We start from the raw sequence: 144,179 nt of genomic DNA on the forward strand, positions 1-144,179 counted from the left end.
TCCGCGCCCTGGGGTCCCGAGCTCCCCGAGTGCGCGCAGACTGACTGCAAGGCCTCATTCACTTCCAGATCGACACACTTACAACGCCACTGAAAGACATTTGCATATTTGTAATTTATCACATTTTAGCCCGACTTTTCTGTCTCTTTGCGGAAGGTAGAAGTCAGAATAATAGTGGATCAGCTATAAAATAGTTTATCATAGGTAGAAGACCAACGACTGCGTTAAGAAATAAAAAAATGCTGTGAGGAAATAAAAAGTAATGAGACAAACCAACCACGAAACTGAATAAACTGAATTGCGTTTTAAAGTGCATGTTTAAAACGTCTTATTAAAGTTATTGTAAAATAGGCTACTTTAATTCATAAAAATATTATTTTTATTAAAAGAAATGGAATGTGATAAACTATCAATAAATATTTACCGTTTTGTATAAAACGTTCTCTTGGATATAAGACAAAGCGTGTACCGAAATTGTATTCACTCTCTTTTGGATTTTTCATCAAAGTTCGTGCATTAGTTATGGGTTTGAACTAAGTTAAAAAATCATAGTTAAAAAAAGCATCAATAAAAGTATCCAGGCATTGAAAGAAATTGACAGGCAGAGTCTGGATAGTTTAGCAATGACACAAAACCGCATACGGTAGCTACATGCCTGACTTGAAATACGAGAGTTTGAATAAAGGAGTAGTAATATTTCATATGGGGCACGCAAAAGCTGGATACAATGCCTCTCATATTAAGAACAATATTCAGTCCATTCTGTTGCGAACAATGATCATAGCAAGACGTCTTTGAGGCTAATTCAGTCAAAGGCACATTTTGGATTCCCCCGCGGTAAGGTCAGTGTCGTTGTGTATGGTCCACCAAGGGTGGTATGGGCTTCCATGGCCAAGCAAAGCCAGCTGTCCTTGGCGTAAAGCGGCCATTCTGGATTGTTATTATAACGCACCAAAGACATCTATTGAAGCTAGTCGTGAACTTTGTGTTATGAATTTAAGGTTTAAAGAACTTTTGTCAGCTTTTCTCCGTATGTTAACGAAATGTAAAGTTAATAACGACAGCTATATGATGGCCAGACTGAGACCATTGCACTTTTTTGCGCAAAGCTTCTTATTGTTTACTTTGACCGTGACACGGAAAGACTAACACCCTTCGTTAAATCGGCACATGAACCTGCATGTGAATGCGTTTAATTACCCTCATGACAAAATTTGTGAAAATAATAGATGTAAAATGTCAGTCAGCGTCATTAGGTTACTGTTAATATTGATTTAAATATGTAATTTGGTGTAACGGTGTTATACTTGAGGGTTAAGTTTTTAAAGCCTAATGTGTTTTAGGGTGTTGTTTTATATAGTTTAACTTTCACGATTCATGAATATTTAATAACTCTGAAAAGAGTCGTATTTGTGGTCATAATCATAATTATCAATTTTAGTAAACTTTTGAGAACAGTTTAAAGAAAAATGTCACCAAAATTAATTTGTTCATAATTTAATGAGAAGAATCGACGCACTTTATCAGCCGCGTATCCAAATACGCCTATGCATGTACATTCTACAAACTATCTCTTATATTGTTTTTGTGGAATATAACAACGAAATGAAAATCAAGCTTGTGCTGGAGGTCTTTTGTGAAGTCAAGTTTTGGCGTGAAGAGAGAGAGGCCACCTTCAGACGAGGCAATCTCTGCCAGCTTCCCACTTTGCTCTTGTTACCCGGGCATCCCGTGCGCAAAAACTCAGCTTGCCTTGGTGATATGTTTTCCAAGGTCCAATGTCATGGCATAACAGTATTTTTTCTGGAAGTAACTGGCGTCTTTTGTTACGAGAGAGAATGGGGATCTTCCTGAGGGGGGTTAGTCTCTCTTTTAATGCTCAATTGAACAATATTTTCTTTTTTTCTTAAAAATCCTGCACGCGTGCGCGCTTTTGTGCGCTCGTTTCCCTGGATCCTGTTTGGCTGCGAGGAAGTTAAATGATTCCCAATAGACACCGGTTGCAGTGTCGAGGGTTTCCAGTACAAAAGCTGCTACTTTCGCACCATATGCTTAATGGATACAGGCGTAAAGGCCATAATAAAGGTAAAACGTGGTCTTTTAAAAGTTGGAAAGGTTTCCTTTATTTGATTTAGATGGAGTAGACTACGTGCGCTCAAACCAAAGCGCGCCCGGGCATTGACTCGCTCTTTCTTTTCTTAGGCATTGCAGCCACCACGTAGCTAGTGTGTTTCATTACAACATAAGCTTTTCATCACCCGGCTTTGTTCTGAATGAAAGTAATGCTGTGAATTAAAGAAATGACAATATTTTCTATCAGCTTGAAGGTCCAAGAGAAGGGCTCTCAAGCTTGGCAAAAATCAGGCACATCATTCATCATGTCACCCCGCACCTGTGGTCCTGGCATTCAAAGTATACAAACCTATTCTTATTAACCTTAATTATTCAAAACCGACACAATGGCTGAAATAGAGCAGGTTGAAGTCTGTTTGGTCGTAAATGTCTCTCTGAAGATCTCCAAGGCTCTTTGTTAGTCCCGCGCGGAGACCGCTCTTCTCCTTTCAGACATGAGTAGCATTGGACGTTTCAGCGTTCAATCGTAACATCTGCTTAATCGTACGGATCAAAATATGGAGACACCAAACATATGCAATGAAGGATTTGTTAAATCCGGGTAATGAGTTATTAACAAGAGAAAACAATGGAGCTGTATGGTGAGGGCCTTATGTTAACGGAGTCACTTTACGAAGCGCCTCACATTACCCTCCTCTCTAAATTCAACTGTTCTAAACGCCAGGTGATGGCAAGCAAATCAATGTCCTTAGGAGGCAGCGCTCCAGACCCTTTTTCAGTACGTGAAAAATTGGTGGACATAAATTTAATGGGTTGATCAAGGCACAGCAATGCGTCTGTTGCCTGTGGACTTGGGGGACAAAACAATACTGTTTGCTGGCTTGCGCTGAAACCCTAAATCCGGGAGCATAATTGAAAATGTGTTTTATTTTAACACACGTCATGCTTTACTGTTCCCATATTGTGCAAAGACAAAAGGTAATGGTACATTAAAGACAAGAAAACCATGCCAACACGTCTTGGAGACGTTGTAGACGGAGACGGGCCTCCCTCTTTGCTTGTTTTAAGCAGCTGCTGTCCAGGACCCAGACGCACAAAAAGAAGTTTGAAATACCAGGTGCATCGAGAGAAACCTCGACAGGGACGGATATGTTCACGCCTAGGACATAGCCCTAGCAATAAAGATATCATTTCGATTGTCTAGAGCTTCGGCACCGTGTAAAACTAAGGGCGCCTGGACAGTCTGTACTTTGGCAACATATCCCCCCCCCCATTCCCGGGGTGCTTCGTGAGCCAGGCTTTTTCAACCAGATTCAAGCACCTGTTAGATTGTGCTCCGTTGTCATCGCCGATTATTATGCTTCACAAATAATAAAATAATACATTTGTTGCATTGATGAGCATACTGTAGGCTGTACCCCCAGAGGCGATTTGGACATGCGGGATTTAGCATGCTTTAAACAGTTTGGGTATCAGGGATTTAGTAAAGGAGAATCAACTGGTGTTTGTTCACCCTGGCAGCTGGCACCCCAATGCCACTGTTACCACACACTAATGAAAATCCAAAGATTTTCAGTTTTATCCTCCTTGTTTTTACAGGCGATAATCCTAATATGAGATTTAGATCTGTGAGAATCCTGATAAGCGTCGTTCCCAGTAGACTCTTATAGGCTTAATGTGGATTGTATTTTAAAAGATGACATTGATAGTTATAAACCAAACTTAATCGCTTAAGATTTCTTGGTAATTGGGTGTAGACTAGATATGTAACTCATGAGGATGGTTACGCGCCAGACCTATAAACTTTAAAATTGGACAGGATTCTGCGCGTTCTACTTTAACGCACACAGGCAAATAAATAAATGTTCTTGCAGTGAGATTAAAACCATCTATTTTTTAGTTGCTTAATATACGATTAATTAATTTATTAACTAATTCGATTTAAGGATCTAACTGGAAAAAACTATCTAAAACTGACCAAATTGCGCATATTTCCTGGCTTGTGGTAAAACTGTAATAATAATGTAATGCGCGATTAAAAGTCCACATTAAACATTCCAATTCACGAGTATCCACGGTAACTTGCTGAATCTACATCGCACATAATAATGGGTATAAACCTGACAACCAATAAATGGTTGCCTTTTAAGCTTTGCCAAGCCAAAACCCCAAAGTGACAAAACAGAAACCTTCAAAAGATCCAGTGCATGAGCCGTTTTCTTCCGCTCCATCGACGCTCTTCCAAAAGATGCTTTAAAGGTTTTGTGCTGTGCCTGTTTTAAAAACACTCTTTCAGTCGCATGTGCCAAAATACAACGTTTTTTTTCTCTGTCCTCCTCCCTTAATCAAATTGAAACGTTTCCACGGCCCAAAAGTTGAAATCGCCATAAGACGTTTGGGGTCTTTTATCTTAGTTAAGTCTGACTTGGTAACATTTGACTTTCTAATGAGTATAATGAGATTACATGCTTTTAGTCCTGCACCGTGGATAGCAGAAACCCACTCGTTTAATGAGGCGCTAATACGTGGAAAGGTTGGATTATGTCGATCAGTTAAGATTTCATTTAATTAATTAGCGCGCGCACAATAGAATGTGCAAAATATTATTGACACTAATATTAAATAGATATATCCACTTACACATTACAACAAAAAATGTATCACATTGACATTAGACTGTTATATTAATGTTTTACAGTAACTGTATCTTTGCCCACATTGTTACTATGTATCGGTAATGCAATAATACAATAATGTGCAAAAATGACATTAGAAATTTAACTGTGACAGTCATCGATTAGAGTATTATATAAATACCTGTGATCCCAGTCCATCCGTGACATTAGGCTCCAAGCGCTCTGGACGAGTTTACTTTGGACATGTGGACATGGCCATGTGTTTGGGCTACCTCTTAATAACTGAGAGAGCTGACGTAGGAACAACTGGGTAGATGGAGCACAAGTGGATACCACGGGAAAATTTTGCCTTGGAGCACCTGCAGTGGTACCCAGGCCAACTGCCCAAGGCACAAGGAAACGTCATGCTTCTTTGAGCAATTTAGAGACGCACGTTAAAATATACTCGTTCCTCTCCTATTTACTTATTTTTTTTTTCACCCAGACTGTCACAGTCACAGTGTGGGTCCGTCAGTTTTCTATAATGATGTATTGCGACATCGTTCAGCTGTTGCTCCATCGTTTACCAAAAGCTTCACACCTCATATAGGAGTAGATGTTAGGTTTTAGTTACAGTTAAACGCACCATTTGACTCTTGTCATTGGAAAGATGCAGATCCTATTTACGCATATCATTATTTTATATTGTTATATAATCTAATAACTGCCAAAGTTTTCCTAAATGCATTTTATTATAACGCTGAATTGTATCTAAACTAAAAACAATATGGCTACAACTGAAATAGCCGAAAGAATGGTGTGGAACCAAACGGAGTAAACATATATCTGTAATTTATGCTCGCTGTAAGTAAACGAAAACAATAAAGATTTTAAAGAGTTCATTTGATTTTATTAATTTATTTATATCACCCACAGGGAAAGAAACACATGAAAGTGAGTCATCATTAGACCGATTTATTGAGTCATCAATATAAATATAGACGATTTTACAGGTTTGGTTTGTATAAAAATATGTTTTGTTTGACAAAAAAATCAGACGTTTTAAATTACAAAAAATATATTACAGCACAATTAAAACAATTAAATATATTCGACAAAATATGATTGCCAATGGCTTTATGTTCAATTTCTCACAAAAGAGCTGAAGTACAGTCACAGAAATATATTACAAAGAAACAAAATAAACATTATGGCATATGTCCATACAAATCAGTTGTACACAATGTGTATACACAAATATGCTATTGTAGCAAATAATGTCAATGCTCTAAGAGATCAAATTAAAAGGGGGTTCATTCTCTATGTTGTTTATGGATGATTTTAAGTGCAACTTTCGTGGGTCCTCTGGTGTCCAAACTTTCGCTGTTCTGATGATGTTCTGATCTTTTAACTGCTTCTCATCAGTCCATGAAAGAGAGTGACCGGCGAGAGGAGGCAACCCGTAGTCAGGGTCATTTGGAGATGGGGATCCTAGGAAAAACAGAGAGATGTTTTAATAATAATAATAACACTCGTAGTAATAACTGTGACACATAAATGATTCATAATTAATACAATGACAGTTGAAATATACATACTTGTTCCTCTGTGGCAAATGATGACTTTTTTGGGTTGGTTTAAAGTGTCACTGTTTGGGTTCCGAATTGGCATGTCGGACTGTACAAGTTCTGCGAGGAAATTGATATAGCCGATAGCAAGCCGTAATGTGTCAACTTTTGAAAGTCTCTTCTCGTATGGTAAAGTAGGGATGTGAGTCCTCAATCCCTCGAAAGCGTCGTTAATGGATTGCATCCTCCGTCTTTCCCGGACGTTGGCAGCTTGGCGCAACTGTTGCATCTCCATGTCGGATCTCATGCGTCTCCGCCTCTTCAGCAAGGCACCGTCTCCTCTGTGAGGGGACAGCTCCGACGTGCTGTCAGCGCATCCGTACGAGAAAGTCGAGGAAGAGGAGGAAAAAGAGAAGTTGCCAACATCACAATAATCCCCGTCATGGGATATCCGACTGTCCTTGTAATACTCTTGGATTTGATTTGAGAGAAAATCGACATCGTCGTCTAGAAAATCGTCTGTGTCCAAGTGGTCTCTCGACGACTGGTCCGTGAAGAAGTCGTCGTCGTCAAAATAAGGGGAGGAGAAGGAATCTAAGCCTGTGAATGGATCCAACACAGTGTCCATTTTTGTGCTGTGTTTGTGTTGCCCAGTAACAACAATCGCCGACTCTTCGATCTTTCCTCTTGTTGCTCAAGAGTTGGTTCAGTTTGAAAGGCGGCACGCGAGGACTCTTATAACTACATCCATAGTCGCGTGCCATTGACCGTAAGCGCCAACCAATCAGCGCCGAGCATCCCCCAGCGCCTGCAGCTGAGGCAGCTCACCTTAGTGCAGGGCATCTTTACAAGCCACCCCCAGTACACGCCCCTCAGCCCAAAACACTGAGATGTGACATGGTCTAGACTGTCGACAAAGCGTGGGGTACTTTTTACTGCCTATTTTGACAACTATATCAGAAAAATCATTCCACCATCAGTGTATCAATCAGACTTCAATTTGTAACCACAAAGATGAACATGGTTGTAATAAAGATGTTGCAGAAGACAATATTTCATAATGCCATGTGACCAGAGCGCATCACGCCTCATCAAAAAATGCGTACGTTTTCTGAAATGTAATGAATATTTAAATTCAGATTTTGAACAGGCAGTTAACAATGGGGTCATTATAGGAGACATGCACCCTCAGCCTTAATGACTGACAAACGTTGTCATTATATGTCCGTTTGTCTTCCTACCATTAACAACGAGTGTCTAAAGTGCACAGTTATCACTTGTAATTAAGGGGTCAGGAGGAAGGTCCTGTTGACCCTGCCACCTTGAGGGTCCCCTTAAAGCAGGTAACCATGTCTTCCATTCAATGCTCACCATTCGCGTGCGTCGCAGCCCCTTCCTTCGGTCTCTTAATTATGAAGACATGCAGCTATTTTAAAGCCCCATTGGCTGTCCACGAGGTCTACACAATACAGCACAAACATTTGTGTATGAGTGATGTCAGTGAAAGGCGCTGTCATTTAAGAGGGAGAAAGGGTAAAGAATAGGTCTCTCATCAATCACGCCTTTAGGATGCCTGTCCGCACGTTTTTATCAAAGCAGTGGACACTCGCCTGTTCAGGAAACAATCGCAAGAAAAAAGGACGAGAACTTCAGTGGTGAAGCGGGGGCGTTTTTAGCTTTCAATAAGAACATCCCATAGACGCCCTAAACGACTTGTCTGTGACAATACGCGAGACAGGAGGAAAGAAACACCTTGGTTACATAAATAATTGAAGGAAGGAATAAATAAAACTGAAAACAAAACAAAACGTAACTGGAAAAAATCTTCAAAAATATTATAGACATAAGCAGAGTAAGAAAAGTATAAAAATTACTAAAATTTGGTAATCATTTAATTTTAACGTATAACCGAGACATTAAAACTTAATATAGCCTCTACCGATCTATTGTAATGTTTTGCCGATATTTCTAGCCGGTGGCGTGCAGTTAAAAAAACACACGCAGACATTTTTACATTCTAATAAACATTTAACAATAATAATTAACAAAAAGGTGCCAAGTTTGTGCATTGTTTTATCTTGTTTTAGCAACTCAATTATTAAAAACAACAAAGCAATATTTAAAACGATTTCATTTAATAAATTCTGTCAATGTTGGTATCAAACCACAACACAACGTGTTGCCATCTAATTTATAATAGCCTATATCGTTAATATCCTCGAAAACAATACTTAAATATTTAAAATACTGTCCTGGTTAAATTTTTTGTCCACTATTATTTCAACAACATTTGATGAATTTGTTATTATTGTTGGAATTATATGACTTATTTCATAACTGTGTGTTTATTCAAATAAATAAATTATAAAATACTGTGGTAGTAAGTTGATGACAGTTTCACACGCTTGACCGATTGTTTTTCTGAAAAGTGTTTTGTCATATTATTAAGTGCAATAAAGTGATTTAACGATTTATTTAAACACAAATCATTATAAGTCCTTGAATAACAAACAAGAATTAATATACCAGTGGCAAAACGACAGGCAGCGGGTATGGGTTTATTATGTAGGGGGCTGGTACTGGCATTAAAAGCAGTGTGCCTCACAGTGGTCGCCAATAGGGAGTTTTGTAAGACACCTCACAACAAATTATGCTGGTACCTGAGATGCTAACTGGTTGGAGCCCATAAACAACCCTTATTCTCCGCTATTCAAATAGAGATGGAGGGGGTCACTTTGTTAGTAAAGGAGAGAAAGGGTCTGGTGAGTGTATGGTTGTTGCACCCTGCTGCAAGCTGCAACGCGAGGGACAATTCGTGGGAATCGCACCACTTGCGCGCACAGCGCTCAAAGAGACCCACTGCCGGCAGTGAATGAGGAGAGCAGCCGTACAGCTTGTATGCTAAAACACGCATTTACGAAATAGAAAAAGAAATGCGTGTAATGTGATGAATGTTTTTCTTTTTACAAGAGGAGTGCTATCAAACGATTTATTACTGGGATGGGGAACGGGGAATCCACGACCGTCTCCAAATTGTAGGCTATTTAGTCAAATTCAAGATGTGCATGATCACAATGTTTTCAGCATCAGTTTATCAGATTAGATCAAATTATTCACAAAAGTCACTCCACAGTTCACAATCAAGGTCATACATTTATTAATTTAAATGCTGCACCTGTAGTCCACTGTGGCGAGGCACAAGTGGCACCTGAGCACCCACCGGTTGTTCAGCAAAGCGGGTCATTCACCAATTAAGCACAGACAGGACCGTGACCGTCACCTTTGCGCTATCAATTAAGCAATGTCACATATCACAGAGGCCGCGGCCGATGCAGACCTTGAGCTGGCCTGGGAATAGCAACACATGGATTTTCTGAACAGACATTACAACGAAGAGCATTATAAATGAGACGTCTTATTTCATAGGTCATGGTGCATTACAGTTCGTGAGGCCAGTAGGATAAAAGCTAGAGGACGAACTGACATGTAAAAATTGTTTACATATTAGACTGATTTTTATAAAAAATATTAAACATCACGATATATTAAGAACACAAACAATGATAACGTTAGTTGTTTTCTCGTGAATAAAAAGGAAATAATACTAATAATGACAACAATGTTTAAAAAAGTTATTAGAAAACATTTATTAATTTAAATAAAGAAGAAATATTATATAAAAGTATATATTATAAAAATCATATATTCAGTTTCTCTTAGTGGACAAGTGTTGGTTATCCGTAATCTCTAGGGTCAAACAGGATTAGAGAAAGGATTAGATAAAGGAAGATTAAATGAATTAATCTATGACAGTAATTGGGCTACTTGACAACGTAATATGGGTTTGAGAGTTCCAAAGTGTTCCAACCCTATCGAGTGGCAAATATTATGGAGGACATGATTCTTGACTTGTCTTCCTGTTTCCAAAATTGCTCTGTGGGTCATTAAAAAAGCTATTTTTCGGACTTCAACAACAAAGTCAATAATTTTGGAAACAATAGCCACACAATGTTTACTATTGGCCCTCGTGTGTGTGGATAACATAAAACGATAAAAGGCACCACACTTTGTCGATGCGCCTGTCAAGTGGCTTTCATTGTTGATACACTTACATTTATTGACCTGGTATTCAAAAAGGATGACTGGTAGACAACCATTGACGACAGGAGCCGTGCGTTTTCACGGCCTCTTTGAAGGGTCATAGATTGTTAGGAGCGCAAGCTGCTGAACACTGGGGATCCCTGGGAATCCAGCCACATGCGCCAGAGCAACAGGAGCAGCCAGCGCGCACCGAGCGCCCGTCCTCCAGCTTGCCAGACAAATTAGAAGAGTAGTCGTGGGGTGTGGAGAGATTCCTGCTTTCAGAACAAATAAAGTGCTCACGTCCCACGATGATATATTGTTCCGCAATGCTTAAGAAAGGTCTGCAAAAATAAGACATGTCAGATTGGACATATCAATATATCCACTGCAGAATGACAATCGAATTTAAATCGTTGTTACTCAGATAGGTAATTTCTAAAGAGCACTTTACATTTTACAACATCGATAAACAAAGTCGGTTTCATGGATTTGGAACAGGGAAAACTATTGTGATTCTTAATCCTCTCAAATGCGTAAACAGCACCTATAAACCTGTTATGGTTATTATTGCGTTTATCCTATGAGATTAAAAAGATTATTGATTCATTACATAGACTAATTGATTCGTCCTGTGTTAATCTGAAAAAAAAATGGCATCCCCCAGGCGGTTTCAGATTAGTGTGGTGTTTTGCGTCTAGCAAGTAAACCTTTGGCAAAACAGAACGCGGGGGGTGGAGGGGTTTCCTCAGTAGGCGCCCTATGCTCATAGACATTAATTAATCCTTTTCCCATTTCACTTTAATATGCTTCGTGAGGAATCCAAGGTAGGTTATGAGTTTGAATGGTATTTCGTACAAAAAAGGGTTTTATAATCTCTTCATTTGATTGTTAAAAATGTTTAATGGGACAGATTGTTGCCACCACAAGAGGGAAAAATTATACCAAACAGAAATAGCTTGTTATCTCGTCAAGACCGTGTTGGGTTAATTAACATTTTGGAAATATATATTATTATACTTAATTATTAAACATCGCAAAAACATATTATAATTATAAATAAATTCACTAATAGAATTTTTGTTCCAGAAAAGCTTAAGTAATTTACCAAGTGTGTTCAAGTTTGCCAGCAGCAGAATCCCGCAGGTACATAGAAAGGAAAGTTTTACAGAAATACGTAATGCAGCATTATTGTTTTAACACAATAATAACATCAGTGGACACAATAAATCAAATAAATGAATCAAATACTAATAGTTGATTTCCGTGTATATTCTTGCTACATGGCATAATACAAAGTTGACGCCACATAAAACACTCCAAATGAATGTTACTTACTACTGTACATTACAGACTCAGATTAACTCGTATTTAAACCCACCAAAAAATACATTTTATTTGATTAATTTATTTGAAGGGGCATTGTGCTGACACGCAGCAACTTCATCTTGTAATTTAGTTATGAGCATACCGTCGGTTATTGAAATAAATAATTCACCATTCGCATTTGTCTCATCTTTCTTAGCGTTGCCCATCACAAAGAGTTTTAGATTTGTATATGTTGCTGTAGCCCCCAGTGTCAGAAAGTAAGTGGAGTGTGAGTGGAAGATGTCGTGGGAAGATGTTTTGATTAGAAAAGCAAGTAAAAAATATCCACTTCAGTTCAGATGTATTTTTTGCGGTTTTGCAAATGATAAATTGGCCATCTCACTATGCGCTCATGCAGTTTTGTTACGATGGTTTTGGGAAAGCTACAGCATGTCTGAGTCACTTTGTACTTGTGCTACTTTTGTAAGTATAATTGCATCTATTATCTTTAAAAGTGTACGTGCAGTAGAGGCCAAATGTGCTGTAGGCTACGTTATGCATTTTTGTATGTAATATTTGCATTTAATTCGCACTCAGTAGATTAAGACATCAATTTATTAAGAGCTATGTTACAAAATGGAAAATATGTAGGCCTATGTTTAAGGCATTTACTTGAAAAAAAATAAAGAAATATTTTCTAAAATAGCTAGTTTGCCTTTTTGCCAAATAATGTAGAGTGAGTATGTTTTATCAGATAATGTTATATGCTGCTCTGATACACATCAGTTTAAAGACACATCTGGTTTCTTATTTAAATTTAACAAGTTATCTGGGTTAAACTATGTTTTCAAAATTTTCTTTATTTATATTTTCTTTATTATTTCATCTAAATAATTTCACATTACATTGTGCAATTGTTTTGTATACACAACTCTGGGAAGCAAATTATCACTTGTACCTCTAATCAGCAATCCTAGGATTTATGAATTTATAATTCGATACCGGGTAAGGGTTACACACACACTTTCTGTCATGATCTATGTGGTCAGAGAAGGTAGCATCACATACCTCAATATTGCAAAGAGATAATCCATATGCCAAAACCAGATCTAATGTATGCCCATGTGCAGGGCTATTCATAAACTGTACCAAGTTAACAGAGTCAATAAAGTCTAAAATACTTTTATTCATGAATTGTGTTTACCAAAACTGTCATTCTTTTGCATCTTGTATTGTTTAATTTTTGGTCTTTTTAAATTTTGAGTTTCAGTTAACACTCCAAGTATAACTATGCAACAGGCATAACTACATGTAATCACAGATGTATGGGAGATGAGGTAGCCCAAACCAAGGTGCACCAGAGTAACAAGTCCTCTGTGACAGGATCCTCGGAGACGCCTAGTGTTGGAAAAGAGTAGTGCTGTGTTATATTAACAAGTGGAATTACGTTGAAATATAATCTGACATTAACTTTAAACTACTTCATTCGTTGATTCGTTTATTTGCCATCAGATTCAATGGGAAAAACAAATCAACACCCTAAAATGGGGACAACAATGTTTCATGGTCGGTAAATGTGTGGCGCGTAAAACATACATTATAGTCCCTCTGGTGGTTGATTGATAGATTGCATTGTAATACAAATCCGTATACAAGATATAGTGGTATTGAGTATTAGTTTTACACATTATGGCCATTCGGTTCATTGTATGCCTTTTTGAGACGATGCTGACATGTTTGAACTATTACACTCCATGCACAGTACTTCAAAACACAAACGTGTAGCCTAACAAAACAATAACAATAACAACAACAACGACGACAATAACAGTTGTTGTTGTTACTTTGCCTGAGCTGCATTCAATCGAATTCATTTTGACCAAAAGGGAAGCCAGTCTGATCACTGTTGTAGGTAAAATGCCAATGATTTCAGATTTAAATGCCAGATTTAAACACAGATTACACCAAGTACATACAATAAAAGAACATTAATTTAATAATTAAAAAAATAACAACATTAAATAAATCATAATGCCCTATACTGTATTTGTTCACATTTAAAACCGTAAAAGGTAATATTATTTTACCTCATGATTTTCTACTGCTGGCAAATGTGCATCACTTAATCTATTTTGCTTGAGAACGGTTTAGGTATTGAATCCGCATAAATTCTGTAATTTAAAGACAAAAAAAGTTTCAAGAATTTATTCTTTGTTCATCGTATGTATGCACATATAATGTTTATACATACAGTACAACATATTCACAATATGAGGGTGCCATGACAGATCACTAAACCGAATCGAAACCATAAAAATAAATCTTAAATAGTAAGACAAATAAATAAGTACATAAATAAAACAAATAATAGTATAAATCCGTTATATCTATAGGACTCATATTGTGTCTGCATGCTTACAGGAACTACCTCATCATTGTTTTCTTGTACAAACAATATAGACCAAAGTAAGAACAAGGGGCTTTGATACTGTACACAAGGTCATGAGGCTACTAAACTTCATCCAAAAAACAAAAACAAATTCAAAGATTGTGTTAACTAAGGAAATTAGGAAGCACTTTTATAAACACACCCACATACAGTATGCACACAGGCGCACACACACAAGCCACCCATACCTGTTCACCACAGAGATTCATACATTCTTCAAAACACACCTGTGTGTGCTTCAAACACGCACACAAATACACGCAAAACATTACCACTGGGAGACCCTGATTTTGCGGCACTCACTATTTCTCTGTCTTTTCCTGAGAGTTTAACGCTTGTTTAGCTCACCTGACATGATGGATCAGGCAGAGTCACATGGTCCTCTCAGAGTCACAACCCCTTTGAGCACAAATCTTACAAAAAATGACTCCCCCTGTGCCCCAACACAGTATTAAAACACATTAAAATATAAGTCACTGAAATTGCTACTGGAAAGACATAATCGTGTGAACAATGATGAAAATCTTGCATTTTATTAGAATTCCCCTTTTAGTCTAGATTTATTTTTTGCAATCATCTCATTACTGTTCCACTACTCGTCTACATAAAAATCCACAAAAGGCCCCAAATATATATTACAAAAATTGATAAGTAGGTTTATTTGTATATTATACGCTAAAGAATGCCTAAATGTTCCACATAAAGAGATTTAAACCCAAAATGAACAGGCTACAGCATAGCGAAGGCATCTTTTCATCATCAATGAATCAGTTAGAATCACTAGCCTACATTGAAATAAATGCAGTTCAACATCATTTTTAAACGCGTATTGCTTTTAGCTCAAAATACCCTGTTACGTGGTAATATTTTCCAAATTGTGTTAAAGTTAAGAAAAAGAAGAGGAAAAGAGGGGGCAGGAATGGAAACAGAAATAAAAAAGTAATTTTGCTCTGCTAAAGAAAAAAATAGAGAAAATCCTACAGCAAACCGGATACAGTGTTTGCTAGATGGCACTACTGAGAAGGACCGACAGGGGGTTTTCTACTGAAGTGATACCTACTTCACATGTCTTGGAACATAATTCACTATGGTCGCTTCGGATCGTAGGCTTAAGACAGAATGTGAGAGAGACAAATGGAAAATACTGGTGAAGCGAGACATTAAACCTGCTATAACGCTCCTTTAAGGGAAAACAGATTATATTACAAACACCCAGTCCACGTCATTCAGAGTGAATACGCATGTTTGTTTGTTGTAAGTGTGTGTCGAACTGACAAATTATAAAGTATATATTCGTGTATATGCCCACATGTATTGACATGGCGAGCGAATGGCTCTCAAAGAGGTCAGTATACACATATGTGCATGTTTAACAGTGCCTGTGTGTGTAAATTTCATATATATATATATATTTACGTATATAGATATATTTGTGTGTTTACAAAGTTTGTAAACCACACAAGCATGAGAAAAAAGCAGTATACTGTATATAAAGTGACTAAGCTCCAAATAGCATATATGTGTGTGTCAGTGATCTACTGCAATGATGGCTTGGGGTCATTAATATGATGTCATTTTTTAAATAATAAAAGATCAAATTCGTACTTCTGTGCTATCGTGGCGCTGGTGTGTGTGACCCTACAGTGATCGATGCAGTAGGCAAATACTGTATATATCAGTGTGATGTGTTGTGCTTACGGTGTAATTTGTGTGTGAATGTGTGTTTATGCGTCTGGCAGTTTCATAGTCTGGTCTGGGCCTCGGGTATATAGATCTCGATGCTGTCTGCGCTCTCTGTGGCCGAGTTCTGCCGCACGGAAGCGGCCCGCTTGGCTGCCATCAAGCGTTTTCGAGCCTCCTGACGCTGCTTCTCTGTGCTCTCCAGCGAGCGGTCCCTGGCCAGAGGAGGGTGGCCTTTTGGGGGTTTCTTTGGCACTGGGGGAGGCAGCCTTTTCTCCTGGACAGGGATGACAAACAGTCAGTTAGCCGCCGCAGCGGGCGGAGAAACAGGGGCGGAGACAGCGATATGGCACACCTGCACACAGACAGTGCTAAAGCCAGCCGCGGTAAACGCTACAAAGGAGCGCAAGCGCTTGCGCGGCCGACTGTGTGCGGTAAGAGAGCGGCCCGGCAGGGGTGAGAGGTTGGGGGCCGGTGCCCCCATGGTGCGGGCCAGATGGAATGACTTCTGAAAACGGCTCACTGTCGAACAAACAAACAAAACAAACATGGAGAGGATGTCAGGAAATTAAGAATGATCGAGAGAAACGTTCACAGTCTTGCACATTAGACCAACAGAACAACAGCAGTACAACAAAAAGCACATGGAGGCAAAAGCGACACTTCAGGGGACAAATTTACAACCTTTAGCTTTAGTTTTTTTTGTAAGATTTGATGAGCTCTCGGCATGATGAGCTTTCTGTTACTTTCCTAATATTTGACCATTTGGTGTTGCAAGTCCCCACCACTGAATGCAAAACACCACAGAAGCAACAGATCATGCAAATGAATGAAAAAAGACATGGTCCCCCTTGTACTGATGAAGGTTACCCCCACTGCTTCTTCATATCAAAAAGCCAAAGTGATTCTGCAAGTTTGTTATACCTTTCTCTCAGGGGGGTCGAGGGGCCTCCAGTTGTTGGCTTTGAGCTGGTGCAGCTCATCAAACTTCAGGCTGATATTCTCAATGGAGAGTTGGAGCATATCCCAGAACCCTGCGAGATCCTGAGCCACCGGCCGTGGGTGAGCGTTTGGGTTCTGTTGAGCCAAAATAAGTAAAAGAGACAGAACAAGAGCGCAAGAGGGAATAATTATACTGATGATCTTGTAGTTACGCTATTTTCGTACAGTCTGATAGGCTTTGACAGATATAAGGGTGTTGACCCTTTGTTCTCCTAATCTGAACTATATGAGTTTTGATCGTTTGAGCTTTGTCAGGTATCATTTGTATAAAAACAAGAGCTATGTTCTAACTTTGTGCAAACCCGTCTGTAAAAACCAGCGTGTTATTCCATGCAGGTCTAGTTTGGTATATTCCGGTCTAGCTGTTATACCAGCATGCGCCATGGTGTTCTGTCTAAAGGGTTGAGTGTCAGACATTTTCTACAAGAACTGTTCTCATCCAGAGTAAGCAGAAGAACCCGCAGAATCACTCTGGACCCCTCACACCCCACTTTTTTTTAAACGGCTGCCATCTGGTCGGTGCTACAGAGCATTGAGCACCAAAGCAGCCAGACATAGGAAAAGTTTCACTCAGGCCATCTACCTCATGGACACTTAAATGTTCTACAGTGCAATAAAAACACGTGCAATACACAACTGTATATACTCATAATTATTAAACATATGTTGTTGATCCCCTGCATAACTTGTATATGACACAGTATCATTTGTATATAGCACACCTGTACATAAAATATACTGTCCATTGTCCTTTTGTCTAATACTGTCCTTTTGTCAAATGTGTATTGTCTCTCAAATATTTATTTTTACATTTTGTTACCTGTGCCTTCAAACACCCAAAAATGAAAATACTTTCAACCATCGTAGGAAGAATTATTGTATCATTTTTAACGTTGTGTTGAACACAAAAGAAGATTTTTGAGGAATTTAGGAAAGTAAACAGTTCTAGGGCACCTTTGACTACTATTAAAATGTTCCCTACTCATTCAATGATGTCTCAGAACTCTAAGTTGCTAACATTCTTTCAAATATCTTTCTTTGTGTTCATCAGAACAGGTTTGGAACAACCAGAGGGGGGTATTCATGACAGAATTTGTATTTTTGGGTGGAGTGTCCCTTTAAAACTAAATTTTTCAATGCAAACTATATTTACCAGTTAAGTATATGTGCTAGAATAGAGCTACCCACAGTATATAGGTTTCTGATTTTAATGCCCCATTATTTTGGTTTCTTTACAAACCAATCAATGTATCTTGAAGCCAGGGAGAAATCAGTTTATACATTATAGAAATGTTCTTCGTGCAACTACCTGTAAGCTATAATTACTGGTCTACAAATGTATGGTAACCTGCAATGCAAGTTGCTTTTGATAAAAGCGTCTGCCAAATGCATAAAAGTAAATAGTCAAACATCATACTATCTTTTGTGTAGTGTATTATACTCGCTGAACTGTATGCCAGTACCCTGTTGCACGAAAACCCTTAAGTTAAGAAAAACCCTAAGTTATGCAAAATCTTAATGAAAAACAGTTGCAAGGAAAAAACCTAACGGTTCACTTTAGAAAACCTTACGGCTGTCAATAAGTATTCACACTTAAAATTGAACGTTCCCTAAATGGGATACTGCGCCCATAAAAGGAAAAATCTGTCATCATTTAGATTGTTCTAAACCTGTATAAATGTCTTTTTTTGTTGAAAACACAGGAAGAGATTTGGAAGAATGTCAGATCTCACCATTTACTGCCACAGTAGGGAAAATAAATAATATGGGAGTCAATGGGTGGTGAGATTTGTCAATATTCCAGATATCTTTCTGTGAGTTCAGCAGAACAAAGACGTTTAGACAGGTTTGGAACAAACTGAGGGCGAGTAAACCATGACAGAATTTTCATTTTTGGGTGAAGTATCCATTTAAGTTTTGTTGTGCATCGCAACATAGTCTTTAGGTTACTTTTTACCTTAAAAATAAACTCCCCTTAGTCTCAAATGCAATGACTGATATCATGTTTACTAAAGAGGAGGAAGTAATGGTGATGCTCATTTTCAAAGAAACTTATACTAACGATATGCGATTATTGTATATATTATATTATTGGATATTTGATGCGTTATAGTGGAATTAGTGGGTGTTTTTTCTTTTTGCGTATTTATCTAAAATAATAGCTTTAATGTATTATTTTTTCATGTACTGTTATTGTCTGTTATATGTTAAATGTGTGGTCTATGAAAGTCAATAAGTTCTATACCGTAACCATGGCAACTGCTTCTCCATTGCCGTGTTTTGACAAAAACTATCACCGAATGATAAGCATAAACACTTACAAAGCGATTAAAGAAATCCCTTCCCTTCCAGATCTTCCCCTTAAGGGAAACCTTCACTTCAGGGTTTTCATGCAACTGGGCACATGTGCTTCATATAGTGCTTCCACATCTATTTGTGCACATAAATTACATCAAACTTGCAAACTCATAATAAATGATTGTTATTTTTTTGCAATCAGACAATTTACTTTAAGAAATATACTAACTGTATTGTATATATTTTCATTGTTTTGTATGTTTTTGGTTAGCTTCACACCTTTAAAGTTAGCATTATTTGCTATGTAGGAAAATCAAACACAAAAAATGTGCTAGTCTGGTTTTCTTCTTGTAAGTCTGTTGTCCTGTAGTGTGTCCAGTTTGATATTATTATTGTGAAAGGTGCTATAAAAAATTACCCACAGTTCCTCAATAACACAGTATGTTGTTTCTATCAAATTCATGATTATTGTTATCATTTCCTATAGCTCATATTGTTCCTGCAGTTCAGTTCGTAGATGTAGAGAATAACATTATTAGCGCTAACCTCATGGCCTCAATTCCCAGGGGACACATAAGGGTAAAATTTTACCTGCAGGTTGCTTCGGATGAAATACATAGTGTAAATGTAAAAACATTATTTTAATAACTGTTGGTATTGTTAGCAGTTCTCACCAAATTTTCCTCACACAGTTCTCGGAACTGCTGGAATTTCTGAGACATAAGCAGCTGTGCACTTCCCACTGCACTGCGGATCTTCCCGAGGACTAAACAACACACAAACATATGAGCATTAAATCCCGACACAACCCACTTCGCTCAGCTGAAGTCTTAATTGGTTTAAAAGCAAAAAACATGAGCTTCATAGTGATTATCACACTTAGGCTGATAAAAGTGAAGGTTGTGATGTTGTGACAAGATTTATTAAAAATGATTTGTTTACTAGGATGTCCAGCAGGGGGCAGAAGACTTAAACAGATGACTTTACTCTAGGACAATGTGGGCAAGAACCAACTTGAATAAGATTTTTAAACGATTATTTAAATTTCTATCGAAGACCTATGACCAGAAGCCAAAAAGTCTCCTTATTTTAGGCATGGCATTATGGGTAAATCAATTACGCACTATCATCAGGAAGCTTGTTTTCCCTCTCGTCATGTTCCATCTGCCTGCACCAGCCCTCCATACGCTCTGTTTCTGCCTGCAGAAGCTTGAGGAACCAGCGGCCGTCACGCTGACACACTGAGCGGCCCACAACCTCCAGGGGGTCTTCCGTTACGCTGTCAATCCACGGATCGGGCGGGGGCAAGATGGAGGGGTCGAATCCAACGTCCTCGTAGTCGTCTGATGTGCAGGCATGGTAGTGGTTCCCTGAGCCCTGGATGCTGACGGTGGAGGTGGCGGCATCACGCGAGTATTGCCGTGACATGCAGCCCGACGACGGGAAATCTGTGACAGGAGAGTCAGCTGGTGTGTAGTCTGGAGTGTCCAGATTGGCCTGTACTGCTGCCGTCACGCTGTTAGAACGTGTGAACCGACGGTGACTGAGATATAGGGGGTGGAAGGAAGAGAGGAAGGAAAGAAAAGGAAGAAAGGCGGAGAAAGATGGAATGCTGTTACCGGTAACAAGAGAAGGTCTTTGAGCAGTTCACTTTCTACACTTTGTGAGAAAAACAATACAAGATGGAGCCGGTGTTTTGTTTAATTATGTCATGAGAACACAAAACATTGGTAGTCATCCAAGAGCGGCAGAACTCTCGAGACTGCTACTCTGAAAAACAAAATACACAACTTGGCACTAGATGTGCCATTAACAAAAGTCACAGCTCTATCTCAAAACACAAGCGGATTTCCTGTGTAAGGCCTACCTGTAGAAGTGCCAGCCTCTACATCAGACAGCATCTGAACCATGTAAATAACTCATTTTAGATGTTCTTTGTACAGACTTCAAAACAGCAGTGTAAACGGCACACAAATAGCAGAAGTAAATTCATTTATGCAGATATTTATAATTCAATCCACTGTTTTTAATCATGTTTCTAAATTTATCGTGGCAACTTAAGTCCAGTGACTGCTGAATTTCAACAGAAGCGAAGAAATGACAAAGTTACCCAACACCAATGTGAAAGACTGAGTGAATACAAAGACACATGGAAGCTGTGAAAACAATCAGGCGTACTCCATCATATATTCATTTTTGATGTGATCCTAAAATACACGTTAAACATTAATATTGTATTCTTTAAAGATGAATATGAACTTGAACAGATAAACACAGAGAAACACATGCCAAGACTTACCCGTGCACCTCTTCAACCTGAATCCCAACTGACTGGAACTTGGACGGGTCCTCCATTTCCTGATCCTCAGGCCCATCCACCTGTATAAATGCATTGTATTGAGAGTAGCGTCAAATATTTAACCAATATAACTTAAAATTAATTACAAAGAAAATATTTGATGTATTTTGTTATGTCCTGATGCGAAGTTTACACACAACAGCGATATCTGAAAGCTGTCTCTCACTCACCTGGATGCCAATGGAAAGGCACCTGCTCTTCCTGAGCACATCTCTTCGAAAGTCTTCAATAGCTGGCATAGGAATGGGTACAGGCAGAGGCATGGGCAGCGGAGAGAAGGGGCTAGTGCTGATGGTGACCGAGCTGTTACTGACGTGCTGACTGGCAGGCCCGTGGATCTGAGCATTGGCCGCCTCTATGGCTGCCGTCAGGGCTTTCATGCTGTCAATGCTCTCGGTGGAATTGCTCAGACCAGAGTGGAGGACTGGCTCGCCACACGTCCCAGGACCGTCCATGTAAGCATCCTGCGCTGACTCGGTGCTGCTCTGGGCCGTGATGGAGATGAAGGGTTTGGTGGAGGTGCGAGGAGGAACTGGCGGAGGAGTCTTTTTGTAGGTTGTGATACATGATGACACTGTAGGCAGAAGAATGCATTTATTTAATGTTGAGGAGTAGAGTAGCAAATACAGTAAATGCCTCAATGCCTCAAAGACCCAATGCCAAAATCATTATGTTAATAAAGGTTGGTACTGTGTTTTTTTGGATTATATTATATTTGGTTTATATAAGCATCGTTTGTTGTTTGACTTTGGCATCTGATTTGGACCCAGATCCAGCGTGACATCAGAATTAACAAGCGGATAATACCAATTCATCATGGCTACCTCCAAAAAAAGATTTGAAGGCTTTATTTATCCTACGCATTATTGGGGTGCAGCAGTGTACAAGCAAACCAGAGAATGCTGGTGACTGACGTGATGAAAGTAAATCCTGTGACTCTTGACGTCTGCAGTAACTTGCCATTACATCAATGCAAAATCAAATCTGTTTGCTATTGGTGGGTTTCAAAAACACAGACAGCTGAGCCCATGGGTCATATTGTGTTGGAAAGAGAGAATAAGAGACAAGTCTCAGAACAGATGAGGATTCAAACATGAATACAGAAAAGCACTTTCACAAACCATGGATCTGCATGAGATTTGTCTCATAAACTTTTTTCAGGTCAAACTCAAAAGCTACACTACAAATACTTTGTTGCAACAGCTGTTCGAGCAATGTGAAGTTGTGTGTACTAAGACACATGAAAGATCATGTGCATATTACTTGCTTAGCTGCGTAACATTTAATGTATTTCTCAGACAATTACATATGTGACTTGAACAGTGCATTTAATCTGTACATTTTACAAGTGTATGTTGAACGGCTAGTTAACCCAAAAATGAAAATTCTGTCATCATGTACTCACCCTCGGGTTGTTTTAAACCTGAATAAATTTCTTTGTTCTGCCTAACAGAAATGAAGATATTTGGAAGAATGTCAGGACCCCAAAAAGATCTCTTCCCCCATTTACTGCCATAGTAGGGAAAATAAATACTATGGGAGTCAATAGGGGATGAGATCTGTTTGGTTACTGACATTCTTCCACCTATCTTCCTTTGTGATTAGCAAGAAAGAAATTGATACAGGGTTGGAAAAATCTTAGAGTAAAATGACAGATTTTTCATTTTGGGGTGAACTAGACCTTTAATCCTTTATACACATCCCTCACAGTCTTCAACATACAACTTAAACACATATTTTCAGTGAAGATTTCACAGGAACATGTATTGAAAAATATTCTCACCGTCTTAACAGATATTGTCTAGCATTGCCGAAACCCGGTAACACGTTTTATCACTTCCCAAGGTAAATCCGGTAACACTTTATAATAACTGCACGCTATGAATCATTAGTTAAGCATCAGTACATAGTTAATTAATCATATATGAAGCATTGGCCCCACATTAATAGACATTAGTAAGCAGTTTATAAATACAGCTATAAATGCTTTGTTCTTGATTTATAAGCATGTATATAATATGCTTAATAATAAATTTTCATACTTTATTAAGGATGAATTCATCATTTCTAAATTAAGGATTACATTACTTACAAACCAGTTAGTTAGGAGTTGTCAGTGGTTCATTAGATCATTTAAAAAGTGTAAGTAAATGATTAATTAACTCTTTGAATGCACATTTATACATCTTATTATTCTGACATATAGTAACAGTTACTTAATTTGTTAATAAATGCTTTTTTAACACACATTGTGCTGTAATTCATGATTAATTAAGGTTGTTATAAAACATTTACTAGTTGTTAGATCACTATTTTTTGTGAGCTCATCTAAAGTGAGGACTATGTATGCCTTGTAAAGCATTTACAAATGAGAGTTGCATATCACTTCACAGTTATATTTCTTCTGGAGGTGTGCAGGAATTAAATTTTTCCAGAAGTTTCTTTTTCATTTTATATCAATTCATTTAATGTTAATTAATTTATATGTTTGGTTGTACAATTTTAATTTTGCAGAGGTTTATTTTTTATTTTACATTAAATCGTTTTATATTCATTAATATGTACAGTTGTATTGTTTAATTTCTTGAAATAAATATGTCTATGTTCTGTATCCCTCTTTGTTGTGTTTTTCCTATTTCTGTTTAGAAGATAACTGAGCCTTTAACTCTCATTTGTAAATGATTTACAAGGCATACATAGTCCTCACTTTAGATGAGCTCACAAAAATAGTTAACTGACAACTAGTAAATGTTTTATAACTACCTTAATTAATCATGAATTACAGCAGGAATGTGTGTTAAAAAAGCATTTATTAACAAGTTAAGTAACTGTTACTATATGTCAGAATAATAAGATGTATAAATGTGCATTCAAAGAGTTTATTAATCATTTACTTACACTTTTTAAATGATCTCATGAACCACTGACAACTCCTAACTAACTGGTTTGTAAGTAATGTAATCCTTAATTTAGAAATGATGAATTCATCCTTAATAAAGTATGAAAATTTGATTATTAAGCATATTATATACATGCTTATAAATCAAGAACAAAGCATTTATAGCTGTATTTATAAACTGCTTACTAATGTCTATTAATGTGGGGCCAATGCTTAATAAATGATTAATTAACTATGTACTGATGCTTAACTAATGATTCATAGCGTGCAGTTATTATAAAGTGTTACCGTAAATCCTATATCAAACCTTTGCATTGCTAAAGCATGCTCTACAACATGAGCTATAGGAACATCACATTGTCTTTCAACAACACTAAGAAAAACATTCCTGTCCTCTCTTTATACACTGTCCTGACCAATAATGGCCAAAAATATAAGATAAAATGAATAGTATATCATTGTTGTCTCAATTTGATATCAAATGATGATAATATTGATAATGATAATATATTTAGCCCATCAGATGTGGTTGAAGGAAATAACATTAAAGGTTATCACAATATTAAGTTTCCAGTAGCAGTTTGTAATATGATAACTTAATCATAGATGTTATGTGCACCTTTTTTTAATCATTTTGCAACATAACATGACCAGCAGGGGCCCCCATGGTATGATATTCAATGCTTTATAAACTATATCTTTAAAAAGCTTCTAATGCAGAGCATGGATAAATATGCAATCATTAATATTCTTTCAAAAGCATCCCATCTGTCGACATTGAAAGTGTTATCTTGAAGTGCTACTGCCTGACACAATAGCCTCACCACCTCCAGCACTTCACTTCAAACAGCCAAATAAGCGTCACTCCTGGACTAAACCTAAACTCACTTATCTACCAATGGCTGCAGATAGAGGTGTGTGTGCTGTGAGATAAACAGCAGAGAAGTTTGGGTGAGCATGCCATAGGCTATATTCTCATTTTGTATTCTGTGAAGCATCAACGCCCACAAGGGGGCATGTCAGAATGAGACGGAGACCGGCTGTTTTTGTCGCTCTCTTATTTCTCTCTCTTCCTCTTTGCTTTTTCTTGCCATACAGGACTTCTCTTTGCTCAGAGAGCATCGATTTTGTCATATTTTGGCATTGCATTATAAAAGTATAAAAATAGCATTTAAAGGGATAGTTCACACAAAAATGAAAATACTGCCTTCATTTAATCTCCCACAAATTGTTCCAAATCTGTATAAAGGTCTTTGTTTTGTCGAACATAGAGAAAGATATTTGGAAGAATGATTGTAACCAAACAGTTCTTGGCCACCATTGACAACCATAGTAGGAAGACGTTCTTTGTAAATTTCTCTGTTATGTTAAACACAAAAGAAGATTAGACTTTGAATAACAGTTCTAGGTCACTTTTGACTACCATTGTCATTTTTCCTGCTATGGTAGTAGAACTCTCTTTTTGGGTGAACTATCCCTTTAAAGCTTGAACATGAACTCAATGGCCTCACTGTTAAGTTTTATTATCCATGTCTTCTTTCCTTACATGTTATTCCAAATAATTTTTTTATGCATTTCTTTTTGTCACTTGGTTAACAAAACTTACATTTTGGCTTTAGCTCCATTCAGTCTATAACACTCAATCACTCACGCTCGACCTGATTTTGCAAAGTGGTTGATGTCCTCAGGGCAACATTTTTAGAAACAAAACCTAAACCTAAACCTACACCAAACCCCAATCCTAACCATAAAAAAGGGAAAAACAATGGTTGTAAAATTAAACCAAAAATAAACTGTAAACTTACTTCTGAAATTTACATCTATATATATATACATTTACATTAAGACATTTAGCAGACGTTTTTATCCAAAGCGACTTACAAAGAGTTTAGGAGCAATAAGCGATATGTCATACAGGAGCCCTTTTGGGCTGTTGGAAGACGAGGCGTGCTGCTGCGTTCTTAACCAGCTGAAGTGGTTTGATAGCCTTTGCAGGAAGACCAGCAAGGAGAGCATTGCAGTAGTCCAACCTTGAGATTACCAGGGCCTGAACAAGGAGTTGTGCCGCATGCTCAATGAGATAGGGTCTGACCTTACTTATGTTGAATAAGGCATATCAGAATGACTGTGTTGTCTTTGCAATGTGATCATTGAAGGACAGCTGTTCATCAAATATGACTCCAAGGTTCCTGACTGTTTTGGAATGGGTGATTGTGGTATTGCCAAGATGGATGTTGAGATCGTGTTGGACCGTAGGGTGTGCCGGAAACACGAGTAGTTCGGTCTTGGCAGGTGGAGGTGATGCCCTTTCATCCAAGCTGAGATGTCTTGTAGGCAGGCTGTGATGCGAGCTGCTACAGTGGTATCGTCTGGGTGAAACGAGATGTAGATCTGGGTGTCGTCGGCATAACAGTGATACGAGAAGCCATGTGCCTGTATGATGGGTCCCAAGGATGTCGTGTAGAAATCTGATTGGTTGATTTAAATGTTGTCCCAGGGTCAATATGATGTTGCACTAAGGACATCAACCACTTGGCAAAATCAGGATAGCCCACATACACCCACAATAAACACTGCAGCCAAAACAAATTGTTCGTTGTAGTCTGGTTGAGCCTATACGAGAGCCACTTTACCCAAGACAGCTGGCAAGTTCCTGACAAACTCCTGCTCCTTGAGCTCTAGTGTGTACAGCCTGTAGATCAGCTGTTGCTACGGCTCTGGATATCTCTGTTACACAAGCTACCACTCGTTTAATTTCACCCCCTCCGTCTCTAATCAGCTTTCTCTCTTCATGGTCCACCTGGGTTTGTCGCGATACGGATGATTACATGATCAGCCGGATTGTTATATGCTGCCATTGTTTTAATGTAATTACCAATGAATCTGTTGATTGCATCTTTGTTTTTTGCTATTTGCTGTTGTCGTACAGAAACAGATGTTAACAGGAGTGTTCGCCAATTATTTTTGGAAGCATCATAATAGTTGACACCACAACAACAGGCTAACAGGGGTCATTCTGATATAAAACAAAAATTAATTTGCAAACATAGATTGGATAATAGGCTCAACATATAGTAGAAATAGAATAGAATAAAAAATGTAAATGTAAGGGAAAGAGATGGTCTGAGGCAGGACTTCTGCTAATTTGCTATAAACACACCCACACACATATAGAGAGTGTTCATGTCAAAGCATTCCCCTGCTACCATCAGCACCTGTGCTGACTGACTATCACTGTACCTCAACATTTTATATCACATGGAGCTGACTTTAAATTCCAAAGTCACATGTTTGAATGTTTCAGTTCCGATACAATAGATATGGAAGAGATGTTTTCCAATAGTCTTTATGTGATAGCATTTGGACATATGCATGTACATTATTACTAATACTAAATGGGACAGTTCACCCAAAACAAAAAATTCTTCCATCATTTATTCATGTTGTTCAAAACCTGTATTTGACTCTTTCTTCTGTGGAACACAAAAGAAGATATTTTGAGAAATGTTTGTTTGGGGCCATACAATGGAAGTCAAAGGGGGCCAGTGTTGTTTGGTAACAAACGTTATTCCAAATATCTTAATTTGTGTTCTGCAGAAGAAAAAAAAGAAATACAGGTTTGGAATGACACGTGGGGGAATTACTGATAAGAGATTATGGTGTGTACTCCTGTATGACAAATGGCGTCGTTTGCTTAACCTTAAGCTTTTAATTTAAATGTAATATTTACTTTTATAATATTATACCTTTTAAAAGTATACACTAAATAATTGCTATTTGTAAAAAGAACTTAACTTGCATTAAAATGTTTTTCTTTTAATATTTGTATCTAGTAATTGCAATTTGTTGAAACAGAAATCTGTATTAAAATGTGTTCAATGCTTCTAAATATGCAGTAGCTCATTTGTTTGAGTTTCAAGTATATGATGACATAAATGCTCGCTACAAGGTAACAGTAGCAGATTTCCCTTACGTCTGGGTACTGCCAGCTACCTCACTATATTATTGTAAACTGTGTGTGAAAGTGAATGTGTGACCCGGCGTCACTGATAATCGATATTGTATTGTGTCTGCTTTGTACTGACCCTGAGCTCAAAGGAAAAGGTAAGTTAGACGGTTATCAAGAAAAGCCCCAGACAAATCAATTTCAGTCTTGCGTCTTTTTGCATTGTTGCTACAATGACAGAACATACTATGCACGCTCGTGTATAAATGACAGTATTAACCCACCCTCAGTTCCTCAGGCTAATAGTCTTCCAACCACACAGAAACATTGTAATGAATTACATTCTACATTTATAATTGCAAGCATCCACATGAATATTGAGTATCGGTACGATTTTGTAGTGCCAGATCTTTTCAAGGACAAAGTCACGTGGGCGCGACCAATCAGCATAATCCTGAGTGACTTTTAAGGCCATAAAGAATCCAACTGGTCTGAACAAGATTCTCTGGGTTTTATTACCATTACCATTCCTTCCAGATGAGAAAAGGAGAGCTTAATGAATTGTTGTCCCACAAGAAGCAATACATGCTAGCTGTCTGATACACAAAAATACTCACACACAGAAATAACAAAGGTCAAGTGCCATACAAGTTGAGGGTTCCAAACTCATGCATACTCATCTGGTCGCTTGGGTGGCTCGACATGTAGGACATGTTTTTTTTTAAATTAATTTAATTAATTTAAAATGCAAAATATTGAGCATATTTTGCATCAAAATAAGCACCACAGCTGAAAAGGTTAAAGAAAGGTTTCAGATTTTAATACCCATCCGCTCTTGTGCTTTGCATTTGCACCCCTAGAAAGTATCGACCTTTACTGAATGTATGAATATGCAAAGGTACTGTACTGTAAATCCTCTCCTGATCACTATGTCAGAAAAATAACTGTAACGACAAAATAAATAAAAAGGCAAAGAATAGAGAATACTTTCCACTCAGCCAAGGCAGATAACAAGAAGCTGACAAAGCCACAGAGCTGCATGCTCTCCAGTCTGAGAATGTGGAATAATGTGGGCAGAATCGTCGCAGCTCCCACAGATAAATGCTGCTTCCCACTGCTGTACTTGTGAAAGTGTCTGAGTGTATATTGTATGTGTGTGTGTGTGTATGAGTCAGGCATCAACTAAGAATGACTGTGACTGCCCTTCTTCTCCAGCAGCAGTATTATCCCATCCCTATCTTAGCCCGGAGCTCAGCCTGTACCAGTATTACATGCAATTCATGTTCAATCACACTTCAACCCACCCACGTGCACATACAAACATACACACACACACACACACATACACACAATATCATCAACTATCCATCCATATATCGGGTTCTTATTCTAAGCAGACCTCACCTAAACATCCCATGTAGATGTGCATTGTTAACTGTGCCAATCTTACATTTACATTTAGTCATTTACCGGGGCGTAGTTTATGGGGGGGATGGGGGGGTGGTAACCCCCCCAATATTCAAATCCATCAGTTACAACCCCTCCAATATTTCAACATGAAAATCACAGTAGATCAAATGAACAATATGTAGAATTACTTTATTTTGTGACAATAATTTTGTTCCTAATCAAATATGAGTGTGTCATAATAAACTAGACAAAAAATACTCCCCCTCCATTGAACCGATTGGTAACGCCCAACCAATGAGTCGCACTTTCACCAAAACAACGCGAGTGGTGTTTGAATGGGAGAGCACACGGGTAACTTAACGTACGCCAAAAATGAAGAGAAGCGCTGCACAGCGGACTATATTTAACTGCTGGTCAGAGAGGTAAACACACACATCAAATAGATGTCTCCGTGATGTTCGTGTGCTATCTGGGACGTTCAACCCCCCCAATGTTCAAACCAAATCTACGCCCTCGGTCATTTAGCAGACGCTTTTATCCAAAGTGACTTAAAAGTTGGGTAAACAATGGAAGCAATTGGGTCAAACATTAGGACAACAAAATGCATAAGAGCAATAAAAACATGTCTCACCAAGCCAACCACAGTGTACAGAGCCAAGTTTAGTTTATCTAAGCTTTTTTTTTTAAATAGACACAATTGAACACACATGCCATCTCAGTTTCTTAAAGAAAAAATCATCATATTCTGGTTATCCCTCTCTTTGAGTTTTTTAAAGTAATGTCATATCTAAAAACTCAAAAGACTTAAATAAATACATCAAGACGGGAGTGAGAAATTTAAAGAGTCTTCTGGAACTATGTCATTCTTATTTTGTATTTCATTTCAAGAACGCAAAATCTCTCTACTGTTCCTCCATTCAGTCCTTATCTTGCAAATGAGGCAGCACTGCGTGTATCCCTGCACAAGATTTCCCAAAGCCTCAGCTCCGTAGAGAAAATCAATAGACAGGTGGATAGACTCACTGAAACGTTGCATTCATTTAGTTGTGATGTAAGAAACATCCAGCTTTATCCCACAACTATTACTCCAAGTGTGCTTCTGCATAGATATTCCCCCTCCGTCTGCGCGGGGTCTTCGCTCTCTCATATACACGCAACATCGATTATTGGTCTCGGCGGTGGCAGTTTGGGGAAGTGGTTTGAGGACAGCTCTAAAAAAAAAAAAACATCCTTTGACTGTGAGTCTAAATGATAGCTGCTGCAGGGCCGTGAGTTTAGAGACAGTGGGAGGATTTTGCAGTTTATGCCTGAGGGACGTCACACTTTGAGCATCATCAGAGCACTCTGTGCAGCCAGCCTTACAAAGCGGCTAAACATTGTGTAAACAAACGCTCGGCACTACAACAGCTCACCTGTCAACGTCTGACCCCCGGCTGCTTCACTAACACCCCCCACACGCTCTCTCTCTCAGCCTGTTGGGGGTCGGAAAGCTCGGCTTGCCTCCGAGTTCAGGCTCACATTAATATTTGAGGTTGCTGAAAGAGTAGAACACTGCTGTGTAAACACACATGCTGTAAATTCGGAGCAAAACTAACCGAGGCTAAGCTGCACTGAAAATATTTAGTGACCCCTGTGGAAAAGCCCTGCATTGTTTTGGATTGCGGTTCCCCAGCATGGGTATATCTGTGCTTCTCTCGAATACAGAGCAGATGAAGGTATCTATGTAGACAGGATGCTGCGCAAGCATCGTTTCGAACGTGCTTTGATGCCCTCCTACCTCTGCAAAGGCAGCATTTTTCAGAGGGACATGGCCGAGTTTGTGTTCTTGAGTTTAAACACTGCCCAGTCTTCTGCCACACTGTAATGCTTTTTTATTTAAATAATACACAAGGGGATGGTGACAATAATGAGGAAATCGTGCTTTTGAAAACAGGTTGCACATTGACTGGTACTGTGCATTACATGGCTGCTTCACCCAAAATTACAATTCTGTCATAATTTATTTACTTTGAGAAATTCCTCAGTGGTTTGTGTCCATACAATGGAAGTCAATGGCAGTCAATCTTGTTTGGTTATCAAAGTTCTCTATCAAATATCTTCTTTTGTGCTCTGCAGAAGAAAGCCGTACAGGTTCGGAATGAATGGAACAGGGGTGCATAAAACATTTAGTTTTCGTGTGACCTATCCCTTTTGAGCAGGGGTATTCAAATTTGGGTGAGGGGATCCCCAGGAGGTCTCCAGAAGGTTGCAAGGGGTCAATTGAAAAATTCAGGGAAAAAGATAAAGCAAAATGGGAAAAGTCTATTGAATATTATTTTGGTTGCAAAATATCTTTATCTGTGTGTGTTTGTACGTGTGTATGTGTGGAGTTGTGTGTCTGTCTTTTGTACATGGCTGTGTTTGAACCTGTGTGAATGTCTGTCCTTTGTGTTTTCACTTGAAATGTTTAGCTTATAGTCAAAATGTTTCATGTACAGCTGCTTTGTAACAATGCAAATTGTAAAAAGCGCTATATAAATAAAGTAGAGTTATAAGTGTTTATTCGCTCTATGCATAGTTTCCAAAATTGAACCGGAATTTGTCTCTTTCTAGTGAGTTGTTCTCATTATGGTTCTTTTTACACACTCAAAGTGAAAATTGAAATAAATTTGAAATGAAAATGTCTCTTCACTGTAATATACATCCGACAAGTGTAGCCAACTATTTAAGTTTGGAACCAACATAGTTATAATATCACATTTACTATTTATCTTACAAAGTTTAAATGTTTCTTTGCACACAAAAGTAATTAAACAAATCGATTAATACGTATTTCAGGGGGATACGTACATCCTTGGTATCATAAAGTTTGAAAACCCCTGTTTTAGCGAGAAGCCGGGCCTCAGTTTCCACTCACGTCTGCCCCGTGTGAGTAAAATGAGGTATTGCATCCTAAGGGCTTGTTAATTAGTTACCAGGAAAGATTCCGGAGCAATGCCATTAACAACTTACTGAGAACCTTTTTTACTATAAAAAAACAAACATAAAACAGCTTTCGCCAACATCTGAATGTAAACAAAAAAAGGCAAAATCCCAAACTTTCCTACACTCCACATCTAAGATTTTCTTCATCACCCAAAACTCAGCAGAATCATTGCAGTGTGTGATAAGAGCCTGCTGTGTACCAGGCAGATGGTGCAGCTCTGTTAGTCTGAACACACAGTGGTTTTCTGAAGGCGATGTAGGGAAGGTAGGTGCCCTCTCAATGTCAGCCATGACAGCTTTTTCAGTTAGACATCCCATAATTCATCAAGCCAGGTATCCATGGTGAGGACATCTGGAAGGGACGACGGCGGAAAGAGCTTGTGGCTTTATCTTTCTCTTTCACACATCACTGTCAGATGTATATCAAGTCTCACATTGGGACTTATACTGTAAGTGTCACACACGCACAAGCATGATCACGGTGGTGTCAGATACGCATCAACTCTTGTTCACAATACGCCAATGGATCTGACCCTAACAGACTCCAACCGCTCAAACGCATACCGATTCTCATTCTCGATTCAATGTCAGACTGAGAGAGGAGGTCTGGTCACATCTGTCACATCTTTTGGCAGAGTGACACCAGCCAAACCGTCACATCATACCGCTTCTCCCTTGTGAGTTTTGTCCGCGTGTGAAGTTTAAACAAGGGAGGAAAATGGCAGCTATCAATTCGAGAGCCCTTCCAGGCCTTATCTGAATCCAGCAGGCAGGTATATCCCATGTCTTTATCATCTTCTGTGTAAAGGAACACAATGTCCCTAGTGAGCAACATTACACATCGCTTTAGCATCTAGCTTCATAGCTTCACAATGGGTTTATGTAGCGTGCCACTAGAATATCTACAGATTATTGGGAAAAAAGTGTGCTTTATTACTAACCTCACTTTCTTGTAATCACGGGTGTGAAAAAACAATGTGAAATAAATGTAATGACACCAGTGAATGGAAATACATTTAATTATAGTACTATGTCAATAAAAGTCATCCATCCATCCATCCATCCATTTTCTACCGCTTATCCGAACTACCTCGGGTCACGGGGAGCCTGCGCCTATCTCAGGAGTCATAGGGCATCAAGGCAGGATACACCCTGGATGGAGTGCCAACCCATCGCAGGGCACAGACACTCACTCATTCACTCACGCACTCAAACCCTACGGACAGTTTTTTCCAGAGATGCCAATCAACCTACCATGCATGTCTTTGGACCAGGGGAGGAAACCGGAGTACCCGGAGGAAAAACCCCCGAGGCACGGGGACGTGCTAACCACTAAGCCACCGTGCCCCCCAATAAAAGTCATTACATGTCAATTCTGACAACTCTGTTTTGAGATCATATTGTATCTAATAGGGGCAAGATGGCCATAGCTGAAGCTTAATCTCAAAGATACAAATCAAAAGTCTGTACTTACATTATATTAAGAGGTCACGTGTGCACAAACCAGTGATCTACCCTGAGACTTTACTCACACAATTTTGTTTATACTTCTTCACTTGCTCCTTGGCTAATTTCTCCTTAAACTCAGACAGCAGTCTTTTCCCCATATGCACCATGGCTGGTGTCCATATGTTCCATTTCTGACTAGCCTCTGGCATTCAGAGAATAGCAGAAAAATAACGCTCCCATGAAGCTCCCAGTTTAAGTAAAACTCAAATGCCATTCTGCAGCATTGTGGGTCATTTTTCATTTTTACTGACAAGTATACCTGGGCTTTTTCAAACAAAACAACATTTCCATCAAAGAAGTTAACAAATTCTTACACTTAACAAGAGTACAAGTACTACACCAATGGGTTTGTCCACTCCAGCGTGGTTTAGTTCAGCAGTACAAAAAGCTTAGCGTGTCAGCTGAGTTGAAATCAAGATGGGTTTGGATGCTGGAGGTGGATAAGTGATGACTTGGCTTGAAAGAAAACCTCTGAGCTAAAGCACATACAGGTCACACCGAGTTCACACACCCTGTCTGACATCTGGAGCACTGTTGGTACATTACAGCTGTTGCATTGTGAAATTATAGTCCGAATATATTTAAGCCTTCTTCAGACACAAAGTGAAGGGGCATGTATAAGTAGACTCACATCAGGGTAATCAGATGGACTACTTTTAAATTGTTTTTTATTCAAAAGTTGGACTTTGTTTATCAAGGTAAGTTGAAGTTGTTTATGATTAATACAATACAGAGGTTTTTGAAAATAAACTATGTTTAATGTAAAATACAGTCTTTAAAAACATGCCAAAAAAGTTTTTTCCACATAGAACAAATTTTGTTATAGTCTGAAGAACCAATTTAGATGAAATGAAAAGGTTCTTCTATATGAGGTTCATCATATCATGAAACCATTCACACTGAAATCGTTCTTCTACGTCATCGTGAACCAGCTTTATTTTGAGAGTGTATGTCTTTGAAGTATGAGTGTCTCATTTTTGTTTTGTATTTGGGCTGGGGTCACAGTTGAGGCTAATTTTATAAGCCTCCGATGCAAGTTTTGTTAACCAGATCTGGCAACCCCTAGACACACACGCACACAAACAGATGTTTAATACACTACATTACATTGACTTCCATTCATTTTAATGACATATTCTATGCTCTAAACTTAACCCAACCCTTTAAAGTGACATGTGGCATGTTATTTAAGTGAGGACCAGTAAAATCACAAATTGGTTGTAATGATAGTTCACTGTGTTGCTGAGGACAATTGGGCCCTCGAAGATTGAGCTAAACAAGAACACACACTCACTCACACATGGGCACTCACACAGATTCACTGATGTTTCTTTATACATCACATTAAAACAAACTGAATCACTTCTCACTTCACTCAATCATTCAGTTTCCCCATCACCGCTGGTATCACCTCATGGTGCTAATAAACAGCAAATCAAACACATCCTGTCTGGGCTTCACTTTCTTGTAATCACGGGTGTGAAACAATAAATTAATATTGATTCTTCCACTGCTACCCTCCTCGATACATAAAAGAGAGGTTTCACATATATACAGAGAACCGCTAATGTCATACATGCTCTACGCGTACATACATTATTTATAGGTGAGTGTGTTCCACATGTGTATGGATGGACGGATGGATGAAAGTGTACTCTATGTATGTAATTGTGCTGGAGGCTGACCTGTGCTGCTCTGTATTGTTCTGACAGTAGTGGTGTTCCGTGGTGGGGAGGATGGAAGCAAAGGCTCTTCCTCATCCTGCGAGCAGCCTTGGTCCATAGCGCGCACATAACTGTGACTCCTCATGCGGAAGCATCCGGGCATGGGCAGGTCCAGGGCATCCACCGCCTGCGACTCCATTTCGCTAAACATGCTCTCGCACACGGCCTCGATCTGCCCGTTAACCTCCACCTCACTCACCTGCAGAGAACAGCCACAAGACGGAGAGTAGAAAATATGCCAGGCAATGAGGAAAAGGGAAAGTTCTGGGAAAAAGGGCGGGTATCGTCTGTTCATGAGCTACAACTGAAATAAACTTATTTACAAAAGTTTTATCGCAGAATCAAAGCAGAAAAGCTTTATGAGCATTATGAGCGAATGAGAACCACACAATGCAGCCGCATGAGGAGGAAGAGTCAAAAAAGAAACACCGCGAGAAAGCTTTACGCAGAGTTAATGAAGTTGAACACCAAACCAGCGGGGAGGATTTGTGGAAATGGAGTTTACAGACACAGTGCAGGATGATGAGACAGCGCTAAGATCAACGTATTCAGTAGTACGGCTGGACTGTTGATCGTAACAGAAACAGTGAAGGTAGGAGGAATGAGGGGGTTAAATAAGACTTGGGGAAAGAAGAGGATGGTGGAAATGATGGGCAATAGAGTTTGAAACTAACACATGACAGCTAGGCAGGCAACACTTTTATTAACAGGTGATAACTTATTAGTCATGTGCCAGTCAACATGCTCTTTATGGAAAAATTCAAATATGCTTATGATGCCTGAACGCGAAATATAAAAATGTGATATATTTTATTAAACAACTTACAATTTTGATGCAGCATTATGTCATTTTAAAGCTGATTTGGCAGGCAACTGACCATAATATCAAATTTGCCCCTTTGTAATTATAATGACATATTAGTGCTTAAGGATGCAACATTTGTTAGAAGGATGAAAAATTTAACAAAATGTAAGGATCATGTTACAGAATGCAGTTGTGATTAAGGTGTGTTATGATGATGGCTCAAATACATCTCACCAGTGGTTTTATCGCAGATGAGTTTCATGATTTTCAAATTGGTTTTGATTAATCTGTACTCGATTCGACCGCTGGAAGCATGCTACCAAAGATGGTGTTGTGGGGAGGTAGGGAGAACAAACCTGGCTGATGGTGCTCATAGCCCTCATGTAGCTCTCATTGCGCGAGCGGTATTGGGGAGAGGCTAACAGAGCTTTGGGGTCCAGGGTGTCCACGCTCCTATTGATGGAGACTTCACTCACCGCCCGCAAGTAGCTGTGACTCCGGATCGAAAGCTTTGGAGAATGCTCTTGGGAGATCCTGCGGATAAAAGAGATGTTATATATTTATTTTTAAGGGGAAGTTTAGTTGAATAGTGGTGAGCTTATGAGCCAAAAAAGAAAAAAATGACACAAAATATTATCAGCCTACAACAGAATCATATCATTACCAAGGTGCTGGGGGAAATTAGTTAAGAACTGGATCCCTTTAAATTTATGAATTGTTACTTCAAGGAGACGTCATATGAAAACCCCACTTTTTCTGTGTTTAAGTGCTATAATCGGGTCCCGGGTACATCTAGCAAACCAGAAAACGTGAAAAATAAGAACCCAGTAAGTTTGTTTTGTTGTGCCTTTCCCTGCAAGCGTGTGAGAAATCGATCGCCGTTCAGATTTCGCTCCGGTTGTGATGTCCAAAACAGATTTTATTATAATGTTACCGCCCCTTATTAACATGCAATGAAGTCGCTGCACAGAGTCCAAACCTAGGAGGAGACGGCAGTGGATTTATTTCATTTTTTAGTGGAAATCCATAAGTAAAATCCTGCTTGTTTGCGCGAATCACTTCAAACCGGAGTGCTTTTTCAACCTGGGACAGCACAAGCAGGATTAGCTTCAAAGTTGTTCCTCAAAAGTGATAACCCCATTATCGCTGTCTACGTTTGGTTCCTCTATCTGTGCATCTCACCTAAACCCTAACAGTTAAACCTACTGTATATAAGTGCATATGGACACTTGGAGTTTAACTGTATGAATGTTAATAATTATGTGTGTTAATATGTTTAGCTGCAGCAAGCTATTTGTTTTGCTAATGAACAGGGGCGAACACTGCAGGTAAGTTTCGTATTAAACGTCTCGAATCATTCGTTGCTAGGCTGAAAAATCATTCACAGTTTACTAGTAATGCTTTTACGTTGTGTGTGTTACAGTTAACGTTACAACTTGTCAATGACAAGTGTTTAAATCCACGTTATTCCGCTGAGATCTCAGGCAATGCTTTTAAGCAAGCATACACCCATACAACGTGAGCACTGTTTGCTGTGACAGATTTTTTTGTTTCAGGCCGAATGATTTATGACGTTTAAGATGAAACTAACGGCAGAGGAATTCAGGAAACATAATTTAGCAAAACAATTGCCATGGCAGTACTTCGAGTGTATTGTGTTGACAAGCCGGACGGAAGGGGGGTGGGGTGCGCTGTAACTCATTAACATTTAAAGAGACATGCACTAAAACGGGTTGCTCTGAGCAGAGCTGTTTTTGACGGGGCAATAATGGTTTTGTTTACACAGTGTTTTAAAGCAAAATATGTTCCAGACATTTCATGAAGACCCTTAGAAATCATACCAACTTGTTGAAAGAGGTCGTATTGGGAAAACCCTAAAGATATCACAGGATGTTGAGTTAACATGTGTTTATATTATAATTCAATATTTATAAGTGTAATGATTTAATATAATATCATCACTGTCCTTCTGAAACCTTGTATGTCCATATTCCCAATTTTTTAGGAAACGGAAAAAACGCTGTACTTTTTAAATGATAAAATACAGTGTTGTCAAAGTTGACAAGCACTTTTTAATACTTTTATTGGTGAGCTATTTGCAAAACCTAGTTACAAACATTAACAGTATAGTAATAATAATTTATGGCAAAAAAGTCATTAAATACGGAGACACAAGTTTTCAGAAGGACAGGAGCAATGTTAAATATTGGTAGTATTCTTAGAAATATGTTGCATGTATTAGAACATGTTTATGGGTACCAGTAATTGATAAATTATGAATCTGTATTATTAAAAGTGAATTCCATTTCAATACATAACTATAAAAGATTAAAAATAACAATTTAGCTTATTTTTTGATGAAATACTACAGTCTTTCTATTTTATATATATATATATCTATTATTTTATATATATATATCTATTTTAAGTCATTTTTGTATTCGTGTGCCCTCATAATCTTTAGTCAAAGTCAGAAACTTCCCTTCAATGACATTTCTTTTCTGCATGATGCATGTCTTTGGCTGGGGGCGGGACTATACTGACTTTGTAATGGCCAGGCAATCGATCCCCGTTTTACAATTTTTCTCAATCCAGTAGCCATTATGCTCATATATGGGTCACAATTCAGAAAAAAAACACCACTGTAACATACTTTTCATGGCGACTCATAAGTTTCTTTACAGTTTCCTAAGCAAATAAAATACTCACGCAGGACCTATCTGGGTGTCAGGTCTATAGAAGACTAAATTATGAATTTGGCTCTTTAAATGGACATACGAAAGACTCCATCAGGACACTCTTAATGAAGTGCAGTGCAGGACACAGACTCTAAAGAAAACAGCTAAACTCACTTAAGGCCACTCACGCGGCAAAGCACACACGTGCACGACACTCGTACTGACACTGATGGAGAGACACCTCATATCTACTGCAGCAAAATCAGCAGTACAGCCAGTGAGAACTCCAGCACTGGCATACATCTACCGGCCTCCATCTGCATGTCTTCACACATACATCCACACAACAACTCACACAAATGAACACACACTGAGCAGCCAAGTCCAAAAAGCCCCAGGGCACTTCCCTATCCTGCTGGAAAACAGAATGGCAAAACTTCACAGGAAGCTCTCAGGGGTGGCATATCCCCCCAGAGGAAACCTGGCTTTGGGGAATTGGTTATGCATGATGTCATCGTTGTGGAATAAGCATGTACGTTTTCGCATCACTGGTGAGGTCGCCTCAACGGATTGGTTCACCCTGTGGTTGTTAATTGTGTCGACAAATCACAGCACAGTGCTTTGGCTCGTGTACTTCTGGCTACACTGACAGCTCCCCAAGGCATTTTAGACTTTCTGTGCTGATGCTCAACAAAGATATAGAATTGTGAAAAGATGTGTTCAGTTTCCAGAGTTAAAATCTTAAAAGGATAGTTCACCCAAAAATAAAAATGAATTCACCCTCCTGTCTTTCAAACCTGCTTTTGACTGTTTTATCAAAAAATGATATTTTGAAAATGTGTGAAATGTTTGTGCCCAATGCCATGGAAGATGATGGGGGTCAATGTTGTTTGGTTACCACAGTCTTAAAAATATCTTCTTTTGTGTTCTGCAGAAGAAAGAAAGCCATACAGGTTTGAAAGGACGAGAGGGTGAGTAAATGATGACAGAATTATCATCGTTGGGTGAATTATCTCTTTAATGTCTTATGGTACACTCTAACAATATAAATTTATTAGAAAGTACACATTTCTTATTTACAACTAACAAACACAGTTAAAGGTCAAAAGCCTGGTCCCCTAATCTATAATTATATATAGTGTTAGTTGTGTTAGTTGGTTTACTGGAATGTGATGGTGCCTTAAGCAAACACACATCTCTGGCACGTACTGTGGCTCTTTAAGCTTTTTCTGCAACAAACAGATAAACCTGGCAAAACGCTGGATTGAGGAATTTCACAAGATGAAATATTTATGAGCTTTAATAATGCCAAAGCAGTATTACACATTTACAATTCTGCAAATCCTCCAATCGTTGTCTGGGCATTTCACTTCGCACAGGGTCTCAGAGAACTTTTGTTGAGCTTGAGGAGATGCGAATCTCCGTTTGATTCAAATAAATTACACTGTCTGTCAAGTAATACGCAGCGCTGATGAGAATATCTTTAACTATCATGAACAGTAAGTGCTTCTTTTTCACACAAAAAAGAGCCATTTAAGTATTCATTTTTAACAATATCAGACTCAAGAAAGATGCAAGAACTTAGAGCAGATACAATAATGAGAAGTACATATGATGGATTCAATGACCTCATTCCACCTACAGACCATTTGAGCCATCTTTAGACGTATTACAGCACAAATCTGTTACTATGGCAACCCCACAGTGACTTCTCCGAATGTAGACCAGCCCCCGCTCATACGGCTGTACTCACATATGCCAGCTATTAAATAACAGAATAATGCATTTGTACTGTATATTAAAGTCACTTTATACTCATGAGAGAAACTGTAAAATCAATGAAGACTATTACAGATGATGACTTCCTGCTGCTCACAAGTCCACAGACTTGAGTTTAGCTGACAGAGACGTGAGAGTGGAAATGTGTTTTATGATAAAAGAGCTGCAATTTTAGCAGTCCCAGGGCTAATTTGAGTAATCACTTGTACCTTTTTTACAGCAATGGTTTGGCACATATTACATTTTTAATTAAACCCATACTCTGCTCCTGGGCGGCGGATATAATGGTGGTATGTTACCGTGGAGACACTGACTGATATCTCTGTTGAGGGATGCACGTCTGTGTGACCGCCTAATCTCGCCCCCTTCAATTTATCTGTGTTGGTTTTGTATGGACATATCTACAGCGTTTTTTTCCATGCAAGTGCTAGAAGCTCCATGTCTTATATCAGGTGGGTAGTTAGCACAAAGCCTAAACTAAGCCTAACTAGAAAACCCAGTGACCTGCATTAGCAGGAGTTTAGTGCACAAGGTTTTAGGATGCAAAATTAGTTCAGACAGCACAGCATATAATGGCATCAGGATACAGGACGACTTCATTTTAGGGTTCTTAACAATAGTACATTAAAAGGTGCCGTATAAGGCTCAAACCACACAATTAGCTGGGCCAACCTTGTGATCCCTACACCAAGAGGAGAACATTCTCCAAGGAGCGCCATAAAACCGCTGAGCTAAAGGCATCATTAATGGTGTTGATCACAGCTGGCTCACGATCCACTAACAGTGAGCTGGACCTTGTGGCCAAAGCCAGAGCTGAAGACGAGCTGGGTCTGGGTGCCACACATGAACCCGCATACGAGAAAGGTGGTCCTGCCTGATTACTGCCATGTCACAGACTCAGCAGAAGAAGAAACCATGGTCTGGGCGGCCATCGTGGTACCATTTGAAGGACCCTGTGTTTGAACAGGAGTATTCTGTGAGAGTTTTCCAAACCAGTGGGAGTGAAGGAAAGGCATACAACAGGCATCTCGCCACTCGTGAGCACAACACATCACCCCATGGAAGACAGATAGATTTCTGCTTCACCAAAATGCCGACCAATCTCATTCACCACTACCGGGGGGAGTCTCCACACTCCCAGGAAAATCAGATCACTGGACAGAGCACCCACCCCTTGGCTGTTCAATCCAGGAAGATGAACTGCTCTAATGAAGCCAGTCAATGTTGAGACCAGCTGAGGATCATTCACCTTAATCGTAGGGAACCAAGAGACCTGGTGTTACCCATTCCGTTAAAGGTTATGGACTGTACTGGCACCCAAGCGGCTCTTCGTGTTGCACACATTAAGGCTCAGCAGCTGAATATGCCCTAGCAAAAGGTTGGGTGATGTGAACAGCCTGTTGCCATGTCAGGGTTCAAAGTAACCAATCGTCCAAATAGGGCAGTATTTTCATGCCCTTGGACCAAAGAGGAGGCAGAGCTGGTAAAAACATGAGGTGTCAGAGACAGACCGAATGGCAAGACAGTCCCAAACCCCTGAATCGTAGGAGCTTCCTGTAGTGTGAAAAAAACAACTTACCAAATAGAAAACATGACCCGCATATGAATGCCTTATAACCTTTATCTAAATAAAGGTTGTGATGAACATGCTACCTGAATGTGACTATAACCCGCCACTGGATGGTACCGTGAAGCGAAGGGTATCGCCGACACCAAATGATAAACAAATAAACATTAGGTTGTGCCAAATGCTATTTGAGCGTGACTGAAACCCGCCACCAGATAGCACCGTGAAGCATTGGATATCGTCCTTTGTAAATAAAACTGAAGGAAATTTACCTGAACTTCATTAATTTGCTTCAAAGGAAACTTGGTTTAGACACATACAGTCACTCTGGACACAAAAAAGGAGTATTAGGATAGCAAGAACAGCGAAAAGTACAAGACAAACTGAACTTTTCTTGGGTGTCGAGAAGAAAATATAGTTATTTCTTCATGAGCTGCACCAGCAAATGCAGAATGACTGATAAAGGCAAACTAGATTGACATGTTTTATCATAGTTTCTGCAGAGAAAAAGAAAAACCAAAACAATGAAGATGTACACACCAGACAAATGAATATCTCAACTAGAAACAAATTCTGTCCCTCTCCTTAGGGAGATTAACGCTACAAAGCAGGCAACATAGACGTTTAATAAACTCTTAAGTCTCTGAAGTTTCATGGTAACAGATCTGCACACTTGGCAGGTGTTAAAGGAGAGAAATGTGTCTACAGTATGTAATTGCCCTGGTATGTTTTGAAATGGGCACTGGGCAGGCACAAGATTTGGAGCCGTGAGCGGTCTACGGGCCAGCTGGAGGACTATTACATGGCTAAAGCGCACAGTCACCCTTAAGAGATGCTTGGCTTTGGATACAGAGGCAGAGGAATACTGACTACATGTCTGCAGGCCACTTAGTACATATTTTTTGCCATTTGATATATTTTTTTAGTTTTTACATGTCAAAGAATTTAAATGGTTGAGGTTGCCAACCACATTCTTGATTGTTAATAGGTTGGAAGGTTTTATTGATTTTGCTTAAATTTTAAATTATCAAAATATTCATTTAATTTATTTGAGTTTAAAATCAACACAGCAGGAAGTCCATTTAGTGTATCTTTCACAAATGCATTGATTGTTGTTTAGTATGATTGTTAATTGTCAGTACATTCGTCATTTTCCCAACAAATCCTTCATGTCGTCCGCTAGTCTCTAGGATCAGCTTTTAAGAGAAACATCACTCAACATAAACAAGCGAGCAATTCACTGAGTGATCACTTCAACGTGTTGAGGAGATGGGGGCCGATTTGGATCAATAACTCCGTAGTTCAACTGAATTAAATTTCCAAACCAGGTAAAATTAAACCCAACAGATATCACATGTATATCAATAAAGAGATACACAGCCATGGACTAAATAAACAACAAAGAACTAAAATATAAACTAAAATAATAATTTTACCCAAATAGTTAATAATAAATTATTTTATAATATTTATACTATAAAAAAGCATAACTACAATAAGTAAAAATCTTTTCAATTTTTGCACTTCTTAATTATTTCAAGAATAATTCCCAAACTGTGTAACTGTTATGTGTGATCACTTGTATTGATAACAGGCACAAATGGGCCTGCATAACAAATGACAAAAAACACAGTGAGACCATGACCATGACTCAACCAGAGGTTGCAAAACAACTCCCAATGCACGACACTATATACCTGATATTTGAAGCCTTACTTTAGAGTGGTCATCTCCGTCAATGATGGCTGTGTGGCTTTGAGGTAGCTGGCTCGTCGCGCCTGCATCTTGGGTGAGGGTTTAGGGCTGCCGTCCGAGTCACCGCTGTCGTCCTCCGCCATGGCTTTCACGTAGCTGCCGCTGCGCATGCGTCTGAACGGGATATCGTCGTCCTTCCCCAACGGAAAGCCCCCCCACTCATCTTGAGGGACCTGTGGGGTCAGAGGTAATTTGGTGTCATCCACCTCTAGTTTGTCAGCATATGAACTGCCTCCTGTGTGCATGCCTCGATGCACACGCACATTCTGATGGCTACTTTCTCTTTCGAGCTGATAATTAATGAGGCTGCCGGTGTGAACGTGCATGATTACACTAACAACGCCTCGATGGGTGGTTAAGCATCTGTCTCAGTGTTGCTCTCTCCGGGCAAGATCAATAGGAATCTCTGAAAGTAAGAGAAGTTGAACTGGGGTTTCAGAAGAGAGATGGCTTCAGACTGACTAAAGTTACAAGCTTTGATTGTTAAATGTGTGGTTAGATAAAAGGGTTGAAATTAAACGCTAACAATCTAAATGTAATAAAACCTTGGCAAATGCTTATTAAGAATTTACAAGATAAAAGCAGGCCTGCTATAATCAACTATAATGTAAGCATTAGATTGGACACTACTTACACACAAAAATCAAATTATATTCATTCTATAAGTGTCACAAATAAGTCAATGCTCCTCGAGCTGTCAGGTGTCTTATAGGGACAGTTCAACCAAAAAAAAAATTCTGTCTATATTGACTCACTCTCAAGTTGCTCCAAATCTGTATAAATCTCTTGTTTTTTGATGAACACACAACCTAACGGTTATTGAGAGTGAGTAAATGAACACAGAATTTTCCTTTTCGTGTAAACTTTTCCTTTAAAAGGTCATAAAAACAATATTTTACTCCATTCAACTTATGTTGTATATCAGGTGTTTTAAAGGTCTTGAATGGTTTGAGTGAAAAAATAAAATACAATCCATTATTTGATGATTTTCTTTTGGAAATAATCCTAGTTGTTATGGCACTAGAGAGGTTGTTTACTTTTTGTTCTGGTATCCATTCACATAGATCATTTTAGGGTGAACTATCGCTTTCATTCTCCTACACAACTCCTTCCTGGTGGAACATTCTTCCTAACTCAGTGCGGTCAACCACATCTCTCACAACATTCAAAAAACTACTTAAAACACATCTCTTCTGTGTATACTTGACAGACAAATGAGAAAAAATTGATAAATAACCCGCTTATAGTTCCCTGAACTCTCAGTAAGTCGCTTTGGATAAAAGTGTCTGCTAAATGACTAAGTGTAAATGTAATGAGCACAAGGCCACTGGGTGACAAACTTCAGTTCACTCTCTGACATCTGCTGTAAAATCTAGGTGAATAGCTTACTATATGAGACAATGTAAGCCTGTTATACAGACAATCATATAAACTCCTATGGAGACTTTTTTCAAGATGCATATTGATCATTTAATTAACCTATGGATATCCAATAAAAACTAAGCTGGTTACCCTGGTGTATTTATAAAGATACTGCTCCAGTATTGGATGTAAAACCTAAATGAACAGTTCTATAAAAAAGTTAATGTTTACACTTTAAAATGTATGAATGGTTTGACTAAACGTTTCGCTTCAGAAGACGTTTATCAACCCGCTGGAGTCTACATGCATGAAAGATGTATGTGCTTTCTGTAGCTTCAAAGAATTGAAGCCCATTCAGTTGCATTTCAAAGACTAAGAGAGTCTGCATATTACTTAATATATTGTGTTCAGCCGAAGAAAGAAATTCATAAACACCAGGGATGGCATGAGGGTTAGTAAATGACTATATACATTTTTGTGAACTATTACTTTTAGTTTAAACGCTGTATTATAACTATTTCATTAGTATTTAAGTTTAAAATTTAACTTTTTCCATTATCAACAGGCATATATTTTCTTTTTCTTTCTCCTTCAATACAATATTGGGACCTTATGTCGCACTGTTTATGTGTAAAAATACATTCTACAGTGCATTAGCTCATGTTAAGCCTATAATAACAGGCCGGTCGTCTGTGTGCAAAGCTGGTTAGATTGCATATGTCACCCCACACGGATGGTCTTTCAAAGGTTTGTACAGAATTCTCTGCTGGCATCAAGAGAAAATCCCACTTTCACAAATTTCACTGTGATTATATGAATCACCGCAGAGCTTGTGTTACTGGGGAAACGGCTCGCCTTGACGTCAGGAAGTGCATAAAAGGCAGTCAGCATCAGAATGTCTCCAGTAACGCTGTCCCTTTGCCCACACACGCTCGCAGACCTGACAAATACCAACATTTCCTTCAAAGATACCACCCACACGGGCCTTTGGTCAAACAGGAAATGAGATAAACGGAGTACAGCACTCACAGTCCTTACATCACAGAGCAGATTGTGCCTCTAATCATTCAAAGGGATGAAAGACTGTGCCATCCTTGAGATCTTCCATCGACAAAATATCTTAAACCAGACTAAGCTAGTTTGCTGGTCTTGCGTGATCTCTTAGACAAGGTTGTTTGCTGATTTTAGAGGGGTTTTTGAGATTATGGTGTTTCAAACCTGCATTGTTTGGAGTTTGGAATCCTTGAAGCAGGTACATTCTGACCAATGAGAAATATTCTCATGTCACTTGTAAACAAATTGTGACTACATCTTGAAATGCTGCCATGTAAAAGTCAGCTAAACCATCTTTACAACAATTCACTTCCAGTTTAAAAAAAATAGAAACGTTTAACAGGTCTGAGAACACCCTGAATGACTGTACCAGTTAAACTTAAACCAGATTAGACTGGATAAGACTGTTGTCGGCTGAATCAAATAGAAAAATGTACAGTCCTAAAAGAACAAGCAACAAGCATGCAACCTCTGATTCTCTGAAGTCTACAAAATCAACATAATTCTAACTTGATATCAAAGAGAAATGACAACTTGCTGAATTTTCCTCCAGAACAGGAACTAAGCGAACTGCACAGCGCAAGCCCTGTCACTCACGGTTACTATGGTAACTGGGCTCCAGATTTAGCCCTGAAGAAAGATGCCAATTATTCTTTGTATTGACAGAGCATGATAGAGAACATGTGAGACATCCTGCCAGCTCAATTTAGCCTCTGAATTAGTATGTGGCTAGCCACGTGCTAACTCTGATTCACAGCGCACTGCAGGTGGTCTTAAGATCTTCACTGAACGCACACATAACGTAACACGTTACATCACTTGCTTTTTCATTCAGACTATGAGAACTGAAACGAGAACAGGTTTGAATGAGATAAAATACGTAGACTTCATTCTATCATTGTACACAAGAATTTAAGACCAGCAATTATACAGAAAGCAAGCTTTTCTTGCCATGTCAAATAGACTTTTCACAAGAACACCAGCCACCCATTTCATTCACCTACGCACATAAACTCACTCACACGGCACACACGGATAGCAAGAAAGCAAAAACTTTCTGGAAAATACTGGTAAAACAATGTGATAATAATACCAAAATAAGAAATTATACCAGCCAGGGATCGAATGGTTTCAAACAGATGCTTGTCAGCTAAACAGAAAGTAAGGCAGCTAGTGATTTGCACTTACTTCTCAGAAGAACTCAAATCAAAACTGGAGGCTCTCTCCAGAGTGGAGGAGGAAGAGGAGGGGTGGTGGAAAGGTGGAGGTGGGTAAGGTGAGCATGTGGGTGTAGGGGAGAATCGAAAGGCTTTTTGCATACCTGCAAGAATTGGCATGAGCGCTCCTGCTGACAAGCCTCTGCTTTCACTAGAGCCTTATCTACATTTACAGAGGCCTTCTGGTAGACTTGACGTGCTCTGCTCACCGTGAGAGAGGACGACCACGAGCTCTTCTTCATGAGCTGTGTAGCGTCCACGCTCAGTGGCACGCGTGACGAGCACTTCCCTATGTCGTTGTTGCTCCGCGAGTTTTTAAGCGCCTGGTCATTGATGGTGTTGTAGGACTCCAGGAAGTACTGCGACTGCGACTTGTCAGGGTGACGACCCATGGTCATGACGCCAGGAGGTCCGTGGTGGAACAGGCAGGCCTCGCGTTCCAAGTCATCTGAGCTCCAGTAGCCAGATGGTGGCGTCCGGTTCTTGGGCTCGGCAGACTTGCAGCGCTCCCTGCTCTTGCTGCGCTTGCGGTGCCGAATGGCGGGGGGCTCTCCGTCGGGGCTGGCCTTGCCTCCGTTGATGCTGCTCTTGCCGTGGCCGTGAGCGTGGTGTGGGCCCTCTAGCGAGTGGGACTTGGTGAAGAGCTTCTGAACGGAGTGCACCAGGTGTCGGATTCGTCCGGGGCTGTCGCTCCGTTGCTCCAAGGCTGCGGCGGCACGCTTGTACTGTAGCGTGTGATAGCCGTCCCGAGGCACTGGGAGTTGGCGGTCGAACTGATTCAACAGGGGAACGGGGACACGCTGGCCCTTGTTGGCTGGAACACCTCCCCCAGTGTAGGGAACCAATGCAGTCTCATCCTTCAGTTCGTGCGGAGAGCTGTAGTGTCGGCGGGGGAAGGTCCCGTAAGGCACCACGCAGTCAGGCTGGTAGGGGCTTCTCTGGCTGTAGTATGATTGGTCAGTCGGGTGGGGGTTGTCGATCTGACTGATGAGGTAGGGCTTGTGGTCCAAGTGGTGACCCATGGAGTCCAAGGAGGGGTCGCAGGTCACCATGTGATGGTGGCTGCGGCTACTGGATAAGCCTTTCATCACAGAGATGGAATCATCCAGCAAGGGTCGGAGGCATCCACGTGCAGTATGGCCCCAATATTACAGCTCAGTCTGCAAGGAATAAAAATAGAGAAGATATAATTAACATTGTCAATTGTGTTCACTTTTGGCTCTGTATTTTAAAAGGACCGACGCTTTACCACTTAAGTCCACTTAGCACAACACCACCCACAGTGCTCATCATGTTAAATACAGTACACCTTCTAACTGGTTTCTCAGACAGTACTTGAATGCAACATACACAAGTGATTGTTCGAGGTTGAGAGATCTTGACACACTTTTCTGCTCTCCTCAGAGTAAAAGCTAAAATTCAGATAGATGAAGACAGACAGAAAATGTGATACATTGAAGAGGCCTTACAGCATTCCGTATTAACACAAATGAAAGTTGCTCCTTTAGACTTCTCTGCTCAGAGGAGCTCTTGTGGAACCTGTTCTTCAGGTTCAAAGATCTCATTCCAGGCACTGATGTCCCCCGCAGTGCACAGTCACAACTGCTTTGAGCTGCTCTCAGTCTTTGTCATTAATACTGCAAGATGAGCTGTGATTGGCTCATTCATTCATTAGGGCTTTCCAACACATTCCAGCGCTACTGAGGCACCGATCACAATGCCACGTGAAGCCTGATCATTATTCAGGGCACCTCCGATTTGAGAAAATCTCATTTTCTTTTTATTCCAACATCTTTTCAGATGGCATCAAAGCACGACTGCCACTAATGTCCTTCTTGGAAAGCACACGCTCTACTGTTATTTATAATAAATGGACAAAAATGAAGACAGATTCTTCCGTTTCTGAGCAGACAGGTTACCAATTTCAAGTCAAAATTAGCTGAGATAAACACTTTTGAAACCATGAACTTAACTGTCAGTCTCCGGTATCAGTCTGTGATATCACTAGTGTGACCGGCTTTGTCTTCTCAATTTTGGCTCTTTGTAAGGCACGCAGCCTAATCTGAGTAATTGCAGATGGTGAGCATATCCTCATTCAGCCACACTAATTGCATGACGTCGGATACGAAGTACGGTATGAAGAAACAGAGAAGAAAGAGAGAACTAGAAAGACAGAGCAACAGAGAAAGTGAGAGAGAGCCAACCCTGTTATTAGATAGGTTATTATTGGGCTCTGTGACATTCTAATGGGAGGGGGCTGTTGCAGTTTGGAAGGCAAAGCCACCGATCTCAAACACCTACTTGCGCTCACACGCAAACAGGAAGAGAGGAGCTCATTTACAGCACATCTTTAGACGGCAGTGATTCACACACCACTCAGGTTCACACTGGCAGCATGTGAATGTCTTTTCACAGGCATGTCAGCATCATCAATCTATAATCTATTCACAACAGGCACTATTAAGACAGATAGTATATGGAAAAGCTCGATTATTGTTCTCTGAATTGTGACATCTGAATTTTTTTAATAATCTTTATCTATACGATAGAGGTGGCACAACAACGATTTATATTATACTTAATGAGAATGTAAAAAAGATAAATACATTAAAAACTATAATAATAATAATGTATAATAATCATATGAATATAAATAAAAATTAAACATAAAATTAGTTTGTACTACAGATTATATTCCACTATAATTTAACCAGGTCATTATGTACATAATCATTCACTCTCGGCACAGCACAGATAAAACAAAATGACACAATAATGCCACGCTTATCTCAATAAAGCCATTTCCTCGCTCGTCTTTGGAGAAATACCAAATGAGAAAACTTAACAGCTCTCGTAACTCACAACCGGGAATCACAACCCATTTGGTGAAAAGGATATAGGTCATTGTGACAGGTGGAGCGTGGATTGGCTGTGATATGATTCCCTGAAAAATCTTGGAGGAATGGAGGCTAACACCTGCCACCCACCTTTCCCTAAGGCGAAACGCAAGTCTTCTGCATATCAGTGTGATACTACTCTAGGCCTGTTATTCCCAATGCATTTCGATTATAGATACGGGCTGTAAAAAGGCCATTCACACTGCAGCAATATCACCCCGTAGCCCAAGACTGGTTGCCCACTGAAGCTAAGCAGGGCTGAGCCTGGTCAGTACCTAAACTGGAGACCTCTTAGGAAAGCTAGGTTTTTGCTGGAAGAGGTGTTACTAAGAACCGCAGGGGGTGATTCCCTCCACTGGCCCTTGTCAGTCGTTGCCTCCTAAGAATCCCTACCCTCTAAATTGCCTCTATTTCTCTCCTCTCCACCTATAACTGGTGTGTGGTGAGCACACTTGTGCCGTTGTACCGTCGCATCATCCAGGTGGATGCTGAACACTGGTGGTGGGTGAGGAGACCCCCCTCATATGATTGTAAAGCACTTTGGGTGTACAGCAATACACAATAAAGTGCAATATAAATGCCTCATTCATTCAATGTAAAAAAAAACAATAAGTGACAGTATCTTAAGACTAGATCTAGATCTAGTTGTGGGAATGACACAAATATTTTGAATACTGAAATGATCCACAGGGGACATTTTGTTTCTCAGGTTCTGCTTTGAAAATCTTTGTAGCTCATATTTCTGAATACACTAAACAAATGTATGTCGATTTTTTTAAGCTACTGTAGCGTTGGTAACACCAAAACACATTTTGTATTTTTACTGCTTAACACAAATGCTTACATGACTTTAGTAAGTGATGAAATGACATTGCAGTAAACACATTTATCCACAGAGCTTGATTCCACTTGATTCCAGTCCCTAGTGGTAACAGTGAAAGTCTCTGATAAACTGGTTATGCATATGGTTAAAGGGATGCTGTGTTGGGTCAGACATGATTTGGGTTACAAAAAAGTATATTGTACATTTCATTACTGCAGTCTTGCATGAAAAATGTCCATCTGTCTTTTTCGCTAGTATTAATGAGAGAGGTTACACAGCGTGAGTAATTAGTCTCTGAGGGGTAAGGGTCACTTCACAGTTGTTGAACAGATGGAACACAGAATATACAGTATATGTATTACAGTGAAGTAAAGGTAGACAGAGACACCCCTTAGCATACAGAAACATACAGAAGATGTTTGCCATTTAAGAAATGTATATTGTACGTTTAAACAGACCCTTGCTAGCCCATTTACATGATACAAATTTGTCTTGACAAAAGGACTGTAAGTTTGAAACTGTGCTTGAAACAGAATGCTTGTAATGCTTGAGCTCTTGTAGAGAAAGCAGTCTTGACAGAATGAGATTACTGTGATAAATTGTGATTCCCTCCACCCGTTTTATGCTGTGGACTGGTGGCTGGACTTCCAAAATGAATGGAAAGTCAACATGTTTTCCTTTTTTTGAGGTACTTACTAGTGTGGGAATGATTCAAGCTTTTAAAAATTCAATAGCATTTATTTAACAAACTGATGTTTATGCTCTGAGTTTGTCAAAACACACATTTTAAAATTCACAGAGGCGTTTTTTCAATATATCTTCTTTTGTGTTGCGCACAACACTTAACTGTCCAAACTCCAACAGTACACCTATACAAATATGAATTTCTATTGTTTGCATTTTAATGTAATCTCATAAATATGGAAAAACATCAGATGCAGTGTGTATGACAACATTGATACAGTACTAAATACAGGGCTCCAGGCTAACTTTTTTTACTAGGAGCACTGTAGCCCCTGCCTAAAATTTTTAAGAACGCAAGCAGAAAATTTAGAGGAACACATTAAATCACCCTGCAATGCAATTGTTGACATTCTTCCCCAATAGCTGTATTACTGACAAATACTTTCGTAATAAATAGACTCAACAATGTGCAGTTTTTGACATTTCTCATTACCAGGGGCTTCCAGAATCTGCAGACTTTTTTGTTAATTCTTTGCTAAAATTTTGGGAATATCTGCAGAATTGTGTGGAACAGTTTTCAAAGCATTTACATTTGTACAGATATGTCAATATGTGTAAATGTGTTAAAATAGTTAAAAAATACCTGTCTATGCATTTACCTGCAGGTGACAGAGGTTAGGTTTTGCACATCATTTTAAAAGAGACAGAACTTACAGAGAAGCTTTCAGGGCTACGAAAAGAGACTGTTTAAACACAGAATACACCATCACTAAGCCAGTTTTCGGGTTTTTACCCAGGTAAGTTCGCATTTAGTTTGAGCATACTCAAGAGGGTTCAAAAAATTGATAGGTTTTATTCTAGAAAATTAGAAGTCCCTTATCTTGTTGTTTTAAGTGCCTGTGGTTTTAGTGACTTTTATGATAAAAGAGGAAGAGGAGGAGGAAGTTCGGCGGAATAAAGCTGGAGAAAGAGCGTGTCCGAGGATTTTATTATTTTATATATTCCGCATTGTTAAAGTTATAGCCCTGAAAACACCCGGAAAATATGTAACCCAAATGGTTAGAGAGTTACACTGGTTGCAGCTTTGTTGTTTATCGGATATTTGAGTATTCTTTTATGTTATAGATGAACCTCTAAGAACATCTAAGGTGTCATCTGTTCTAGGCAATGGATGAGCATTTACAGTATTAAGAACCCTATAGTCTACGCAAAAACGGCAAGTGCTGTTTTTTTTCCTCACCATTACGATAGATGCAGCACAAGGGCTATGACGGACCTCCACAATGCCTTTTTCCACCATAGCGTTCACCTGCGACTGAATCACCTCATGCATCTGAGGAGATGTACGGTAAGATCATTTTCAAATGGGAATTGCATCGTCAGTATTTATTCTGTGAGTGACAATGTCCGTTCTACCAAAGTCTGTAGGGCTCTAACTTACAGTTGTGTTCAAAATTATTCAACCCCCAATGCTGTAAATGGTTTTAGGGAATTTAGTGCACATTTGTAATTGTATTCAGAATGAAATCCTACAAGGACTTCTTAAAGAACCATATGCAACTAAAATGACATCAATTAGTTTTGTAATACAGTAGTAAATGTTTCTTTTGTGAATTCTTCATTGACATAATTATTCAACCCCTTAAAGACTACCACTATGAAGAACAGAGGTTCAATGAAGTGTTTTCAATCAGGTATTGAAAACACCTGTGGATATCAGGGAGCAGCAATAAAGCCTAATAAGCACCAATTAGGCAGCATTAAAATGACTGATACTCAGCTCCTTCTAGACATTTACTGGTGTGGTTACAAACATGGTGAGGTCAAGAGAATGGTCCAGGAAGACAAGAGAACAGGTGATTACTCATCACAGGAAGGGCAATGGCTATAACAAGATTGCAAAGATGTTAAACATACCAAGAGACACCATAGGAAGCATCATTCGCAAATTCAAGGCAAAGGGCACTGTTGAAACGCTACCTGGTCGTGGCAGAAAGAAGATGCTGACTTCGACTGCTGTGCGCTACCTGAAGCGTAGATTGGAGAAAAGTCCCTGTGTGACTGCTGAGGAACTGAGAAAAGATTTGTAAGAGGAGGGTACTGAAGTTTCTGCTCAGACAATACGGCGCACCCTGCGTAATGAAGGCCTCCATGCCAGAACTCCCAGGCGCACCCCCTTGCTGTCCCCAAAGAATAAGAAGAGTCGACTGCAGTATGCCAAAAGTCATGTGGACAAACCACAGAAGTTTTGGGATAGTGTTCTGTGGACTGATGAAACAAAACTAGAACTGTTTGGGCCCATGGATCAATGCTATGTTTGGAGGAGGAAGAACAAGGCCTATGAAGAAGAGATCACCTTGCCTACTGTGAAGCATGGCGGGGGGTCAATCATGCTTTGGGGCTGTTTTGCTTCTGCAGGTACTGGGAAGCTTCAGCGTGTGCAAGGTACCATGAATTCTCTTCAGTACCAGGAGATATTGGATGACAATGTGATGCAGTCCGTCACAAACCTGAGGCTTGGAAGACGTTGGACCTTTCAACAGGACAATGATCCCAAGCATTCCTCCAAGTCCACTAGAGCATGGTTGCAGATTAAAGGCTGGAACATTTTGAAGTGGCCATCGCAGTCACCAGACTTAAATCCGATTGAGAACCTCTGGTGGGACTTAAAGAAAGCAGTTGCAGTGCGCAAGCCTAAGAATGTGACTGACCTGGAGGCTTTTGCCCATGATGAATGGGCGAAGATACCCGTAGATCGCTGCAAGACACTTGTGTCAAGCTATGCTTCACGTTTAAAAGCTGTTATAACTGTAAAAGGATGTTGTACTAAGTACTAAGATTGAATGTCACTTGGGGGTTGAATAAAACTGATAATGATGTGAGCTCAGAAAAGACATTTGTGGTTATTTCATTATAAATGTTATGTTATATTTGTCTGACCTACACGTGCCTCTTTGATTTAATTGTAAGCAGGATGACTGAATGGTCATAATCAATGTCAAACCGACCAAAACAATCAATTTCAGTGGGGGTTGAATAATTTTGAACACAACTGTAACACATCACAAAGCTCATGTAACAATAACTGCAGTTCGTTCACCTCAGAATCAGTGAGGTCAGCCATTTGAGTATCAAATGGGCGAGGTGACACCTGTGTAGAAGAGGTAGAAACATTACACACAAATAACCAGGCAGCTGGAGTGAAGCAAAAGCACTACTTTGACCGCCGTATCCGACATACAGCGTATCAGCCTGATGATCTAGTATGTAATCGGCTGAAACCCTACCGTTCTATATGGTCTCCTACGCCACATCATGATCCGATAGCTCCTTGTATTGGACGCCCTCCATGACATCGCTATCAAGTTCCAGACCATATTTGTTTCAAGATTTTTCGGTACCAGAACCTTTACCACCTGCTCAATTGTAACAGTAGAGGGATTTTGTGTTACCACCTGGTCAGGTTGAACTTGTTGAGGGGTCTAGTGCTAATCTACCGGTAAACCTTCCTTGTATACCACCAGCTTGGAGTATAAAAACAAGGGCAGGGCAATCAGTGCATCCTCCAATACGTTATATGGACGTGTAAGGTTATTTCTACAAATGTTTTTTTGTGTCTAATTTTACGTGTCTAATAGGGGCAACTTGTAACACACCAAAGCCCCAGTCAAACAAGTATTCGCGCCATATGACCCCTTTAACAAGACCTGTCGTTCAAAAAAAAATTTGTCGCAGTCTGGAGCCCTGAAATATATTACTGAATATTGAATATATTAACTACACTTACAGCATATTAATAATATACTGGAATTTTAGCACATCAATTCCAATTGAATTCTGAATGACACGGATTCCTGGTACCGTACATTCATGTACAATAATAGTTCAAATCTTCATTGAAAATGATGGCAGTAACTACAGTTCTAAAGCCTCTCTTTTCAGCTCTGAGAGATGTGATCCATCATTGGCTCTCTCATGACTCACTCCCTTTGTCAAACCCAAGAAAGATCCATGACCTGTGTGGTCCTTACCAGACACTTTCATCTTCCAGTCATCCATCTATTCCTGACTATCTACCTCTGTTTGCCGGATAGACTCAAAGACATCTACGGCCTTCCAAACTCCCTAATCTCACAGTACTCTTAGCAGGGAATGAGTCTTGACTGTCCTGAATTGCTCATTTATCAGCTACAGACATAAGGGTGCCCCGTTTAGACTGCCAGTCACTAGTTGCGACAGAGCGTCCTGATGCTATTCATTTCAACGGGAGCTTAGCAACTTCCAGCAAGTTACTGTCAACAGGAAGTGTGAATGTCCAGCGATGTGACAAAGATCATAAAAGTTTCTTTGTGAACACAATTGTAGACACATCTGCAGCCAGTCCATGTCAAACAAACTTCAGTATAGCAACGGACACATAATACAAAGGTGTTTCTACAACTACAAATTTGGTTGTGTGAAAAAAAACACACAGCATATTAGGCTGTTACATAAATATATATTATATTTAATATATTTATATTAAGCTGTTTACTTAAACTGTTGTCTCCTTGAACACCAAGAAACCTTAAATTGATCTTTTGGGGAAAAAATAAGCCAGCCACGAAGGACCCGTATAGGCCGGCTAGACTGGGAGGGCAACTACAGGGTTGGGTAAATGTATATTTAAACTTCATTGCATGCATCATTTTTACATTTTCATGTAATTAAATTGACAGATCATTATTTAATATATAATATAAATAAGTATTTAGTAAGTATTTCATAGTAATCATTATTAAATAATAATGATTTTTAATGATTTTCATTGTCTGCTGGATATTTTTGGAGGTGCCCAAGAAAAATCTGGATGGGCAATTACCTGGCCCTGCAGCCACAACTTTTTATTCGTTTTCACATCATAAAAATAAAAATATATATTTTTTCTGTTTAAAACAGTTTTAAATATTGAATGAATCATATTTTTAGAATGTATTTTGATAGTCTAACACCGTGTCTACCTCAGACTCGGCGCGATGCGGCGCGACAAAAGAAACGTATTAGAAACTATTATAATTTAAATTTGTCCACTGGATGCGGCGGAGCTGTGTGTCATGTTGGGTTCCTCATCTGTACCATTAAATAAAGTAAAACAATTGAACCTACAAGAAGGTTATTTGGAGATTTTTTTTATAAAGCCTGTATTACGGTATACGTAAATGTAACTAGTAACCAAAACAACTGAAACATTACAGTGCTTGCAGTTGCAGAAATACCTTCACACATACACTATAGTGTTACACACATGGCCCTGTGTAGAATGATGATCTGATATAGATGTAGGTCAGGGCTATATTGATCGCAGTCTGGCAGTGCACCACTAGAGGCAGTATGATGGATGGCACACAAAGGAGCAGGATAATGACTGAAATCTGATTTGCACATAATACAATATTTATCTGACATTTATCTATTGTTTAAAGAGAACTGATTAGCTTTCAAGAACAAATGCATTACTTATGATCAATGATAATGTGAAAAATATTCATAATGGTCTGCGAAGAGGAAACTAACTCTTATGCCAAACCATGCATTACATTTGAGATTTCTATAGGCTATTCTGAGGTATTGTGCAGATAGTAGTGGATGTTTCTGTAGTCATTTCAATACTTGTGTAATTAGTTGGCACAGCTTTAGCTGTAGTGAGGATGTTGGAACCACTGAATCGATGCAAAGGCCTATTGTGCGTTTTGGTGACTCAAGAGCCTCTGTTTGTAGACTTCCTGAGAGCCAAAAATAACCCAACTTGAATAGATTTCCTCTCTTCCCACGCAGGCATCAGAAGAACAGAGAGGTGGAGATAGAGGAGAGAACGGGTGTGGGGATTCTAATGAAACTGATTTTTATGTGCCGGCATTTTTTAAGCTGAGAAGGTCCTGTGCCATAGCTGGATATCTCTCTGTATGCAATATGGCCTCACATGGTTGTCTTATGTGTGTCTTGTTATTTTGTAAAAGAATAAAATAATACATTCTCATAAAGAGTCTAGGTAAAATGGCTTTGCTTATGTTGGTAGTGTAAGCATAACATTGACTATCTGTTTCAATTGTTTCTGTAGATGAACTAGTAAGAATATGAAGCTACTGTAGAAATGTCAATATAGCTGTAATAGCCTTGAATTCCAGGGAACACGAAAACTAAAAAAAAATGATATATGGTTTCAACAGACCCATGTGCCTGGCTCGAAGTTAACTTCCAACCTGTGTAAGATAAGTGTTTTTGTTTGAATTTAATTCAATCTACTCAAATACTCAACTTATGTTTGTCCCACAACATGTTTCCTGTAGCTCAGTGTTTAGAGCATGGCGCTAGCAATACCAAAACCATGGGTTCGAACCCAGAGATTGCACATACATAGAAACAGGTGTATAGTATAATGCAATGCAAGTCGCTTTGGATAAAGGCGTCTGCCAAAATACATAAATGTAAATAATTGTTTATGTTGTTGCTGATGAAACCGTCTATACTGTACCTTGATTGGATTTTTACTTTGGATACAATCTTATGCCAAATGCATTTATGTAAATGTGAGGTAGGATCTAAGGAATCCAATGAAGCACTGAAAAATCCAGTTTGGAGGAAAGTTTGTGGTGATCCTTGCCATAAATTCCTCCACATTCAATTCGCTACAATTTAACCTTGTACACAAACATCAGAACTTCCTGATCTAATATTTTGCCCTTGTGCATCCTTCTGGACATTTGTGTCCTTTCCATTTCAGCTCTATTAATGCAAACATCATACATTTGATCATTTTAGTGATGCACCGACACTAAATTTCTCCACCGATACTGACAGCTGATCATTCAGAGTGATATCTGTCGATACTGATACCGATTCAGAAGATTACATTATAATATCTTAACTTTCATCCATATAATGACTGTCAATATTAAACATCAAACTGGTAATGTTTCTGGACCTTTTTAATACACAGAGTATAAATTCATTGCATTTTACTGTCCTTTTTTGATTGAAGGGATATATTGTATGAGCCCTGATCATCGGCCGTTTTTAAACGAACGGTTAATAAAAATTGCTTATTTCGACCGATACCAATTATTGGGCGATATATCGGTGCATCTATATATTAAACCCTTTGCTTTCACAAATCTATTCTAAAACTCCATTATCAATTTCTTTGCCACCACTGTAACCAAAAACTGATGAGACAAATCCTGTTTAAAGGTTCCTACATCACAAAATAATCACCTTTCGAGGTGCTAATGGGAAGGCCTTGCCCTACTCCATTTGTCAAAGGCCGCGCTGGCATTTCTTCCTTGGGTGACATGCAGGTGATCCAGGAGGACTACGTGACTTCCCTAGTCGAAAAGCTTAATTCTATATGTGCTGATGTTTCTCTGTGTCTTCCCTCAGAAAAGCCTACTCATAATTTTGTTCCAGGACAAAAGGTTTTTGTGAGAAGTCGGAAGCCGACCAAGGTTGGAGAACCGAAGTACCACGGACCAGCGACTGTGATTGCCATGACCTGGACAGGATTTCTGTCGGACTCAGCCACAGTGAATACACACTTTTAGACTGAAGTTGTGTTCATCTGGAGAGCAGGCAAGCTCCAATCTACATTAGAATCTTAAAGGGGATTCATCTAACTGCATCTTAGGGGGGCGAAAGCATTGTCCAAGGTGAGGAATAGAACTTCCTTTCGTGAGATAGGGGCCACCCAAAGCAAGAAGATAGACGGCCCATTGAGCCAACAGTGCTGACTCCGTACTCACCCCTGAGTGCACTAAGGGCCAAATTCTTAAGGATATACTAGATATCGACTCTTTCACTGAGTGAACGATTGCAGAAACCCTCATTGTCTTTGACATTTTGAAATGAAAATGAAACCACAACACATTCTCTTATTATAAAATGTACATTTGATAATGACGGCCACAGTAGGCGATAGTTTTGCCTGCAGCCAGGAGAGGCACTTATTTAGTAAACGCTTGTATTTGTCGGATTTGAGGAAGGGACAAACAGCATGCAGATGCTTCTAAACTCAAAAAGAGACAATAGCAAACATCAGTCGATTTCAAATGTGTGTGTGATTTATACTGCATTCTGTGTATGTGCACAAATGTGTTCCGTTCCAGAAATATCTCAGAAGATGATAGGTGAATGTCACCATGGTAACAGATTGTTTTAATATAAATTGCTGCAGTCCTTCCACAAAAAGCTCTTTTAAAAAACAGCTTGAGTATGACTATGAAATTCACAGGTCGCTGGAGAAAACACTGAGGAATTCAGACATCCTTGGGAAAATATTTAATATTAAAAGTACATAAAATCAATTGATCTCTAGAATGCTGGTACATTTTTGACAGCTGTAGTAGCCACAGAAGCATCGTACAGGTGTCATCTGCTTAAGTCACACAAATAATCGAAGTCAAAGTGATCTAATATCTGTAATGCCCTCCATTTCCAATGTACTGAAAGACTCAAATGTCGAAGCAGTAAATAAGAGCCCTTCCTTTACAACTGAAGGGTTTCAATGTCATGTCTGCTGATTAAAACAACCTATCTGGAAAATTGCATTAAGTATTCCATCACAAAGACAGTAACAGCCATTAGGAACAAGGACTCGTGTTTAGAGGGCATATGGAAAGTATCTGGAGTGTGTATAGTGTTTTGTTGGGACTTAGAATTAACCAGTCGAGTATAAAATTGCACTTAAAAACAGCACTTCTAGAAACCAAATTAATCAGACATTTTGTTTGTTGAGTAGGACTGTGAATTCCTATGAATTTAATTCACTTTATTATTGACTATTCAATATACAAAATGCACTCAAATTTATGTTTGTAGTTGTGATATTTGCAATACATGGTATGGATCCACACATGGACATATCTGGACTTCTAGTTTGCAGATTTCTGTAAAATCTGAATTCCCGTTATTTATTTGATTTCCTGGCTTACTTGGCTTATAAAACATAACCATTAGAATCCATTAAACAACCAATGAAAATGTGAAAACGTGCAGATGTGGGGGTTAAGTCATGTTTTACTATCAAGTTTTTAGTTTAAAACCAGACCTTTACCCTCCCTAAACAGCAGATTATTATTGTCACCTGCTGTAGTTCTTTTTCTTTTGGCTCCATAGAGCAAAATCCCTTCTGATACAGTGCCTGTTGTGTAACATAATAAGTGATGATGACCTCAACCAAAAATTGTGAATATACCTTTTAAAAGAGGCTATTCCCTTGGGATTTCAGATTCCCAAATGACCTTCAAATGATGGAGGCAGAATCTGAATGAGGGTAATTAAAGTGCCATGCGATTGAATTTCAACCATGTGGAGTGATAAGAGGGATTATGTTGCTAAATCAGGAAAACACCCTATGGTGGATTCAGCCTTTTTCCAGCTGTATGATGGTCATAGTGTGTGCAACTGTCCTGAGAGGAAGATGCTAACATCAGGTATCTGAAGCTGTTGACCCTTTTTATCTGCCAACTATCAAATGCTCCCAAATGACCTATTAAAACAGGCCCATGTGACAGGTTTAGACACTCAAGAATGTGCTCTTTAGAGTAATCTTAAAAATAAATATGCCACGAAAGCCAAAGAAACATTTTTTGGCTCTATGGTTCCATAAGGAACCTTTAAAATCTGAAAAACCTTCTTGTTTCACTTAAGAACACAGAGTGAATGTTTCATTGGGGAAGCAAATAAAGTAATTTTATAGCGTTGCTGTGAAGAACCTTTTGTAGAAACTTTCTATGTTTTAATAACAAAACAGAGCCAAAAGAGACATGGGTCAATGACGTGACATGTATTTTTTGTGTCCAAATTCATTATTTTCCTAAAAAGAATTTGAATAAATACATGTCATATATCAAATGGATCTACAATATGTCCTTTATAAGAAACCCTTTTCATTTTATTGAAATTCAATAGATTTTTTGAGTTTTGGTGTTTGAAAGACCAAAAATGTCAGGTGGTGCGACCGTCCGAACATACAAACAGAGAACAAAACTGAGAAATAAATGTTAATTTTCTCAATAAAATTCTTAATAAAATATTTTGGCATGATTTTATGTTAAATTTCTTATATATGAGGGGATATTATTTTAAATTAATATATGGTCGCACCACCTGACATTTTCTGGGTGGTAAAATCAGAAATCTTGTTTAATAATGAATTAATTTTCCCTAAAATGCTGTAAAACCAATATAAATCAACACAATACATTTTTTTGGACATAAAAATACATTTTCAAACTGTTTTGCTTAAAATATTTTTTTTCTCTTCTTGAAAAGCTTATTTGTCATTGACCCACATACAGTAGTGCAATATGCTGGATATTATTAATCGAGTCTCGGGTCAAAAAAGGTTAAATTAACCTTAACCCAGAAAATGTGCATATTTGACCCAACAAAGTGTTAAAATGGGTTATATTACAAACTACAGTCTAACAGTTGGGTTTTCCCCTGTTGACTCAACACTGGTGATAAATGGAGTGGATGTGGTAAAAAAAATAGTAAAAAGTGTAGTTTTAGGATTAGTAGTGGCATCACATGAAAATGCTATTTTAGTAAACTGGACATGAAAACACTGGCTAAACCAATGTTGGGAGTTTGAGAAACATGTTCAAAAAAATGTTTTTTTGCAGCTTGTGACACAAAAATGACGTACTCCACTTTTAAGACATTGCTCAACATGGATCATTAACATTTGAATTGAAATTCCTTTTTATAGCCTTGATTCCTTTGTCTTATCGTCTCTCTGTTTCGCTACATAAATATGCTTAAATTATATCCTTAAATTGCAAGTATGCTAAAACAACAAATACACAAGCAGAAAAAATAGACTACAATTTCTTATCAATCATTCTGCCACTACTTATACCTGTCAAGTCTTTGCCTCCCTTTTTTCTATTGTGTTAAGAAACACATTTTAATTCACTTGCGTTCATCCATTCCTACACAGATACGGCTGGGATGTAAATAATATAGAGGCCCATCTAAAAAGAAGGGCAGCTTATGAATATTTAAACATGTTCTCTCGTATCACTAAAAACTCACAAAACTAGGTAAATGAATAAATTGTATATTAAACCGTTTAAAGACAGCATGAAGCCCTTTTTTGTGTCCTTGATCTGACTTTGACTTTTACTGGCATTTTTGAGGAAGATATTAGTTTTTTATTACTGACTGACATACTAAAGAAAAAAGTTCAATTCTGCAATTCTCTTTTTTCTTTTTCAACCAAGCAAATAAACCATTACATAACACCTTAAATTGACAGTGTTGTAGTTTGATATATTTAAAAGAAAATTTAAAAATGAAGCAATGGAAAAGGCCTGGATGTGTTTTTATAAAGACTGTTTGAGCTGACAGTATTGAAGCGTGGTGTACATGAGAGTTCTTTGAAGCAAGTGCAGATGTTATCTGTCAACACACATCCTCCAATGATTAGCTGCTAGTCCCACAGGGATGAAGCATTCTCTCTAGGCTCAGCATATGTGACGCTTCTCCATTTTTGCTTTCAATCAAGCCATGATTACAGCTTGAGAAGTACCGAACACAAAGACCCCTCTCAAGCCAATGCATTACAGCAGTCAATCAACTGAAGACTTGAAACAAACGGGATAAACAGAAACACAGGTGCAAAGATGCTCACAAACATACAGACATGAAGTATTGTTAATATTTAGATGTAGATACCTATAATCCCCAAATGAGAGTTTAATAGCATATTGATATCATTCCAAAAATAGGAGACAGCAGATTCTTAAATAAAAAAAATGAGCAGGTGCATTTTTTATAGGACTGCTTCTCTATAATTAGCTTTTTTGGAGAACATCAGACTCTTTGAAATTACTTTCAGATAGAAGAAAAAAACTCAAAGAGAAAATCTCAGGTGTTCGGTCTGTGAGCAGGTAGGTAAAAAGAGACAAAATGGTCGTGCAGTTTTATCAGGCAGAAGGATTAAGCCATAGCTTGGCAGCCACATCATACAGACACACAAACAAAAACAACTGCTTTTACTTTATGCCAAATACCACAGATTGACAGCTTATGTCCATCTTCATTTATATCCATGTAGACCAGTATGCATGTGTTTTAGCCCTGTTCAAAAGAAGTTCTTATCCTTTGATCCAGCAAGACCGTCATGGTCAAACTTTACCAGAAAGACCCTACAACAAGACTAACACCAACCAAGGGCTGCTCGATTGTGACAAAAAAATCATATTTACGGTTATTTTGGCCAGTATTGAGATCCCGATTATTTAACACAATTACACATTGTAGTGGAGTAGGCGGGGCGAGACCGTGGTTCGAGACCGGTGAGTAATTGTGAATGAGCGCCAGCTGTGCGCACACCGGGCTCGAATCATGTAAGAGATTGGGAGCATATTAGAGAACGAGCGACCGGACCGTCGAAGAGAGAGGACCGGGCCCGAACATGTTTTACGTTTGTATTTATGTTCTTGTGTTTTGTATTTATGTTTTGTTCGCCGGCGGTCGGCCGTGAGGGGCCGCCGGCTGTTATTATTTATTTCAAATGTTTAAATGTTTGCCGGTTCCCGTCTCCCTCCTTCCATATCTTGAATCTTGTTACACACATTAACTTTGAAAACAACACAGAAAAATAAAAGAACTTAGCTTTTAAACTATGAATTCAACTGCAAAATAATTGTAAAGAGATAGCACAGTTGAACCACGTTAGAGGAAGGGCGTGCGCTGTGGATTTATACCACAAGAAAAGAGAGGATCCTTGCCAAATGGAATAAGGCACAATAATCGCCTCGATTCTTTTGTTATTGTAAATGTTGAAGGCCAAAATTGACGATTAACAACAGTTTAACAATGTGGGCTCGGTTTGTTGTTTTGGGCTAACTAGACAGACCATGAGAACTTTTGATTTTGTTGTTATTCTGATCCGATGCCAAACCAAAATTGGACGTTTGGAGAGAAAGATATTACCAGCCGTGTCAAGCAACTAATAACAAATTGTTTACCATGTAATTTAGGCTTAGTGTTAACTTAAAACTGTATAATGCCACAAAAACAGACTGGTGTGTAAAGTAAATAAATCAGATATGAAAACAAGAGCATATTTGCAGTGCTGTACAAGAAAAGGGCCTTTTAATTGAAGGAAAATCCTATTATAAATGTATGCATTTGAGACTAACATACAGTTTTATGTTTCATGCGAATTTAACCTACAAACTTCAACCTTTCACATATCAGTATCATACTGAAATAGCACCAAGTGAAGTAAAACCTAGCTCTTTTCCTTTTTAAATGCAGCATTCATCAGACGGTCAGCGAACGGGATGTGGGCAGTCCGTGGGTGGTCTCAGACCGAGACAACCACCCCCTTAGCTTAGCTTTAGTTATGGCATGCTGATGTAACATATTGTGGCTGGCGTGATGAAAGATTTTGTTAAGGTATTCATACTCTCCCGTCAAACTTTGGATAAGAAATAGAAGTAAGGGAGGGAGGTGCTTCTGCACCACAATCTTAATGGAATCAAAAGGTTAGCAAGCGCTTGCTCATTATCTCACACATGGGGCAGCTTGCACGAATCTATTATGCACCGGCGCATGGAAATGGGAAAATGCAGAGAAAAAGCAGAGATAAGGGAGGAGAAATGTCAGAAAGCGGAGCCGCAGGCTGCATCCTCCAGTCCGCCTGGGATACGTCAGAGAGTGTGTGTTTGTGTGCGCGCCAGTGTGTATATATGTCTGCGTGTCTTTGGGAGAAAAGAAGCACATTCCCACCCACTCAGTCCCATGATTCAACTGAGCCTGCACCAGGCGTGGGCTTGAGAGAGAGAAAGAGCGACAGAGAAAAAGCTTACTTTCAGAGAAAGCGAGAGCGAAGGGGAGACGTGCAGGGTGAAGGAAGAGAGAGAAAGAGAGAAACCAAACAACGGCGAAACAAGGAGAGATGAAACATGAGAGGATGTTTCTGTATCCACTTCTAGTCTCTGTGTTGCATTGCTCCATTTAGCTGGTATGGAGGCAGTGACTCGAGAAGGCCGGACTGTCAGGATGGGGGTGATTTAGTGGCTAATGAAAACGGCATATTGATAAATTCGTATTTCAAAATCTACATTAGTATTAAAAACATCCAGAGAGAAAGCAGGATAACAAGAATTGAAATTCAGAATTATGTAAAATACATGTTTTGAGTCTTTGGTTTAGAAATATTGACAGGCACTATAAAAAGTATTATACATTATATATGTAAAACTGTAAAGCTGCTTTGCAAAAATGCTTAATTGTATTGCATTGTGTTTAGTGCTTCATATATGAATACATTTGAATTGAATTGAGATCTGTAGTTCTAAATATTTATCAGAAAACAATCAAAGTAAATTTTACTTTTGAATTATTTAATTCACTTAATTGTTCAAAGCAAATTAATGTGATTTTATTACAGTAATACAAATACCTTGAGTGACGTTGCATTCAAAAAACAACAGCAAATGTTACATGGTTAAATACAATAAGTATTATATTAACTAATTTGTTTCATATTTCAGAATGCTAACTGTTGGATGTTTAATGTTTAATAAAACAATCCATTTTAAATTGAATGCAAAACAGATATATAGTGATATATACTTTCATTCCCTTTCTCACACATTCCAGCATTTTAGATGTCTATGTTAATACAGATTAAAACTCTATCATAGGTTATGTTGGGGAGACTGGATGAGGTGTATTTCTACACAAATTAAGTGTGCTTTCTTCAGCTCTGAAAATATTTTGCCAGTATTACTGAGCCATATGCGGCTCATTTGAATCACTTGCGCTTCCCGTGAAATGTTTCTCCAGGCCATGACTGTTTCATTAATGTGCTTCTCTATCTCTCACAAACACGCACATACTCACAAAGAAAAAAAAATGAGCAAACAAATATCAAACGGCGGCCTCTTCACATTTTCCAGATGCAAATGTCCTCTGTTAATGTTCTCTGCCTTCAGTTGGATGACTTGAGGGAAGATAAAAGTTCATGCAATTTGCATAAACAGACGAAACTGCACTGTAAGACAATAAGACCCCCGGGAAATCTAACATAAGAGTTGATGGAGTGGTCAGAGTGCATTTCACTGAACATTTTCTGGTTTTATTGAGGATGGGGTTTTAAACTGTTTATTCTGCTCTGTCTGTTGGTGCGGCTATTTCTTTTACTGTTCTGACGATCGCATTTTACTATGTGTCGTGTAATGAGGCACAGGTCAACGAAGCCACCATGGACAGCTCATACGCTGGAGCAAAGCATTAGACTCTCACTTCAGAACCACGGACAGCTCATACGATAGAGAAAAGCACTAGACTCTCATTTCAGCACCATGGACAGCTCCCCCTTAAATCCACTCAACGCTACAATAGCAGAAAGATGTCCAAAAACATGTTCCACCTACCCTATGAGGCTGCATTTCTCTACTAAAACCCCAGCTAATGAAATGCTGCCTTCCTGTACTGCCAATTCCACGATCGAGCGCTGGAAAGCAAAAGAGTAAGTCCTAAACCTTTCTCTGACACTCAAAAACACAATACCTGTAAAGAACCAGAAAAAATGTGAAATTGTGATGCTCAAGTGCAGATATAAAAGAAGATACAGGCTACAGTGTACAGACTGTGGGTGGTACATGCAATTGGCTGTGTTCTTTATTGCTGGTGTACAGACTCGCAGGTTGGACAGCCTACATTAGCCTATTTGCAGGGCATTTTTCTCCATAGGGTGTCACCAGGCTCCACACGACTCATCAGACTTTGTGATCTCTTCTTGCTGGGAAGGAACTGCTTCTATAATTTGCTCTTATAATTAGAAATATTGTACTACAATGTATCCCTTGAATCTGTAATACATCTAATGCCATTGAGGCCAGTAAGTGGCCTTTGAACTTGATGCTGGATTTCTTCATCTTCAGTGGAGGCTGAAGTACAGTTCTTCTGAATAATGGAAACAAAGAAAACCCTAATTTGTGACCCTGGACCAGAAACCCGTCCTAAGTAGCACGGGTATATTTGTAGCAATATTCACCAATACATTGTATGGGTCAAAACGATACATTTTTCTTTTATGCCAAAAATCATTAGGATATTAAAGTCATGTTCCATGAAGATATTTTGTAAATCCTTAAATATATAAAACAAATATATTTTTGAGTGTGGATGTGGAAAAACGTGAACAAAAATGGCACGAAACATATAAATGGCCCTATAAACATCACTCGCTGGTGCCCGCTCTTTGGTGCCCAGTCAAGTTTGGAAGCAAGCTTAGAATTTCAGCTTTCGGGTTCATCCACTCTCCCCAACTTCATTAAAGTGATACACCAATAGAGAGCATTAGACAAACCTGTTTCTTCTTGACAACGGCCTACTACAGTGCCTCTATAGTTCACATACAAATGAAAATTCTGTCATTATGTACTTATCGTCTTGTCATTTCTAATTGAAGAATGTTGATAACCAAAAAACGGTTTTACACATCCACTTCTATTGTATCAACACAAAACAGTCAATGGGTATCACCGTTGTTTGGTTGCCAACATTCTTCAAAGTATTGTCTTTTGTGATCTGCATTCGAATTAAAGTCATACAGGTTTGAAATGACAAGAGGGAGAGTACGTGATGACAGAATTTTCATTTTGGGTGAACTATCCCTTTAAAATGACCAGATCTGCTGTCAGTAAAATATCTCAGGGTTCAACATAACACAAGAGCAAAATCTAATGATTGAATTACATCATCATGAAAATAAAAAAAGAGACATTCACATTTATATTTGGAGCTTGTGCCTCCCATGTGAGCAGTGAGTCAGTGAGACTGGTGAGTACAAGTTTGACTCACATGCGTGTTTGTAGGTCAAAGGTAATGGGGAGAAAAACTGCCTTTGCTATAGGACTGTTTCTCATTTGTGTCTTGCAGGGTGGTTTCTTATTTCTGCTGCCATGCAGAGAATTACGTCTCAGGATATGCAATCTAAGTTACAGAACCCACTTAATAAGAGGGTGTAAAATATGTTTAATATGAGCTGAACACACTGCTGACTGACATGTTAATTGGAGAAATTGCATTCAGTAATTGTTATTGAAGATGAAAGGGAATAGCAGTGAATTACAGGTATAAAGCTGAGATTAAATGATCCGTTAAGATGAAAACGACAGACAGGAAATACATTTTCTCATCAGAGCGGGTTGAATGACCGCTTCCTGAGGAGAAATGCAAACAGAAACGTTCAAAGAAGCAATAGTACATCCTGGGGGTACATGCACAACCTATAATGTCATGCTTTATGTAAAGTACTCAGATGCTCTGAGGGTTCTGTAAAAGAAAGAGTAATTGATTGCTAGTGCATTTATTTAAGACTCATGTGCGAAGGAAATGTGAAAAGCTGTAAATTGAGACGGAAGTATGAGAGCGCTTTCAAGTCTGCTATTAAGCCAGCCAACATGTTACTTATTTAAACAGCTATTTTCAACAAAAAACGGCAAACATGGGACTGCAAAGAAAGGTTTATATTAATTATCCATTCCATTCCATTTTCTACCGCTTATCCAAACTACCTCGGGTCACGGGGAGCCTGCGCCTATCTCAGGAGTCATCGGGCATCAAGGCAGGATACACCCTGGATGGAGTGCCAACCCATCGCAGGGCTATATTAATTATCCTACTATTAAATATGAATTATGTTAATTAATAGCTTCAAGGTCCAGTGTATGAAATTTAGCAGCATCTAGCGGTGAGGTTTTGAATCGCAACCTACGGCTCACTCCACCCCTCCCTCTCTAAGCACTAAGATGGCTGACACAGAACTAAGTGTATTTAAGTAGAAATATCTCATTCCAAGGTAGTAAAAACGAAACGCTTCATTAAGTAAGGTCTTTATATCCTTTAAATCCTCTGATTTAGTAAATACTACTAATAAAAACTGGCAAAACTTGCTAAATTTCATCTCTTAATTTCACCTCACGCACAACCCAGAAAAAGAAAAGGGTAAACATGGAGATATTAAACTAGAATTTTAATGAGCCAAGCTCTCGCCATGGGCGACACAGACAACTCTGAGAAAGAGCATCCCTCACCACGTGTTTCACCTTCTGCTGCGACACGATCGCTGCTGCCAAAAAATTCCTTTTTTTTGCTCTCACCCATAAAAGAGGGCCAACCACACACTTGAACGGCAAAACATGGCCTATTTTTTCAAGAAGTTCCCCGCAACCTCAGGCATCTCTAATTCAGAGTAAAGGGATCATTTATTTATGCAGACCCCATTTTTCATATTTTATAAGGATTTCTAATCTCTTCATAATCGACATGGTTTGTGGTTTGTTGATGCAGTTCAATGTCAAAACAAGTCTTTCAGAAATAATTTCCGAGAAGTTACATTTATGAAGCCTTCCGGTTTAATCAACATTGAAAACAGACACAACAGGTTGATTCTATTAGGGCTTTAGGAAAAATCCTAAATCTTTAGGATATTCTTGAATTTTCATTAAGTTTATAATAATGAGGTTCATTATGCATAAGATGTGACTTTATATTCTTATTTGGCATGGGTTCATTTCAAGAACATACACCAGCAGAATCTGAATGTAATCTCACTGAACTACACCCACAAAAAACTTGTATCTTCCGCAGTTCATGGCTGTCACCTCACAGTCAATGGACGTCATTTTGAGTTAGTCATCAAAAGCATCTCTTGAGATTGACTTCGACTCTGAGGCCTGTTGTTCTGGACTGAATAATATTTCCTTTCAGATGTCACAGTTATTCTATTCTAAGTCGCTCCAGCCATTATGTGTCACAGCAGCGTGGGATTGTTGTAGCATCTATTAAAATATATGGTACCAGACAAAAGATGGTTATAAGTTCAGCAAACTCTAGAGTGAGTCTTAACACAGGAAACCCACTGATAAAATTAAACATTTTTAAAGATCTTAATTGGAAATCATACTAAGCTCGACGGCACAAGAGTGAGTAAATGATGAAAGTATTTTTGTTTTTAGGCAAATTCTAAATTTGATGATTTTTTTTATTAATTTGCAATCGCTTCTGTTTTAACATCTAATCCCATGCATTAAAGATATATAAGTAATATTTACACTAATAAACGTTCTGGCTTCTCAAGCTTAACATGGTCAATTTATAGTTGTAGTAGTATTTCTGTGCTCGCTTCACTCCGCCAGGGTTCATGGAGGTTCCCATATTTAGGGCCCTATGATTTACTCGTGGAATCCAGGCATAAACAGATTTTAAAGTATAATGTGGAATGGCACAGAATCTGGCAAAGGATTTATTTACAAAATTTTACAAAATTCTAATTGTGCATGAATAACTTTAGAAATATTCAGATGGTGATTTTATAGGTAATCTGCAATTGTTTTTCGTGTGCTCGTCGAGCTTTCAGAGAACGCGTGCTCATGAACTGTTTCTGTTTCATGTGAGAAAAGCAACTATCAAACATCCTTTGTGAGTCCAGAAAAATACAGAAAAAACGGAATATGGGATTTTTTTTACAGATGTCATCCCTCATATTGCATGCCATATCTCTCCGGATCCTCATTTGGGATGCTTTTCATGAACTGGCCCCCATGACTAACTTATTGTGCACACCTCCAGGGGCTCGTACTTTTCCGGAAATAATCGTACAGCTGTACCTATCTTTTATAAATTTGATCAAAGTAAATCCACTTCGAAGATACGAAGTATGCAATACTACTGTAGGAACTCAAGATTAAAATGAGATTGGCAGAAACTGCGTGTTACCTGATCTTTAAACGTGAAATCACATCAAATAAACGAGTGGTAAAACAACACATGAAGGTGTTCTGTTGTAGTGCAAATGCACTCCAGGAACTCATATCAGTATGTGTTTGATAATCTTTCTATAAAGTACATAAAGACAGCCATTGATAGTTCGCCCAAAAATGAAAATTCTGACATCATTAACTCACCCTCTTGGACACACAAACCAATGCAAGTGAATGGGTGCCGGTTAACAAAATATCGTCTTTTGTGTTCTGCAAAGAAAGTAAGTCGCAAAGGGTTAATGATGACATCATTTCCTTTTTGGGTGAACATTAAAAGCCTTCACTCTCATTCAAAGGACCTGCATGCCATGTGCTGGTTCCAGGCTGGTTTTATATGGTTAACACTTGTTTTTTTCTAATCTTTCTTCTGAAGCCTCACAAACACTGTCACACTGTTTAAGAAGTCAGGTGTGGACATCATCTCTAATAACGTCTGTCTTTTCAGCACAAACTCCCTAAAGCTACATTCAGTGGGGGAAATTCACAAACATCTGGATTGCCAAATTTGCCATTTGGGAACAGCAGATATGCAAAACCGCAAAGGATTATTTCACCTGTCTAAATGTATTAAACAGACTTGTCAAGAGATGAATGCATGTGGGCGTAGATGTGTGTAATACCCCATCTGTCTGCAGTTTCTCACCGATGACTTTGTGTCCTTACATGAAAACAGCTAGTACAAACCGAACAAGAGAGCTACACAATAAACCACATCTCATCATATTATTATAACGCAAATTAGAATAAGGTTAAGAACAATTCTAATCTGAATGACGTCGTAGAAACACCACAAGCAAATCAGAAAGTGGAATTTCAACAAGCTCATTATCAAACACAATATTTGGGGAAGACATGAACACATACTCACGCTCAACAGTGTCTCATTTTAAGTTGATATATTCCAGGGCACACAGGAATCCTTTGTTGCAAAATTCCACACAAACCTGGTGGGCAATAAGAGAAAAGAGGCTATTAAATTTAGCATGCACACCAACCGGGATGTTTCACAAGGGCAGAAAAATACTCCCACCTAATTTAAGCAAGAAAAGAAATCAAATAGCAGAGGCTTTATGGTTCTCATTAGAGGCAGGTTTGTGTTTATTATCCGAGTTACAGATGGAGACAGAATGGGTTGAAGGCAAAGATGGTGCAGCTTTGAGACATCAAACACAGGGAGAGAGAGCGAATGAGCAGAGAATTCTTCCTGCCGCACACTTTAAAGGCTTGCAGAAAAAGAGACATAAAGATAGGCTAGTAAACAAACATGACTAAACAAAGACAATGTGCAGAACAGGGAAGAAGATGTTGCCCTTCGTTAAAACGCTGAAAAACTATGTATTAAATAAAAAAAACGTTTAGCCAAAACAGCGCAGTTCAATAGGTCTAGTCCATTAAGCTGCTGTTGCGTATTTGAATTTAGAGATGGTCAATACTTAAACAAATACAGGACATAGAGGCTAGATGTGCATTTTCTAAAGGGAACACTAGTGTTAGCAAGGCAACATTAGCATTTGGTTGTGTAAATTTAACCCCAAAACAATCTTAAGGCAATTTGTAACTTTTCACAAGTTGCCTGGCTAATACACCATTTGATTCCCATGTAGTATTTGTTTCATTATGCTGAGTTTGTACTTTGTATTTATTTTAGGGCTGTCAAAAGATTAATCACGATTAATCACATCCAGAATAAAAGTTTGTGTTTACATAATATATTTCTGTGTACTGTGCAACATAATTTTGTATTTATTTAAACACACATCCATGCATTTATTTAAGAAAAACCTAAAAATTAATAAACATTTATATATAATTTCAATTATTTGTTAATATAAATAAATAAATGTAAATATTTTCCTAAATATGTACACATGAGTATGTGTTTGTATTTATGAATAAAAAATGAATATGCACAGTACATAGACATATATGATGTAAACACAAACTTTTATTCTGGATGCGATTAATCGCGATTAATCTTTTGACAGCTCTAATTTATTTGGCTATGCACAAATCATATTTGCTAAATACTTTTTTCAAATAAAAAAATATAGCAAAGCAAACACAGATATGATCAGCAAAACACTATATTGTATGTGAAAAGTGCTTAGGAATGGATAATTTGTAGAAACAATTAAAGTTAGGAAATTTAGAAAGAACACCAACCAGAATGTTTAAAGAATATGAATACAGCTTAGCCTTGCAGAAAATGTGTCTTTATAACTATAACTATAAAAACGACCGATTTCTGTTGTCAGGTAGATCATATAGGCTTTTCATCTCTGGCAAGTTTAATATCACACCAGTCTTTACAATTTATCCAAGCACTTCAAGAGAAATCGCTCTGTCGTCTCTTTTAACTCTTAAATAGCTTCTGTGGGAAGATATCAGATCAATATTCAGATTTCAACCAACATTTGCATATGGATCTCTTTATGAGATCCTCCACAGCAGCAGTCGTTTAGAATATTAGAGAAAACCACGGATGTGTCGTGAGATACGCTGGCACACACACAGACACACACACACACAAAATGTCCGGATCCAGCGCAGGACAAGCTGTTTCCTTAGCATTATTATTCACACGGATGAGCATCATTGGCTTTCATCATTAGATGGTATGAAACTCCGTAACACAAATGTGTAAACTGCTGTGTGAGACGTAATGAGTTGGAAGCGCTGCATTGATTTCCCTGCTGAGCTGAACTCATGGGGTTTTCTGTACCATTCTTAAAAATATCTTCTTTTGTGTTACGTGTAAGAAAGAAAGTCATACAGGTTTGAAATGTCAAGTGGGTGAGTAAATGATGTCAGAATTTAAATTTTTGGGCAGGTGAGTAATTTTATATACTTTAAATCACTGTGTAAGCTTTCAGTGACCTGCTGTTAAAGGGTGTTTTTGAACTTTACTACGATGCCATCAAGTGATTACAGATTTTTCATACTTTAGAAATTATGGTAATTTGCTTCACATAGTTTTGCATCACACTTAAACCGTCCAAATGCCTCAGGTGCAAACAAACAATTTACCACGAAGGACTTAAAACCATTTGCATATTCAGTGGATACAGGTGGATAAACAAGTTCTGATAATGTCAAAATACCCTTGAAAAACTAGTACCTCTTTCTGGAGTTTCCCTGTTTTTCATCTCAGTGAGACGCACAACATAATTAGCATAAACAAATAACAAGAAAAGAGAATTGGTAGAATGACCTTCCAACTTCTGTCCGATCAACTGCATCCATCTCAATGTGTAAAATGCACTACGCATTAGGCTTATTATCCAAACACTACATCATACTTTGATAACCAAAAAGGAGAAGCGCTTCAAGCTATCAGTTTCAAGCAACATTCACAAGTATGAAGTACATTTTTCACTTATTCAAGGCATGTTTAAAAAGGCACATTTCAAAGTTCAGCCGTAGTGTTGTCGGTTTTCTGAAATATGAACGATTTCTTCTTAATCACATCATTATAACTTTTTTTCACAAATGACCTCAGCGCAATGAGAGTAGAAGTGGCTCAGGTGGCTGAGATTTTATCGAAAGTACGTCATCGCTCCGTATGGATACACCCCATTCTTGACATGCTAACTGCTCTTCTGTCAAACCCATTTTTTCTTTACTTATGATGCCTTATACGTTTGGAGAACACCCAACAAGAGATTGAGACAATTCATTTATAGAGAACTGCTCCAGACCCAGCTCATGGTCGGTGCTTGAGCAATGTGTATTAGAAAAAATCTAATTGATTTCATAATGACATCCCCCTATTTAAAATTCTTACTCTCCAATGTTATATTTTTGTAACATTTTCAAGAAAAGATGCTAAGGCTTTACGATGCAGATTTATTTTAAAAGCCGTCCTTGATCATATTGAACTATATGCAAACTTTCGAGCACAACTGAATGGAATAATCAAGCCAAATCCATTGCACAAGGAACTCAAAACTTACTAATCAGTATTACAAAATAAAAGCCAAACATGACATAAAAAGCATAGGAATACAAGACAAATTCCAACAAAACCAAAAAACTGCTGACAAAATAATGGAATTTTAATTTAGACTGAATTACTTAAAAATTGCCAGTTGAACAAGATTTATTCCTGCAAACAGACCTCTGAGCCATAACTGCTCAGACATTATGGGACTAAGACATTGACTGATCTTTTTTCAATACCTTTGTATATCAATTCTAAATCACCTAAACATTCAATAATCGCCCCAGCACTGGATCTTCTATTAGCTGACCTTTGCTCCTAACTATCATTTTGATCATATTCGTCTCATTATATAAGCGACTCTTCCTTGTACCCAGTCTCTGTGTGCGAGCATCAGTGACTGATGGAGATAATGAGGGAGTCTGTATCCATTATCGCCGTGCAGGTTGCTGTGTGCAGTAAAATCAAAGCAGGACGCCATGGGATGGCTGGGCACAGCAGCCAGTCTCACTGATATATTGCGTTGCCTGAGGCTGCTGGGCAAATGACAAACCCATGATAATGCAATTATGTTGCATTTCTCTAGACTAGCCATTTTTTAAGTTGTGAACAAGTTTTATTGAAATGTGAACATATCTAGAGCCTTGATGCTAGCAGGTATATAAATATGTACTCCAAGGCATCTACAGTATGCCGATTTTTACCACCATAGTATTACAATATTATAATATTACTATAAGGTTGTATATGTTAACATAACTAAATGCATTACCTAACATGAACATTAATGTTTTCAGCATGAAATATTTATTAAGGCGGCCCTGCAACGATGTGTCATGTTAACTGTTAAACGTGCGGTCTTCTCATGCTTAACATGGTCAACTTGTCAAAAAACGAGTTGGGCGTATTACGTAGTATTTCTGTGCTCGACACACTCCCCCAGCGATCGTACAGGTTTCGGAAAGTTTTTTTCGATCATATTAAAATGTTTCCTAACAAATTCTTAGTCCCTTATTAGACAATTCTCCACGAAAAGCACGGCCACAGGAGAGCAGGAGAAGGTGCATGCGCAGACGTCACTTTCACTTGTAAACAGGAGAGAGAGAGAGAGCATGCGTTCGCGAAGTTCAGGTGTTTGTTTGTTCACTGCATTTGGTTGATGACGGTTTTCCAGTAGCTCAGTGGTAAGAGCATTGCGTTAACAACGCAAGGTTGTGGGCTCGATCCCAGTGATGTATAAATGTATTAGATAAAGCAATGTAAGTGCCTTTGTATAAAAGTGTCTGCCAAATGCGTAAATTTAAATGATGAATGTTATATAAACGGTGAATATAACGCTGGATTTGAAGATCGTTTGAAACTGATATATGGAGCCGTCCCAGCACTAAAAGATGCCGGACATGAACCTCATGCAGTGAGTGAAACTGATGTCTGTGTATTGTTGACAATGGGTGCGCACGTGATTTGGTTCAGCCTACCCCTCCCCCCCGCATGCGCCATATGGTTTCGGAAGCAATCGTAAAGCTGTATCTATCTTTTATAAATGTGATCAAACTAAATACTCTTTAGTTTGACCCACGAAGATACGAAGTATGCAATACTACTCTATAGGTACTCAAGATTAATATGAGATAGACAGAAATGTGTTACGCCCGCTTTAAAGCTGCAATCTGTAACTTTTTAACTTTTTTAGAAGTATTACTCGTTGTTATATAAGGTTAACGAATGCAACTTTACTGTGAAGTTTTACTGCCTACAATATCTTTGTTTTTTAATGAACATATGCCAAATATTATCTGTTTACATAATAAAGGTTAATGAATAATGTGTTCATTAAATAAATTAAAATAACTATACTGTCACTGGGAGTTGCACATGAGAAAGAAATAGAAGGTTGAAAGCAAACTGAGAAAAAGCGTTAGCAACAGTTGCTGGGGCTCTCTGGCAATTTCACGCCTCACTTTCCTGACAGCAGAACAACATGCATCATCTGCACAGAAGTGGTTTTCAAACTCATTTCACTTTTACATCTGAAATCAAACACATGCTGTCAGCATTTTGAGAAAAGGGACTGAAAGCGATCCTAAGGAAAGCTGAGGGCTTACCTAAAACACAAAGATACACAAGTTAACAAGAGCTTTACATTGCATCACTCGCAGAAACAAATGGATTTTAAAAAATGATGATTGTTTGAATAGGCTGTATCACCACTGGGGTCTCACGCACGCCGTTCAGTCTGCAGTAAAGCAGCGCAGATCCCACAGCGCAGCTCATCTGACACCCAGACTGATCACGTGACACGCATGAAAAACAGCAGCAGCTTTGCCGGCTCATTTATTTACTGTGAGACTTGCTTTAGCAGTAAAGATGTCAGCAAATTAGGACGCGACTATGCCAAAGGGTAGATGTGTTGTATGTGTTGCTCAAAAAACTGGTACACAAGGTTATGAGACAAAATACTAAAAGAATACTTCCATTGACAGACTGGTACTTGTGTGAACCCAAACCTGAAACCTCAACATCATTAACACTTCACTGAGGGCCGCTGATAGTGTTGCATGTGCTTTGTTCTAAATCTTTCAGTATATAAAAGAGTGAAGGAGAACTTCAATGAACAGAAGACAGTCAGCTAGATCACAGATCCATATGTCCTCGTTGCTTTTTTATAATATTTCTCTAAAGCTTCATCTCAAGGTGAAGCACAACGATATGTTTTCCCAAGTTAAACAGTAAGGAACATCACTACATTTACATTTACATTTAGGCATTTGGCATCACTAGCAACTTCAATCTTACAGGGGCCAATAATATTTGCAATAAAACAAAGTGGAGTAAACTCGGTGAAAGCATTCTTTAGAGATGTCGGCCCATATTGATAGGTTAGCATCTTGCAGTTGATGGAGATTTGTGGGATGTACGAAGCTCCCGGTCAACCACATCCCAAAGATGCTCTATTGGGTTGAGATCTGGTGACTGTGGGGGCCATTTTAGTACAGTGAACTCATTGTCATGTTCAAGAAACTAATTTGAAATGATTCGAGCTTTGTGACATGGTGCATTATCCTGCTGGAAGAAGCTATCAGAGGATGGGTACATGGTGGTCATATAGGGATGGACATGGTCAGAAACAATGCTCAGGTAGGCTGTGGCATTTAAATGATGCCCAATTGGCACTAAGGGGCCTAAAGTGTGCCAAGAAAACATCCCCCACACCATTACAACACCACCATAATTGCATTAATAAGAAATTGAACAGGTGTTCCTAATAATCCTTTAGGTGAGTGTATATGTTAGGGATGCAATATCGGCTGATAATGGTAACCGATAATTAATTAAAACTGGAAGCCGATAATCAATATATTGGCTGATAAATAGTAACTAAATATGAATATAACATTTTCTGAGACCGAAACAAAAGGCAAATAGTGGACCACTGCTTTCCTTTGAAAACATTCACAGCAGAACCATTAATTCTCTTTTTCCATGAAAATCATGTACTTAGTCAAATTTACACTAGTTAAAGATTCTTTAAGTATTGAACTTTTCTAGTAATTATTTTTAATTAACTAATTATAGATGTTCTTCTTGAAAGGGACGGATTACTGACCGGACTAATGGGGCCAGTGGCTTCAAGATTGCACCATCCAGTTTGGTACAGAAAACCATGAAAACAAATGTTTATATATGGGTCTCATACCATATACAAGGCCTCTGTGGATACCGTGAAAAAAAATGAAATGATCAACAAATCATGGCAAAATGTTTTTATGTTTTCTTTAATTTACTAGATTAAATTAAATTTATTAATTAATTACAGCACATTTAAATAGCATTTTCTGAATCTTTTGATTGATAATTTGATGTTTACAGAAATGTATCAAAGGGACATTTCATTGTAAAAAATATTTATTTATGTGATGCATTAAATACGTGTATATTTGACAAAAGACGTGTGTTTCATAGGCCTTCATTTTGTCCATTGTTGATTTTTCGCTGTCTAGCTAATATTAGACTTACATGAACCCTGTACAGATCATTTTTAGCGCTGCGCAAGCATTTGACGCAGAGCAAGAAGGGTTTTAATATTCATTATCATCTTAACCTTTACTTTCCAAGGAAAAGAACAGAAAAATTGTGGGGGGGGGGGCCTTGGAGGTATCTGGCCCCGAGGTCCTTTGAAGTCATAATCCGTCCCTGCTTCCAAAGCAACCCAGAAAAGTGTTCTTAATAGCCACATGTCTGACTGTGGTCCAGACAGAAATCATTCAGACAGCAATCGGCTATAAAAAATGTGTATTTTCCTATTATTTAAACATTCTTAAATATCTATGTACCTATACTGTACCTACATTAACAATGTTTTGCTAATAACAGTAAGTGAATGATCATGACAGAAAGACAGTATCTGTATTGGATTTTAACTGTGAGCAGCGTGCAGCTGAAGTGGTATAACCAGAGAAAATGATTCATCATTTATCGGCTACAATTTATCGGCTTAATTTTATTATCTTAATTAAATTTTATTGCCGATATTGCTGATAATTTATTGTGCATCCCTTATACCTCATATATTTATATATAATGCTGGTGTACTACTTTAAGTGTAAAATCTAGCAATAGCAAAAATTTGATCTATTTAAAACCGAAAAACAAAACATTGCTTATATGAAGACTTTATCATCTGTGAAAGAGTCTGGGTACTCCACTGACAGGTGTGAAGAGACACAGCCCACGACCTCTCCTGTGGGAAGTGGTCTGTGATTTCAGGATCAATGGGCCTCTCAGATAAAACTGTGTGAGGAAGAACACGGGCCTCTTATGGAAAGCAGTCACTGGGGCATCTTATGAGGGTTCTGTGCTAGGCAGAACCATGTCATTCATCCTTCACATGAAACTCAAATTCGCCTCTACACATGAGACCCACAGACTTTATACTCGCATAAAAAAATAATAATAACAGCAAACATCTAAGACTTATATACTTTAAATACCTTCCTCGGAGGAGATTTATACCAGATGCATCTCAGCTGCATGCAATTTCTCATTCTATGAACCGTGAGATCCGTTTCCTAAAATATTCATTTCTCGTGTGTCTTTATGCAGTGAGAGGGAAAAAGTTAGCACAAGCAGAGAGGGAAATGATATGATGAAAATGTGACAAATTGATATTACACCTAGAACTATGGTGATAAGTTTTGTGGCCACAGTATCATGAATACCAAGGGTTGTGGTGGTGATGGTATTTGCATCCCCAGTGAACTAGACCCTTTAAAAATTATTTTATGCATTATGGACGTGACATTTGCATTTACCTGAAATTTAAACTCTCAGAGAATGTATGTATTAGCAATATATCGAACCATCGGTTTATATTTTCTTAAACCACTGATGATAGAGTCCAGACATCAGAAAAATATCAGTCTGTATAGTGCACAAGTTTTCTATTTTAAGGACCATTGTGTGATTTCTAGTGGCTTTAAGCTGTGAGGTTGCGAATTGCAACGAAAGGCTCCCTCCACCGTTTCCCCTCGAAGTACAATAGAGGGTGACACAGAAGATGCCGTCATGTTTTCAGTTCTTTCGCGAAATGAGATAACATATTTATGAAGCACATTCTACAGAGCAGTTTTTCCATTTAGTGCTTCTGTAGAAACAACATGGCTACAATATTTCATGAAAGCAGACCCGAGGTGTAAGTCGACAGAAATAGCTCATTCTTAAGTAAAACATAACGCTTCAGTATGTAGTAAGGTCTTTATACAGTTCTGTCAATAGATCCTCCAAAAAATTACACACTGGGCATTTAATATGAGGGATATATGTACGTGACAAAAAAACTAGTTTTTAAGAGACAAGGAATTCTGTGAATTAAAATGCACATACCAGAGGCAATAATTCCCAACAAAATTGTTGCTCAAGGAATATGGAACATTATAGGTGGCACAATTCTAAAGCCACACTTACCTGACTAAGCTTATTTGGTGCATTATTTTACATTATTTTGGTGCTTTAAAAATAAAAAACTGCTTTCAATTATTTAAGAGAGACCTTACATTGGCTTTTAAACCACAAAATATTGACATCTAGCCCTGTTTTCACAGACAAGGCTTAGCTTAAGACAAGACTATGCATTTGTTAAATTATAAGTCACTTCAAAAATAAATAAATTACTGGTGTGCATCTTGAGACAAAGCAATGGCACTGAAATATTTGAAGATATTTTAGGGCAAGTTATTTTCAGTTAAGACAGCTCAAACAACTTAAACCTTGTCTATGAAACCGGCCTCTAAGCTGAATGGTGAAAATACTGACAACACTGAAAACCGTGTTGCTATGTACAACAAAACCTTTCATAAGCGTGCCTGTGACAGCTGACCTATTGATACACAGATCATTTCATTGAAGTATGCTTGGCTATGCTGCGGACACATAAATAACTGCCGAGACTTAATGAGATCTGTTCTCCAGCAGTAAGACATGAGTAAAAAAGCGCACCGTCCGCCGGCAGTATACTCCGGTTGGCTAGAGTGGGCGTGCAGACTGGCACCTCGCTGACGCCAGCCTTCCAGCACATCATCACTGCTGGCGCACAAAGCTCTCACACCTTCCTCTACAGCCTCTGCATAAGATATTATTTTAGATGAAGGGCAGTCCGTGGCGTATTGACAGACACGTAAATCAAACAATTTGACTGCCGTACCGTGATAAGATTTCACACGTAAGTGATTTTTCTGTCGAAGCTGAAAGTGAAAATGCAATGTGACACAAACCAGTCTTGAGCTTTGAAGTATAACACGTCCCCTTAACCACTAAATAAAACAACAACTTGTTTTGCTTAAAGTGTCATCATAGCTTGGCCTGTCTCCCTAATTAGAAACCAAGTGACCATAGAAGCAACATGACCCATTGTCGACCCCCCTAGTCACAACTCTGAAGCTCCAGATAGGCTATACATCAGCCTAGACCGAGAGCTCCCGCGAAAATGGCAAAACATGATGACATATACACAAACATCTCTTTCATTACATAAAAGCCCACGCCAACACACACGACTGTCTTTTTATTTAAAGATCTCCAATGACCCAGAGTGTGTAATAATGAGGGTACGGCAAGCTTAAATCCTACAGCAGCACGCCCGCTGAGCTTTTCCTCTGACCCCACAAGACCTCCTCCACACCTCTGGATGCCCGAGTGAGTCACACAAGGCCGGTGCACGAGCGTGCGAGCCCGAAGCAAAACAAATCTGCCGTTCTATTTCGAGTAATTACGCTCCATCATAACGATGAATAAGAAAACAGCGGGATGCCGTGGAGTTTTTCTATAGACTTCCGTTTAATGATTCACGTACCCTGTAGCCTCATCTGATGTAACTGTTCTTAATGCAACAACACTGATTGTGCCAGACCACACTGACTGCGCTTCATCGGCACTGCTCCTGCTAATAGCATCATTGCATGCTGGCTGCTTTTCAAGTTTTTAATTGAAAATGCTACAGAGGCTTTCGGTATGGGCTGGGCTGTCAGGTTGTTTTGTTACCCTGTTGATCCGTCCTCTGTCTCGCAAAGCAATTTAATGCTACATCACAGGAGTAATCTCTGTGGTGGCAACTAAGGCGACTAAGGCAGCTTTTTCATTTGAACAATATGAACATACTTCTACAATCCCCTTACCTCACAGCTAAACATTTTGTGTGTTCGAGTTTCGTTGAAATAAATATAATTTAAATGCATTCATATGTTGTTTATTCAAGTAATAGCTCACCCAAAAATAAAAGTTCTGTTATCCTTTCAAACCTGTATGTCTTTCTTCTGCAGAACACAAAAGAAGATATTTCGGTAAAATTTTATTATAGGGACCAATTCTCACTATTAACTAGTTGGTTATTTGCATGCGTATTATTAGAATATTGGCTGTTTATTAGTACTTATAAAACACATATTCAACATGACCATGTTCTACATCCCTTATCCTACCCAATACCTAAATCTAGCAACTACCTTATTTAATATTATTAAGCACCAGATAAGGAGTTTACCGAGGCAAAAGTGGTAGATAATGGTTCGTTAATAGCGAGAATTGGACCTTAAAATAAAGCGTAACCGACATTTCAATAAAAGTTGGAAACAAAACAGTGTTGGAACCCATTCACTTCTATTGTATGGACACAAAACCAATGCATCTGAATGGGTGAAGGTTAACAATTATCTTCTTTTGTGTTCTGCAGAAGAAAATCATACAGGTTTAAAATGACATGCGGGCGAGTAAATGATGACTGAAGGTTTATTTTTGGGTGAATTATCACTTTGCTTTGTATTACAAGAGCTCACATTTGTACTATTTGTCAAATCTTGGAATGACACCACTGTCGAGTTTTTACATAATAATAAGTTGCAAGCGGTGTAATAAAATGCTTTGACATTAACTCATACTGGTATCTGTCAAAGTGCCAATAATAAACGGACTGGCAGTTGTTTTCTGTAAGCAACTCAGGGAAATAAAATAGTGCACCAGCAGGAGGGACACCCTCAATTTGCGATTCTTCTATTTGTTGCCTTGGGTGAGAGTCAGCATGTTTTACTTGCCAAATCCATACTGTAACTCTTATCTGGGCTACACAGTAAAATAAACATAAATACTGGAGCTTACAGAATGGTCTACACAGACTCAAACTCTTGGTACTTTGCCTCTGCAAATAAATCTTGGCAGGAGTCTCTCTAGAGAACCTTACAGAACAAATAAAAGCGTCTTAAACAAAAGTTTACTGAAACATTTATTTTAATACGACTCTTGTGGCTAATTGATGAGATAAAAAATATCTCAATATCTTTTTTTCTTCCTTAACAGTTTTAAATACTCCAAAAAACTAAAGTTATAGTCTTTACCATTATTGAAAGTTTTTGATTATTGGCATTGATTTGTTCTGAATAAAGTCCATTTAACTCTCTGATGGTAAGCGTGTGATACCTAAGCTTTGAAAAAACAGAATCAATTTAACGTTGCTTAGATTACGTAGTATATGTTTTGTTTCGTTCCGACAGAGGATTCAGCAACAATAAGTCCTCTTAAAGGCATGGTGGGTGATCCTGTGCGGAAACATTTTTTGTCAAGTTGGTTGGAAATCTCTTTATCCTGATAGCAATCAAGAATTATAATGGTCAAATTATATTTGTATAATTATATATCGTCTGTGAAAGGCGTAGGACCAAAAACGTTCACCCAATCAAAACCTTCTGGCCGACACTGTGACTGGTCATGTGTACATTTTCCGCCATCGTATTTTGCATACCACTGCACACCCTGTTCACGAACCTACAACAAGTCAATCTACCAATTGAAAAATAGTTTTGTAAAAATCATTGACGAATAAACTTATGGATCAAGAAAGAAGTAAAACTCAAATTAGCATCGGTTCAGCTTTAAAATTGATGGAGAAGCTGCGGCAGGCAAAGGGTCTGAAAGACGATATCCATGGTTGCTCTCTTTCTTATGGACCGGCATGTACATGCTTCAAGAAGAATTTTATGTATTTAGTTTGTAATTCGTTACACGAATTTATGAAATACAGTAACAATGTCAATAATATGTCTCCAAAGTTACGAGCAAACTATTACATCTACACCTTTGGTCCACCAGCCCCAGATGTTTCCACAATTCTGCCTGAATCTTCTGGCGAACAGCGTGCAAAACATTCTTCAGTGATTCCTCAATAACCCAAGGGTAGGGTTGCCTGGTAAAGAGGTTCTGAAAATGTACAGGTACACGTTAGATTCCAAAAGATTCAATACCAGAATTTTGCTTGTTTCGGTACTTGAAATGCTGCTGTTCCAAAGTTCACTGCTATGCGGCAGTATCCCAGAGAACTGACACAGAACCGGCAACGTAGAAGAACAAGATGAATCGCTTTACAAGCACTTTTGCGACCATTTAAACGGAGACACTGTAAGTGATTTCATACAAATTCGTCTCTTTCTACTTTTGCAGAGAGATCTCGAGATTGTTTTACAGTGTTACGTACATTCTACATCAGGCGTTCTCAAACTTCTGTAACTCATGGCCCACCAAGGACTGTTTAAAAACTTTCCAAGGACCACATTTCCAAATATGATAGTATGAACACAAAATATTCAATATCTGTTATGCCACAGTAGCAGATTTAGTCAAGTCAGCTATATAGATGAAAACTGTCCTTGTATAATCATAGAAAAGACTTGGCAGGTTTACCATTACGTTTACCTCAGTAACCATAAATTCCTGTAACAATAACAGTGCAGGTCAGACTGATGACTGTCAGTCACACAAGGGGGGATTATCTCTTCCACATCCTATCCCAGATATCCAAAATGTAGTTATTCCTCTCTTAAACCAACAAAACAGACACTACATTGTTTTACAAACCATAAAAAAGAATAAAATAACCGATGTCAACGGAAAGTACTGACGGAATTTTGATTACAGCTGCGTCACCCAGTAACTCTCGACACGTATCCACAGTATCAACAAATTCCTCGTGTGCTTACACACTTGGCCAATAAAGCAAATACTGATTCTGAATGGAGTAAATTTACTGGAAGCCAACCCACTTTAGCAATCTGATCTCAGGAGAAATAAATGCAGACGTTGAGCATTTTTCAGTCTCTATTATCATCCGTGTATTATTATTGCAGCTTCTCTCCAGTTATTTGAAATTTTTTTCAGTTATTGCTGATAGCATCATTTTGTTCAAGCAGATTTTAAAGGGGCTCAATGACTTGCACTGTCAAAGCACCTTGCGATTACAAATCAACAATTTACCCCAGCAATGCCGAAACTGTCCAACTAAGAGAGAACACAAATACCGGGACCATTCCACTATCAGCTCCGACCAGTTTGACCTTTTTTATACACAGCCCACAAATGTCACCCTTGCTTTGATATTCCTCTGCACAGTCATGTGACATCTGCTGAAAGCCTTACATGCATGCATGGGGTCCACATCTAAATGCTAGCATATGCTTTACTGTACTGAAAGATAAACATGGCAATCAAACTTATAAAGTAGAGCTACAGCTGTGTTCGCTTTTGAAATTGTAGACACACAGGTTGATTATTAAAAATAAAAAGATGCGTTCTGACTTACATGGTTCTGAGAAAGATAAGGAAAATCTCCAATGATTGATTAAAAATGATTGTTTTATCTCCTGGGAGAGATGAACCCTGAATAGGATATATTTAATCCCGATGTGGCCTAGATTGTGAATAAAAGATGCAGGAAAATGACATGTGTACAAGGCACAAGCAAATGCATCTAAGCCTTTGTCAAGCTAGATACACTTTCAACAAATGCATGTTAAACAGAACATAATCTAACTAAGGCTGAACTATTTAAGAGATTAAGTACGTTTCAAATTGTTAAACAATCTTTTATTTAGACTTCACTTTATCATGATGGCCAAACCCACCTTATGGAAAGTAAAGATATTGTGCAATTTCTCTGAAGTATTGCGCATCTGCTGTGCTTACAATAAAATTACCCATCACCCTCAGTAGGCCTGGATGTGATGTGATTAGAGGCTTGAGGGATCTCCTGCTCGGTCTCAATGCTTCTTCCCCTCTTCTCATTCCTTTAGTCTCTGTCCTGGAAAATCTCAGAAGATCTCCTGAGAATAAATGATCCCTGGGATCGAACCTATGACCTGCATTTCTAACGTTCTACCAAATGAGCCATAGGAACACCAAGAGGAGATAGGGAGAGTTTTTAGCACATACATTCTCTCCCTTTTACTGCCTAACTCATCTCATTTTCCTTCTTTTCCATTTCCTCCTCTCAGCTATTGTTGTCACACCATCCTTCTCTTTCCCTACGCGAGGACTCCCCCACCCCATGATGCCTTTCTGTCTGCAGTGGCCCAGTTAGCGCTAGATTATTCCACTTACATCATCGCATTTCTCTGCATCTCCAACTGTCTTTTGTGTCCCCCCCAGCTACTCTTGATCTGAGTGCGCACATTTAAGACTGTTGGATCTGCCCAAGGGGCCTGCCACAGTGCTCTTAAACCCCAACTGTATTTGTTTAAGTCTGAGGTGTCCCGCAGGGTCAAACTATAAATTTGGTCTCACCCCAGCTTCACCACCTCATTCACTAAAATGGTTTGGAATGGAATGGTCATACCAGGTTTCCATTCCACGAGATGTTATATGCATTATACAGGATGTAATCTTGTTTATTTTACTGTGTTAGTTTAACTGGATTTGGAAGAAAGATCTTTTGCAACTGTGGTTTTGTACCATGATTCACAGTCTTATTGACATGATTTTACTTCTTCAATGCCTTTTTTAAATGTGAAACGGGTAATAGAACTTTGCCACAAATTCGGATGCTCTTTTCTAATAATTTGAAACTTCACCAAGATGCATTTAATTGTTAAAACATATTTTAAGCTGCACAAAATTATGGCACCCCACATGTATCTTTGGCTTTTCTAGTAATTCAATACACTTATTTTGGACATTAAAGTGAATGCAAATTCTGTCATCATTTACCCAACGTCTTGTTATTTCAAACCAGTATGACTTTCTTTCTTCAGTAGAACAAAAACAAGATATTATGAAGAGTGTTGTTAACCGCCACCCATTCACTTGCATTGGTTTGTGCCCATACATAGAAATGAATTGGTGCCTGTGCTGTTCAGTTTATCAAAATACAGTATCTTCTTTTGTGTTCTGCGAAAGAAAGAAAGTCATACAGGTTTGAAATGAAAAGAGGGTAAGTGATTATAATATCAATTTTTGGGTGAAGTATCACGTTAAAATGACAATATCTTTTTATCTGCTGTAGCCTTCTGAGCATCCACTGTACTTCGACGAACAACCCCACATCGATCCATTTATTCTAAAGCCTCCTTTTTCCTTTATAAGTTTATATAAAGGTTAGCATTATAACACTTCTAGGTTCAATGATAAGAAGCACACATGCATTTGTGAGTCAAGGACGAGGAGAATTGGCCAGTCATGACGGCAGTCAATTACTCTGTTGACATTTAAAATGAAGAAGGGGGTTTTATAATTTCCATTATTCTCCCCCTAAGGATGCCAGAAACCTCTACCGTGGGGGCGTGCAGCCCTCAGAATGCCCTTCTTAAACAAAAGCTGGCTTTTCTGCATGCCTCAGAACACACAGAACCTCTGTAATCATTTTGTAAGAAATTTCACAGCGTTTCATAAAAAAGCCTGCATCTTTCTCATCATTCAAGTGACAGAGTGAGATCTATAATGATAGGGGGGCACAGCTGGCATCCCAAGATTATGCCAATAGATACGCCACCATGGCAACGTCTGTTTTTTAATGATTGATGATTGCAGGAGTACTAAAGAGATATAGAGCTGCACATTGATGCTCCAAAGAAAGCAGTTCTATTAAATTTCATTTTAGTGTCAATTTATAGATTTGACAAAGAAAATGTATTCAGATACAAAAGAACATAGTGTTTTTCATAGCCAAATTTTCTATAACATTTAACAATTACATTTTGGAATGAAGACATTTTTTTTCTCTCATCAGATTCAAAGTCAACAGATCAGCTGAGCAATTTCGCTGAGGTAACCTCCAAGGAGTGTTGCACATGTTAAAATATTTAAGATGAAGTCTTTACACACCTGACATAATTAAGTCTTTAACACTAATATAAATCATTAGGCTAGATGATTATGAGTAAAGGCAAGGCCCATTTTCTTTAATGTGGAAGTATCCATAATGATATGGAGTACCACCAGGCAATTGCATGGGGAGACTTTTGGTTCCAACAAGAACCATATCATTTCCATATAACAAGCCTTTGTGAAAAGGTTATTTTACAATCCTAATACCAATATATCAGTAAGGTTAATCAATACAGATAACTAATATTTTCTTTAAAATGTAGTCTGGAGAAAATAAATGGAGAATAGATTGGCCGGCTAATCTAAAATTTTACACAGATTTCACCCAATGTTCTGAAAATCATATTAAAACTGCATCTGTATGCATATGTATGAATCATTGATTAATTAAAATAAATCTTATATGAATGTCCAGTAGAACAATAAAAAATTAAAATTCTTTATACATAAACACGGTTAGTGACAACAGCCAATCACATTCTTCTCCAGTCTTGCATGAATGCAATAGATTATATGTATATTGCGTCCTTATTGGCAGATGCACGAGTGAAAAAAGTTGAGAAATTTCTTCTACCATGAGCAACGGCAGTGACGTGATGCAGATGGACCCACAATTTAGTTCGGCAACGCATGATGTCACCCATTCCAAGCCAATGAGAAACGTTAACCCTGATTCCCTGAGTAAATGCACCGAAAGAAACCATACAAGGGGTCCTAATGCCCCAGTATGGTGATGGGGACACTATACTGTAAAAAAGCGCCGTCCTTCGGATGAGACGTTAAACTGAGCTCCTGACTCCCTGTAGTCATTAAAAATCCCATGGCACCTCTCATAAAAGACTAGTGGTGTAACCCCGCTGTGCTGGCCAGTTTCCCTACAATGACCCTTGTCAATCATGGCCATCCAATATACCCCACCCTCTGAATTGGCTCTATCTTTCTCTCTCTCCTCTCCACCGATAGCTGGTGTGTGGTGGGCGCTCTGGCGCCATTGTACTGTGCCTGCCGTCACATCATCCAAGTGGATGCTGCACACTGGTGGTGGGTGAGGAGAGACCCCCCTCATATGATTGTAAAGCACTTTGGGTGAACAGCAATACCCAATAAAGCGCAATATAAATGCCTCATTCATTCATTCAAGGAGAAATCCAAATGACTTAAGACAATATATCACATGGAATATACGTTTTGAAGGTTTTCCATGTATGGTGAAACACTGACTGAATTATTGATGTTCTATTTGCATTGTCAAAGTACAAGCAACCATTAATCCCCTCTGCCTGCTGTGTCCATCAGTTGGGATGGCCCAACTCTTATCCTTTCTAGCTTGGAGTGACATACCTGGTGAAGTAACAGGTATAGCTGGCTGCAAGCCGGCAAACATTCATCCATACACACTGCTTATTTACTGATATGGTAAAAGCACTAAATGACACAATCTTACAAACCTTTTCATTCTCAAAACATGAGAGATTCTCTCGCAAGCAAATGAGGCTATTCAGAAATCAAAAGCCTTAGGAAACTGATGAGCAAACCACCAAAGGAGCAAAATAATAATAGAATACAACAAATACCCATATAGGTACATTATTGAGTTATTGAATCAACAGTTAATCCATAGTCTTAACTCTTACTCAGATAACTACAGTGCCTCACGGCTGCATCAATGACTGTTTTAGGAACACTTACTGGTCTAAATGGTGTACTTTAAATTCTAGACCTCATCTGTGATGTATCCTCTTTTTATTCTCTAAAATGAATGTCCTGAATTCATTTAACCCTACCAGAAACTCAATGTTTCTAGACACCGAATCAAAAAAAACTGATTAATAAAATGACTTTCTGTTTGTTTTACCAGTTTAACAACGAAGCCCAATTTGAGAAGAGCAGATGTATAAACAGTGTCTGAACTTCAGAGAAAAAACAACATCTATGGCTTATTAAAGCATGCACGTGTGTGTGTGCCGAGTATAAAAGGGACTTGTGACTCATTAAAGCATGCAACCTTTCTGCAGAGATTATAAAAAAACTGCTGTGCTACTCGCAACTTTTCCCCATTGCCTTTTAAAACGTGGACAAGCAAGAAAACGTTAATTTGACATTATTACACACCTGAAAATAGTCTAGCACCTCATTTTAGCTCGGCCATCTGAAGGAAAGCCATATGTCAGCTGTCATTCAGTTAATTGGTGAAAAAAGTAAATTTCCAGGAGATCATTCTAAAGGTTTTTTTCTTTTGGTGTCCATAGCAATTAAAATACCCCATTCTTCATGTTGCCATAATGCCAAGCAAGGGCAGAAAGGGAGGAAGAAGCAATGTGAAATAATCTCAGCAGGATGTTTTGAAACACCCTATAATTTATCTTTTCTCGCCTCTGGTTTTCAGTTCCCTCAGGGTACCTGCCTGCTCCATCTCTCAACAGAGCAGCTTTATAAAAAAAGAGTCCCTTGCTCAGACCAACAGTAATCCTGCACATTAAGACACAGCTTCAGAAGTCTCCAATCTGATAGTGAATAGCATTACATTTCCATTGTGTCCAAGTGACCTCATCAAAGCCTCAATGGAGTCCACGGCTCTGACTGCTCCACAAAATCAATCCACAACTGCTCTTGACCTGCTATTTTATCCTGACTTTAATCATAACCATGAAGAAAAAACATTATGTTGTTGTAAAGCTTCCTCCTCCATTTTTAGAAGCACGAAAGACTCAACAGGGTTTAATTTAATGATGAAAACTGCTTCGAGGGACAGACGTGTAATCCTTTCATCAGCTGACCTCAATGTCATTCATTCAGTCGAGTTAACTGCCTCCACACAATTGTTAGTGCTCATATAATTCAGGTAAAAAATGTAACATTAACTTAACATTAAAAACTCTACAGTACAGTATAATGTAAAACAATTGAACATAAAAACATTGTACTGTTGTAAAGGGGTATTAAAGAAAACATAAATTATGTTTGTGAAACATTTTTAATAAATACTAAGCGAGATCAGATTTAAATCCAGTCAACATGAATGGTGCCTGATGGTGAATGAACTAAATATTCAAATCTACTTAATATAGGTTACGTATTTTTCACTCGAGTTAGCTGGGGCCAACTTTGAAAAATGTGGTGACATTTACAACAGAAATTGAGTTTATTTGCATTTACATTTGTCAATCGATCCATTTGTCAATTTTACAGTGCATTCACAGAATACATTATAACTGTTCTGTTCCTTGGGATTCAAACCCATGACCTTTGCTTCATGACCTGAGGCTGTGCTCAATCAGTTGAAATACCAAATAAAAAAATCTTGGTTTATTACAAAATTTATTCAGACACTGACTGGACAACGCAGGACAAAATATGGCCCTCATGAAAAAAACAGCAGAAGCAGATTACCTAAAGCAATGGCTTCATGAGGCATCCAAATCAGATCTGTTATCAACACATTAAAGGATAATTTGTTTTAATAAAATAACCTGTTGAACGACTATTACCCTAGACCCTACCCTAGAGTAGGGTTTAATAGTACGACCATTAAAAATCCATGGGGGGTTGCTTAACAATAAAAAAACTTCCAAAATGCTTCAAATTATAAAATATTCATCTTCAGAGAATGTCTAAGCAAAACAGGCAACTAGATCTCTTAAGTAGGGCTGTTCGACGATCAATTAATCACATCTGGAATAAAAGTTTGTGTTTTTATTAGTACACGTCAGTGCATATTTATTTTGTATTTAGAAACATATAGCCTACACATACAGTACATGTATATATTTAGGAAAAACGTCCACATATTTATATGACTAATTTAATTATATATAAACATTTATTCATTATTATATTTTATATTTATATATTATAATATATGTATGTTTATAAATATAAAATTAATATCCACAGGGCACAGATATGTATTATGCATATTAATTAATTCAAACCATAGTCAACCCTTCCACTATATAAAATATTAATCACTTAATACTAACCGGCAACCTTCCGGTCTAGTGACTTAAACTTCAATAATCGACTGGCAGCTAGAGACTGGCTCCCAAAGAGAGCAGAATCTCATAGAGCGCCATGTTAAAATACCAAACTTTACAGCAGAAAAAAATATGTTTACAGTCTGGTACAAAAAAATATTTTGGTCTATATAGTTAATTTTGCCCTTTATGACAAGTAGTGAGACTGTGATTTTTTTAACTTTTTTAAATTCATCTGGTTAAATTATATTAAGCCTTAATATAATAAAGGGTATGGCCACTTGAGTGACAGGTGGTGTCATCAACCTGGCATCTCAGCTCCAACACTGTCCCGCCTCTTTGCCTATTTTCAATTATCCGGGAGTGACACACAGTGATGCGCTGCTTACTCACTTTAGCCTTGAAAAAAGCTCCTCAGAAACCTACACTACCTCTATGTTTTATCGTCTATGCTTATTATACATATTTACTGTCTATGCACTGTCCGTCCAAATAAAAAAGTCACCCACTGTGCAATGTCACAACATTTATTCCTGTCAAGAGTTGCATTCATTTTCAAGTTCTTGCATTGTTGATGGGAGAGTTTTTTCGCTGGGTAAAGTCTTATCCACCACATCCAAAAAGATTCTCAATGGGGTTAAGACCTGGACTCGGTGGTAGGCAATCCCTGTGTGAAAATGAAGTGTCATGAACCACTCTTTCACAATTTGAGCCCGAGGAATCCTGACATTGTCATCTTGGAATATGCCTGTGCCATCTGGGAAGAAAAAATCCATTGATGTAATAACCTGGTCATTCAGTATATTCAGGTGGTCAGCTGAATTCATTCTTCGGGCACATAACGTTGCCGAACCTAGACCTAACCCAATATCATAGCACTGCCAAGGTGGTGACTTTTTTTGAACGGGCAGGGTATAACAATAATAACTTTTTGTTCTAACAAAAATTCATGTCAGAACAACTTTACAAACTATTTACAGAACAAATCTTTATGCTCATGTTTCATGAATGAGGCCCATAGATTGTAAAACCACACAGTATTTTCATCTGGTGTCATAGTCGTCCTAAGGAGAGCTCTCATTAAAGCAGCTAGTCTGGCCCTGTGCTAGCACCTTCATCACCAAGTGAGACCAAAATAATGAGCCTGTGCCTGTTAAGAAATAATTAAAAAGCCAATGAACTGATTAGCAATGAATACATACAGCCTATTCAGGAAATGTGTTAGTGAAACATCGTATAATAGTCTGTTTCCAAGCAACACACTGCTGTGCCCCTCAACAATGAGCACCGCGGTCAAATCACATATTCAGTTCCGATCGTTTTATTCTACCTTTAAGTTTTCAGTGATCGGATATTTTAAGGTAATAAGTACAGGTGTATTTATGGCAATTTTTTTATTACACGCGATTATTAGCACTTTCAGTTCAAACTATTTGCTCAATTAATAAGAAAAATTGGTAGAAAAACAGCAGACATGACAACTGATAGGTAAACCACTGCTGCTTGCAAGTTTATATTTCCATTAACAGATGGTGATTCAAAAATTCAATTAAAAAGGGAAGGATCGGGCTTGCCTGTTTCATTTGAATACATATGATATATGCTCATTCAGTAGGTGTATAGTGCAATTTATTACTCATATATAAGGTATCAATAAAAGTCAATGAGCTGTACATAGCTACTAAGACAGCATTCATTTCTCCTGCATTAACATCAAAAGCAAAAAGTTTCCAAATGAACTGTGTCATTTGACATGCGCTGCTGATGGGGAAAACTCAACAGGGGGTGTATGTATGGGATGAGATGTGTTTCATTATTCTGAATAAATAAACTATGATTAGAAAATAAATATAGAGAATTTCACAAACATTTTTTTAAATCCATATAATGCACAAAAAGCGAACCATAAATACATGTTAGACATTCCAGAAAAATAAATGCAATTCACAAATAAATACAATGAGATTTGCAAATAAAAATGATTTACAAATGCATTTTAATGATATTTATTTGTAGATCGCTTTCTGCACATTTGTAGATCGCTTTCTGTACATTTGTGGATCGCTTTCTGTGCATTTGTGGATCGCTTTCTGTGCATTTGTGGATCGCTTTCTGTGCATTTGTGGATCGCTTTCTGTGCATTTGTGAATCGCTGCACGCATTTGTGGATCAGTGCACACATTTGTGGATTGCTCTCTGTGCATTTGTGGATTTTTAAACATTTCTAACGTCAAATCGTTTGCAAAATCCACAAATAGGTGGACTCCGCCCACTATCTAAGCAAGCCAATTGGTTAACTTCTGCTTTTGTTGTCTAATAGGCCACGTTCTAACTTCAGCCAATCACGTTTTGCTCTGCACTAAGATTCAGGGAGCTAACATGTGGACTAGGGGCGGTCTAAAATGTGTGTTATACTAAAAAATTATAATGGCCTCTTCTTTATACTATGTAATGATTGCTTGTGTTTATATACATTGTCCATATTGTTACATATATGCTGTATTCAAACGTTTATGACCTTGATAACAGCATGCATGGACTGGAGTGGAAAATCCCGGTGACTAGGGAGTCGGGACTGATTTGGTCTGCCAGCAGGCCGTTTTATTGTGTTTATGTACCAAAGGGCTAAATTACGATTTTGTCATTCGATCAAATATAGTCTGTTACTGCATAGGTAAGCAGCTATTTCGATCCTCACACTCGGCGCGTGCCTCCTTTCGAGGTGCGCAGAGTTTGCAATGCGCACTGCACCTGTCGGCGTACTACCAGTATACCATTTCTATGTCATTCATAATTCAAAATAAAACGTAATTTCATCAGTCATCTCGGTTTATCCCATTCCTGAATGGTCTCTGCTGCTATGGCTGAACTGTTCTGTTTACTGTCTAACTCTCTGCCATGACAAAGGATGTTGATTCTTTTACTATGATCTTGTGCACACAATATATTCTTAAATTCAACCCCTAAAGTAAATGATGCTAATTTCTAGAAGTGCAGCTTGATCCACAAAGTAACAAATCCCTTAAACAGAAGGACTTCACTTCAGTACACAGAGTGGACGATCCTCTAGATTATTTTCATTTGACTGTATCCTAAACCACTACTGTCGAAGACCTGATGCCAATCTGCCCTTGCACTTTTGTCTTACCCCCACTTTTGCCCCACACTGGGTTATCTTCATTGTAAACCCCGCTTTAAACCCTGGGTAAACAAACGTCTCACACTTGGGTTATGAACCCGAGTAAAGCACTACTTTTTCTAGGGTAACCCGGCATTACGGTGCCAATGCGTGCAGTGTGAAACGGCGCGTAGTGTAAAATGATACGACCAAATGCTTAGCAACGGACACCCAATCAAAAACTGAACAGCGCTTACCTCATATCATAAGACGTGCGCTGTGTAAACAATCCTTAGATTTTTTATCAATTTGAGTAAGTAACGTCTTAGGAGGCTTAACACTGCCAAAAAGGATTTGCGAGGCGTCATCTTTTCCCGTATGCGGAACAACAAGGTATTCGATTATTTAAAGGAACCACACTATTTTTAATCAGTCAGTTTGACGCTGCTGTTATTTATCCAATCATGACTGTTGACACCGCAAATATGCAAATAAGAATGTTAAACCCAGTGTTTAGCGATTTACAGTCCCAAACATCAGGTCATGAATACCCAGGGTTATCTCTTAACCCCAGGTAAATTATAATCAGTGTGAAACGTGCCAACAATAACCCAGGATACTGTTTATCAGGGGTTAAGTATAACCCTGGGTTAAACAATTTCAAGTGTGAAAAGCCCGTATCCAGCAGGCAGTGGAGGAGGCTACAGTTCCTGGCATGGCCATGGTGGCAACCGCACAAAACTCCACGAGTCAGTCGGATGTAAATTGCAGAAATTCCAACTCAAACCACAGTCACATCACTCAGATCTCTTCAAACATTGTAACCATAATAATAAAAAACAAGTGAGGGTTACATAAGAGATTGATGTACTTTGAAACAAAACCGCAGAATTTTTTCGCTTTATCGCTCCTTTCAAGGCATCTCTCTGGGACTAGTCAATTTTCAGCCTTAGGCGAGTGTGAAAGACAGCTGCTAAGCTATCAAACAGTGTAAAACAAGCCAGCACCTTTTCCATTTGTTTCTCATCCGCTATCTGCTCCTTCAAAACACTTAAAAGATCCAGGACATTGTGAGTAGCAGCACATTGTTTTGTCTTTTGCTACGGATTACTGCTTTACAAGTGACCTACTAGTGAATAAGAAGGCCCTGTGAAGGTGGAGTTCTCGGGGCAGGCCTGTGGCAGGTGTGTGTGTGTGTGTTCCAACAATGCTGTGCTGAGAAAATGAGAGGGGGTTGATCTGCTAAACTGTGAGAACTTGCAGGGGAGTTCGTGAAGCGGCGCAGTGTTGATGATTTGGGCCATTTGCCAAGTGCTCTTTACTTCGTCAACAGCATCAATTTCAACAAGTGTTTTGAAGAGGGTTCTTTATGGATGCTCTTCCATAACACAAACAAAACTGTGTTTAATTAACACACATTAAAAATTGTAATTTTCCTATTCATTTTAAACCATTGGGATTCAAAGTGAGAATGAAAAAATAATGGAAGCTTTTTGGCTTTTAGTATATATGTTAACTTTATAGATATCTATAAACCAGTGTTATTTTTATGTATATAATCCACTTATCTTTGAGCCATTTCTTCATTTGGCCAATTTTCATACAAGGCAGAATGGCAAGTCCAGTTTAATATGATATCTGTCATCTATTTCTATACCTTATGTAGCACATCTCAATACATTGTCTTTATATACAGCATTGACACTATGCATGTATGTATAGAATGCATGTTTATTACTTGCTATGTGATCATACTGTACATTAAGTCACAAACTGTAAACTATGATATAACGGTCCAATAATATTCACAAAAAAAAAAAATCCATATAAGCTTACATAAAATGTAAAACACATTTATACCTAAAAAGTATGGACATAGCAGTGTGATTTAAATGCTACACAGAAATCTTATACAGAAAGTATTGCCAATGTAGCCTACATCACAAAAACTTAATGTATCCTAAAATACAATGTATTTTATAGTTTCCTGTTTATTTTCTTTTTCTTGATTTTAATTAAAAAAATATGTAAGTAAAGTATGTTCTACAATGTGTTTTCTGTTCAGCTGCTAACTAATATGAAAATAAATATGAAAACATTGAAAAAATTGTAGAAGATAAAAGCATTCAAATCTTAGACTCGTACTTCCTCATATACGTATTGACGATTTTTAACTTCAGAATCTCATCGGATGCCAGGTTGTTGGTAAACTAAACCCCTATTAGCTTTTATAATGGTGATAAAATATAAAAATAAAATATTATATTAAAATATTATATAAAAATACAAATAAAATAATAAAATAATAAAATAAAATAACAGTTTATTTTAAAAAGAACTTTGGGTATAGAGAGATGTATGGCTTAATATATTAACAATGGCATTGACTTTATAGATGTGAAATTAAAAAACAGTATTCATAAACATAAAAATATTTGTACTCGGAGGCCGCCATTTTTTGCGTCTAAATCGGTGACGTCAAATGGTTGCAACCTTTCGCTACAGCGAAGCACACATGTTTTCCATATATAACAGTGAAGATAAGTAAACCCACAGGGACATTAGGTAGCGGTATGCTCTCATGATACAAGCCAGCCTGCCTGCCATAAAAGAAGAAACGCGTTCAGAAACCTGCCGTCTTTAAGATATTTAAGACTATTTAAGACATCAGCATGCACCATTATCGTATACTTTATACATTATGAGAATATACTGATAAACACAATAATAAGATGGGGTTTGGTTATGTTTCTGTACTAGAGCACACGTGAATATTAGCCCCCGTCAGTTAATGACCTTCAGAAAGAGAAGACGATAACAAGTCAAAATCGGGATAAATATTGACTAAAAACATTGTATTTATAATAAATTTGAAATAAATTTGGTTATTAAGATGCGTGTTTCTGTCGTTTCTGACCAACAACATTAAAATGTATGAAAATACACCAAATAGCGTCTTTATTTTCTTTCATTATTATTTGAGCATTATTTATAAATATATATTATACTACAGCATCTTATATATGTTTATGAAGAACTGATTAGTGTGTCTAGGTTCAGTTTGGCTGCCTGTGGAGTGCAACCATTTTATGTCATTGAAGAACATGGAGGCCTCCTTAGGATAAAATGAGTATTAAATTTAGATATGTTAATATATGTATGTGTTTCTAACGACAAATGCTAGTAGTTTAAGGCTATTACAAAGTATTAGCCAATACATCTCTCTATACACTGGGTTCCCCTTAAGGAATGAACAACAATTCCATTAAATACTAGTATAGAAATAACACATATCAAATGTTTGATTCAGATATATACAGTCTGAGAGAGGATTACATCATTTGAAGTGCTTCATGGAAGTAAGTGGTCGCCGCAGTTCTGTGTTGTTCGCTGCAAATCTCTGATTGGTTTGTTGTTTCACTGAACAACCATGAACTGTCAAAATTGGATTTTTAGAAATGTATTAACCCTGAGCATAGTGTAGGTTTGCCATTAAAGGTTTCACAGTTATCTTAACTTAATCAGTTTAAGTATGAAGAAAATACTTTTTGCCTCTAGAACCTTTTCACTCCTTTCAAGTCAATACAATGGTAAAGGACCATGTAGGCCATTAATAGGAGTACAGATATACATCTCTATACACCTTGTTTATGACAAATGTAACAGTGAATTTCTGTGATTCACATCCGTGACGTAACAGCAGTGCTATACAGAGCACACAATTTTTTCAGTGAATCATCCTGCCACCTCCGCAGCATAAATACCACCTGTTTCAGAGTGCACAGTGCCGCAAAGCTCGGAAAAGCACACAACTCTCATCATTAAGATGCAAACTCCCACAGTCTTGCAGCTAATTCTAAACCCTATACTTACACTTTTCCTCCAAAACATCCAGGGTTATTAGTTAGTATCATTCCAGACACTGCGCTAAATGAAAGAGAGGACTCACAAATTTTCCTCAAACGCATCCTGAATTGTCTATAATTTGAGATTAATCATGTCATGAATCCTCTCTAAATGTCAGGATAAATTACTTATCTCCATCTGAAAGGTAGCTTTTTATTTACAAGGGATAAATTCATATATTGTTTCCTTTCAATGCTCGCACAAAAAGCAAAGCACTTGCATAAAGTAATAGCTTCAAATCAATATTTCCAGCCTAAGTGAACCAGCCACAGCATTACAAGATTAGACCATTAACAATTTATACCAATCAGAGATCACAGGGCATTTAATACAGCAGCACATATCAAGTTTTGGAAATGGAGAAGTGGCGTCTCCAAACCATCTGAAATGACTGGCAACAAAAAAAGTGCGTTGGCTCGACCGACTTGTGTAAAATGAGCTGATCAAATCAAGAGTCCAATTCTGTTATTATGATCACTTCCTAACACGATGGCCGTGTCCTCATTGTCCTCCCTCATCTGGCACATCATTCCCTGTCTGACTAAACCGTGCGGAATGGATTTAAGTGGGACCATTAAATGGTTGATAAAAATGAAAACAGTATTAAAGCATTAAGCCCAGTCATGATCTGAGATTCAAGGTGCCCTCGGAGCGTATTTTTTTAAAGTGATTATTGACTTTAATTGAGCTTTACGGATCACTTCATAATTGGATTATTTTACTCCTATTACCAAACACAGCCATCATCAAGCCGTTCTTGTGTTAGCCAGTGATACAGCTCAGCAGACTCTTCTCTCGCTTTAAGGTAATGTATACCAAGCATCACTATACGACAGAGGTACCCAAGTCACTGAAATTCTAGAGATAATATTGCATTTAAAATGTATTCTGCTTACAGGTTCTGTCAAGGTCACTTTTGATAATGTTTAATGCAACGTTTAAATAAAAAGATACAAACAGAACCTTGCTTTATGAACCAATTTTAATTTAATCAGATCTCTGTATATCTAAGCCTCATACAAAGCAAACCAGACGCTATTTCAAACTGTGTAAAAAAGCTGTTTAAAATAAGAAATCACATTGTTCTAGGGCACTTGACACAGTGGACTGACTCAGATCTAATAAATCTCATATGCACCCACCTCCGCAGACTCTCTCTCTCTCTCTGTTATTCAAGATATGGCTTTTCATTCACCCATGCCATTACTCATTCCAAATTCAACATCCTTTCTCGCATTTAAAGGAGTCATATGATTAAAAAGATTATTAATTTGTTTTTTGGTGTAATACAATGTGTTTAATAGGGAGCAACATCACAGCTCACCCACGGTTCAACAGGAACCTCGGTTTTCACCCACGGTTTTCGGTTCGGTTCTTATGGCTTGGAACATTAAAGTGTTTTATTATTGTTCTTATGTGACAGGAACAGTAAAATGTCAAGAAGAATGAAAAACTATTTACTGAAATTCTCTTTAAGTTATTTGACTTATTGTATTATCTTTAAGTATGGTGTATTGTATAAAAGTAAAGATTAACACTGGGAGCTCACAGCAGTTTTTGGTTTCCTGTTCATCCACATGCCAGTAGAATAAGCATTTTGAAGAGGTTTTGCGCATCAAAGTATTTCAAAAAACGTAATGCAAAACTTGAGATTTCTGTAATGTAAGTAAACGTGATGTGCGCGTAACACAGCAAACACCAGCGCTCAATGGGAAAGGCCAAGGATAATATATTAACAAGGTTCCCCACTGCCATTGCAATAAATTGGAAGAAATGTAATGTTAAATAGCTTTGTGGAGGCCCTTCTGCTATGACGTAAATATAGCTTGTCAAACTGACTTTGGCATGGTGCTGTAGACGCTTATTCTGCATGTACAGTGTAAAAATACATTCTTGGTGTGCCAAATTCGGACATTATCACTTTAGTACAATGGGCATAAAATAAAGCCAGCCCACGTCTGTTCGTCAGCATTATCCTCAACCGCACATTGCATCTCGTGTTGCAGGCAGTCTCGCTTCACCACCCGACCACCACTTGCTATTAGATATTACTCGTGGGGATGCGTTTATCTATCTCAGCGCACAGACATACAGACAAACACGGCCAGAGCACGGAAATAATTCACTTACACGTATTGAACCGTGGAGGTCTCACCGTAGGGTTCAATATTATATTGAGAATTGAGGCTTCTCTAGTGTTTATACGTTTTAATGTTGAAAAACGTATTACTTTTCACATACCGTACATTATTGTAGCTCTTCTAATAACTCGCCTATCTAAAATATGTCTATTTTTTTCAAAACTCATCGCTCTGGAAAGCGCAGTGGGCTCAGATTGGCCAGCGTGTGGCGAAAATGTTACGCCCCTTACCATAACCGCAAACTTCCAAGAAAAGTGCGACTGTCAGTTCATGTCTCTCACTCAGAGACGTTTAGCGTCATAAGAGTTAACAGCAAAAAAAGTACACTTATAACAGCAGTGTCAGATTAAATAATGAAACGAGCGCATCAAAAACGCATATGCAAACGCACAGACCGTATGTGAAAGCCTGAAGCACGCAACTCTAGCAACGATTGTCAGTTTTTCTCGCCTCCCACTTGGTGTGGATTCGCGTCAGACCAGTTATGATAAATAGCACAAGTACATGAGTGCATAAAAGAGTAAAATCAGCATCGGTTTTGCCTTCAAACTTAGTTTGGATGATAAAACCAATGAATGGACCATAAGGATGCTATACAGAGGTATGTTCTATTCTGTCTTATGTATTTCCGCTGTGACATGGCGGTTGCAGCACAATGGTTGCAATAACTGAAGCTACGCCTTTAACTTTGCGTGTACATTTGGACGGCGTCATGCAAACATTACCACAAACTGACGTCAAGATGTGGGGGTGTGACTGATCGAGGCGTTTAAGGAAGATCTGGATCAGACTTCTCTTTTAGTTCGAGTAAATCATCATGTGGAAAACTTTGAGACTTTGGATGTCTTATACATGCGCAAACGGTTATATGACACACTTAATCAAGCAAAACATGAAATTCCATCTTATGACCCCTTTAAAAACATAATCATATTTGTAAAGGAGAAATGTGATTTCCCATTTTTACTGTGAGAGTACTGTACTTAAGAGGGCAGACATTTTTAGGGATTTTGCGTTACATTTTGATTTAACATCATTAGCATGCTTCTCATATTATCTAAAACCCCCACCAATGAAGAATACAAGTATGTATGTTTTATTATAACATTATAATTTGTTTTAAAAATAGTTTAATTATAACTTGACTGAATCAAATCAACACTCATGATTGAAGCGTGCTGTTGTTGTTTATGTCAAGTAAAGTCCTGTTTACCTATAAAAACACAACCAAATTGGTAAAATATGTGGGCGAAATATTTCAAAGAAATATAAAAATTAAGTATGAAGTATACAATAAACAAATATGTTTGTATCCATAGATACCACAAAAAATCTATTGTAAAACCATATTATTCGTATTCATATTAACAGTAACACACATATCCCACTAATATACTGTACATTCCTTTACTTATCTGAACCTGGGCCAGTGTTGCACAAACAATAACACCTCTTGTAACTAAGAAAACCCCAGATAATTTGACAAGGCATCTGCTCAAATACTTAAAAAAGCCCTATAGGCTATTTCAGCCAAAGGCATTTACAGTTCAGCACCTGATTCTTAGCCTGCATAACAAGGCAAATTGCTACCGGTCTCTCTGGTCTTTGTTTCACATGAAGCGTTTCTTTAAATGCAATCCCGCACATGACGCTTTATAAATTAAGCTCACAGTTATTTTTCACAAAGACAATGACACCAACGAGAAATATCTTACAACAAACGCGTATGTGTGTAACATTATATCGTTGGCGTGTGATGAATGAACAGATACCAGCGGAATACGCTCTGCATGTTTTAGTATATGCAAGTAATGTGCTGTCATTTGCAACAAGAAAGCAATCCCAAAGCATTGCTGTTAACGACAACCTTACCTTGGGCTCTTTATCAGTCAAAGTTAATACACACAGCTTGGTGAAGTAAATCCTTTAGCGAGCTGCACAGAGAGGATGTGGCTTGATATGATCCTGGAGTCGGTCTGCTCGGCACCTGACAGTGACAGCGAGTCGACCTCCGTTAATGCAGCAGTGAATGTAGGTACGTTGGTGTATGTTCAGCAATGCAGGACGCAGGGAAAATGCGCGCTGGAGTTTGCGTACTCCTTTCGGTAGATTTCATTTGAAATCAGGGAAATAAATGAAAATGTCTGACGTCATATGTTGCTAAAGTATAGGTGATGCTCTAAATGATGATATTGTGTCACAAGTTGTACATATCCTGAAATACTTAAGGAACATGCTTGATGTTTTGCTTGCAGAAATGTGCCTTAATGGAAAATGATTTCACTTACTCTTTAAACATATCATATTTATTTCTGCTTTATGAAATATATGTCGTTTCATCTTTACGCTAAGCCTGAGTTGTCTGAATGAGAACTAGTGAAAGTGTGATATAGATGACGCGATAAGAGGATTCACAGAAGTATTTAATCTCCGCGTTGGCCAAAATTGACAGAAAGCCATGGAAAAAAACATTTATGTAAAAATCTCATGAAAAAATAGTTATTTATTTTATTTGTGCATAATGCAGTTAAAATGCAGCTCTCCCATGTAAACCCTGACACATACATCATCGATCCTGATTGTCCTTCTGTGGATTTATTCCCATGCCAGGTTTTAGTTTTTGCCGACCGGATGCGGTCCATCACACACCATCGTTGTAATACGTAGTAAAAGCGCTCAACTTCGATTTCATATATGCAAGCTTCCTTTAGCATTTGCCGTTTTTAATTTTATTAGCTTTAAATGGGGAATAATTGTCAAACATATTATTACATTAAGACCACTTAAAAAACTAAAAGAAAAATTAATGAATGTTCTTGTTGGAGAGCAAAGTATATTTTTCTGTCTTAAAAGGAGGAACTGAGCTTTTTTGTAATAATCCATTTAGCCTCCCATTAATTATATCAAGAACATGTTTGCAATTGTGATGGGACTTCCTATCCCTGCCTGGTTCTTCAGATGCTGGAATAGAGCCCTCACATCACCCTGAAGAGGAAAGGGGGGTTAAAGAATGGGTACATGGCTTGCAGTTTAACAAGCAATGCAAGTCTCATGGGTTCAGTCCCCATGGATCACATATATACTGATAAAAAGAAATGTATGGATGTTTTATAGGCTAATTTGCAGATTGCTTTGAAATGAATAAAGGTGAAAAACAAATATAAAAGGAATGTCCCAAAACAGTCCTGAACATGAATTCCTTTTCATCTGAAATGTTTGAGTCTGTCACATTGTGCTCCAATGCATTGCCCTAAAGGTCTCCTAATAATTTTCCTAAAGCTGATACACATTTAGACACCAAAAAATACTATTGTGATCGAACACCCAATCGTAAAACACATTAGGGACCATTCAAAGCACTTGAATCAAGTTTGCCTTTTACAAAAAAAGCTGTATCTTGCTAAAGATAGACAAATCTCTTCAGGACATATCATACTTGGCTTCATAATAACATTGATTACAAGCAGGAATCCAATTAGGTCACATTGTTCCCTCTTAAAGTGTCAGAGGTAACTGAATGGAGCTGTGATGCTGTCTATAAAATGGGGAGAACCCTACTGCGCAGCCTGTCTGCAGAAGGTCAAAATGATCTTGCCCTTTCACAGAGCTCATGTCACCCGCATCCAATCAGTAAAGTGAATAGGACCAAATGAGAGGTTTCATAAGCTCCTTCTGTCGCTGCCAGTCTTGTTCTTTGTTAGACTCGTCATGTATTTGATCCTGTGGAGCCAAATTTACATCCGTGACATGAAAGGAGCTCATTTTCCTCCCATTCTTTCTATCATTGCTGATTCATGTTGTGGCATTTCTTCCATCTCATGTGGAAAACAAGACTCTCCGCCCCATGCCAAACGTTCTCTTTAAAAACCCAAAAGGATTTTGAAAATATTATCTCCACCGATTCATCATTTAATGTTGTTTTAGAGTAATCCATAATATTTTAGGCATCACATATCTGCAAAATGATTCTCCATTTTTTTTGTTCTATTATTGTTTACATTAGATCAAAGATATTTTTTTGTGGTTTTTCTAATGAGAAAAATCATTAGTTCTACCGTACTTTAATTTGATCATTTTTGTACATATACAGTACAAAGCATGAAACTTTAAGGCACTGTTACTATTCTTGTTCTTGACTAAATTGGTGATCAAATCATGACATTTAGTATGATAAATACTAGTTTATAGTGTATAGGCCGGCCCTTCTTAGACTTTGATTTTGATTAGATTTTTGATTCTGGTTTGTTAACCAGTATACATATAAAAGTAATATATTAAAGAAACGAAAAAGACATATTAAAGAATCGTATTAACATATTACATTTAAAGAATTTAATAGAATCGTACTTATATAATCAGTTAAGGAAAGAGCAGCAGGTTTGTACCTTGCAAAAATATGATACTGTTACTCCACCTGCTGGTTAAAATGAACAATTACACAAATGGTACATTTACATTTACATTTAGTCATTTGGCAGACGCTTTAATCCAAAGCGATTTACATTTCTTTATCCTATACATTTTACATAGGTATTTGCAATCCCTTGAGATCGAACCCACAACCTGCGTTGTTAACGCAATACTCTTACCACTGAGCTACAGGAAAGCTCGAGGTACCAGATCGAGGATCAGAACACGTGTCCAATTCACCTGCTGCCTGATTAAATAAAATACATTTAAACCTGTTTTAGTTTAGTGCTTGAAAGTATTTATTATTTATCCAAAGTGAAATCTGGAAACAAGCATTATTCCTTCAACGTGTTTATGCGTGGGTAACTATACGGTTAGGGGATAATATCCTTAATACGATATTTAAAATCAATAAAAGTCTGGAATTAGCTCACTAATGTATAAAAAACTTGAGAAAACACAAAACTCGGGAATGCCACCACAGTACTTCTGATCGTTTCAAAGAGCTGTTTCCAGTGCAGCCACCAGATGACAGCAACTAAATAATGCAGGTCAGAAAAGATACTGTAACACTTATCTGTTCAAAAACTGCAGTTGCTTTTCCATAAGTTGTTAAACAATGTTAGCCTAGGCTTCAGTAACTATGCTGGACATATATCCCCGACCGATTGAAATATTAAACCATGCGTATAAGACCACTATTAACACATTTGTTATTTACCAAGTGACTTGTTAAAACAAAGCACGGGATAAACTGTGCTCCATTTTTCATTCAAAGTATGTGCAACATGTAGTCTTTTTAATCTAAGCGAATTTATTCCAGGCTAAACGGACCCCCGTAGGATACGTTCTTGTGCTACCCTAATATCCCCGATGCGCGCGAGGTCCCTTTAAATGAGCGCTACGCAGGAGACTCACTGCGCGGGTACCAGTAGATGTGCACGCAAAAGAACCTGGACTGCTTTTTATTTCAGAACAAACATACACCGAAAACAGCATTGTAAACAGTAACCTTTATTGCAGATTCCACAAACTATTGAGCTCATAAGAGTGAGTAGCCAACTCTCCACTCACTCGTGCGGCTACAATTTCTACAAGCACAGCATCGCGAAAGAAAGAAGAAGGTCAAGAGGAGATGCATTGCTGCCAGTACAGGACGCGTTTCTGATGGCTCAGGGAATACGACAAATGGATAGTTCTGCTTTTGGTATCGAACAGAATAGAACAGAAAGGACCTTATCTGTTTTCAGGAATGTCTTTCTCATCCGTCGGAGAATCTTTGAGCCGCAAATCCGAACAGCGCAATGGGCTGTTAAAAGAGACAGGATGTACAGTCTTTTGATTTGTTTGGGTGTCCTCTAACTGACTCTTTCTGTATTTCTCAAGCTGAACGGAGATCATGTGGCCATGCCCACTGGGTTGAGATATAGGTACCAGCGGGGGAATCTATATAAAGGCTGACATAGTTTGGTAGTACTGTCAGTTTGTTCTTCAACATCCGGATCTCATCCTCTGAAAAGCAGAACACTGGAACAAGTCACAAAAGATCATGTCTCATTCTTGGGGTTATGGAGCACATAATGGTAAGACCAATTTTACAAATAAATGCATGCACGTCTTTAGTAATATAGGACTGGTAAATAACATTGAGTCTTGAGTAAAGAAACCTTTTTCATTCTTCTACTCTAAAAACAGAAAAATTGTACTGGATTATTTTCATTCAGTGGGTTACTTTGTAGGAAAATACGTATGTATTACACTTCATGAGAAATTGTTCATTAAACAGAAAAGAGAAGTGGTTCCAAAGAGGTAATTCACAGACTTTATGGTTCATAAAGAACCTTTAACATTAACAAAACCCTTACGTTGCACAAAAGACTCTTTGTAGCGGATAGAGGTTTTACAGACTACATATAAAGCAAGAACGTTATTTTTAGAACCTTCTGACTGAAAGGATTTTTGGGGACTCAAAAATAGTTTTTCTATGGCAAACAACGAATAACTATTATTTTTTAGCAGTGAGATTTGTTGACCTTGATTCTGTTGAAGAATGTACACTCATTATTGTACTGAACGTTTTTATCTTTTCCTCGCTACATCTCTCTGTTCTGTCATTACAGGGCCAGAAAAATGGGAAGAAGACTTTCCCATTGCAAACGGACCCAGGCAGTCTCCGATTGACATCGTGCCCAACCAAGCACAACATGACCCTTCTCTGAAGCTTCTTAAACTGAAGTACGATCCTGCCACTGCTAAGGGCATCCTCAACAATGGCCATTCATTCCAAGTGGATTTTGATGATGAAGATGACAGCTCAAGTTAGTATATCGCTACATTGCAAGTAGCTTAAGATGATACAATTAGTACCCTCTTATTTTGTAATTTATATACATGTGTTGGTTCGATAGGGTCCACTATATTAGCGTTTCCTTGTTTGTATTTGTCTTTTGCCTTTGAAGTGCAAATCAGGCTGTTGAAATTGCATTACTTTGAAATGGCACATTTCTAATATTGTGTATATAATATTTCTAACAATATTATAATATACATTGATGCTATTGTTAAGAATAGAATCATCTAGAATCATGACAAAATGTGAAATATTAAACACAAGCACACATTTTCTCTAATTTTCCAGCCTGAGTGTGGGAAAATGTTTATCAGTGGAGAGAACTGCTCACTCTCTCTTTTTTACGGTTTCTACTGAAACGTGAACACAGAATGTTTTTGCCTTCCTCAGCCAGTGGCACTCAGAGCGCTGTGCACTCCATTGCTAATGTATTCTTTTCTTGGAAAAAGAAAAGAGCCACATATCAATGCAGTATGCCGTTGCCGGTCAATGAGAGAACCATGTGCTGAATTTTAATGAAAATTCTAAGAAAGACTCAAACACTGCTATAGAAACACAACAGAAAGGAGTTTTCTAACACTTTCTGCATGCTAAAAAAATAAATGAAGGAATGATATAATTTTAGGTAGAGAATATGAAACTGTTTGAATAATCTTTAAGTTGTTCATTCATGTTCACATTGAGATGCTGGGAGAATGCTGATGTGATCTGACTAGCAGTTCTGTGCGTTTCATTGAATTAAGAAGGTTCCAAATCACAGACTAAAAATAGATTTAATTTGCTGCTGGTGACAACAATTAATTGTGATTGAAATTGTGTGTGAATGTATGTAGCTATGACTGGAGGCCCCATTACTGGGACATACAGGTTGAGACAGTTCCATTTCCACTGGGGAGACAGTGATGACAGAGGCTCAGAGCACACCATTGCTGGAAACATGTTCCCCTCTGAGGTAATGAATATCTCTCTCAAGAAATCGTTCTCTCATAATCTTCTGTTTTGTTGCTCAAAGTGATCTCTTCCTTAAAACTACTTACTGTAAAAATGACCCCGTACTGAATGCGTTAAATGTTTCAAAACACATTTGCTTCTTTCTAAAGCTTCACCTTGTTCACTGGAACACAAAGTATCCAAGCTTTGGAGAAGCCGCCAGCCAACCGGATGGCCTTGGGGTGGTGGGAGTGTTTGTGAAGGTCAGGATTTTAGTCAAAAGCATTTCATGAATTTCACGGAATACATGATATGAAATTACATCTATTTACTATGGCTTTGTTTACCAGATTGGTTCTGCCAATCCAAGACTTCAGAAAGTCATTGATGCCTTTGATGACATAAAATCAAAGGTACTAACATTCACCCTTGTTTTTCTTAATCAATTGTGATATTTGCTCTCGGCTTTTGACCTTTCCTACAATTCTTGACATTGTCTCTTTGTTGTTCAGGGCAAACAGACTACATTTTCAAACTTTGATCCGAAGACCTTGCTGCCTGCTTCTCTGGATTACTGGACATATGATGGGTCTCTTACCACACCCCCTCTACTGGAGAGTGTCACCTGGATCGTTCTGAAAGAACCAATCAGTGCTAGCCCTGGACAGGTACACAGGTTTAAATGACTGTGAATAAAGCACAGCTATAGATCAATCAGCAAATGATGCTACATTAGTTTTATAACATGATTTTATTCAGATATGCATTGTTAATTAATAAGAGGAAACGTGCAGCACTGAGTTTATAAGTTAATAATTACCCAAAGCAAATAAAGTCTGCTTACAGTAGTACAAATGAGCTTTCAACGTTTCCAATTCTACTGTAAAACTGGGAGGGTTGGTGCCCCATAGGCTTCTGCTTTAACTAGATTACATTATCTTAAGGGTTATGGGTTGCCTGACTGTCAGTATCATATTTAAGGTCCACTTGTGCCTTTATGATAGAAGCCAACACCCCTACTTTCAAAGTGTGTAGGGATGAACTGAGATCTGGATTGCATATATAGATTAAGCAATATTTTTAACACTAAATGGCAAAAAGGGAAGTTTCTATGCATACAATTGCTTGTTTCACTTCTCATGTTAATAAGAGGTCAGCGGAGAACAGACTGCCTGGTGTGAAAATCATAGTGCTATTATGCAGTTTGCTCTGTTTCCCACAGTGTGTCTGATCTTAATTGGGTGTAGTCTTTAAAGCACTTTTAAAGCTTGAACAGAAGAGGTGTTATGTGGTCAGTAGAGACGGGGATTGATTCTGGTTTTACTTTCACTAACACCAGTAAACAATTGAGGTTCCTTAACCATTCTATAACAATTATTTATACTATGGAGGAATCGCCAAATAATGGGCTTTATGATTTATAATTTTAATAACTTAAGCATACACCATATATTGTGTAGTTTATAAATAAACTGTACAGCATGATAATATTATCAAAGATGATATTTTTTGATAACATATTTACTGCCAATTATAAAAAGCTATTTTGTTTATTTAACTACAAGCTGACATTTGAACTACCAGTCAATAATTACACTTCTTAAGTCTCACAAACAGTTGTTAGTTTATTTCTAGCTATGTAAATGTTTGTGAGTCAGATGTTAATTTTATTTGAGGATTCATTGAGTCGGTAAGATGTTTAAGGCTGATAAGTTTAAATACACTTTTCAAGTTAAATTAATTTATTAACGAGTTAATAAATGAACAAATTGTGTGTATAATTTCAATGCTTATAGTGTGACTATACTGTAAATGTTATTGTAAATTCTTTAACAAAACCAAATATCATTCAATTCCAGTTTTTCTAATGGATCTGAATCTGTTTTCCATAATGTCTCTCTAAATCTCTAACTGTCAGTGCTAGATTACAAAATAGAGATTTCTGTTTCGATTCATCACTCATGATGCAGGCAGCGCTGGAAGGTTGGAGAATATTTTTAGCTTCAGTGGTTAGTCAGACTAAGCAAACGGCTGTAGAAGGATTCTGGCAAGTGAGCAATGAATGAACAGGAATCTAAATATAGTAAATAAAGGGTGTAATAAGACTCTGCACTGCTGCCAGCAACAAACTAAACAGTATATCCCAAAATAAAGCACATGTCTTTCTGTGTTGATTTTAGATTGCTAAGTTCCGTAGCCTGTTGTTCACTGCTGAAGGAGAGACACCTTGCTGCATGGTTGACAACTATAGACCCCCACAACCTCTCAAAGGACGCAAAGTCCGTGCATCCTTCAAGTAAATAGCACACTTACAGTAGTGGCACATGCCCCCCACCCACATGCTTTTGCACTTATCATAATGTTTATTTTTCTTAATGCCTTTCAATTACATTCCCAGTGGAATTGTTACTGAAATAGTATAGTATTTGTTCTCAATTCAGGCTCTTGCCTGCACTACCCAGTATTGATAAGGAAATGGAAAACTTTTTCAGGAATTATATATAGTACATCCTCTATGTCTATTTTTGAAAATGTATTATTATTCTTTTATGGAAATTAGTTTTTTGCTATCTCAGAATCAATGATGGACTTGTAACTGCTATATATAAGATTACCCATAATTCCTAGAGGCCATCAAAATTCTTTTAGGATAATTCTGATCACTGAACATTTAAAAAGGGGACACTATTCAATTCCTTGTTAATTCTAGTCATTTTACGCTTTTATTTGCAAGCTTCCTCTATGCAGAGCATATACTACATGTTATTCAATATGAAAATTGCATTGTAGGACATTTTTAGACACGATGGTTCTGTCTGGGTTTGTGCTAATGTGTGGATTTTATCGCAGTGACTGATTGGAAGCTAATAAGCCTTATAAAGTACCTGCAAGGAAAGCACTTATAAACAGTAGCATCATTATGTTATCAAGTGGTTGAAGAGATCAAGAGGAATACACTTTTTTAATGTTTTCTAAGAATGTTGTACAATGATGCTCTGCTGTATGTATGATAATATAGGCCTATATTTTTCAAAATTAAGTTTATTGAAACAACAATGTCTGCAAATCAGTCATAATAGGAATTTTATCACCAATAAATGAATATATTTAAACTGACAGTACACTGCCTGTGATCGCTTCCTTTGCACCACACAACATTTTCTCTCTGTTTGACGTTAATATGACTGTAACTCCACAAGATGTTTCATATGTTCAAACCTAGACATGTAAACCAAAATGGCTGTAATTCAAAAGCATTCTGAATAACTCTCCCGTTTCATGTGCACTATAGGTTAAATATCAGATTCAGTGTGGTGAAGAAAAAAGCAGATAGATGTTGTAGATGCTGAGAATTGAGGCATTAACTTAACATTACCAAAGAAGATTCGATATCTGCCAACCACTGATTCATGTCCACTCTGTGCTCTGTTATCATGGAGAAATAATGAGATCATTACGCAGTGAGACTGTCATCAAGGCTGAGAGAATCCTTTATCTTAAAGCTTGGCACTTCACCACAGATGAGCACAGTTTTGTATTCCCGTCAGCCTCTCATTAACACATGGCTAATGCTCTTTGTCAGTATCCAGCCTTACTTACGCAATGTTTGCCCATTGCTGTCCTGGAGACGTGTTATCGTGGAGGTCCAAAATATGGCATCATCTGTACCAGTATGAAGCAGACAGTCATGTTTACACACACGTTCTTTTCTGAAAAGATATTTTGGCTTAATTCTGAAAATGTCACACTCACATTTATGTTGTATTAACGCAGAAGGGTTTTGTTAGTTGCCTAGATGCGACACGCCCCAGTGCAGAGCCCTCGAGATGATAGGTGCTTGTGTAAATAATCTAGTGTAAGAGTTAAAGTACTTCCAATCATTAATTACTTCACATTCACAGCTTTATACAATCCGCATACAGTTGGCTTCCATAAAGGGCTGCAGGGGAAACAAAATGGCATGGAAAAACAAATTAGATAAACACATGCACACAAAAATGAAAAGCGTATAGACAAAATCTATACAAGTGCTGAAGAGTATAGAGAAGCGGGAGTCAGATGAAATGGCACTATGACGACAAAAGGAAGCAATAAAGGGAATAAGATACAGAACAGACAGAAAAGCTCTTTCATTTTCAATTTCTTTTCAGCTCACAAATGTGCAGCATTAGATCGGATTAGATGTAAAACAAACTGGGGACAACGGTACATCAAAAATACAGCCGTGGAAAATTTAAGAGACCACTCAAATTTTTTATGTAATAAGCATTTCTAGATGAACGGTGGCCATTCCAGTCCAGTGAATTTCAACAAAATCTAACCTCAGGAGTGACATTAAGTCATCCATCAGCAATGTAAAAGACTGACAGTATGACAAGAAACATGAAATCTGTGAGAAAAATATTTTTTGAACTTTTCTGAAGACATCTACACATATTTCTGTTATATTACTTCTTTGCATTATTTGAGGTCTGGAGCAGTTTTTATGCATTATTTTGACCTGTTTCTCCACATTTATTTTCTACAAATAAATGCAAATAGAATTATATTTTTGTTTGAAATTTTACAGTGTCATGTTAATGATTATTTCAATTATTTCTGCTTGGTGACCACACACAAAATCCCAGAAGCAGAGCGCTGATGTGTTGCTTTTTCCATTACACGCATTATAAATTTAATAATAGAAGAAATCCTCAAACAAAACAACCTGACAGTTGCATTATAAATGTATTATTGTTTTCTATGTGAGAAAAAAGAAAGAAACACAGAAGTAGAAAAGGACAGACTGAATTATGGGAACAATTTTTAATTATCTTAATAGTTCTGCTGTTAGAGAGCACCACATTAGCCGATTGTAGGGAACCGTGGATGAGTGCTCCAGAAGAAAGCCTCTTCATCCAAACAATAAAACCATTGAAGGACTTCAGGAGACAGATCCGTTTCATTTTACACCGGCTTTTTGAAGCAGAATCTAAGACCTCCTCTGTCTCGACTTCTCTCTAAATTCACTATCACCTTACCTGTTCCATGACCAGGAGAAAACATGGTCACATTCTGTGTGCTTTCCTTATCTTTATTCTTTTGTTTAATATGTATTTTGTCTGTGCTGTTTCGAATGCTAATGTGTTGACACAACAGAAAGAAAAAATGCCCTTGTCAAGGAAAAAGTCAAAACATGCAAAATTTTAAGATTAAAAAGTACAAATAGTTTTATCTATTGAATAGATTATAGTGAGCTGAAATCTGTATTTTGACAATACTCATGTGGTCAGTGTGTAAGCAGTTGTTACACAGCTAATGATTGAAAGTGTTACTATTTTATTACAGATTTACATATATATTTACATCATATTAGGTTTACTTAACATGTTTGTAGTTTTATACATGTGATGTAAGGTGTCATCAAGTCAGGTTTGGAAACCCCACAGCTTGCGACTGTCAGAAAGAAGATAAGCTTGCAGGCAGTAGTGTGATTAGCAGGGCGGGTCACTTTTAGTCTTTTTACATTATGCTGTTGCCATAAAACATGATGCTATCACCCATGGGCTCATGGTATATGATGACAGTGCATAAATGTGTCCTGCATATGTTCAAATCGTCTGATCAGACACCAGAACTGTCATGTGTTTAGGGGGATTTACATGTGTTTACGAGTGTTTAGGGGGATTTACAAGCTATGCGAGTAAAGATTTTCTGAAGACACAATGACCATATGCTCCATTGACAGAAGAGTATTTGATTCTCAGTGAGAAAACATCCTTAACAGCTTTGTGAGTGATTGTTAGGAGCGATGCATTTGTTGCTGCTGCAATTCCAGAGAGAACCATTTACAGCTTTTTATGTGTGGGAAAGATTTTGCCGTCTTTTTGTGGCTCTACTCTCTGATTGAGCCTGCTTCCGTTGTCTTGCATCTGTAAAAGAACAGGAATAATTGTTCTCTAAAAATGAAATCTTGCTTAAACTTTTAAATGTGAAGAATTATATCCAATTTAAGTCAGGAAGTTGAAACTAAAGTACACAAGCCAAAGTTATTTATGTTGTACACTGTAAATGTAACGAGATAAGAAAAATGTATGTAATGTAATGTAACTAGACTTAAAAATAGTTGCATTTCACATATCTTAATTGTACAAGCTATACAAAATACAACTACACCGGATCATGCATCTTAAAGAATAATAAAATAAGTCATCCTATACGCTTTGTGTGGTGAATGAGGTGGGTCGCCTGTCAGTTCACTGAGTGGATGGGAGAGGGTGGGGTTTACTCCCCACTCTAATCACCCTTCGCCACCTGTCCATAGTAGAGTCTTTCAAATTTTTCTTTATATACAAAAACATATAAAACATTTAACTATACACCACAAATTTAACGGAATATAAAGTTTTTGCTTGGCCTAGACAGCACTAAAGGATACAGTATGTTAAATATTCTACTATACCTCAATCCTAAAGCGCTGAAACAAAAAAGAGCAAGACACGTTGAGTCGAATTAAATTACTATTTGACTTATTTTTACTGATATACTTTACAATTTATTTAAATATTACAAGTTGAAGAAAAAAGACTAGAAGAAGAAAAGTTTTACTTAAAAAGACCACATGAGGTAAAGCTAAAATCATAGTGGCATAAAATAATAAATACAAAGAACGTCTCGTTGATTACAAACATCATACACACACATACACACACAAGCTCTCTGAAACTAAAGGAACGGGAAAACTTGTAGTTATCACCAGGAAGATGTACCAAAATGCTTAGTCCATCAAGTCCACATTTAAATATTCATACTGCAAATTAACTCAAATAAATTATACACAGACCAATCACAGCAAGAAACAGCTGCCAATTCTGGAATAAGAGGAATAGGTCTCTAAAACCTAAAGCTGAACACTCATCTTCTCTGTCCACAGACTGCAGTTTAACAGGACTCCTGCAGGAGAATGAAGGACTTTAAATTGGGTTTGGACATGGGGTAGGAATGCAAGCAAACTCTATGGAAGGGAGAGGCCCCAAAAATTAGTATCACCTTTCACCCTATGGTCCCAGTTCTCTAAACTGGATTTTCCTCTCCGCCACCAGCCGCTCGTTCTTACTTCTGGAGATATCTGTCTGAAAATGAATCTCCTCACCTGCAATATTCAAAGCAAACGTGCTGAGGGATTTATGTCATGTTAAGAGCACTGTACAATACTGGCCATCTCTAACTGAGTTAGTAAAACTTCAAAGTTAATACTAAAAAATGATGTTCCTGGCGTGGTATATTCACAGTATTTTGCAGCCTGTTATATGCGGTTCAAAGACGTTAAGTTATCCCCTTCAAAAGTATAGATGTATAGGTTAATGCAATGTAAGTTGCTTGGGATAAAAGCGTCTGCCAAATGCGTAAATGTAAATGATGTAAATGTTTAATGCATGCGTCCAGCTCTGCATAATGATCTTGGCTGCATGCCTCTAAACACAGAGTACCAGGATGGAGTAAACAGCAGGAGGTATACACCAGCATTTATTTATGGTCTGCTTATATAGCCAATGCTGCCAGCCAAGACAAAGGTGATGGTGGTGAATGCACCGATCAACTCTAAAGTGAGCTGCCTAAAGAGTTGAGAAAACAGTGGAAACAAGAGGCAGATACGTGGCTGTTTGTGTGTGAGGTGTGTTTGCTGTTCTCTCTGAGGATTCTCATGCTGCATTTATGCCTTTGATCATAATAGTAATTTTGAAGGTACACTGAGCCCAGCTGTGGCAAAGCCTTATCACACACGCTTACTCTAGTGGTGCCAGGCAACAACCAGCACCTTTCAAACACCAGCTATTCCCACAGCAGAAAAGGCAATGGGCCAGGGCCAGGTGTGAGTAAACAGAAACCAATACACTCACCCAAACCTTCCAACCCACAACATACCCACAAACACACACGTGAACAATGTTAAAAGGTGAGCATTGCTTTGCATTTGTAAACAAAGTAATTAAACTTAATCAGAAACTATATGTTTTTGATTATTTTCTATGTTTATGAAAGCATGAGATGAGATATTTGCTCAGTGTAATTGTTTCCATTTATTTGACTTTAGGCCACTTCACAGCCATGCATAGCAGCGGGAAGTGGGGATGCTGCAGTACCCCCTGACGTCAAGCGAAAGAAAAACGGTAACAGTGTCAAAAATAAATAAATAAAGCCAGATACTATTTACACTAGGTCCGCCCACCAATATGTGATGGGAATAGAGAAAGTTTAAAAACGACGCCATTTCCAACAACTTCTCCAGTGGTGTAAGGTGCAAAGTCTGTTCAGAATGGCACAGGAGACCCAGGTTCTAATCCAATTCTTACTGAATGCGCTATTTTACATTTGTCTATAACATTATAGATCATAAGGCATTTGTTTTCAATCAAATTTTAATTAAAGGAACAATTCAGAGTTTTTAGGAGGAGCTATTGACAGAAATGCAATATAATTGATTGTACTTCATGTTATCTGCTCTACCGAACTGTTTACACACACATAACATCATTTGCACTCAATACTGCCCACTTGCACACCAGGAATATTATACTGAATGCTCATTTGCACTAATGGACTACTTTCATAACTGCATTAACTCATCTACTGCACTGTAACCTTAATAACCGCATTATCTCATATACTGCAACGTACCTTTAATAACCGCATTAACTCATCTATCGCACTGCAAATTTAATAGCTAATGTCTACAATTAATGCACACTTAAGTCAACTGCACTATTGTACAGTTTAAATTGTTATCTGTTCATAACCACCTGTAAATTAATGTTCACAGTATATAGCCTTCTGTATACAGTATATGGTTCATAGTACATACCGACTGTCATATTTTCATAGAACATTCCTTCTGTAAAGTATTTTCATAGTACATGCCCATTGTATAGGATTTCCTAATATTGTATTCTGTATTTATTCACACTGTATATCCTGCACTTGCTAATTGCACTTCTGGTTTGACCTAAACTACATTTCGTTACACTGTACTTGTATTGTGTAATGACAATAAAGTTGAATCTAATCATCTAATAATGTACAAAGCTATTTCTTCAGAGGTGTATAAAGGCTTTACATAATGAACCGTTATGTTTGTAATACCTTAGAATAAGCTGTTTATATCTACATACAGAGTGGGTCTACATAGGCCTACATTGAATTCACCGCCATGTTTTGTACAGCAGCCCTAAATGGACCAACGACTCTTCAGCGTCTCTCTGCTGAAAAGTATCACCATAGATATGTATGAGTATCTCTGCATAAAGCCTTAGTACCGCAGGTCCTAACACGTCTCTGCTGAAAAGTCTTTATAATATTAATGTAGGTCCTTGCTCCTGCCTGACTTTTATCGTTCTTTTTATACTTAAAATCCACAGACCTTTAATTTATGAAATAAATAAGACATCGCTCTTTCTACAGTCTTTCTTATGCCCGCTTGATCTCTTCCCTGTGTCAACATGAGAAGACACGCTGTCTTAGTAGACGACAACGTTTTGTACGGAGGCCACCGTCTTGTTTGGACTGAGAGATTCATTGCAAATATATAATACATCCCTAGTGGCACTTGTAAATCAAAATCTTCGCCTTTAAGTTAATCTTACTCGTTTTTACTAGTTTTTTTTTAAGTGCGAAAGTCCTTTTTGTTGCTCAGTTAAAAAACATAAAATTGTGTAACTATTTGGGTACCTAATTGTACACTGTAAGTGTTGATGGTGGTCTAGTGGGTTAGTGGAGATGGTGGTCTAGTGGGTTAAACCACTGACTGGTAAATCAAAGGTTGCTGGTACGATCCCAGCAGCCACCATCAGTGTGTCCTTGAGCAAGACACTTTACTCCATGTTGCTCCAGGGGGATTGTCCCTGTAATAAGTGCACTGTAAGTCGCTTTGGATAAAAGCGTCTGCCAAATGACTAAATGTAAATGTGTTGTTCACATGACGTAAAACAACACACATTTTACAGAATTTTCTCGGAAATATGGTTAAAACCATCAAATTAAAGAAAAATAATGCAAATTTCCAAGAAAAACATCGTTTTACATGATTTTTTTCTGGCGCCCCAGCTGCTGTAAATTAAAACATTTTACAGGATATTTCTCAGTGCTCCCTAAGGATCTATTGTGTACCTTCAAGCTTACAGTTAAAAAAAAATATCCAGTACATTAACCCCTTTTTAGAAAGTGTATTGATACAAATTTATAGTCAATATGATGACAATTATTTTTCTGGAACGCAGTTTGAATTAATACAAGTGGGTTTTTACTCTAAAAATCACATCCATTTGGTAATGATCCAAGTGTTTACATAAGTATTAAAATTTAAGCATGATTCATTTGATATAGAAAAAAAAACAATAGAGCCACATTGCCAAGATAAAACTGATGAATATGAAAACTCCATAGCTGTAAATAGTTTTTGTATAGCTGTGCAAAATATGATACAATACACATAATACATTAAATTCAGCGTAGCACATTCCAAAAAACAAACATATGTCGTGAACAGCTGCTCTTTGCAAACTTGAGAGCATTGTAAATTTAAAGCATAGTCAGTCAAGTAAAACCTATTAACCTTCTTTTTATGGTCAAATGATCCGTTTCTAAGCAGCTGATTTCAGTTTGACAAATGATGAGCACAGTCACATCCAAAACAACTCAATGTACCGTAAGTACAGTAGAAGCACTTGAATAAGCAATGTGTAGAGATGTGTGTGTGCATGTGTATATGTGCATTAACCAGCAGAACAGTATATAATGGTTATGTATGTGTCATCTGACATCTTTCCCAGGATGCTGCAGGTCAACAAATACTTCAGAGAGAAGTCCGGCCGCAAGCAAAGACTCAGCAAACCTGCTGCTATCTGTCGCTCTCGCCCACACCCCTCCACTCTTTTTCATTTCAATGTCATCTCTCTCTATCTTGCTATTTCTCTCCAAATGCTTGAATGGAGACGGCCGCCATAGCAACTGCCTGTTCGTCATTTATCACAGGCTGAAAATACAGTGGAATATAATGCACAGGTCCTGGCATAATGGGGTCATTGTTTAATCTGTCAACAAAGCATTTTTAATTGCGACAACATATAAAAGCCACGTGCTTATCTTTCATGTCACCCCCATCGGATTATCACACACACATCTATCCTGATACGTACAGTATGAGGCCATCATGAATGATTCAGTGCTTCATTAATTTTTATAGAGCAGTACATGATGCATAAGGATTTTCCAGAGACACTTTTTTTGTGACGCGTAAAGAAACATTCTGAAAGTGACCTGAATTTCACAACCAACTTGTCAGTGTAGTCCCTCTGTCCCTGCACCTAAATAAATTTACATTTGACGAAATGGGCTGAAGTATATGACTGGACTGTACAATGTGGCTGGAAGAGGAGTCAAGCAGACCAGTCTCACAATGGATTACAATAAAACAAATAAGCAACTTTCAAGTGCTCTAAACTATGGATTAATGAGAAAGCAATTAGAGAGAGAGCGAAATTAAATATTTAAGAAGACAATTTGCGGATTGCAAGATGCATCATTGTGGTTCGGAAAATGTCGTCCACACTGACATGAACAGATTTACAGTAACATATTTGTGCTGTGCATTTAACACCATAAAAAGCATTCAGAATATTTTTGAGTGATTTTCTTATAGTGAGATATTTACATATTTTCGTCACGGCTCGTAGTAAACTGATGGGGTTTGTTGTATCCTAGCAACAACTACACACCCAGTGGAGATCTGCCACAAGGGTTTTAAACAGCACAGGACACTGCAGAGGTTAACAACGCGCAAATAAACTTTGCAACAACAAATGTAAATCTAAAATGAGGAAAGACAGATTTTTTATGCATTAAGGTATACAACTTTTATCTCTGTATTACTGATAAAATATTGAAGAAGTACAATGATAAAATATTTCATTTAATAAAAAAATTGTAAAGAAACATCCTTATGCATCATTATTGATATTTTAATCTTCTGACTATATGTCAATACATGCTTTATGCACAGCTTTACAGGATTGTATTGTGCCAATATCTGCCTATCTGTATTCATCGGATACTGTTCCAGTCACACACCTGTTCACAAGGTTTCCTTTGAGCATTTAAAGCCCAGCTGAACATCACACACTACAGACCGTTTTCACTCTCTGCTTTGTTTAGGGAGTTTGTTCTCTCATTGAGGCAACCAATGGTTTAGAGACCAGAATCTCTACAGTAGAAAACAAAACCACTTTTAGAGGAGAAAATCTATATCAAATCATTTTAACAAATGGTTTTCTGAGGTCTGTAACATTAACTGACTGTAGATGGAGAGATAAGTCAACAGAAGAACAGAATTACAGTTTTGGGTTGTATTGTCTTACAGATGGAAATGTTGATGAATATGGGATAGTTTTGCAGCATATATGTGACTTTTCATTCAGTTTTGTTTACAATGAATAGTTTAATTAAAAGAGTAATGGTAAATGCATAAGAAACCATAAGCTTGTCAAGTCTATTTTGCATTATGGATAAAGTAATGCCTTAATGTCTATAGTCTGCTTCATTTTCAGTTCCAAACAATATACTGTAGTTTTACGACACATGTTTAAGTCAAAGAGAGCTTTGTTTTGGTCAAATGATCTGAGCTTCCTCTAGAGCAATACATTGTAAGTATTGTTTTCCAAAATACAAACTAAATGTCAAAAGCACCAATCGACAGAAAAAAATCTGTTTAGGGAGAGGACACCAAAGTTTAGCTAGATGTGTCTGAATGATACAGAAGAGAGATAACCCATCAACTGCCCAGAAGGACGTGGAGGGAGAAACTCGGAAGTTAGTCAAAACCTCAAAGAAAACTTGTTTAGTTTGAGAACGAAGATAATATCCCTTAATAGGCTACATGAAAACAAGGAAATGTAAAAGATTAGAGAGAGAGCAAGAGATACATAGCAAGAGTTTAGAGAAAGAGTAAAGAGTTAAAGAAAGTTCAGAGAAAGACTTCATCACATAAAAAACACAATTGAACTCTTCTGTCAGCACAATAACATTCTCAATAGACAGTCACTTTCTGACTTCAAAGAGTAAAAAAATGTGATTCAGTTTTCACGCATTAAATTTTATGATTAGCATGCACCGGTATGTTTACTTTGTCACCAATAAGAATGGCCAACTTGAATCTTATTTCATTATTTTTTTATTATTAGAGCTTTCTGTCATTGTTGGTGTAAGATATTACAATGTAATGTAAGATATTACAGACATACAGATTATAAATTGTCTAATTTATATTAAAGGAAGGGACACTGTGCTCAAAAGAAACTGTGCTTTGTTCTAAGTTGTGAATACAAACTGTCATTTGATGAAATGTTCTGTAGCTTTAAAATGTTCCTTTGTTAAAGTAACATAAGGTTCATTGTAAAAGTAACATAATTCATGAACCAATACACAGAATTTTAAGATTTTGCATGCTAACCTGGGCATATTTTAGTTTCTTACTTTAGTTTGTTTGCATGGCATGTCATAGGCCTAATTGTTTTCTTTGTCACTATAGAAACTTTTCTCTGGAAACATGGGTGCAAAGTGAAATAGTTAAAGATGTTCAGACAGGCCTCATTCAACAATGTTGTTGGTTGTCTGATGAATGATTGCACAACAGTCTCGTCACTCACTGCAAGAAGGGCCAGTTTAATGAGAGGGTCCGCAGAGGAATAAGAGAGGATCAGGACAGGGGGATGGGAGATACAAAGGTAACAGACTACAGAGCGAGTGATCGTTAATCCTCCTGTTCTGTATTCATTCTGCTTCATGCTAGTTTCCTGAATTTATTTTTTACGGCAGAGTGTCCTTATACACACACACACACACACCTGGGTCATTTTCAAAATATGTTCACAAATATGTCCCTACACTTTACAGACATGTAAAAAGCTTTCAAATAAAAAAATAGCTATTAATACGCAACTCGGCGCCTTTTTATAATGATCATTTTTATTTACGTCTTTATAGTTTTGTAAAAAAAATCTAAATTAATCTGAATTTTATATGTACTTGAACAAATACATGTTTAACTCTTTTGTATGTTGTATAAACATTTCCTTTTCATTTTTTTATTAAGTTAACCAAATAAACACAATTAGAGGGCCTAATAAATGCATATAATGCTGACCAAAATAATTATTAATTAATACAAATAATTTAAAAAACATACCTGTTCTTTGATTTTGTGTCATTGGTTACACAAACTATTATTTTGAAAGAATAAAAATATGCAAGTAAGTACTGAAAAGGCATAAGGTCAACTAAGAAGCTCACACATGTAGAACTACCTTTTACAAGTGAATCAGACAGAACAGAGAAACTCACATGACAGGATATCAAAAATAAAGGTTACACTGAAGTAAGGTCACAGAGACCCAGACAAGCTTAACAAATCTTGATTGCAGTGAAAATATTTATAATAGAAAGGGTCAGAAGCTGCACAACAGATAAGGGTAATATGTAAACTCAAACAACTTAAGTCATACACTGAAGTAGGTTAGACCTTGCTAAAAATATATTTCAATTATTTTATTTTATTTTTTCAAATGAAGAACCGTTTCTGAAAGATTTGAATCATTAAGTTAACCACCACAGATATTTAATGTAATAAAAAAACGCACAATGACACTATGACTATATCAGTCAAAAAAGCTTTTGATTCTCTATGTTGTCTCATTTACATTTACATTATGCATTTGGCAGATGCTTTTATCCAAAGCGACTTACATTGCTTCATCCTATACATTTTACATAGGCATTTGCAATCCCCTGGGTTCGAACCCACAACCTTGTTAACGCAATGCTCTTACCACTGAGCTACAGGAAAGATCATTTAAAGTATCATATAAAAAGCTTTTTTAAAAAGACCAGGTTTTTGTATATGACAGCAAATTACTTTAAGAATGACTGAAATAATTATATTAATCAATTTTGGTACAACAATTACGACAAATGTTTGTGTGGCATATTTACCTGTTCCGGTAAAATACGATACACTAATTTAATTTCTTTCTATGTTTACATAGATTGTAAAAGCCCTACACCGCCATCTGGTGGCAGTCTTATGTCATTACATCTGAGCACCTCCACATCCTCTTCCTCACTGTTCCATAGTGTTAATATTGATATGACGTAGTTAATGTGGTTAACATTACCACAAATAAAAAACAAAAAGCTAATCCAAATTTTCTGCGCAGCTCTCTTGTATACTTCATTCTGATTGGTCATTTGTGGAATTCAGCAGTCAAATAATTGGGTATAATCGCTAATCTCTGTAAATATTAACGCATGGAAATTTTTTCACAAATCACCACATGGTCTCGTTTCAGTATCAATATTTCTGCGTTGAACACTGCAGATTCCAATGCCCAATTATTTATTTATTTAGGAAGCCATGTAATGCACAGTCAGCTGGTCATTACGACCAATTAATCCCCTTTAGGTTGATACAAAACCCTTAAATAGAGGTTGAGTTCATCGGTCTGGGTTAAAGTCGCAGTAAGCGTACTGTTAAAAGAAAGTAGAGTCACCTTCCCCCCTCGCTCGACAATAAATTGATCAAATATTATCTGTTAAAATACCTTTAAAATAAAGACCCGGTGTAAATGATTAATGTTTCTTTTAAAGCAGTCTTACCTATCGTTATGTTATTTGAAGCATTATTAGTTGCAGTGGGTACTTCTACAGTATATGCGTGTGTGCGCATGCGTGCGTGTGAAACCCATATAAGGAACTGGGAGCACTTACAGCATCCCGGAGTTATCTATTAAGCAGCTATCGACCTCCAGCTGTGAGAGCACAACTGAGCAATTTTGGTGAAAAGATCTCCGAAGATAGAGAACAGTGGCAAGTGTACATCAACACTACACTTTAATGTCCTTGCTGAACAAATACTCCACAACACACATGCACGCACGCGCACAACATTTATTCGCCCATGAATGCAGGTTTACCTATCTGTTCCTGAAGCACCTTTATTTTGACTGCTATTCAAGGAAATACTTGGGGGTCAGAGATGATACTGCAACTGCTTCTGTATTATTGAGACCTGTATGTTTGTGACATTCTTCTGGAGTATTCCCATGCTAATGGACTGCGTTATAACGTTTTGATCGGTGCATTGAAGCGCATGCACTGACAGATACTTAATTCTACTCTAGTAAACACCAGAGGGCAGACTGAACAAACAAAATGATTAACAGGCCATTGAGGATCTTTTTATTCCTGCAACAAACAGTGCTTAATATTTTTCTCATGAGTGAAAATACAAATGCATTTCGTTTTTAGGTATTAAGTAGATCTACTTCTGATATGATGCAGGTTTGGTATAAATTGAAAGGTTTTATCAATTAGTTTAGATTACCACCTCAATGCCCTTTCATAAAATTACGACTGCAGTCATTTTACAATCTGACAATATCTGAAAATAAATATTCAAAATACTATAGGTGTGATACTGGGGTTAACTGTATCATGAATAATTCTGAATGTTATAAATAAAGCTGAACCCACTTGCAATGCAGATTTGTGTGATGCCGCTGTGATCATCGGTGTGTAGGAGACACGCAAGTATCTTATTCCCCCACATAAAGCATACAAAAGTGGCCTGCTGGAGGGTGATAAGCTTTCATTTGCAGGACTTGGGGGACAGATTGAATAGAGCTGTGCTGATCCATCTCGAAGATTAAATCAGGTAGAGGGACTTAGGCAGAGCCCACGAACGACCAGTGCTCTCAAAGGGACTTCTCCTCCTCCGCATATCCTGAAACCCGGAGAGCTGAGCTGAATGAAAACGTAGCTTATTTACATAGATGCTGAGGCTAGTGATGCCAGAACAGTGGTGTTCCTGAAGGAATTCCTTTAAAAGCCCTTGTATTTTTTGCATCCAGAAATCTTGGGTTTCTTTTAATTAACATTACCTAAAAATAGCGTCATTTGCAATGTAGCTGAATTTAGACACCTCATGAGATCACCTCATCTTGAAAGGAAGAGAGGCGTGTACTTGCAGGTATTCCATAAATGTATATATACATTTATTGTTTGTTTAGATGGAATAACTGACCATATATGACAAGTTTAACCAGCAACCGTTGTGATATTATCACTTTAGCTCCAGGTGGTAGTTCCATGGTTGACAACATGCAGTATCAGTGTTTCATCGCAGTGTTTTAAGGGACATTTAGTGTTATTTCTAATCTTTTCTGTTCTGTCATGTATCAGTCTGCCGATTGTTGCTGTTAGCGACGGCTACTTTATTGGCAATATTTATTAGACTTTTAAAGTTCCAATGTGCATTTTTAGGAGGATACTGTATGTTGACAGATATGTAACACAAGGTACATAATTATGTCTTCTGAGGTGTATAAAGACCTTACATAATGAAGCATTATGTTTTTATTATCAATATTTTAAATGTATATATCTATATTTATATAGAATGAGCTATTTCTATCCAATACACCGCGGGTATCCTTGCATGAAATTCACCATGTTGTTTCTACAGTAGGCCTAAATGGACAAACTGCTCAACAGATTTTGTCAAAGCACTATTTCCTTCTGTGTTCCATCCACCATAGTTCTTCAAAGGGGGGGGAGGGTGGTGAAGTGAACCGTTGGTTGCAATATGCACCCTCACCATTATACATGCTGCTAATTTTATACTGTACACTGGTCCTCTTTGTTGGTATTGGAATAACATTTGTAACAACCAAGGTTGGGTTGGGCGTTAGATTATTGGCATGGGTTAGGGATAGAATGGTATGCTGCTACAATTCAGCCTGTATAGTATAAAAATGTATTTTATCAATTGACAACCATTCAAATCTAGCTGTGCTCAAGATTTTGCAAGCAACAAATGCTGTACATTACAAAAGTTGGACTTTTAAAGCATATTTTCCCTATCTGCTGCCTTTCACATAATAGCTCATCATAGTGAAGCCGCTTGTAGAAGCCTACAGAGATTTTGTCCTGGAAACCAGACATACTGCAGGCTACAATGAGTATCAGCAAATGTTTAAGCAAAGAAAAAGAAACAAATTTCCTTCTTAAAAAAATTATCCCTGCTACGCTATAAAGACTTGGCAGATTAGCCGTTAATCAAAAATTGTGACATTTTAATCTCTTGATGAATGTCATGATACTGACACAACTCGAGAAACGGTCTGATGGTCACTCTACAATAAGCTGAAAGGAAATTGTATTCAATTTTATTTTAACTAGTGCTTTCATAAGATTTACATAAAAGTTCAGTGAAAATGACTGTAATCTAATTTTTATTTGGGAAAATTGAATCTTGTAATTTTGTTAATTCTATTAACTATCCCCTTATTACATACGTTATCAAGCCAATGAAAGGAGATCTACAGTAAGTTATTTTGACTGATATCATCATGCTTGAGTTGCAGAGCACAGCTGTCTATAGTAACCAAGTTGCATTTAAACAACATAAATTACAAATTGTCTAAAGGTGTTTCAACCTAGAACACTAATTCTAAGGTAGTTGATGGGGACATCACTCTTTTCAGCTGGATAGCGGGAATATTTGCAGTAAAGTCCTGAACAACAAATAAAAATGCACTATAAAACGTGTTACTTGGTGCACCCAACTTTCTGATAAATTCTCTGTGGCTTTGTCAATGTACCATTCATTTCTAACTGCGAGGGATATTTTTGATCAATGCTTTTAATGACCAATGCTTCACTTTGTTTTCTCCCATGCAGTCTCCTGAGCTATGACTTGTTGCAATCTTCACAGAGAACACATGAACGCTACAGAATCACTTTTCAGAACTCCATCCTCAAAGCAAGCAGACCTTCAAGTGGAACAAAATGTTTCATGCAGAGTTTCCTATTGATTTGTAAGAATAATACAGCCTCATAGTATTTTGTTGAAATGTCTTTGATTTGTCATGCCACAGAGCCTAAATTCCCAGCATAGAGAGAAAATGATATGGGTTAAAGTTTATGAGATGAAAAAAATAAGTCACAAATCGATCGCTCGAAGGTTGAAAATTTCACGCATGGGGACAAAAACACCAAGAAAGAGCTCCAGGGGTTCTGTGTATACAGTATAAGTGTGGAAGTATAACTTAAGGTTACTCAGGATTTTAGAAATATGTCAAACAGAAGGTTAATTGCATATCAAGGGACTATATTTGTCAAACATCAGCCTTAACGGTGCAATGTGGAAGATTAAGGAGGATATATTGACAGAAATGCAATATAATACATACTAGTCTTCACAGCTGTGCAAAGACCATATATATCACCCTGGATCACAGTAGCACGGCATAGTCTTAAGTAGCACGGGAACATTTTTAGTAAAAGACAAAAATACATTGTATGGGTCAAAATTATATATTTACTTTTTAGGCCAAAAATCATTAGGATATTAAGTAAAGATCATGTTTCAATTAAGATATTTTGTAAATTTCCAACCTTAAATATAAGAAAACTTTATTTTTGTTAGTGGATGGCCTGCCACAGTGCCCCTTAATAACAAGGCTTTTTTTTCAATATTTTGTGTTTTTTGCACTCTCAGATTCCTGAGCTTTAAACTGTTGTATCTCAGCCAGTTACCGTCCTATTCTAACAACTCATGCATCAATAGAAAGTTTATTTATTTAGCTTTCATCCATCCATCCATTTTCTTCCGCTTTATCCGGGAAGGGGTCGCGGGGGCAGCAGTCTAAGCAGGGATGCCAGACTTCCCTCTCCTTAGACACTTCCTCCAGCTCTTCCGGGGGGACACCGATGCGTTCCCAGGCCAGCCGGGAGACATAGTCCCTCCAGCGTGTCCTAGGTCTTCCCCGGGGTCTCCTCCCGGTGGGACATGCCCGGAACACCTTCCAGGGAAGGCGTCCAGGGGGCATCCGGAAAAGATGCCCTAACCACCTCAGCTGGCCCCTCTCGATGTGGTGGAGCAGCGGTTCTACTCTGAGCTCCCCCCGAGTGACCGAGCTTCTCACCCTATCTCTAATCGCCCAGCCACCCTGCGGAGAAAGCTCATTTCGGCCGCCTGTATCAGGGATGTTTTCCTTTTGTTCATGACCCACAGCTCATGACCACAGGTGAGAGTAGGAACGTAGATAGACCGGTAAATCGAGAGCTTCGCCTTGCGGCTCAGATCCTTCTTCACCACTTCATCAGATTATGTAAACATCTCAATTTCGAAAAATTGACCCATAAGACTGGTTTTGTTGTCTAGGGTCACATATGATGAAGTGTTATGTTTTTATTACCTTAGAATGAACTATTTCAATCAACAAACATTACACCCGAAGGTCCCCTTATGGAATTCGGCATGTTGTTTCTACAGTAGCCCTAAACGGACAAACTGCTCTACAGAATGCGTTTCGTAAATACATAATTTCCAAAAAAGCGAGGTCTTAAGCCCGATTTTTAATTCTACGTCGGACCTACGTTGTAGCCTCCACGCCTATAACACTTTATATTTTTTTGTGCCTCAGAAATGTTTACTTTCCTACATTCTTTTGTGTTTTACAGAACAAAGAAATGTATCAAGCATTTTTTAATACTATAGTCAATAATGGCTCTTTAAATCTAAAACATCATGAAAGAAAATAAGATAAACACACCTGTTGCATGAAACATTTACTAATCTGTTTTGGTTTCTGGACCACCCTCTTGATTAGTTGAGAGATGTAATCTGTCCTTGGTTTCTAATATGCTGACACTACCCATGTAATGCCATGAACTTGCTGCTGGTGAAGAACCCTTGATGGTCCCAGTAATCATTAAAACTAGCAGGGAACATAATTAGCAATTATGAATGAGACAGATAAGTGAGTGCAATGATGGTCTCATTTCTCCATCTGCAACTCTACCCTGGAATTTAATTATTTATACATGAGCTTTAATCGAGCTTCTGTCTGAGCACATGCTCGGAGTGATTAAAATGTGACTGAGATATGCTTTAAAAGTTAATCGGAGCATCGAGACCCAATTTGAAATATTTCACGAAGAAAAGGGGGTCTGTTGATAGCCGGGAAGGTTACATTTGAGGGAGAAAGGACAGTCATCAGAAAACCTTACGATCTTTGTCTGAGCCAAGTCTCCCAGGCAAACATTTTATGTCAACAATATAACAGATCGATCTGGGGGATTTTTAAAGCAATTGTCTATTACACAGAAGATATTAAAGGTGAAAAGTGTGTCATTATACACGCCTCTAACAGCATGTCCTGTTTAAACCCCCCTATGGTGCACACCAAGTTTTTAATGTTGTTTAATATGTTTAGGTGTGTTTTTAATGTGCTTTAAGACAAACAATGTGCAAGTTTGTAATTTTAAGCCATTCCTGAGTATTTCCTTGATACTTGGTTTAAAAAGGTGGTTTGTAAATGTTGCGCATAGATTTGTAGTGCTCTAACCATATCCTTGGTGTTTTGTGCCAGATCTGTGGGCGTGGCTTGTTGGTTTTGACTAAATCCTTGCTGTTTCGAGTCTTAGGTACCCTCACCCTAACCCTATCTGTCTAAACTACCTATGATTCCTAAACTTGCCAAAAAACAAGGCTTTGTGATGATGTCAGACTTGAAACACCAAGGACATAGTAAAAGCTGTGTCAGCACTCGGCTTCACTTTCAGTTTCACACTAATTTTTAACAGCATCTGAACTTTCAAGTACGACTGAGTGGAGGCGGAACTTATTTGCTTATTCATGTATCTGCGTATACTTTACTTAATGAAGCTAAGGTGTAGAGTTCCTTTCAAGCTTTTTTTAAGAAACGAAACACATTTTAAATATGTTTGATGTTCAAAGATTGGTTTTAAGGGATAAAATGATCGACCACCGGGTGACTTTAAAGCTTGTTTGAAAATGAATGCTATTTCGCATTAAAAAAGCGTTGCAAGTTGAGTTTTAAATTGAAATAATGGTGAAAGGTTTCTCTTAAGCTCTGATCTGCAACCAATGTTTTGCAAATTAAATCAGAATGTATCACTGCTATTTCATCAAGCTGAAATATTTACTATGCAATCTTGAGCGATCTAATTTACAGATGATAAATGAGGTAAAACATGAACCTCGGATGAACTCAATTGTCAACTTTGATCTTGATTTAGTCTTACTTCTCCCACAGCCTTGTGAAAGATCATGACTATATAGTACAATGTTAGAAACCACAACCATCTTATTTAGATCATATTACAAGATAGTTCAAATAACCATAGAACTTTTGTTAATGTCTCCTCTACGGTTTCTCACACTTAACATTTTACTGTAGATCTTAACAGCTTCTGCATCTGTAAGCAATTATATTGATCAGATGGGAAACGTTGGAATTCAATGATAAGCAGATTGCAGGGGCTCAGAAGAGCCGCATGCTACAGTTAGGTGTTCTGCGTTGAATTCTTAAGTGCTTCCTTTAGTCTCAGTCAAAGTCAATGATTTGCAACCCTGGACCATAGAGGCAGGTAGAGAAGTGAGACCTCCCTTCAGATACACTTAAAGGTCACCGTTGTTCACGTTACCACATCTCTACAAAAGCTTTTTCCAACAGATCGGAGGAAATCACAGCTGGTTGGATCTCCTTAAAGGGGTGCTACCTCTGGTTTATTTGTTTTCTGAAATTCTCACAATTCACGGACTGTTCAGTTCGGCTCTCCTGCGGAGCTCTGACCTTTGGCGTTGTCAGAGAGAAAAGCAATCTCTCCGTCTGATCAAAGCCCTGGTGGACATTTCTCACATAAAACAGTGATGGAGAGAATCCAGATGGTAATTGTGGAGCTATCCGTGGTGCATTCTGCAAATCACACATCCATAACAACAAACATAGAAGCCTGGTTGAAACAATGTAACTTCTCATAATTTGAGAAAAAATTCAGGTATGTGCTTGAATGCATCACAAGTGTTTTGCAGAAAAATATAAACAAAAATTAATAAATAAAGCTTTTTTTTTTGGTTTACTTAACGATAGCAGATGAAGAGTTCATTTGCAAATCCAGATACAATTTTTAAAAAATCCTATTTTCATTGTGTTATCATGTTTTTGTTGTGTTTTATTTTGTCAGTTAGCTGTATTTTTGAGTTATTATTACTCAATCAAAACAACACTGTTTATATGTTTCATTATTGGTTGAGAGATCAGGCACGGACACATATCACTTCTAAAACCCTGTATCCCATATTTTTATTTTTTCTTCCATTAATGAATATTGTTAATCACCCTTTATGTTTGTCACTGGGTATGGAAAATATATAATGAATAAAAAGTATTTTAAATTGCTTGTCAACTTTGACAACACAGTATTTAATCATTGAAAATATTCTGTGTTTTTTTCAGTGCAAGAACATTGCATTTGAAGATCCGAAGCTCCAGAAGCACATCACCGATATTCTTCTTTAGTATACATACTTTAGCTGTCCTTCCATAAACAGTTTTTAAATGATTAAATATTGTGTTGTCAAAGTTGACAAGCACTTTTCAGTACTTTTTATTGGCTTGATATGTGCAAAACCCAGTGACAACATAAAGGGTGACAAATAATAATGATTTATGAAAAAATCATGAAATATGGAGATACAAGGTTTCAGATTGACAGCAGCGATATATCATTTAAGTCTTTTTAGAATTTTGATAATATTACTATCATTACAAAAAGTGCCAATACACAGAGGCGTTGCACCAGTAGGTGTCTGAGAGAACAGCATCACATCTGACCATTTTCAAAGGCAAAACTGCATTAATTGGTTTGGGATTAGGACTTAAGAAGTAGCTCATCAGAGTTTACGCTTCTGCTAATTCATTGTTGAAATCTTTAATCACTCATCTTAATTGAGCGAAGGGTCTTAATTAAGAACGACAGTGAGCGAGCACAGCATGTTTCCTCTCACTTTGCCAAACTCTTGACGCTTATTCTCCTTCGGGTCTCACCTTGTGACTTGACAACAGTTAAATCAGACAATATGCAAAAACGGTTGAAATACGTCTTTAGGCAATACTTTACAGCTACCAATTTACTCTTCAGGTCACATAAGACACGATGAGGGGGGTTCTTTACGCAGTGACAAAGAAAACACAACACCTCTGGTTTTAAGGTTCGCAGTCATTCATAGAAGGTTCGTCAGACGATGTTATTAGATGCTTCAGCTGTTTTAATAAGGACACATTTATGTGACAGCTGGCAACATTGCCCCGTAGAGAAAATCTTTACATTTCGTCATTCAAAGACAAGAACAATTTTTAAAAGTGTGAAATGGGATTTAAGAGACGGAATCGTGTCACAGCCTGATTCCAAAATCCTCATAAATAAATATAGCCTCATATTACATAACCACACTGGCTGATCAGTGAGTGCACTTCGTAAGGGTGGCAAGCAGATAAAATGACAGGTTTGTTGACAGTCTTTGAAATGAACAGCCTTTGAAATAAACCAGACACGGAGGCATGTTTCCCCAAGGATGGTATTTGAGCTGTAGCTGTGACCTTCAAGCATCCACCTTTTAGATTTGGGATTCAGCGATGACCCAAGCGAACAACCAGTCCCTTTATAAGCAGGGGCTGACATTTATGCTTTTATCTGGGCAATGCAGTGCATCTGGGAAAATATCAGCAAGCAATTATGTCACGGACCGGTAAAAATGAATGTCATTGAAGGGAATGTAGGTTTGAATGCATATCGTGTTAAACATCCGATCTGACTATTTATTCTGATAAAAGACTGTGTGTAAATTGGGTGGGCCTAAATTCCGTAAACCCTTTTCACAGAATTCTGCAATAATTCTAATGAAACTTCCTCAAGATAATAAAAGGCTATAATTACTCCCTTGTGTTGACAAAATCAAATCTTTGTAAACTTTAATAATAGTTGCTTATACGTGACAAGGGTTAAACAAAGACCTACAATGATTTTAAAAGAAAAACAAACAAATTAGAGCACTAGAAATATACATCCTGGTCTCATAGGAAATAGCTACCTCTGTGCACTTTTTGTAGTGCCACGAAATATGTACCAACAGGTACATATTGCTTCAGTTTTGAGACACACAAGTCCACTGGGGGCGCTAAAGAGAAGAACTATATTGGTCTACTACAGAATGCATGTCAGTGTCACGATTTGCCTCTGAAACTAATTTATAAATACATATTATTTTCACTTAATAAATATTAAATACATATTAAAACTAAAACTACCCACTTCCCAACCACATAAACACGCAAGCAAATAGAAGTCAGTCAGTATTTGCACTTTTTGAATAAACAATATATGTAGCTGTCTTTCTGTTACATATTGCGATTTATTTTGTGTCATTTACAAACTTTTAGGTTTAGGGACGAGGTCGGGGTTACTAGTTCAAATATGTCTAAATTGTGAGGACCAAATGTGATCCTCGACAACAAAACCAGTCTTATGGGTAAATCAAAATTTATATTTGACATAATCTGAAAGCTGAATGATAAGATTTACATTGATGTATGAGTTTTTAGAATAGTACAACAGATATACAACCGCTTAAAACTCAACTCTAAAAATTGCCTTTGAAGTTGTGAATCAGGGGCACTGTGGCAGGCCATCCACTCACAAAAATAAAGATTTTATTTATTTAAGGTAGGAAATGTATAATATATCTTCATGATCGTTACTCAATATCCTACTGATTTTTGGCATGAATGAAAAATCTATAATTTTGACCCATACAATGTATTTTTAATTTTACTTTAAAACGTACAATATACCCGTACAATATACGGGTTGGAATATGAACCAGATGGTATGTAGTTTGAGGCGCTGCCGAAAGTTTACAGAGTAACATATAAGCTATGAGACCAGGTTAAAAAAACAATTCCAGTTATTCCTATATTTGCAGCTGTAATGTTGTTTTCAGTTTAATTGTCTAATTAATATTTTAAATATTAACAATTTTGTTTCATGATGAAGGAATTTTAATACGTGCACTTGTCATTTGATTATTTATTTGTTTATTTTTTATGTTGCTTTAACAGTTGCAACATAATTTCAATATGTTGCTATGATAACAATGTTGATTTTGTTTATTTATTTAAGTTTTGTTTTTATTTATGTTCAGATGACAAATTAAGTGTCAGAAATTAAGTTTTTAAATAATCTTTAGACCTATATTTTATTAAAATGATGACAATATTGTCATGAATCTGGTTCATGGACTTGCATCTGCTAACCACCAGAGATCGCCCTTCCATTTCATTGACCTTCATATCACACAGACTGTTACACATCACCTTGGACTGCCTTTCCCATCATCCATTGCACTGAGTACATACAGCAGTCACCAATCATATGCTCACCTGAAAGGTATTACACCCACTATATAACACCCGCTCAGATTCTGCTCAAATCGCTGAGTATTGTTCTGTATATATCACTCTCCTAGAGTTAGTGGCCTTACGGAGCCAATTTCAAGTTTCCTTAGTCAGTCTTGCCATAGTTCGTGTTCTAGTCTCCTTAGTTCCCTGATTCCTGCCTGTTTCTTTTGGATCCGTGATTGTTTACTTCCAGCCCCGACCTACGCCTATTTTTGGATTATGAACTGGTTTACCTTTGAAATCGTGTCGTTGATGATCGACCCTTCGCGTTTATGTACCGTCTGTTAATAAAGTTTTGCATATGGATCCGCATTTCTTGTTCGCCCCGTTACAATTATATGCTGTAAAAAAGCCTTGTTTCCAATTGCAAAGCTTGAGCTGCTTACTGAAATGAAAACAAACCTCTAAAACTCATGGAGAGGAACTGCAAAACTTCACATTTAACAGGAGACAGGCCCCATTTCTATTTCTATAAACAAGGTGGATGGCAACCTCACGCATTCATGATTCCACCCTTGCCTGCACCATTATGCCAGGGCCACACTTCCCATTCTAATGAGCAGGGTCTACAAAATAACTAAAAATAAGCCCTGCATTAGCGAGAGATGGGTTCACAATGTGAGGTTTTCACCTTACTATAAGAGATATGTCAGTCACGGCTGCCTGTCAGTCCTATCCTTTTCGTGTGACAGCTGTGAAGATGTGCTTAGGGATTCCGTAAGCGTGCTCATCTCCCAATCAATGGAACGGCCAGGAGTGATGGAGTGGCTTTGTGCAATCAATCCCATTCTGAGCATCAATGTTCACATTTCTTTGGACATTAAATAAATGATCTTCTCCCCTTCACACGAAAATAAACGTGTGTTAAAAGGAGAGTGTTAAGCCACACATTTGAGGATCTGTGGCTTAAGCATTTTGTCCATCCGTTTAACCGTTTTCGATCGATCTAATCTCACATGACTATACATGAAGAAATATTTGCATAAAGCCTATTTGCTAATTGAGCTAATGAAGAAGGATTGGAAGTGATTGGAGGAGACACATCACAATGAAGATCGCTTTAATACGTTTTTCTTAGAAAGCAATACAATTAAACATATAGCAAATACATTTTCTTGGATCTTTCTGGGAATTCAAGCAGATAATTATTCTTGATTGAATCATAGCTCATTGTTTCCTCTGAGCTTGTGTGTGTGTCCAAACCAAACACCATAACATTAATGAGTTGGTTTCTTGCCCAAATGTCATTTCATAACCATGAACATTTGCATGAACTAAATCTGTTTGAGCTGGATCTCACTGCGTTTGTACTGTAAGATTCAGTAGATCCACTAAGGAATTAAATTATAGATATCAATGCTGTAAAGCTGTGGCATGATTCTGTCATGTTCTTCTAAACCACATTATCAATTGTGCACACAAAAATTCTGTTAAAATACATGGTTTTGAAACGACTATGATGCAAAATACCTACAGCATGTGCCCTAATATGTGAAAGAATGTATAGGAACTGTTTAAAAAACATTAAGATGTTAATTTATGAATAGAGCCTTATGGATGTGGTGTGATTTCCCAGGTTAGTTATAACAATGTAATTTTGAACATGTTATCATTATCCGTGTTGAATGAACAGATGCATAAACTGCAAGTTGTGTAAACAAAAATGCTAAACTATTTTGAAATGTACAAATATTATACCTACGTCTATAGGGTTGGGAATTCATAAATCTGACATTTTTGGATAGGCTTGATATAAAATATAATAATTCCTCTTATCAATTCCTCTGTGCACATTTTCGGAAAATGTGCATGTGTTAACTTGTAATCTGCTAATATCCTAATAAAACCCCTAATAAATCATTCACCTTAGCGTTGTTAAGGCCATGCTCTTACCAATGAGCTACAGGAAAGAGCCATCGCAAGGGGGGTCTGAGGCCCTGTGCGAACTTGATGTGCGAGGCGCTCTGGAGGAGAAAATGTTTTTGGATGATGTTTTGTGATGATTTATGATAGTTGTCTAAGAAAACGCGCAGTGGGTCTGTTGCTATAATAATGCAACTTTCCCACAAATTTGATGGGCAGATACTGTAATTGTTACAGCGTAAATGGAATTTTATAGCGCACTAACTACAACTAACATTGTGTTAGAGTGCTTTTTTAGTCCAAAACGCAAATCGTTCAAAACAAACAAAACTAAATAACAAACCTTTATATAAAAAAAATTACCAATACGCAAAACAGCAGTATACAGTCGTATCTAGCACAGATTGGCATAAAGAAAAACTAGCTGTTTGTTTTCAAAACGCATCCAAATACTTTTTTGACGTTTTCTGACCAGAAAAAACACACTCCAGGCACTAACTGTTGTGTTGTGTGTATGTGCGCGCATCATGGGAGCAACGGGAGAATTTAGTCGGAGGCACACACATAAAAAAAACAATTTAATTTGTTCTTGAGATTGAGTTTTCAAGTTGAAAATATCTTCTGTTCTTATGTTATATACTTGTATTCTTTCTTGTGTTCATTTAAAAAGACAACAATTATATCTTCCTTTACATGGAAGAGAAAAAACTTGAAAGTCTGAAGTAAAACTAATCACAGACCTCATCTTTCTAATAATGGTGTCAGTTTACCAATTGATGAGGGTTTTGTTTAGATTAAGTCGATAAGGTCATGACTTTTCAATTTCTTTCTATTCTACGAGAAGGTTGTTGTTTGTAGTCATTCAAATAAATCCAGATGCTTCGTGGTCCAATCCTCAAAGTTAAGCTGTATTTTTACTACAACAATCATCAGTGAAATGACTTGACCTAATCTATAATATCTGATTGCTTAAATCACTTTAGCGACTCTCAAAACCAAATCTGTGAAACCACCAGAAACCACCAGAAAACTCCTATAAACGTAATAACAACTGGATTGTGCTTCTTATAGCTGCCAGTCTGCCTGCTTATCCTCCAGGATATATGTGAGAATAAAGCTGTAGTTTGAGGGATAGCCGTTAATCAGGGTATGGCCGATAATGTTCAGCTGAGGTTAGTGTCTAGATTCACAGTAAGCGAGCATTTCTACCCATTGCTTTCTTTCTCTATGGAATTTTTGTTGGGCGAATAGTCCTCAACATACCGGTACATGACCCATTCGATTTTGTTTTTATCTGCAAGCAATAATTCCAAGAACAACTACACAAAAGACTTTCCCCTTAATTTGCTTGCTTTGCATTGCATCAAGTTCGTTCAAACCAAATTTACAGATTTGATACCTTCCGTCGCTATGTAAAAGATCTGAGCTGAAACTAGAGAGAGGGATTCAAATGTGAATGCAAATGTACTCAAAGAGATTTTCATTTTTCATGCTAAGCTTCTAGATGGTCTCCACACACCAGGATGGAACATCGCCTATTGAAAGGCCACCTGATGTGCATTTGATACAGTAACGGCTGAAACTCTTCCTTTTAATGGAAACGTTTTGATCCGACGGAAATGTTAATCATCTACAAAAGTGGCCACTCAGTGAAATGTCATTGCCTTCCTATAATTAAGAACATGTTATGGACTTCTTTTTGCCTTTCTGTTTGGAACACGGCGAGTGCTTTTGAAAGTTTTTTTCAAGAATACAATGTTTCATAAGTTGGACCCCCTGTGTAGCTGCCAGCAGCTTGCTCTCTGTCAATGATACTTCTTTCTTAATTCCCCTGTTCATGACATGAAGGCATATTAAGAAACAGGATGCACCCGAGACCTTAAGTGTAAATTATTTGCTTTGAATAACACAAGTCCAATAACTCTAATGGCACCTGATTGTCTCAGACATCCTCTACAGCAATGGTTCTCAAACGTAGGGCCGTGGACCCCGGGGGCGGAAAGATGGATCCAGGGGGCCACAGATCTTTAGGCATTTTATGAAATATAGAAATTTATCATAAAAACATTTTATGTAATCAAACATCAGAAAAATAAGCCCACCAACCAAATGAACTGATGTTCCAGCATTGCATAGCTGAAATAGTTTTGGTTTAATGAAAACTCTAAGTTTAGGATTATAAGTCTTTGTTTGTGGGACCGCAATGCACCCGAAAAAAAAGGTCCTTACAACAAAAAAGTTTGACAACCACTGCACTACAGTACATTTCTTGCGTAGCATTGATCAAATGTGAATGATGCATTAAACGAGAGCCTTGAAACTGATAAAATGATTCTGGGAAGTGTTACATGCAATATATTAATCTCGACACAAACACAAGCTTCTGACAATAAAGAAATCTTAAGGCTATTTCATGTATTCAGTCCTCTTAGCTGAAATGTATAGCAAAGGCTTCTTTCATGTTGACTGAGCTCAGAAGTAGATATCCTTGAATTAATGTAGAGAAAACTACCACCAACAGATCAAAATTCATAAGCTAATATCGTTATATTTCTCTTCTGCACAAAGCCATAAAATCTTTGAGTTGTGACCTCTGGATATGTTTTTCTTCTTATGATGCTGTGACAGACTTGATTAACGGAATAGTACATTGGTTGTTGTAATTATTCTCTCTTCTATAATGCATCATGGATAATATTTCCCCATGATTTATACCGCACACCGCAAACATATTCATAAAAGGTGACCCCGCGGCAATCACACCACTGTGTGTCATTCCAAATAAATAGGCTGATATATCAGATGATGGGCGCAACAAATAGTTGACAATTGTTGGAGGTTGAATATATTTACAAAAACAGGTTTAAAATTATTATTTAAAAGCAATCGACCAAGGAACTTTAGGAAAAGTCATCCCTTATAGTAAATGGGATACTTCATATAATGCGTTCATACTTTATTCACCCTCGTGTCATTTAAAAAGATATAAAATAAGACTTTGAGATTACTATACTAAAGATTTTTATGTGATTACACTGGAAGTCAATGGGGGTCAATATTGTTTGGTTGCGGACGTTCTTCAAAATATCTTCTTTTGTGTTCTGCAGAAAAAAGAAAGTCGTAGAGGTTGGACTGACTTGAGGATGAGTAAATAATAAAATACTTTTAATTTGGGGGTAAACTATCCATTTACTACCAACAAAATTTTTTATAATTTGTAATTCCCCAGCTACAATTTTTGAGATTTGTAATGTCGCCATGTTTTTTTATCCTGCTTTGATGCTTAGAATGTTTTCATGATAAAATCAATACTTTTAATCTTTAATAAATGAACAGATTTTTTGAGCCACAGAATTATGCTAAGCCACAGAATAAAAAATAATGAATGGCAGTCTCTGAGTTAAGATATAGAAAAAATGTGGACACACTTTGCTATCAGGACAACATTTAGAATACATACAATTCATCAGATTAAGAGCAAATGATGAGAACGGTTTGTACATCACATGGTCAGTAAACAAACTGCGGGTCTACATTATCTAGATCTAATGCAACTTCATTGTACTAGCTAAGCTTTTAATCATTTCAAAGAAATTGTGTTTTTGTTCCTGCTAATTAAAGGATCTTTTTTCAACTCCGAATTCACACAAGCTTCTGCTAAAGCGCTTCAAAACTCAATCTCAGTTTGATGCCAGCTGCAAGCAGATGGAGACACAGCTGGCAGCCCTTGTCTTTCTACCCGCTATCACAGCTCCAACCCATGTACACTGCTGGACACCTCCCAGTCCTCATCTCCAATAAGCAGGCAAAAACGTACTCTGGTATGCTCAAGCACTCCAAATAGACAAGTGGTATACACGGGGGCAGTACTCAGCATTTATCCAGACGAGTTATGGGATACCTGCCGAGACTGATTATAGATCATATTTTACTATCCATGCCATCTCCATCTTCATTTCTTTTTGAACAAAATGCTACGTTATTTAGTATTTCTTTTATGGCACTGTATGTAAGGTTCTTCAAAACATGTAAAGTCTTTGTTTTTATAGGATTAGTTTACCTAAAAATGAAAATTGTTTCTTTATTAACTCACCCTCATGTCTCTCCAAACGCAGACGATTTGCAGGGAACAAAAGAAAAGGCTTTCAAGCCGTTTGGGGGATCAAGAATAGCTTTGCGTTGCAAAGAGCAATTTGGGCATGCTTCTAACAAGCTAATTTAGCATTTTACTCGTGAGAGATGATCACACGGATGTGTTAGTAAATAACAGATTTTTATTTTTTTTGGTTAAACTTTCCTTTTGAAATGGAACTCTAGCTTGGCGACTAATTTCTGACAAATTGCATTCGACAAAATTGCTCAGTGCAAATTGCTCCTTTGTGAAACTCATCTGAGTAAATATTGTGAGCTGCAAAATATGTAAATCTAAAGATGCAGTTTACGCTCACCGTTTAACGCACTTCAAACCTAAAGCTCCACACAGAGCCGTTGAATATGTAAGGTATGACACTCAAATACACCTCCATAGGAAGAATGGAATGTAGAAGTAACTTGCATCTCGGAGCCTCCGATAGTTCCAAACATTGCACTGAAGCCCATCCATTTCAGTGTCGGATACGGATTTGCTGTACATTTGGTGAAATAACTGCAAGTTTTTACATTTTAACAAGTTTTCAGTTGAAATTATATGTTAATATTAAACAAGGACTGATCTTATATTCATGTTACTCCCAACATAAAATGCTACTAGAAATAGTCAACCTATTAATCACTATATAACGAATATTTAGCAAATTAGGTATTTATGCAAATACAGTTGCTAAATCCGTTTAAATAGGTTGACAGCACGGATTTGTTTTGGAACTACACAGCAGCAAATGTTTGCCACGCGTATTTACTATTACATTTAATATATTAAATAATAATATTAAAAATAAAACTATATTTTTATTTTTTATATTACATGTATGCATTTATCAGCACTTTTATCCACAGCGACTTACATTGCATTGTAATTTACATTTTGCTTCTGACTATGTGCAATCCCCTGGGATCGAACCCATGACCCTGGCATTGCTAATGTCATGCTCTTACCCGGAGCCACAGGAAAGCTATCATTGTAGCACGTTACTTAAAAAAAAAAAAAAAAAAAGTTTTAGCTACTAGTTACTTCTCAAAATTAGTAATTGAGTAAGTAACTGAGTTACATCATTTTAAAAGTAACTAATTACCAG

General features: G+C 37.8%; 3 protein-coding genes across 4 annotated transcripts; 1 reads left to right on the forward strand and 2 right to left on the reverse strand.

Moving 5' to 3' along the window:
* Positions 1–5,698: 5,698 nt before the first annotated feature.
* On the reverse strand, positions 5,699–7,369 carry ptf1a (pancreas associated transcription factor 1a). Its single transcript, XM_056744138.1, has 2 exons — positions 6,287–7,369; positions 5,699–6,179 (listed from the first exon to the last, which is right to left on the reverse strand). The coding sequence occupies exons 1-2, from the start codon at positions 6,882–6,884 to the stop codon at positions 5,977–5,979; spliced, it is 801 nt and encodes a 266-aa protein (XP_056600116.1). The 5' UTR covers positions 6,885–7,369; the 3' UTR covers positions 5,699–5,976.
* A 6,396-nt stretch (positions 7,370–13,765) lies between these two features.
* Positions 13,766–105,045, reverse strand: dlgap1a (discs, large (Drosophila) homolog-associated protein 1a). 2 transcript variants are annotated; one of them, XM_056744438.1, is made up of 12 exons: positions 104,914–105,045; positions 73,196–73,271; positions 48,310–49,260; positions 44,430–44,641; positions 37,046–37,223; positions 35,846–36,083; positions 21,603–22,006; positions 21,373–21,452; positions 20,198–20,616; positions 19,748–19,839; positions 16,698–16,850; positions 13,766–16,050 (listed from the first exon to the last, which is right to left on the reverse strand). In XM_056744438.1, the coding sequence occupies exons 3-12, from the start codon at positions 49,186–49,188 to the stop codon at positions 15,835–15,837; spliced, it is 2,871 nt and encodes a 956-aa protein (XP_056600416.1). In that variant the 5' UTR covers positions 49,189–49,260; positions 73,196–73,271; positions 104,914–105,045; the 3' UTR covers positions 13,766–15,834. The 2 variants fall into 2 exon arrangements, with proteins under 2 accessions (XP_056600416.1, XP_056600415.1); XM_056744437.1 differs by having other exon boundaries at positions 48,205–49,260.
* A 3,359-nt stretch (positions 105,046–108,404) lies between these two features.
* On the forward strand, positions 108,405–113,848 carry cahz (carbonic anhydrase). Its single transcript, XM_056744296.1, has 7 exons — positions 108,405–109,034; positions 109,572–109,769; positions 110,635–110,753; positions 110,902–110,994; positions 111,082–111,144; positions 111,244–111,399; positions 112,912–113,848. The coding sequence occupies exons 1-7, from the start codon at positions 109,001–109,003 to the stop codon at positions 113,029–113,031; spliced, it is 783 nt and encodes a 260-aa protein (XP_056600274.1). The 5' UTR covers positions 108,405–109,000; the 3' UTR covers positions 113,032–113,848.
* Positions 113,849–144,179: the final 30,331 nt, after the last annotated feature.

Source organism: Triplophysa dalaica, chromosome 3, assembly GCF_015846415.1.
Source record: "Triplophysa dalaica isolate WHDGS20190420 chromosome 3, ASM1584641v1, whole genome shotgun sequence".
In the NCBI taxonomy this organism is placed as follows: Eukaryota; Metazoa; Chordata; class Actinopteri; order Cypriniformes; family Nemacheilidae; genus Triplophysa; species Triplophysa dalaica.

What these genes read in the sequence shown, in the direction of transcription:
- ptf1a (XM_056744138.1), bottom strand. Translation starts at nt 6,884, where the DNA reads ATGGACACTGTGTTGGATCCATTCACAGGCTTAGATTCCTTCTCCTCC. An exon ending in CATTTGCCACAGAGGAACAA is followed by an intron (nt 6,180 to 6,286) that starts GTATGTATATTT and finishes TGTTTTTCCTAG; the next exon opens with GATCCCCATCTCCAAATGAC.
- dlgap1a (XM_056744437.1), bottom strand. Translation starts at nt 49,188, where the DNA reads ATGAAAGGCTTATCCAGTAGCCGCAGCCACCATCACATGGTGACCTGC. An exon ending in CTATGAGCACCATCAGCCAG is followed by an intron (nt 36,084 to 37,045) that starts GTTTGTTCTCCC and finishes TGTTCTCTGCAG; the next exon opens with GTGAGTGAGGTGGAGGTTAA. An exon ending in AAACAAGCTTCCTGATGATA is followed by an intron (nt 19,840 to 20,197) that starts GTGCGTAATTGA and finishes TGTGTTGTTTAG; the next exon opens with TCCTCGGGAAGATCCGCAGT.
- cahz (XM_056744296.1), top strand. Translation starts at nt 109,001, where the DNA reads ATGTCTCATTCTTGGGGTTATGGAGCACATAATG. An exon ending in GGGTTATGGAGCACATAATG is followed by an intron (nt 109,035 to 109,571) that starts GTAAGACCAATT and finishes CTGTCATTACAG; the next exon opens with GGCCAGAAAAATGGGAAGAA. An exon ending in TCAGTGCTAGCCCTGGACAG is followed by an intron (nt 111,400 to 112,911) that starts GTACACAGGTTT and finishes TGTTGATTTTAG; the next exon opens with ATTGCTAAGTTCCGTAGCCT.